The sequence below is a fragment of the Equus caballus genome, chromosome 20 (genome assembly GCF_041296265.1).
Source record: "Equus caballus isolate H_3958 breed thoroughbred chromosome 20, TB-T2T, whole genome shotgun sequence".
NCBI classification, from domain to species: domain Eukaryota; kingdom Metazoa; phylum Chordata; class Mammalia; order Perissodactyla; family Equidae; genus Equus; species Equus caballus.
Window position 1 is genome coordinate 25,615,739 of NC_091703.1, and position 130,225 is coordinate 25,745,963.

Consider the following 130,225-nt stretch of genomic DNA (forward strand, 5'->3'; position numbering starts at 1 on the left):
TTTGAACTTGGGTTTTTCACTTAACCATATATCCCTGAATTTATTCATTAGTTCACAGAGATCTTTCTTATTGGTTGTAGTATCTGCATATTACTCAACTGCGCAGATGCTCCCTAGTTTATTCAGTCACTCTCTTACATGTGGATATTAAAATTCTTTGCAATATTTTGCAGTTCCAAATAATGCTGCACTGAATAACATTGGGCATGCAACCCATGGTTTTCATTGTTGAATTAAACAAAAGAAATAAAAACTTCTAAGATAATATATAGCCCCTTTTAAGAAAAGTTTTCCAGAAACGCTCTACATCAAAAGTCAAGATAGAGTACCTATTAAAAGAGTCCACAAAAGGAAGTCTGTCTCAACAGATTGAGTTCTGCAGGTGGTCTTCAGAGTGTCGCTGTGTCTGTGCTTATACAGCACACCTCTTATGAGGAAACCTGGGAGGTGCTTATTGGTCTAGCAAAAAACAGCTCTTCCCCAAACTCTTGTCTTCAATACAACTATCACGGTAACATGTTAAAATAGCAAAGTCCAGAGTCAAGTGCTTGGAACCCAGAATTGTGGAGTAAAAGGAACCAAGTACAAGCTTCTCTTTTCTTTCAATTTTCCTACACATCACATTGTTCCTCTTAGCTCAGTTGCTATCAGGTCCAAAATGGAAATGTCTACAGCGTGCTCCTCACTTTCTATCCGTCAGAGTTCCTTAGAAGCTTAAAAAAAAGTCAATAATAGGAAGTTACATTTTTAGCTCTTAGAGATTAATAAACTTGAGAATATTTTATGACTACAAAACTTCAAGAAATTACATGAGGAAGACTTTTCCTCCCACTCTGGCCGCATGAGACTGCACAGAAAGAAATACGTTTTACATGGGGGCATGCAGCACACAGCCAAGGAGCTGTGTGGACAACTGCAACTACATGCATTGGGCTCTGGTATTTTGTACTCTATTCTAGTTGTTAAGAAAGAAACATTTTAACCTTGTGCTACTAAATTTATTTCACCACCTTTAATGGTTACTTAGACCTGCAGTCTGAAAACACTGTTTAGTGAGAGCACATGCTTTGAAGTCACACAGATGTGAGCTGGAATCCAGGATGTGCCTCTCACCAGCAGTCTGCTCAGGAGAATTTCTCAACCTGTGTAAGCCCATTCCTCCTGTGTAAAATGGAGTTGCTATCTATAGCACAGATGGTTGTAATGGCTAGTTAAGAATGCAGGTAGCACAAAGTATGGTAGCCAATAAATGGAAAGGTTACGTTTTTTTGTTTTTTTTTGTTTGTTTTATTTTGTGATCGACCCTGAGCTAACATCTATGCCAATCTTCCTCTATTTTGTATGTGGGTTGCTGCCACAGCATGGTTGACAAGTGGTGTGGGTCTATACCTGGGATCTGAACCTGGTAACCTGGGCCACCAAAGGGGAGTGTGCCGAACTTAACCACTAAGCCATGGGACCGGCCCCTGGAAAGGGTAATTTTACTTAAGAATGATAAAATGGTACAAGAAGTAGAGAAGTTGTACTAAGGAATTCTGGTAGTCCACAGGCAGCCAGTCCACTTCACCCTCTGTGGGATGGAAAATAATGAAGCAACCGATATTTTATCGTTACTCTCCTTTCTATTTCTTGAAGCCACTCTAGTGCCCAGTGAGGTGTGAATCCAAGGAGGCAGGATTGGATTGCTGCTTCCCCTGTCTTCCCAACTTCTGGTAGTATCCATCATGGACTTCTTCTCAAAAGTCTCACAGGCAAGTCCAGAAATCCACAGGAACACTCACATGGCAGGAAGCACTCTTGACCTGTTCATCACTTCCAGTGAGAGCGGCAGTGGTTCCCAGACTTGGGAGGGTATTAGGCAAACCTAAGGAAGTTGTGAAATATTCGGATTCTGAGACCCACTGAAGTCATTGGTTCAGAATCATCTGGAGTGAGACGTTGGAATCTATATTTAATACACATGAACCACACACACACACAGTTCTGGTACAGCTGACAGATCAATAGGAAAATGGAGCCTTTTGGTATTACTCTTATTCCAAGTAAATGTTGACTTAATAGTGGCAGATCCTCCATGTCTTCTTTAAGTTTTTCGAATAGTTTCATTTACAGGAGAACCCGCTGTACCATAGGAGGTGAGTGTAGGTGAGTTGAAAGATCACAGAATTTGGAGTGTTTAAGTCCCTCCAAGTTAGAAGTAGCAAGGAACACATAGAATAAAGTAAGGCATTTGAGAGAAAACTTCAATGTGCTATGCAAATTTCAGCTAGTTACGAGAGTGGTTTTGTTTGCTATTGAAAATGAGTATAACCCCACTGTTCTGGGATCAATTGCCCATGAATTCAGTTTCCCTAGTAACCATCAATTGGATGCTTTTGGAACCTTATCCTCTCCCTTTTTATTTTAGTATATACCAAAGGGCATATTTATTTTTCACTAGCATGCTTGAATTACATTGAAAATGTTTACGCATTAAGGCTTAAAATATATTGATAATTTGCATCACTTTTCTACTGGATTCAGCATTAATTTAAATAAGACTATTTTGAAACATTTCTACATGTTGTATCAAAGATTTGTATTCTCTTTTATTTCAGTGGTAGTAAGGTCTGTTGTGTGTGGAGAAGATTAGGGGCAATGGAACTAAAGATTAATGTGATGTCCAACGCTCTGTTACAACACCCACAGAATAGTATCATATCACCTTATAGCACTGGCCAAAATTTTATTTTGTCTCTCAAGTACATGGCTTGCAGTTTTTAAAGACAATTCCATCCAGACCATTTTCCAAGAATAATTCCTTTGGTTGGGTTTTCATTGCCAACAACTACTCTTTGTTGATTGGGCAACCACCTAAATAAACCCACTCATTCAGAGACTCTGCAACGGATGTCTTCAGAGGGCAATGACTTAACTTGGATAGTCCCTCAAAACTCTACTTCTGAGATGGAAAATTGAACTTGTCATTCAATCCTACGTGTAACTTTTCTTTCTTATGGAGCTCTAGGAAGCATAGGGCCATTATCTTTATGATTGAAGCCATATTTGGTGTTTGGACTAGTCATTCATCAGTTATTCAGTAATAACAGGGTCTGGGATTCTCTAGTAATGGGAATAGGTAGGTTATAATCTACACTCCTCATTTATTTCCCCTTATGATCAATGTTTGAATTTCAATTCTAACTAGTGTATTACACTTTGATCCTGAAGCACACGCCAAAGAATTCAGCAAGACTGCAGACAAATTCTTCAAAGTGCATCTCCACTTTCAGTGGATTTATGGACATCATCTGTGTGTTATGTGAAAATTAATCCTTGTCCATCTGTGTACCCTTAGTATGGTTTGGACTCCCCTTCCTTACCAAATATCCTGAATTCAAGTTATCTAAACTCATGGAGCAGTTGTCCAGAGGAAGAGCAGCAACAGCCCCGCCCCCAACCCTTGGGAGCAGAAAGGAAAAGAATTATCCCAAGGAATTGTTAAAAATCCCAGATGCAGCGGAAGAAATAAGCCATGGGTGCATAGAGTGATGTCTCAGGGGTCCAAAATTTAACCCAAAATGGGCAATAATTTGTTTTGCATTAAACTAAACCAGTTTGATGAACTCAAATGCCCTCGGCTCAATAGGCAGGACTCTCCGAGGAGCCTGTGTTACTTCCCTCACTTAAGCGCAGATTTGTAATAAAAATCTTAATGCTAGTAGCATGGTTTTTGGACACATAAGAAGCTAACCACTTGGAGAATCATATTTGAGAGGTCAGAAAACTCCACACTTAAAGATCGGTTTATAATTTACGAAGAAAATAGAAAGTTTTGTTTCTCTGAGTTGAAATTTGACGAGCACGGCGGGAAATATTGCTGGTTTTTGGCAGAAGGTTTTATGCTTTCTTCATAATTTGAGACCTGCGTGAAGGCTGAGGCTTCGGGGATCATCTTTTGAGAAAAATCAGGCAATTCGGTGTAGAGAATTTTGATATTTTTGGCATTTTTTGAGGTGTAACAAACACAACTCGGGATCCGAGAGGACACTCTGCGGCTGCCAGCAAGGCGGGCTGGACAGCGCACCAATCACGGCGCAGCTCCGCCCTATATAAACGGGCGGGCGCAGCGGCGCTGCCCGAGTCCCGGCCAGTGCCTCTGTTTCCGGCTCGAGTTGCTCTTCCCAAGCCCGCCTTCAATATGTCCGAGACTGCGCCCGCCGCGCCCGCCGCTCCGGCTCCTGCCGAGAAAACACCAGTGAAGAAGAAGGCCCGCAAGGCCGCGGGTGCCGCGAAGCGCAAGGCATCTGGGCCCCCGGTGTCCGAGCTCATTACCAAGGCTGTCGCCGCTTCCAAGGAGCGTAGCGGCGTGTCCTTGGCTGCGCTGAAGAAAGCTTTGGCGGCCGCTGGCTACGACGTGGAAAAGAACAACAGCCGCATCAAGTTGGGTCTCAAGAGCCTGGTGAGCAAGGGCACACTAGTGCAGACCAAGGGTACTGGTGCCTCAGGCTCTTTTAAGCTCAACAAGAAGGCTGCCTCTGGGGAAGCCAAACCCAAAACGAAGAAGGCGGGTGCGGCCAAACCCAAGAAGCCTGCGGGAGCGGCTAAGAAGCCCAAGAAAGCCACGGGGGCGGCCACCCCGAAGAAGAGCGCCAAGAAGACCCCAAAGAAAGCGAAGAAGCCTGCTGCGGCTGCGGGAGCCAAAAAGGCAAAGAGCCCGAAAAAAGCGAAAGCAGCCAAGCCCAAGAAGGCGCCCAAGAGCCCAGCGAAGGCCAAAGCGGTGAAACCCAAGGCGGCTAAACCAAAGACCGCCAAACCCAAGGCAGCCAAGCCAAAGAAGGCGGCAGCCAAGAAGAAATAAAGTCTTTTGGCCAACTACTTAGAAGCTCAACACAACCCAAAGGCTCTTTTCAGAGCCACCCATAGATCTCATCAAAAGAGCTGTTGCACATTCTAAGGGGGCGTGGCTGGGAGGCCGCAAGTGAGAGGCGGGCCTCCGGGGATGGGAGGTGGGTTGTCAGTAATGGCTCCAGCTGAAACGGGTCTGGGCTTTTGGGAACTGTTACCAGACAGGTTAGAAGAACCTGGAACGCGGCTTGCGCGTCGGCCTACTTGCCTATCCTGTTTTTAGAGTGTTGAGAGAATGTTGGGCAGTTAGTGTGCACTAGGTTGGGAAGTAAATTTGCCCACAGTAGGACGCGATGCAGGAGAGCACGAATTTGGGGGCAGAAGTGACTTAGAATGTTACGCGTATGTTCTGTAAGTGTATGGAGGTCGCTAACGTATTACCGAAATTGACGAGGTGTGTACTCAGTATTTATTTCCTCACTGCAGGAAAGATTTGCTATTTACTGGACCACTTGCATTCACAACAAACCGAAAGACAAAATTTGGCAGATTAGGGGAAACTGTTTCCAAGTATTTCAACGATAACGGTCTGGTGGCAAAAATTCCCAGAATTTTTGGTAGAGAAGAGAGATCGCAATGTGAATTAAAAAGGCTCACGCAGCTCAGCATACTGCTGAGCTTCCGGTGGTTGGGATTTGGTTAGCTGCGGTGGGGATAATACGCTACCACAACGCTGGGCCAACGCTAGTCATGTAGGACATCAGCATGGCCACTAGGTGTCCACTGCTGCGGGCCCAGGCCCCATGCATGAAGTTGTCCTAGCGAGCACGAAGTTGCCTTCACCCACAAAGCTAAAACCAACCTCTTCTCAATAAAACTTTCGTCTGTTCTCTGAAATACACAGAGCAGTTGCTTGAAGAGGCTGTTTATAGTAGCTTTGGGTAGCCTAGTCTAGGCCTTCCGATTGGGTCAAAGCAAAGTAAAGAAATAGCCAATGAAAAGGTAGATCTGCGACTATCATTTACATTCGCAATCGTGACGACACAGTAAAATTAATCCAATCATGAGCGAAATTTTACTAACTTCATTTGAATACCGCATCTATAAATAAATGTGGCCTCGCTGGGGGTGATTATTTTCCCAGGTGTTAGCGATAGTGTTGTAACTTTTAACGCTACAATGCCTGAACCTACTAAGTCGGCTCCAGCCCCGAAGAAGGGCTCCAAGAAAGCGGTGACCAAGGCGCAGAAGAAGGACGGCAAGAAGCGCAAGCGCAGCCGCAAGGAGAGCTACTCGGTCTACGTGTACAAGGTGCTGAAGCAGGTCCACCCCGACACCGGCATCTCGTCCAAGGCCATGGGCATCATGAACTCGTTCGTCAACGACATCTTCGAGCGCATCGCGGGCGAGGCGTCGCGCCTGGCGCATTACAACAAGCGCTCGACCATCACCTCCAGGGAGATCCAGACGGCCGTGCGCCTGCTGCTGCCCGGGGAGCTGGCCAAGCACGCTGTGTCGGAGGGCACCAAGGCCGTCACCAAGTACACCAGCTCCAAGTAAACTTGCCAAGTAAGCGTCTTTACACCTAACCCCAAAGGCTCTTTTAAGAGCCACGCATGCTTTCAACAAATGAGTTGTAATTCTTTTATTCTAAAGGCTATTCTGAGGTTTCTCATACCAAATTTAAAGGTATGCTATCATTCTTTAATACTCTGTTACACCTGTGTAGGAAATACTTCTGCGTAGACAACAACAAAATAAATTGCGCGCTCATTATGGGCAAGTACAGTTTCATAAAAGCGTTAATCATTTACTATCACGTAACTAGATAGGAAATTTGAACTGAAAATGCCATTTCAAGTGTACAGCTTTCGTTTCCGTGTTTAGGTCTCCAAGTTGATCCTGATGTTGCTCCGGGACTTGGCGATGACCGCTCACCCAGAGCACATAAGCGCATGCTCTGACAACTTTGTTCTGCTCAGTTTCTTTTCTTTTCATTTTTTGTTTTCTTTCTTACCGTATACATATGTATTACTGAAAAGAGGCTGAAGACAATGTGAGTTTTCACGGAAATATTACCGAGGTCTTTTGGTTTGCTTGCTTTGCAATTGGTCTAATTTTTGCTTAAGGCTTTGAACGGCGAGTGGGGGAGGTAGAGGAGCAGCCTATACTGTGCCCAGCAGGCACCGAGGGAGAGGAAAGGGAAGCAGCTTTTTGAGACACCTTCAAATTTTGTCAGTTACTACACCTTTTCCCCAGACAGTCCTATTTAATTTACAGTCTTTCTCCAGCGTTCAGCTGTAAAGGTCTCTGGGTCACAAGAGAGAAACCTAATACTCAGTCGGTTAAGGTGTCTGACTAGATAGACCAATAGTTATCTCGGCACTGAGGGCCCCTTTTCAGTACCCTATACCCTTTCCCAGATGCCCCCGAATGTCAAGGATGGAGAGGAGGTAGAAAGGGAAGGAAAGCCCCTTCGAGCAGGATGTGGCTTCTGCTGCACAAGGTAGGATGGCTTTAAGGGTTTTCGGGGTATGGATTATTGTGGGGAAAATAAATCTCGGGGAAAAAAAAGCTGGGAGCTGGGAAGGAGTTGGCCAGGAGGAAAGGAATCCACGGTTAAGAGTTCGCCAAGAAAATTGCAAGGTGGATGAGGCTGGGCTGGGAATGAAGTGCTGGCTTAGATGGAGAATTTAGGTGGAGGGTGTTGGGTGAGGGAGGAATGAATTTAGAAATTCTCACGTCCATGATTTCCCAAACAAACATGGATTCATAGATTATGGGGATAGATTTTCCATAATGTGGCAAGCTGACTACCTGGATGGACAATTAAGATCCAGAATAGTATTTTTTAAAGTTTTAAAAGCAAGGGAGCCATTAAGAAAGTAAGCAACTCTCAGGCCCAGGGCCTTGGCCCATGTGAAACCCCAGGAACCACAGCTGGCTCTCACTCAGACCTGAGCTTTGCATTTTAGGGTGTTTGATTTTTAGGGTATGTGAAGCCTGTCCATGGTAGGGAGCCTGAGAAGAAATTTTTCCTTGTGAAGCTGAGACACCAGGCAAAAAGCTCTATCTTCAGAGTAAAAGAATGAACTAGAAATAGACAGACATACACACACACGCTCATCACAGATGATTGCAAAGAGTCTGCCCTGAACTTCTGCTGAGCAGGGTAGATTCCGATACTGAGAATTTGTACCGCAGGCCAGCCTTCACACTTACTTGGGTCTGACATTAGTACCACAGAGATTCAAACACCCAGGCTGAGAATCTAATTTAGGGATATCCCAAGCTGATTTTGTGCCCCTGAGCACCTGGTGAAAGCAAATACAAATCCTGTCTGGAGGCATAAGCTTCATTTTAGGTCTCAAGAAATCCCCACTGATGAAATGTGAAAGAAAATTAATGAGCAATTCACAGCCAAACTTAACCAAACATACTGTGAAACAAGACGTTATGACCAAGAATAACAAAAGTAACAGAAAACAGAAACAAAAGGACTAAAAAGAGGCAATTAGCAGATACAGACTTCAAGTGGCTAACTTTTAATATCTTAAAAAATATATATATTTGAAATATCTTGTGGGGCTAAGAATCTAAAGAAGGACCACACAGACTTGATAAAAGAGCCAAATAGAAATTCTAGAAAAACATGTGTGTGTATATACAATTAATTATAACAATTAAATTTAAAAGCTTCCTGGATGGCTTTACTAGCCAATTGGGCCAAGCTGAACAATTTTAATGAATGACATGCCTAGATCTTAAGGAATTATCCAAAATGCAGATAGAAGATGTACAAGTGAGTTTAAGAGATCCAGAATTAGTAGTAAAATCGTCGATCTGACATACCTCTGATGGTAGGACCCAAAGGACAACCAGAGAGAATGATGCAGAATTGAGATTTAAAAGATCATGGCTGAGAACGTTTTAGAATTGATGGATTACTCAAGTAATTAAAAATAAATTCAATAGAATGAAAAATGATGCAACAAAAACGGGGGTTGCCGGGTGACACTGAACCAAGCCCTATAAAGTCTTAGAAAAATTAGATGCTGATTTTCATAAGGTCATGCCTTCTAATCTGTATTGACAGATGGCATCAGACTGAAGCACTGTTTGAAATTCTGTGGAGGAGGAGGCGAATTGAGTAACTCATTATTTACATGCATTTTGTATCTAGCTAACTGCCAGATTCTGTTAACTCTAATCAATATTTAATGGCTGTCTTGATTTTCATTGCATGTAATACTATAATTAGCAAATAAAAATGTTGGACATTCCTTCCAATAACTATTTCTTTTAATTGCTTTTATCATGTTACTGTGTTAAAATCACAAACTGCCATGTTAGACATGCTAGCAGGCATCACCATCTTTTTCCTCCTTTTCCTGGACATGGCTTTGTAGTTCGTGATTGATAAATAATACTTGCTTGTGTGTGTGCGTATGGGGATTAGTTTTTATTGTGTTGATATAGTTTCCTTCTAATTCTCTTTTAAGAGTTTTTATTAGGAATGATTTCTGAATTTGTGGCAGCTGATGAAATCATGTGCTTTTTCTCCTTTAACCTGTTCCGTGAAGCACAGGGAGATTTCCTAATGTTGCGCCATACTTGCATTCCTAGGCCAAATCTTATTTGATCAGGTTGTATTATTATTGTAAATAATGGATGGCTAAATTTAAACATTATACCTGGATTTTTTCCATCTCTATTCATACATAAAATAATTCCATGATTTTCCCCCTTTGGGTTTACCTTTATCAGATTTTGCCATTAAGATTGCAATAGCTTCAAAAACGTAATTGTGGGCCTCTCCTTTATTAATCATCTATTTCTGTATAACAAATTATCCCCAAACTAGGCAGCTTAAATCAGTGAACATTTATTATTTCATTTACTATCTGTGGGTGGAATTCACAAGTGACTTAGCTAGATAGTTATGGCTCAAGATCTCTCATAGGACTGAAGTCAAGATGTAAGCATAGGCTGTAGTCATTTGAAGGCTTGACTATAGCAGGAGGATTCTCTTCCAAGATGGCTCGCCTGCATGCCAGACAAGCTCCTGTTAGCTGTTGGCAGGAAGACCTCAGTTCATTGCCACATAGACCTCCCTGCAGGGCTAATTGACTGTCTTCAAAACATGGTAGCCGTTACTCTCTAGAAAGGGAAATTAGAGAAAGAGTGGGAGGAATAAGCCACAATGCCTTTCATGACCTAGTTTTGAACGTCACACACTGACACTTCTGCCACTTTCTATTCATTAGAAGCAAATCATTTAAATCTGGCATATTTCAGAAGGGAAATTAGGTTCCACCTTTTGAGGGAGAGAAAATAAAAGAATTGGTGGACATATTTTAAAGCCACCACATCATCTTTTTTATGCTTTAAACACTTGAATGTAAAAAGTATTTGTGTTTTACTGATTAGATAGCAATCAGCTACAAAATCACCTGAGCCTAGCACCTTTATAACTGGTTGATTTTTTAAGAATTCCAGTAACTTAGACTACAGTTGACCACTATCCACAGAGACAAAGGCCCATGAAACTCCCACGTGATGTGCTGATGGACTTTTCCCTGAGGTTGTAAAGGTCAAAATGGTGGCCTCTGCATTTAAATAAAATATTAGCTCAGCACACAGTAGGTACTTAAAAAAAAAGTATTGAATGAATTTAATTAACTTATCTAAGAAATCCTAAACTTCAATCAGTGAAGCAAATCTCTGGTGCAAGATCATTGTTGGAATGTTCAACAAACTAATACGGTTGGCCTTTTGGAAGAAGAAATCAAAGGGGGAAATAAATACAATAAAATTTAAAATATCAGAAAATACTGTGGCATATGAAAATATAAGAAAATAACAATATGGAAACAACCAAATTAATGAAATTTAAAATTGACAAGAAGTTAAAGCTAATTTAATAATTAAAATATAGACGTTAAGATTGATGATTGAGTAATACTAAAAAAAGGCAATGTTTAAAGTATAAGGTAGCAGATTAAGAGTTAGCAGAAGAAGGTAAAAGGAGAAGAAACTAAAGAGAAGAATTTAGTTAGGAAGGCTTATAAGGAGATTCTGGACGTGTGTCAAAATGCCCTAGTAAATTGTACCAAGGCTATAGTTCAGAGTATTTATTTATAAATCACTTCATTTAAGAGATGATCATTGAATGTCTCTGGGCTAGTCACTGTGATGACATTGGAGACGCAGAGAGAAATAAGATTGTGCTTTACCTCCTGGAGCCCTCAGTTTTGTAGACTAGAGGAAGCTTATAGCTAATTGCTTTCCTTTTCTTTTATCTTTCACTAAGGCCTAAAAAAGTGTTTATCACTCTTTGGAAATCTGCAAGCAGGTGAATAGATTTGGCTCATATGGGAACTACCATATTCATTAAATTAAGGCAAAAATATTCATCTCAATTTTTGAGTAATAAACAAAACACAGTAATATTAATAGTGTGACACAGTGTGGAACAGTCCACAGGACTCTCCTCACATCTGACAACCACAGAGTTCAGAGATCTCCAAAAGCACCCATAGATTTGATAATTAGCTAGAAGGGCTCACAGAACTCACTAAAAGCTACTATACACAAGGTTATTAGATGCTATGCTCAAGGGTTTATTACGGCAAAAGGATACAGATGAAAATCAGCCAAGGGAAGAGAAACATGGAGCAGACCCCAGGAGGGTTCCAAACTGGAGCTTCTAGTACTCCTTTCCCAGTGGAGTCATGGAGAGTGTTAGCACCTACTTGCAACAATGTGTCACAACACCGTACATACTGCCAATTAGAGAAATTCACACAAGCCATGGTGTCCAGACTTTTATTGAGGCTTTATCATATAGACATGATGGTCTTCTCGAGTGGTTGATCTTTAGTCTCCACACCCTCTGGATGTAGCACAGATACCGTGTGACCCGAAGCCCCCAACATAATTGATGGTATTAGTCTATCCAGTGTAGCCCAAGGCCCCCTGGTAAACAAAGATATTGTTATCATGCAGGATATTCCAAGAGCCTAGAGATCACCTCCTAGCAAAGGGCAAAGTCCACACCTCTCTTTGGATGGGGTTAATACTTTACTACACACATAGTTAGAAGAGAAACTATTATTTTTACAGTTTTGAATTAAATATCTATCCTTGACCATAAGTTGAGTTCCACAGCTATTTGCTTTTTATGATTGTTTGGTCAAGTGGTTTGGATATTTAGATTGACTACGGACCCAGAAATTATAAGGAGATTTCTTAATGAAGACTTTTTTCTACTTTATTCCGAAGAACAGTGTCAGCAGCCTTCTCCTGCACTTACAGCCTCAACTGCCCTGTAAATTGTGGCTGCAGGAAAAGAAGACAGGAGAGACAGAGATCAACTTTGGGGGAAGTTCGGAGTTCTTGAACTTCATTTTGGTAGCATGGGCATTCAGTCCTAAATAGAAAAAAAAAAAGCTTCCTTTTCTTTGTATGAACAGCAGCACTTGAGTGGCTTTTCCTTCCGTAAGCTATGACATTTGCTACTGTGGGCAGGGGCCAGGACTTGGAGAAATGTAAAGGAGTTATGCTTTAGAATTTTGTTTAAAAGTTTAACAGTGAATGTTAAGCTGTATTTCATAAATACAAAATGATATAAATATGACAGCCAAATTATGGCTATTTTTTTAGGGAAGAAGGAGGAGGAGCATGGGGAGAAGAAAAAAGGTGAGAGAAATTGAGCAGGACTCAGAAAAGGAACGGAAGAAGCAGATTGCTACTACAAAAGGGAGGGAAAGAGCCTAGAGACCAAAGAGAAGCCCACAGCCGACTGTGGTAGGAAAAAAGCAGAAAGAAAAAGAGGGGGGTGGATAGATAGACCGTGTCCTGTATTGAGCATTTGAGCTAGCTATAATACTTGTAAGATAACTGAAATATTCCCCACATTTCTTTGGTTTGGGGTCGAGTGGATTAATTAAAATGCCACCATATCTGAGAGACTTTCTCTGAGCAGCAGATGGCACCTTTCTGTTTCATTTTTAACTTGCTCTGTTCATTCTTCTTCATTATACTTAGCACTAACTGATATAAATTTGTTTATTGTTTGTTTCCTCTCTCCATCCTCAAGACTGTAAGCTCCACCTGGGTAGGGTTAATCTTTTTTGCTACTGACTCTCTAATGCCTAAGGCTGTTCCAGACACACAGCAGGCTCTCAATAAACATTTGCCGCATGACATAATTAAAGTGCACATATGTCTGTAACGACAGGAATAGAGGCCAGAGTTGTCAAAAAAATTCAATTAAATGAGTGACTCAGCCTTTCTGGGTCTCACTTTCTTCATCTATACAAGAAGAAGAATAATAGTACACTACTTAGAGTTATTTTAAGGATTACATGAGATAATTCATGTAAAGCTCTTAATACGGTTATGAACATTTAGTAAGTACTTAGCAATTGTGGGCAATTACTATATTTTCTTTAGTCACTGAATTAAAATGAAAATCAGAGTGGCTAATTCTCTCTGGTCAAAAACTAAAGGGAGAGAATATGAGCTTTTGAACTATTTGAATCTCATCTCAAGAAAGGTAGCTGGGGGGCCGGGCCGGTGGCCCAGTGGTTAAGTGCGCACGGTCCGCTTCAGCGGCCCGGGGTTCACTGGTTCGGCTCCGGGGTACAGATATGAAACCACTTGTCAAGCCATGCCGTGGTAGTCATCCCACATATAAAGTGGAGGAAGATGGGCACGGATGTTAGCTCAGGGCCAGTTTTCCTCAGCAAAAAGAGGAGGATTGGCAGCAATTGTTAGCTCTGGGCTGATCGTCCTCGAAAAATAAAAAAAAAGAAAGGTAGCTGGGGAATTTGGAACAAAGATCATATTATTCAGGAATATTTCTTGACTAAGCATGATTTGACTCATTAGCTATTAATTCTAATAATGACTAAAGTGTAAGTAATACTGGAACAGAGACTCCTCATTGCATGTTATACGAGCACATGTACACAGAACCCTCTTGGTATAGCAGATATTAATGCTGATGGCAAAATAGCACCTAACAAATAAACCCTTTTTATTTCTTCAATCAGGTGAGAGATATCAGTGCAGAGAAGAAATGAATGCAACAGTAACTGAAAATGTGAATGTGCCCATTGAAGTTTTGAAGTATGAAGTCTGATCTGCTGGAGAATGATTGATTAGTGTGTATATCCCACCCAAATCCAACCCATCTTGGTTTGCTGCACATTGATTCCGCAAAAGGAGATCATTACCTGAGTGGGAGAGCCTAAACAAGGTGTTTTAGCTTTTTCATTTTATTTTTTGTTTGAATTATAAAAATAGAATTTACTTCTGTTACAGGCCTAGTTACTGGGAATTCATTATTTACCACAGATTATATTTGCTGAGAGAAGTCAGAACGAGAGAATAGCAAAACATTTGTAAATGAAATGTTATGATTAATAAAATCTGTGAATAATTGGAATTCTGCACTGGTCATTGATTGAAATCCTTCTCCTAAGATCTCCCCTTTACAGACATACAATTTACTTATTTTTCACTTTATTTTCTGGCATCAAGGTCTGAGTGGGTAAGGCCTAAGCACCATTTTGGCTTTGGTAACGATCTTGAAGGTGAACAACTTAGTTTAGTTAAGCTGACATTTGAGAAGTCACTTTCAACATCCGATTTAAGGGAAACACAATACTTTGCAGCATTCTTAAACTTGTGTGCACCAAAACTACCCGAAGGTTTTTAAAATCGTAGATTGCTGGGCCCCTGTCACAGTTTCTGATTCACTGGATCTGGAGTAGGATTCAATAATTTGCATTTCTAAATTATCCAGGATGGTGCTGCTGCTGCTGGTGGGCATCGCACTCGGAGAACTGAGATTTAAAATAGGACATGAAAATTCCCTGAAATGCTACTAGTAAATAGCCACACAAACCCGAAAAATCACACTGAGGTTTATACCGGGGCCTGAAAATGGGCAGAGGCCATTCTCCTCCCGATGCAGCCGCTCCGGGGTGAAGAGGTTATCGGGAACCTCCGCGTCCCGCCTCCGCCGGCTCCCCCGTAGCCACGCCCCTCGCCGCCGGCTCTCTCATAGGACCGTCCCGCCACGCCCCTCCACGCCGGCTCCCTCATTGGGCCGTCTCGCCAGGCCTTAGGTCCCGCTGGTCCCCCAGCGGAGCCTCACGTTACGCATACGACACATGACGGTACTCCGGCCCCACCTTGGGGTGGCCGGTGCGCTGACATCGGCCAGTCGCCTGCGTCCGAGAGGTTTCCCGGTGGCTGCCCCCTGCTGGTGCGCAGACTCTGCCAACGCGACGTCTCTCTACAGGCTGCCGGTCTCTCACCCGAAGACTCCGAGCAATCCACTGGGTAATTCGCAGATAAAACAGAGAACCGAGCAGTTTGAAGACCGAGAAGCAGAGCAACAGCTCTATTGGTCTTTTTCCTTCTCTCCCGGCTGTTTTTCTGAGCTGACCCTTTCCCTCATCAGTGATTGAAGACACCCCTCATAGCTCACTCCCCAGGACGCCTTGCCTACACCACCCCCATTTATTGCCCTCACATTTATAGGACACTTTGTGTGAGGATTATGTGTGTGTATGTGTGTGTGGCTTGTAATTTTCTACCTGAATAGCTATGTTTTTTAATTTCATCTTCAGGTGCACGCAGGGCCGACACCTATTAGGCACAGGGCCTAGGGCCCACAAAAGATAATGTGGCTCATGAAAATGTTTTAATTTCTTCTAAAATCAGAAGAAAAAATGAACTTTTAGGTCGACGAAAACTTTTTATTATGGAATATTAATATATTAATCCTTATATAATTTTAATAAGATTGCTATTATTTTTGTTATTATTTTAATGGAGAGGGGGGGCCCAGGAAGGAAGCACTGCACAGGGCACACCAAAGACAATGCCGCCTTGGGTGCAGGTAGCTCACAACCTTTCCCAGTTACTTTTATTAAAATAAATTGTTTTCTTTTTTTGGGCAAACACCCAGACACATTTTCAAGTGCTTTCCAGGTGCTAACTCATTTAATCCTGGTAACATACCTGTGAACTACTGTTATCCCAGTTTTACCAGCCAATATATTAAGTCACACAAAGCTTCAATTAATTTGCCCTACATCATACAGTTCGTAAATTGCAGAGGGGATTCTGATCCAGGCAGTTTAGCTCCAGGGTCTCTGCTCTAAACTATTACACTAAAGACAATGTCTCTTGGTAACTCTAAGCAATTAATCTCAATAACAGCAGGTAAACTTTAGACCAAACTCTCTAGTGAAGCTCCTCTGAGCTCTCTTCTTGACTTGGCTTATAAAAACTTGAACAAACACTAACATAGTTTGTAACAGCTCAAGGCTGTATTCCTAGGATGACCCTAGCCCCTCTTAAAGTGCCTACCTTAAATCAGGACCCACCATTCCTTTTCTCTTTCTTTCTTTTTTCTTTGAATCATCTTGACTATTTTTCCTCATCAACATGAATTTTACAATGCTCTACTAAATATCCAGTGGGGTTTTGTAGCAAAACACTGAACTGTTAGGTTGTTTGGGAATTTATGAACACTTTAGCATGTTGAGTCATCAGAAAACAAACACACTACAGTGTGTATGTATCTCTTAATTTAAGTGGATCTTGTATGCTTCAGTGACATTTCATAGTTTCATTCATATATATCTGGAATATTTTTTCTTGGATGTAGAATCCTTAGAATGTGTTGTACTGTTGTGAATGATGTCTAGTTTTTCCATATCAATCCAAGATAGGTCATTACTATTGTCTAAAAAGGCCATGAATTTTTATATGGTGCTCATATAGCCATCATCTCCGTTGAGCTCTGTTAGATCTACTTGTTTGTTTATAGATTGGAATGGATTTTTCCAATGACGTATTATTTTCAAACAATAAAGACAACATCTTTTCTTATTGAATCCTTCTTCTTGTTACTTGTCCTTGTCTCACGGTATTGGCTGGGCCCTTGGTGCCCTGTGGAATAGGACTAACACCACAGAACTTTGTCTTTTGACTCTTTGGGAATCCTTCTAAAATTGCATCATTAAATCTTATGCTCACTGGAGGTACTCCTTATGAAGTAAGTAGCTACTCATTCTTATTCTAGTCTGCTGAAAATATTTATGATGGAGGAGTGTTACATTCTAGCAAATACTTTCCCAGTATCTATGGAGATAATAGCTTTTCTCTATTAATATCTTCCACTGGCAGATTTATGATGTTAAACTTTTCTTCCATTCTTGGACTAAATCCTACATGATGTATCATTATTTTAAAAATAATATGGTCTCTTGGTTTCCATTTGCTTGCATTTTAAACAGTTTTTTAATGAATATTCATAAGATGAGACCATAATTTTCTCTCGTCTCTTTGTTTCTATCTTTTTTTTGTATTGTTCCTGTCCAGTTTAAATAGGTTATACAATTTCAAAAGAAAAAAAGGAGGAAAGCCACTTTTTTATGGAAACAACTTTTGTAAAATAGGGGTTATCTATTCCTTACATTTCACTAAAACCTGTGAAACCCTACTGTGCCTGATATAGTTTGTGTTGAAAAGCAAGGGAGAGACTTTCTTTAAACCACCTGTCATATTTTCTTAATCATAGCTGGTTTATTCAGCTTTTTTATTAAATTCTTTCTTGAAAGTTATCCCTTTCTGTTAAGTTTATTTTTTTGTAAAAGTTATTCATAGTGTTCTCATGGTTCTTTATATCTCTGTTTTGGCAGCTACTTTTCCCTCTTTAGTCCTGTAACTTGTTCTCCCCTACACACGCAATTTTTTTTTTCTAATTAGTTTTGCTAGAGGTTTATCTGTTATCATGAGGCTTTTCAAAAAATGAGCTTTTGGTTTATGGATTATCTCCATTTTTTCTATTTAATTAATTTGTATTCTTTTTAAATTTCAAAATCAATATACTTAAAATATTATGTCAAGGTAAAAATTCAGGAGAATCTATAAACAAACAATTAAATCTAATGAGAACTCAACATAGTTGATGGATCTATGAGCATCACATAAAAATTCATGGCCTTTCTAGACATTAGTAATCACCTATCTGGGATTGAAATAGAAAAATCAGACATCATTCGCAACAGTACAACACACTCTAAGGATTCTAATTCTTTCTATTTTATTTCTGTTTACTTTCTTGTTCTTTTTCTGGATTTTTTTGTTCAATATCTAGTTTACATCTCTTCAGTGTTTCTAGTTCCTTAATATCTGCATTTAATATTAATATATGCAATTAAAATTATATATTTCCCTTTTAGTACCACTTCGGTTACATCCTACAATTTTCATATGTCTTATTCTCTTTCATACTTGCCTTAGAACAGTACATAGTTTCCCTTATGATATTAATTCTAATTCATGGTATTTAAAAGTGTGTGTTTAGTTTCCAAGCAAATGGGAAGATTGTTTTATTTTTACTATGTTAAAAAAAATCCTTTATATTGCTCTTTAATTAGATTATGATAAAAAAGTACAATGTAGATTATGATAAAATAGTGCAGTGTACTAATTCTTTAGTGTCTACTGTGACTTTTTCTGAAGCCAGGGTTGAATTTTTGAAATTATTAAACGCGTGCTTTGAAAAAGTCAGGTATTCTTTATGTGTTCAGTGCAGGAATCATACATAGACCATGTTTGTTCATTGTGTTGCTCAAATCTTCTATAACCATACTCATTTTTCTTTGCTTATTATATGAATTTTGAAGAGCACAATATTGAAAGCTTGCCTTACAATTGCAAACGAAGTTCTCCTTCTAATTCTGGTTACTGTTTTAGTGGTTGTGTGGTCAGGTGCATACAAGGTCCTGAGGGTTACATTTTATCAGTAGATTTTTATTTTATTATTTTGAAGTATAGCTCTTTTTCATTTCTAGAAGTTCTATTTTATTATTTTTTTAATCGGCCTGGATTTGCTTCTCCTTTGCTCCTTCACTATATTATTCCATTTTTATTTCTTTAAAGTTTCAGCAAACAATTATTTTGGATTCTCTATCTGATAATTTCAGTATTTGACATTCTTTGTCTAAGGGAGAGGGAAAGGATCTAAGGCTCTTGTTTAGAACCTTGATTCTCCGTGGTGTCTCTTTTCCTATTTGATTTGATCACATTTATTCTAAGCTTCTATTTGGACATCTCAAGTTCCTAGTACAGTGCCTGGCAGCTAATATGTGCTGGATCAATAAGCAAACAATCTGTTTCTATCTAGAGAGCTTGAGTTCAAGAGGCTCCCCTCCTGAAAGGGTCTATGTTTGCCTTAATAAGGCTCTAGGAGGCACTATGAACTTTCTTCACTTTAATTTCAGGAAGCTTTCATGGAAACTCCAGACTCTATGTAAGTCTATGGATAAATCTTGGTGGCAGATTTTCTCTACCATTCTCCACAGAGCCCTGCAGAGACCAACTGCAAGGTTTTCTTCTTGGGAATCTTTGCTAGATTTTTTTTCTCCAGCTTCCCTTTCTCAAAGGGCCCTGACTTTATGTTAGGTGTCTCCAGCTCCATTTAAGGGCCTAGAATCCTCTTCCCCAAGGGACAGATGTTATTTATCAGAAATATCTTGTTTTCTACATTGGAAATAAAAGTTCTTACAGTATCCCTCTTTATCCTTATTATCCCTCTATGTCTCTACTTATACTTTTGGCTTTAAAATTTATCTGATATTAACATTGCTACACTTGCTCTCTTGATAAACATTCTCCAGGAATATTATCCCTTTATCCTTATTTTTTATTTAGTATTGTTTTTAAATCCACGCGTGATTTATTTTCAGTCTCAAATAATCGGAGCACTTTACAATGCACATTTTATATTACACATAGTCTTTTGCTTTAGTAAAAAAAGATAAACATCATAAAAAGGTAAAATATTGTATGATTGCGGAACTCTAACATATGCTTTTCTGAGAAAGGCAAAAGAAAACTTATAAAATTTCCAGGTGACCACAATCATATAACAAAATAATTAAGAATATATTTAATTAAGTTAGTATCTACCATTATCTTGGAGTTATATTGTATGTAAACAAACAAACAAAAAACTCAGCAGCACTATTCTGGGGCCTGGAGAGAATTTATGTGGGGAAAATGTCCATCAGAGAAATCTGCTTATTTAAAAGCATCCTAGTCAATTTTGTTTTTAAATTAACAATCCTTTGGTCCAGATAACACCCATCAGCTCATCATCAAATGATCACTCCCTCTGAGGACTTTAGAACAACCGGGATTCAGGCATTCTATCTAGAGACAATTTTCATGGTATCCAATATATATTTATACAAATAATTATTATCTTTCATTAATTTCATTTCAATTTATGTTAAAGTATAGTCAAATGTGTTTAATATTTTGCATTTTAATTTTTTTTTAAGCATCAAACCCAGTAAGATTTAAATGAGATGTCTTTGATTCTAACTAACAATATTGACCTTTATCTGACCCTCGTGATCCTAGAAAATAGTACTGGTTAAAGAAATCTTCCACCACTTTGTTTTTCAAAAGTGACCTTGCAAGGAACAATCCTTTCCCTATATGACTTCAATAACGTCAAGGATGAACTCCTTGTTTACCTCTGACAACATGAGACACAGACCCTTCAAATTCCCATTCTTTGCCTCATAAATGATTAGCTGGACTGCTTGTCCCCACTGATCAATCAGAACAATATGCTTGTCAACCAAAATTTAGTTACATTTTCTCCATTCCCCGTGCCCCTGAACTTTGATCCACCCTCAGCCTGAGCCACTGTACAACCTTTCCTTGAGGGTCCCTCCTGACTGGCCTCAGGGTGAAGCATTCTCTGATCTGCTATCCAGTCAAGCCACTTCTTCACCCCACTTTCTTATGGTCAGGGTTTTCTAGTCTTCTTTACTCCTCCCTATAAAGAAAGTCCCTTTTGTCTAACCCTTGAGAAGCTTGCAGATCTTAGGCGATAATCACCCTCTCCCTTTTCCAATAGTCCCTTTCACCTCCTGTCAATAATCCTTTCAAAAAAAGGCTCTCATTACCAGTGTGGATCTGTTTTTTATTTAACACAACTCTTGAAATATTTTGTCTGCCCTGAATGCTGTATGTGTTTCGCTAAATTCATGTAGGTGTGATACAAAGCACTGGGCTTGCTCTGCTTGCTGCGATCTGAACCAATTAATCACAATGAGTTAGTGATCGAAAAAGGAAGTTTTAATTCAATTAGCCAGTAAAATCAGGAAGATGGCAGACTAATGTCTCAAAAAAGCCATCTTCAAGAATTACAGAATCTTGAGGTAGTTAAGGGCAGTAAGGAGGGTATTTAAAAGATTGGCCTTCAGGCATTATGGGCTCCACTATGTTTCATTGTTATTTTCTGCTGTCGGTGATGATGAACATCTTGTAGGTGTGTTTTCCACCTGTAATCAGCCTGTTACTGGAGAGAAACTCATAGAACAAAATTTTAATTTATCAAGCTATAGGGGAGTACATAAATAAGTGGAGACCATGAATCAGGAGAGAATGTGAATTTTTTAAGAGTACGTGCAGAGCAGCAAGTACTCACACAGAGGAGAAGCTGGGGCCATTTAGCATAACAAGATGGCCTCACTTATGTTCACTTATGGGTGTGTAATGAGCACTCCAATTTGGGTCAAGTCTCATCATTCTTTAATGTTACATAGAGGCCAGGTTCATCTGCTCATGATTCACACATTTAAATTAGTTACTTGGCCCCTTAGATCCATGATTTAAATATTATAATCCCAATAATTAGCTACAAATTTTTTTTTCACTTGGGGCAAATTGTCAAGTATTAGTGACCTGATGCTCTTATTTTATTATTCATATTTGTCTGAATCGGAAATAAATCAGACCACAAGGATCTTGTGTTTCCAGGCAATGTGCTTTATTCACAGAATGATCACATACGTTTGTACAAAGAGGTGCCCTTTTCAGGGTGAAATTTCATGAGGAGGCTGAAATTTGAGTAAAGTTAGAGAAATTGCCACACTTAAAATGATGGTATATTGATTTAACTCCATAGTTTTGGCTTTCAATTGTACCCATAATGAAAATATATCAAATTCTCAGCTAATAATTAAATAAAGAGGTGGTATTGGTTCAGCTAATATAAACTAACAAACAAAGCTAATGGCTATGCTAATATAAACTACCAAATAACAACAACTGATCCTAGACAAAGAATTGAACAAGGACAGCGTTTACAAAACATGAGAAAGAAGAGAGATTCAAAGGAAATATGCCCCTTTATGACCATTGTTTCATCCTGCCATTCACTCTTCCCCTGCTTGTGGAGATCAGAGCAAACATATGGACAGCTCCCCAGCACAGTGCTTCTCAAACTGTAGAGTGCGCCCAGATCACCTGGGGATCTTGTTAAGATGCAGAGTCTGATCTGTAGGTCTGGGGTAGAGCTTAAGACTCTGCATTTCTAACCAGCTCCTGAGTAGCTTGCTGCTGCTGGTCCAGGGACCACAGTCTGAGCAGCCAGACCCTAGTAGAAAGGCAGCTGATTAAATTAATTGGGAAGCAAGGGTCAATGGGAAATGAGACCATTCCTCCAGGATGCAGGCAAGCAGAGGAAAGTGCAGCGGTGTAAGGCTACAATTAAGAAAATCAGGGGATCTCTCAGATGAAGTGTTGTGTTAGAAAAATAGCATTGGAGCCAGCCGGGCAATGTCAGGGAGAGCAACAAAAGCATGTTTAAAAATTTGTGGCTCTGAAGAGAGTCAAGTGCTTATGAACTAACTTTAGGGGCTGAATAAGAAAGAGCAATAGATATCTTATCAATTAGAAAGATGAGGTGAACTGTTTTTTAATTACACAAAAATCCAATCTTTTCTACTTCAGGTATATAGCTTAAAAGGCTCAAAGTATTCATAGTTTTTAAAAATAAATATTTATTGAGTTCTTCCTATTTGTCAGGCACTATACTAAGTGCTGGAGATACATCGGTGAATAAAACAAGCAAAATCCTTGCCCTCATGGAGCTTGCCTTTCTGTAAGGGTTGCCATTCATTTTGCCTCATTGCTTTAACACAGAGGACTGAATCCTACCTGAAAGAACACTATCAGAAATTCATTCACAGAAGCATCATCTTATCTGTACCTCAATTGAGTTATTAAAAAGAAATACATACAATTTATCCTACCAATGAAAATAACTAAACTAATTTAATAGGGTTTTTAGAATTCACTATCCCATGTCTAAATAATTTCAATGAGTAAGTAGATTGACTTAATTCATATAAGGATTTTCCCCTGATGATCATATCAATAGCAATTAAAATCATTTTAGGGGCTGGCTCCATGGCCGAGTGGTTAAGTTTGCATGCTCCACTGCGGCAGCCCAGGGTTCAGATCCTGGGCATGGACATGGCACTGCTCATCAGGCCATGTTGAGGCAGCGTCCCACATCCCACAACCAGAAGGACCTGCAACTAAGATATACAACTATGTATGGGGGGTTTGGGAAGATAAAGCAGAAAAAAAAAATCATTTTAAAAGATTAATGATTGTGATGAGTAAAGAGACCAAGTTAATTCACTTTTTTAAAGAAAACTTCTCTGACACACCTATAGAAGTGGTAGGAAAAGCCCATTTTAAAATGTATATCAAGACAGAGCAGGGAAGGCTGGCCCAGTGGTGTAGTGGTTAAGTTCACAGGCTCTGCTTCCGTGACCCGGGGTTCACAGGTTCAGATTCCAGGCATGGACCTACACATTGCTCATTAAGCCGTGCTGTGGTGGTGCCCCGTGTACAAAACAGAGGAAAATTGGCAACAGTTGTTAGCTCATGGCCAATCTTTCTCACCAAAAAACAAAAAACAAAAAAGAGCAGGTGGTAGATATCTTATATACATTACATTTTATATTTACCAACATATTTCTCTAATTTCTTGCTATTCTTTCTTCTTGCCTTTAATACTGTTCTTTGGGTTCAGTTTCTGTCTTTAATTCCTTTGTTTCTTTGTGTGAGGATATGTGAGATGCAAAATCTCTGACAAATTATGTATCTAAAAATGTCTTTATCTCTTCCTTGCTTTTGAATGCTGATTTTGCTGGTCCTAAAACTCAGGGTGGAAAGTATTTTCTCTCAGCACTCTAAAGATATTATTCATTATTTTCTAGAATATATCGTTACTGCTGCCATTCTAACTGACTTTCCGTGGTATATTAAAGATTTTATGTTTTTCCTTTTTCTCCCCAAAGCCCCCCAGTACATAGTTGTATATTCTTCGTTGTGGGTCCTTCTAGTTGTGGCATGTGGGACGCTGCCTCAGCGTGGTTTGATGAGTGGTGCTATGTCTGCACCCAGGATTCGAACCAGCGAAACACCAGGCCACATGCAGCGGAGCACGTGAACTTAACCACTCGACCACGGGGCCAGCCCTCCATGGTATTTTATCCTATTTTTCTCTCTGTTAGATTTTCTTTTACTTTTTTTTTAAATTTAAGATTTTCTTTTACTTTTAAAAATATGTATTATGCAGCTCCATTGCAATGTCTAGGTCTGAAATTGTTTTCTTTATTCATTAGGTCTAACAATTTCAATTCTAGAAAAAGTATAAACATTAAAAAATAAACAGCAGACCAAACTCTGATCAGATCAAATTTTTCAGATTAGTTGAGAGCAGGTGCTTAAAACTAATTCACCATCTCTGAGATACCTTCCCCATCTCACCCTCACTGCCACTACCTTACCTCCTCTGCTCATGCATCTTTATTGGCTCCTTTAGATTCATCCTCTGCCTTCTACACCTACTCTGTGTCCTAGAAGGCTGATCTCTGCACTACATCAGACAACTGTCTTTACCCTTTGGATTCTTGTTGGTTAATGGGAGGCACCAGTAGGAGATCCGAGATTGGAGGAAAAAGGAGAGCAAAGTATTTATTGTGCTTGGTTCCCCTCCCTACAAAAAAGTAGGTAGCAACTAGATTTCTCTAGCAAAAGCCACAGCTCCTGTTGGGCAGCCTCTCCTATGGTTACTGCTCTCTTCAGAGTCTGCACTTCTCTTGCCTCTTCTAAACTAGAGGGAGTAAAGGCCCAAGGTCCTTCTCCATTCTTTGTTGGTATCCCTTAACCCTGTCACAACTTTGTAAATAGTCCCTTTATTAAACTCTCTTAAATCATGCTATGGTGGACACAGAGATGAGATCATTCTTCAAGAAAAGACTCGCTGCTCAACTATGAGGAGTGTGGTTATCCAACAGCCTCTAGTGGTAAGCTTCATCAGGGTCCACCTCAGCTTCCAAGCTAAGGTCACCCTTTTCTTAGGGCAGCTCCTGGTCAGTGACTGAGCAAGGCATTGGTCAAGGGCCTGGTCATTTCCCCCCAGTTCAGAACTCGCTTGATGGGCAGTTTGTCACAAAGCTCTTATTGGGCTGCTGGAGGCTTCATCAGATCTGCCTTGCCCAACCTTGAGTTCTTTTATAAGTGCCAATTCCCAGTGGCTCCAGTGTACTCCTAACTGTCTCAGTGTCTGCCTCCTGAAGAACCCCAACTGTGACACACCCCTTTTGAGTGAACCATGTTTTTCCTGCTGGAACCCTAATACTCAGTTATGTTAGATATATAATGTATTATATATCTGTTTATAAATATTGCATATTTATGTACATTATCTGTTTTTATATTATTATGTTATGTTATTGCTCTTTTCATTTAAAAAGCCCTTTGATTTCCTTTGTAGATGGGAATCAGATGTTTGCTGTGAAAGGTGAATCACTTTTCTTGAGTTTCCATTAACACTTGTTTAAAAACTCACAAAGTTCCCTTTTATGGTGACCTCTTCTCTCTAAACATTGCTGGATTCATGAATGAGTTTCTGTGCCTCTAGAGACAGGCTGAGGCGAAAAATAAAAGAGAGATGGTGAGTCTTTGAGATGAGATGTTGTCATTGAACATGGAACTGTCAACATCAGCTGTGGCTGAAATCAGAGACTGAAGGGGATGTTGCACAGGGCATGTAAGCCAGAAAGTAACCAGCTAATGGAGGATCTCAGGAAGGTAACTAGTAATACCATGAGAAAGCCATTTCTGACAAGATGACAAGCAGATAATCTAGTTCATAAGTGTGTGACTTGAGCAGCACCCTAGAGGACGGGGTGAAAGAAAATCTGTGGAGTAATCACCTCACAACAACCACACTAGACGACATGAGGTGACTTAAAGTTCACCCTGCTGGGTAAAAACTGATCAGAAGACTTCATACTATAGCTGACGATTACCGTGAGAATTTTCTCTACGGTTGTTCAAATGATGCAGATGTTAAATTTTTTTTAGGGGTTTCAGAATTCCCCAATAAACACAAGAAGGAGCCTATGGTTCACCAAAAGATAAGACCATATTTATAAAATTCTCTAAAGAACACAAATATATCAAAATTTGAAAAATTATGTTCCCCTAAACCCAATTCTTATATCTTTATTGGCCCAAGAATCTAGAGACAAGTTCTAAATCCTGTAAGTAACATTTAATTCCTAACTGCTCTCTGAAATTACAGTCTTTCTCCTTTGTACTTCCAACATCTGGAATCTGTTTGCTCCAATACTAGGGTTTGATAAAATATGTGCACTGACTGTGTGCTGTCTCCTGCTTAGCTGTCTTCAGAATCCATCCTTGAAAAAACCTGACTACTCAGAGTTGTTGTGTACTCTTCCTGCTTTGCTCACATCATCCTTTCATCGTGGCTGCCTCAGTGTGGGGAGTGAGGCTGGAAGGTGGAAAACTTTTAGGGATAAAGGCAAATTAATGAATGGGTTTAAGTAAGTCACACGATCAAGAAAGATCATTTTGACTTTAGAATAGAGGATGGATTCTGGTGGAGTCTGATGGCAGGGAGGAGACTGTCTGGGAATCTACTGCGTTCGTCCTGACTTGAGACAATTAGGATAGGAGGTAAGAAAGTGGTGGGGACTGATAGGAAGGAGGGATATTAAAGGGAAAATTAACAAGTTTTGAGTGTTTGCTGTGTGCCTGCTACTAAGGCAAGTGATTTTACATATACTCTCTCACATACTCCTCCCAGCAACACATTTTACTGAGGATTAAATTGAGATTGAATCATGAATTATCAGGTAATTAACAACCTTAGTAATGACAGGTTCAGTTGAATAATGGGGACAGAAATAGTCACCTGAAGAGAATAGATGAGGGAATGCTGAGGCAGAGAATATAGACTTCTACCAGAATGAGGCTTGGCTGCATGATATGGAAGGAGGGAAATAAAGAGAGGGTGCACATTTGAGGGGAAACATTTTTTTAATAGCTTTTTCTTTTTCTTTTCTTCTTTATCTCCCCAAATCCCCCCATACGTATTTGTATATCTTAGTTGCAGGTGGTTCTGGTTGTGGCATGTGGGATGCCGCCTCAACGTGGCCTGACGAGCGGTGCCATGTCTGCGCCCAGGATCTGAATCGGCAAAATCCTGGGCCACCACAGTGGAGCATGCTAACTTAATCACTCGGCCACGGGGCCGGCCCCAGAGGGGAAATATTTTAATAATATATCAGGGACTAGGACATGTTTATAGTCTGAAACAGGGGAGTCAATGAAGAAGGAAAAAAGGAAATTCTAGAGAAAGGGAGAGATAAAAGGTAGGACCAGCTTTTGGAAGTGATAAGAGGAAGTGAGGCTCAGAAAGTAGCTTTGATCAAGAGAAGCAAAACTTTCCTATTCCTTCATTCTCTAACAAAAAGTCATTTAGAGTCTACACTATTCTAGTTATGGGTAGAAAGCAATGTACAAAACCAGACGAAGTCCCTGTCCACAAGGAACGTTCTAGTAAGGACAGGAAAAAAACTACAGAAATAAACTATGTAGTATGCCAAGATTTGATTCATAATATGGTGAACAAGAAGAGGAAGAAAAAGGCTATTGTATGTGTGTGAGGATGGAGGCGGAGATGGGAGGGGAGTGTGTACTATTTTCCATAAGGTGACCAAGAAAGGCTATGTACGTGGTGACTCTGTTAAGATGAATCCTTATCAGCCCTCTGAAGAAAATGAGGGTGAATGCCTATGTGCGATATGTTAGGGAAGAATATTCCAGGCACAGAAAACAAGTGCAAAAGCTCTCAAGTAGAAAGTGCATGGCATTTGAGGAGCAGCAAGGTCAGTGATCAGAGAGGTAAAGGGAATCCAGATCCTACGGGGCTTTGTGGGCCACTGCAAGTACCTTGGCTTTTGTTTTAAAGAAGATAAGAAGCTATTGCAGAGTTTTGAGCATAGCGGTGACATACATGGCTTGAGTTTATAAAAGATCACTGAGTTGTACCACATATATGTAATATTTTTCCAATAATTACATGTCAATTTTTAAAGTTAATTTTGAATTCTTTAGAGTTAAGTAGAATTAAAAAATTTAGTTTTGTACCAGCACCGGTCACACTTTGAGTGCTCAATAGCCACACGTGGCTAGTGGGAACTATATTGGATGGCACAGCTCTAGCCTATGAACTTGAATTCACAAACCAATCCTACTCCAGCACCTCAGAGATTAAAATAAATTTGTTAAATGGACAAAAAAATAGTTATTTTCAAATAATTACTAGGAAATCTTTAATTATCTACTCACAAATAGTTTACTCACATAAATGAAAGAGACAACACTTAGAATGTCAGTTATAAAAAGGTCAAAATAGATTTTAATAGAGCAATGGAGATAAAAACAGAGAGAGTGGGAAGAGTATATCCTGTTGTTTTTCATTTTGGGTGGACTAATTAGCCTGTTGATAGCAAAAAGGTCAGTCTGGGCAATATGCCTATCAAGCAAGCTGTCTGGGGGTATCACAGAAAATATAGTTGTTATAGGCTCCCCAAGAGGCTCTGCAAGCTTATGGTGCAATTGTAGGATGGGTTCTCGCTGTAATATGTGCCTGTATCCTTCCATTAGCACCTCCAGCTCAGTTAGGCCAGGTGTGCAGCAATTCCCTCAATGGAGTTTCTCATTCTCACTGATTATATGCCTTAGGTTCATTCAATGAATCATTCATATGCTAAGTGGCTACTAAATGCCAGGCAGTCTTCCAGGCTCCTCTTTGGAGACAAAGATAAGGGTGCTCTGTCCCTGATCTGAAAAAGGATCAAATAATTAGGCAGTAACACCAGGAAAACCATCTTGTCATAAGAGGGCTATCGATCAACTGTTATGGAAGATAAATATTTCAGAAAGTTCCTTTTACATATATCTGAGAGAAATGTATGCCCATCTACACCAGAAAACACGCGCAAGAAAGTTCACAGCAATATTGATCTCAATAACCCCAAAGAGACACAATACAAATGTCTATAGAAATAAATTAGGTAAACCAATGTCATTATTTAGCAGTAAAAATGATCGTATTGTAGTAACATCTATCAATATGAATAAATCTCAAAAACATAAGCTTGAATGAAAAAAATCATAAAATAATATACAGAGTAAGATTTCATGTATGGGAAGATAAAAATAGGTAAAATTAAACAATGTTCAATTTACAGATCCATACTTAAATATTGAAACTATAAAGAAAAGTGAACGATTAACACAAATGTAAGATCGTGGTTTAGCTGAGAGTGTGTGGGTGGGTGGAGAGATTGAACTGGGGAGAGTTATACCGGGACTACTAAATTACTAATGATATACTAGTTCTTAAACTGAGTTTTGAGTACTAGGTATTTGTTTTACTATTCTTGTTTATGTTGTGTAAACCCTTTTGTATGGATGATGTATTTTACCTTAAAAATTTTAAACATCTCTTTAATCAAAAATAAGCAATCTCAGGTCCACTGGGTAGTTTTGCCGTTTTTAAAATTTCCTTTATCTTTTTCTTGTTTACCTGCCATCCCACCATTTTTGTTCAAATAGATGTAAAAGTTCAGACGTTTTAAAGTCTTTATCAGGAATTTTAAAATTATGAATAGCAATGCTAATTCATTAAAATCAGTTATGGGTCTCAATACTCCTATTTTACCAGTTGAACATATGATACGACTAGTTCTCATTAACCTGGCTTCTTCTTCCCGTGTCTTGTAGTTGAAGGTTGCATCACTGGATCCCTCTTTGTGGTTTCCTTTCTGTATGTATAGTTTGAGTATCTCCAAGATACTAGCTCATCCTCTTCAGGTAAATTTCTTTCTCTTTTTGCCCCACTCTTCCCCTCCACCTCTCCTTCTATTGTGTCTATTTTTTTTCCTTTCCTTCTGCCACTTTTTCCTTAATCCAGTTTGAATTTGCTTTCTCATTTTTCTCTCTCCATGGACTAGGTATATTCTAGAACCAAAGCTTTTTCATTTTCAACAATCTCTTTTAGTCACTAAAGAAAAGCTCTGTTTCCCACGTTTTTAAAATTAGAAGAAACAACAAACTTTTCTCCTTTTTTCTACAACAGCAGTCCACCAGGGCAGTCTTCTGATGAAGGGTCCATACTCAAGCCACACTCTACCTAAATCATCATCCCATCTCCACACTTTACATGTCATGGGATTGGGGGAAAGACCGCTTGCCTCTGGTCCTCTCGTTTCCTTTTCTGTAAAATGGAAAAAAAAAAAAAAAGGTAATACTCAGATAGGGTTTTTATGATTAAATAAATGAATACATATATAGCAAGTTAGCTGTTATTCTGTGCATGGCTACATTGGCTAAATTGGGAATAAGGAAGAAATAAAGAAGTCAAAGTCAAAAAATTCTTCAGATTTCCTTTTCAATACCGAAGAGAGAAAGACAAATTAACTATTTCGTGTAACAAAGATAGGACATCATAAACTCTGGAGTGCGCTCTTGTTTGCGAGTCTTCCTGCAGTAGTTGCCCGGGATTTACTGTGCGCATGCGCGGGAGAATGGGGACGGGGGGACAGAAGGGTGGGAGTGGGGGATGGGAAAGAGGCGGGGAAGAGTTAGGAAAAAAAGGCAAATTCAGGGAGGATACTTCTGTCTTTAGAAAGGAAAAATGAGAATGGAAGAACTAGCTAAGAAGCTGGTTTCAGCCAAAGATGGTGATAATAACAATAATAAATTAAAAATAAAGCTGTTGAACACATGGTTCTTCGATTTTATTATTATTATTTTTTAATCTTTTCACTAGTTAGACTGAAGAACTATTTCTGATCCTCCTCTGTGGCTAAACTGGGTATGATTCGATCCTTTCCAGTGCAAAGGATTGTAGCTATATCGTCTAAGAAATTCTTTCCTTTCTTATCTCCCTTCAAGACATCTTATTTTGCTTTCTGAGGTTTTATTCCTTGCCCTTAATTTTCAGGCTGCATTTCTGCATTCTGTTTACAGTGGGAAATACTGTTCTCGAAATTGTCTGGATAACCGCAGATCGCCTATTTCTTCTCTGTTCTTCGTTTCCCTCTCATTGGTTTAGAATTCAGGTTCAAATGGAAAGGGGCAGCTTTTCCAGGACTGGTAAACGGGCCAACCAAAGCGGAGACGTAACAGTGCCACGAGTTTTGCCTCATGGCATTTCAAAATACAGAAGACAACAACTTGTAGTTTTTTAAATTAATCAACAAACTAACCTGAATTGTTACACATTAGTCCTAATTTACTATAAAATAGGTTACTAGATTAAAATAGCTGGTCTCCTGGAAAACTGCTCTCAGGATATGACCAATGGGAGAGCAGGTCATGGCCTCATGAAAAATGAGCAAATCAGCGGTTGCAAAACCAAGTCCTCATTTGCATAAGCTTGTCTACAAATAGGCCCGATTCAGCGACACCGACTCCATTTTCTTTTTTTTCGGAGAAAACGAAACTTAGTATGCCTGAGCCAGCGAAGTCCGCTCCGGCCCCGAAAAAGGGCTCCAAGAAGGCGGTGACCAAGGCGCAGAAGAAGGACGGCAAGAAGCGCAAGCGCAGCCGCAAGGAGAGCTACTCGGTCTACGTGTACAAGGTGCTGAAGCAGGTCCACCCCGACACCGGCATCTCGTCCAAGGCCATGGGCATCATGAACTCGTTCGTCAACGACATCTTCGAGCGCATCGCGGGCGAGGCGTCGCGCCTGGCGCATTACAACAAGCGCTCGACCATCACCTCTAGGGAGATCCAGACGGCCGTGCGCCTGCTGCTGCCCGGGGAGCTGGCCAAGCACGCCGTGTCGGAGGGCACCAAGGCCGTCACCAAGTACACCAGCTCCAAGTAAACTTGCCAAGTAGGCGTCTTTGCATCTAACCCCAAAGGCTCTTTTAAGAGCCACTCAAGTTTTCACAATGAGAGCTGCACACTAGCTTATACTGTCTTCTATTAGCGTTACTAGTAACGCTTGAGAAAGCCACTGCACATGCTTGTTAAAGTCGTTATGTCCAAGGGTTCCCAGCAGCATATGCTAACGTGGACTGAAAACAGCTAGTGCTGACCTCCCAAGCCCGTGGAGCTCCTGGTCACCTTTTTAAAATTTGCTCAGCTCAAGTACTGGGTTGGCTGGTGGCGGCGCTTCATGAAGCCTCCAAAACGGCTGTGAAATCTGTGGTGTCCGTTTTATATAAAGCGTCACTCTCTAGCGTCTGAGTGGCTACGGTAACATTTGAAAATTCCACTCTCTTAAAGTGGAACTTCATCTTTGTGTGACGCCCCCGGTTCTTTTGTTAGTGTCTAATTCTCTCCTATCAACTCTCCCTTTTTCCAGCCCTTTGCCTAGGGCCTTTAGAGACCTGGTTAAGCATTTTATGTGAGGCTTTGTTTTGTTTTACAAATGTATTATGTTGGGTGGCTGAGGATCTCCAGAAAGGGAACAGTAATTACCAATTTTTAATTTTGCTTTATCTCTTTATTTCCTAGACTTTAAAAAAGCGCTCATCATTACTTTTTTTTTTTTCCCATGGAGAATACAGTCCTCTCCCTGCTCTCCTCCTGACTGGGTTTCACAAACAAGACCTGCAAAAACAATTCTGAATACTCACCAGCCTCAGTCTCACTAGTGTGGCCACGTAATATAAAAATTGGCTCGGCAACCTCCAAACCGTCCTTTTCTGTCGCTTGCGAGTTCCCTTTGCAGTCCATGTTCCTATCCTGTCTCCAGCTCTCCTCACCCTGCTCAGTTCAGTAACTGAGGATCCATCCTAGTGAAGAAGAGAGGTGCCCAGGGCAGATCAGAACTTAGAGACGAAGAAGAAATGTGGAAGTAGGAGATGCTTTTTAAAGTTCGGATGCCGGACACTGAGGTCTGGAGGTTTACGGTGTGTAACCACATCATGCCAAAGAGACTAAACCCTCAAACATAAACAGCAAAACTTCTCTTCTTCCCTCATTTCCCTGGAAACTATAAGGTAGAGAATCCTTCCGAAAGTTAGATGAGAAAGGTTTGGGTTGGTGGCTCCTCACCCATAAAGGGAACTACCAGATCCACCCACGAATTGCTGTCATTGTCCTTGAGAAATACTCCTAGCTGGCCTTCCGGGCCAGTCTATCTGGTCTCCCCTCTATTTGCTCAAAAAGGTAAAATAAGTACAGGGATACAAAAATGATTTGTTTTCAGGTTACCAAATTATAATTGCACTTCCACTTTTTCTGGTCACCTTGATTTTAGTTTGAGATAATACTGAAACTCCTCCATCCATAAGGACTCTAGTTTCCATTCCAGCGTCACCGTGGTTTTTAAAAAAGCACACCTGATTATGTGTTGTCCGTGCTCAGAGCCTTTCAGTGATCCTTCACTGCTCAAAATAAAAAATCTGTGCTATGGCCTCAAGCCCTAACTCTCGAACCCAACCTCAGAGGATTCTTTGTCTCTTTTTTGTTTTCTCTTTCTCCATTTTTTGGTTTAGGGTGTGTATGTTTGTGTTTTCACAGTTTGGGGACAAACTGTGAACCACTTCAGCTAACATGCCTTTATATTTTTTCCCTGCCTGAAATGCCCCTGATTCCACATCCATCTCCAACACACACACAGAGTTTATTAATCAACAACTCACATTGCAGCTTAATCACCACGTTATTGGGGAAGCTGGTCTCCACTATGAAAGGCTCTCACAGTCCCAGAGAACTGGAACACTGGCTGTATATCCAGCCCCAAACTAATCATTAGTAAGGGACATGAGACCCTTAGGACTGGTGTGGTTGAATCAGGACCCGATCCCTGAGACCAGAGAGGAACTCTGCCTTCCCTGGAGCACAAGGAAGGAGGGAAGATGAAACCTGAACAAAACTGAAGCTGTATTAGAAAGGAATGAGCATAAATGGCCTTTGGTAAGGCACCTGTACTTCCTGATACAAGGGCCTTCTAGGCAGACAGAAGGAGCATCCACTAGGTTCATTCATATTCAAGTGCCAAGCACCAACTTATATATTGAAGAAATAGAGTTCTCAAACTTGAGTGTGCATCAGAATCACCTGGAGGGCTTGTTAGAGGACAAATTGCTGGTCCCACTCCCAGGGTTTCTGTTTCATTAGTTCTGGGGGCATCTGAGAACTTGGCTTTCCAAAACGTTCCCAGCAGATACAGATGCTGCTTATCTGGTACTATGCTGATAGATGGTGAAGAACAAACTAACCAAAGCCCCTGCCCACGTGGAACTTTCTTTGTGGTAATGATGAGTTGATGGTATAAGATGGTAAAGGGTCTGGATGTCAAACAATGAAGGTTAGATTTTGTAGACAACAAAAAGTTGTAGAGGCCTTTTGAGCAGGGCCTGACACAACTGGCTCTAGTGTTAAGGCGTCTCTGGTGGCAGGAGACTAGATGAATTGGAGGGAAATGTAGTGATGGATGCGAACAAAGGCCCCAGTCAAAGAAATGGCAGCAAGAATGAAGCAGCGGATACGAGAGATCAGAGAGCAGTTGAAGCGGTTCCATTCAGTATTTTGTCAAATATTGATTGGATTTCCTCTGTGCAAGGTGTTAAGATATAGCAGTGAGCCAGACAGACAAGAGGCTGCTCTTCTGGAGCTGATATTCTGGTGGGAGGAAAGAGAAAGTATACACGATAACTCAGCGAGATAACTTCGAATAGAGAGGAGTTCTGAGTGCTATGAAATTGTTTGAAATAAAACCCCGTGCCATGATAGCGACTAAGTTACACTTTAGATAAGAGAACCAACAACCTAGGGAATAAAAGTTCCAGGCCTGGGGAACTGTTGGTAGAAAAAACACTGGGGCAGGGAGGAGTTTGTGCTAAGAAATAGAAGACCTGTGTGCTAGGAGATTAGCAAGCAAAGGTAAAGTACTATGAGGATGAAGCTGGGGATTAAAGAGGTCACTGAATATGTTGAGCCCTATAGGCCAAAAGAAGGAACCCAGATTCTTATCGAGTTATGGGAAACTATCAGAATTTTTAAGCATTTCGGTTGCTATATGAGGAAGGGATTTTATTGAATTAAAAGAGGAAAGAACTGAAAGGTGATTGCAATAATGCTAGTGAAATTATTAGATTTAGAAGAAAGTCCAAAGAATTTATTGATGAATTGGATTTTGGGGGTGAAGAAACAAGTAGCTAACATTTCTTGAGCCCTTTATATGTTTAGGAAACTGTGCCAAGCTCTCTAACCTTTGCAAAGGTTAACTCCCTTCATCCTGTCAACATCTACATTGTCTAGATACAAGTATCCTCTCCTTTTAACTGACTGGGAAGTCAGCAGTATGAGGCTGGGGTGAGACCCAGGCATTGTGACTCCAGAGGTTATATGCTTATCCACTACCCCACAGTTCTGCTAAAGTTCTTGGGTGTATGATCAAGAATTCTAGGAGAGGGGAATGGCCCCGTGGCCAAGCGGTTTAGTTCACGTGCTCCTCTTCGGAGGCCCAAAGTTTCGCCAGTTCGGATCCCGGCCATAGACATGGCACTGCTCGTCAAGCCATACTAAGGCAGTGTCCCACACAGCACAACCAGAGGGACGTACAACTAGAATATAGAAATATGTACTGGGGGACTTTGGGGAGAAGAAGAAGAAGAAAAAAGATTGGCAATAGATGTTAGCTTAAGTGTCAATCTTTAAAAAAAAAAAAAAAGAATTCTAGGAGAGGATGAGGTTTCTGAGACTGGGACATGACAGTTTGTAAATTGTCTTGAGCATTCCATTGAAGATGTCAAGTGCATAGTTCCATATGTGAATATGGAATTTAGAGGCAACATGGGGGCGGGACATATAAGTTTTGAAAATTTTGGAAATAGATATTTTAATATTTTCAGCATGGCATGAAATTGGAGATTAGCCATGGAGAAAAGGTAAAGTGAGTTTATCATAGAAGCACTCCAAACTTTAGAAAGGAGACAGCAAAAGAGTCTAAATAGTGACAAGTGATCTTGGGAAAATAACAGGAGAGTGAAGTCACAGAAATCAAGAAAATAAAATGTTTCAAGGAGGAAGATTTGACCAAGCCGGTGTGACGTCTAGTAGGATGAGAGTAGACGTGAGCTTTGGATATAGTAAACGGAACTCACTGGGAATTTGGGCTACAGGTACTCATGGGCAAACTGGACATCATCTAGGACACCTTCAGGACTCACGATTATTTCCTCTTCCCTGGTAAAAACTTCACTTAGGGCTGTACCCCATGTCCCCATTATGTTGTTACCCTCTCTCTGGCGCCATCATATCTGTTTGATGCAGGCACCTGCCCAGCTGGATCAATCAGATTCACTTTCCTAGAAACTCGGAAAAGGGACTGAAGAGAAAGACAGGCCTGAGCGGTCAGCAATTCCTTAAGTGTTGTCAGTAAACTTGTCTTTCAAGAGAGTATTTTATTTGGCTTAAATTCTGTGGAATTGGTGTTTTATGTTTGCATCCCAAAGAACTTTCATTAACACACTTGCAACTTCTTAAGAATATATGTAAACTTGTATGTGTTGAACGCTTGCTAGGGTCATATTATTTATCCTATATTGTCTCACTCAGTCCTCACAAAATATGAAGTTTCTTCTACATTGCAGATAATGGAACAGTGGTTAGTAATTTGCCACCGACTACAAAGATAGAAAATGGCAGTTCGGAACTTCAAGCGTTATGTCTTCATGGTTCAAATGCCACATTCTTTTCCTCTGAGCCTCTCTAATATCATGAGAAATAATAATCGCAATAACAGTAACAACAATAGCCAAAACATAGAGCATTTACCATGTGCCATGCACTTGTCAAAATGCTTAACACATATTTAATTTTATTCACCCCCAAATCTGTAAGATAGGTACTACAGTTATCTTCATTTTACACACGAGGAAACGGAGGCACAGAGATAAGTGATTTAACCAAAGACACAAAGACAAAGAGTAAACATCCCTCTGTACAAGGTTTCTGTTTCCTTTTTATCTCGAAGAGGGGGATTGGAAAAGTTTCTTACAAACTTAATATACGATTTGCTCAACGATGTAGACAATTAAATATTTAGGCCTTGCTACATATTTACTATCAATGGAAGGCAAGTTCAAAGTGAGATTCAGTAAATTTGAGCCTTTGAGAATCAAAATTTTTTCAGAATGAGCTATCTATCTTGCATTCTGAGTTATAAAATAAATGTTAGAACTTGATCTAATTTCTCAAGAAGATACAGGTCCACTGCACACAGGGAATAAATGGCAACAAATTTACTCTTGTTCAATGTTTTCTTTATGCATTATGTCTGCTCTTTTCTCTCTGTCCTTAAATTTTGCACCTCTACACCTCAGACTCTGAAATCCTAGACTCCAGGTTGGTGACAGGCATCCATGGAGCCCTGGGAATTCCCTGAATGAGCCTCAGAGGGTAAATGAGCCACAGGAAATGTCTATGTCCATATGTGTATTTTTAAACAGATTCTCAAAGGAGTTTTTGATCCACATATTGTTAAGAACTACTCTCCTAAGGGGAGAGAATACTTTGAAATGTCCAGATTACAACTGCCTAAGACACATGGACAGTCCACCCATTCGTCTCTAACCTGTAAAGAGCTCCTCCGTTGTGTTCTGCCCATCATGGAACATGGTGAAAGAGATGCCAAGGAAAGAGGCTCATTTGGCATTAGTTTCCTTAAAATAGCTTTCAAGCCAATAGAAGAATAGTCCACACTGCTAAATAAGTTGAGAAAACAAAACTGTACTTGGTCTGTTAAAGTCAAGTCGCTATAACAAAGAGACTCAACAGTAGATTAGATTAAAGATAGTTATTCTCACATGGAACAGACCCATTGTGATTAGTCCAGCTCTGTGGGGCAGCCCTGCTCCTCCTGACTAGTCAGGGACTCTTGTTCCTTACAAATCATTGTTCTGCCATCCCTAGGGCAGGATGTTCTCTGCTTGGTCAGACAAGACCAATACCATCATAACTGGTGGCAAGAGGAAAGAAGGTTTTAAAGCCCAGAGGAGGGAGTCGACTCCTATTCATGCTTGTTGGAGAGCACATACTCACCTTCGCTACTAGAAAAGTCAAGAAATGTTGCCTCCGGCCAGGGAGCCACCTGTCCAGCTACGCTTTTATTATGATAAAGCGGACAAATTTCATTGGAAAAATGCCAGTCTACATCACAATAATCCCCCAAGTCTTCACAAAATAAAACCCATTGTGAGGACACCAAAGACAACAGTGGCATGCTGATAGTCCCCGTGAGACACTAAAGTTTAAAGGAAGTAAAAACAAGAAATGGGTAACCCCTCTGAGAACTTGCTTATTTTCACTTCCTTGATATGTAAAGAGAAAGAGGGCAGAATTTGAATCATGAGGTTTGAAAAGCCCAGTGGAGCACTTTTTGTCAGCACCTGTGGCTCGCAACCAGCAGTACCTTTATCTTAACTAGAGGTGAATCGGAGTGTAATCAACTCGAAGATTATTTATAATAAAGGGTTAACATAACTTGGTAGGTAAACATGAATCTGTATATTTTTATCCGCCACAGGTATGTTAATAAAGGCTGTTTTTTGGATCCAGTAAGAAATCAGTAACTCTGGATAGGAGGGCAAATCAGGGAAGCAAAGCACCAAACAAGGTGCCCTCTCTCCACTGTGCTTTCAAAGCCCAGGAGAGAACCCTACCTAGTTAGTCTTAACGTGTTTCTGTTGTTTCTCAAGTAGGACTTACTGCCTCCAACATACTTTCAAGTTCGTCAGCCATCCCTTCCCTCACCCACTAACGTAATGTGTAAGGCATGTGGTTTTGTCTTCAGCTCAGTGTCTAGATATGGACCGGGCAGGTCTTTTTTCCCTTTTAGCAGCAGCCCCAGACCTTCCCTCTTGCTTTCTTTGATGCTTTCCAGACCTGTCACAAGCTTGCCTCATACTATTGTGTAGAACTAAACACGCTGTTAATCACTCTAAAAGTTAGCCTCCTAGCTATAATGCGCCAAATGCATAGCAAATACACACTAACTTGCTACTATGGATTAAAACTAGACGCTGTTAATAACTGGAAATGTACAAAAGAACATTAAAACGGCGTAACTTACACATCCTAAAGGACACTGGCTGTAACGTCTTACGATGTTAGGATGAAGAGCGCTGTTGGTAAAGTGACAAACTCTTTTGGAGTGAACGGATGGGTGGCCCTGAAAAGGGCCTTTGGGTTTCCTGCAGACGATTGCGATGAAAAAATTAACCGCCGAAGCCGTAAAGAGTGCGCCCCTGGCGTTTGAGCGCGTAGACCACGTCCATCGCGGTGACCGTCTTGCGCTTGGCGTGCTCGGTGTAGGTGACCGCGTCCCGGATCACGTTCTCCAGGAAGACCTTGAGCACCCCGCGGGTCTCCTCGTAGATGAGGCCGGAGATGCGCTTGACACCCCCACGCCGGGCCAGACGCCGGATGGCGGGCTTGGTGATGCCCTGGATGTTGTCGCGCAGCACCTTGCGATGGCGCTTGGCGCCTCCTTTTCCCAGCCCCTTTCCGCCTTTACCGCGCCCAGACATTGCGATAAGACAGCTGCTAAGCCTGTAACAGAATACTCTCGATAGAGTCACTTAGTCCTTTTATTGTCACAAGACGGACCTGTTTGAAAACCTCAAGAGCAGGGGCGGTAACCACTCAGTTCCCGCCCTTCGGCTTATTTGTCCCTTGCTAACAGCTATGGAGACCAGGCGGCGCGCCTGAAGCGACAATGGATCCTGGAGGTGAGATTTACTAAATGCTCCTATATATGGATACGTGCGTCTGTGTCTGCACACAATCCTTTCAGCCATTAAGTGGCGCAACAATTCATACACTTTCCACAAAGAAGCCTGACACTGTCCTTCAGGTTTCCCAGAATATGGAATAGTTAATACATGCTGTCTTCCCTTATAAGACACTGTAAATGCAATTTTAAGCAACTTATATATTTATTGCTTAAGTTTATATTTATAGGTGTCTAGTTGACTAACAGGGCTCGTTGGTATGCATGTTGGATAACCCTACTGCGGGAACTGAAAGTATAAGAAGGTTACACGTTTAGAGATCAAATCAGCGTAGAAATCACTGAGTGGCCCTTAAGCTTTATTAGGTATACAAGGAAGTTCATGACACAAAAATGATTAAGAATCCCTCATCTATGGGATCCTGAAAGCCTTGAAAGACTCTTGGGTTTCAAAAATGTGCAGAGAGGAGCATTCCAAAATTTCATGAATGTTGGAATGAAAATCATATATGGGTAAGAATAATTTGATGGAGGTGAGTAAGGGTAAATGGCAATGGTTTTCTCCACGTATAAACAGGAAAGAGGTCATGTCCTCTCCTTTTCTTAGAGAGTTTTCTTGGAGAATTGGTGAGTTTGTGTTTTCACTTTTCCATTAGGAAGAAAGACATTTTTCTAGGGATTCAAGCCCAGTCTCCAGTTTTTTACAATGTAGATATCTCCCAGACTGGGGGCCACATAATCTCTAGATAAGTAAAAATGTACTTCTGGAATAGGTTAGTAGTCTCTCACAAGATATACAGGAGATTGTGCCAAGGAATAGCCCCTGTCTCTCGAGGGGATAAAGAGAAGTTGTTTTTTCCTCTGCTGTATAAGACGTGTGAGATTTTTCCTAACGGTAGTCATTTTTGTACTAACGTACATCCTGTAAATGTGTTAATGCTTAGTCAGTAATAAATTATGTCCTTCCTTCTGCATTGAGACAGAAAGGTCATTTTGTTGACAAAACTGTTCTACTTCAACCTGTGAAGGGGGCAGAAAGCCCCATAGATTTCACGTTCCTTTATCCTATCTAATGGGAATATGGTTGCTGAAATGTTTATTCTCTGCTTATATTGATGTGAAGATTAAAACTCTCTAAGGAGAGGCATGATTGGGCCATTCAGAGCTCAATGGTCAAATTGAAACAGGCTACTGATTTCATAATTACTGTACACCTTCAGTGGAGTATAAGGCCCCAACTGGTCAGGCATGGCTTTCATTCCATTTAAAATGAGTAACAAGAGTCAAGTATGTCAGCAGTACTGTGCAGAGCATGGTGGCACAGAAAACAAGCATTTGGGCAGTAGTCGTGATGGCAGAATAAAGCAATGGAATGGGATTCAGAACACTCTTGAGGTCTGGTCCCATATGGACTCCCTATAGGTATTTGTGCAAGTTCTTTTATATATGTATAAATATAGATATTTATGTATACATGTAATATATTTACATATTTACATAAATGACTGTATGCCATATCTATAAGACCAACCATACTCTGGGTTGTTTACAGGCTACTAGGAAGATTTAAAAGTGGACAAGTATGCAGATAATATGAAGCAGATTATAATGGCCAGTAATGTATCAGTTCAAAAGAGGGAGAGATCTCATCCAGTTTAAGAGATTGGGAAGGGCATATATAAGCATTTCAAAGTATGTCATTGGATTAGTTTGATGTATGTCCTGACTTTAAAATAGGGTGAGGAGAGGGTAAAGGGAAGAAAACAACAGAAAGAAAAAGAAAGATACTATGAAAGCTTAGATGATTTGACCAAGATCATATAGCTTGTAAGCTGCAAAAACAGACTCAAATACAAGTCAGTGTGTTTGCAAATTCTATGCTTGTTCAGCTAAGCCACACTACCAGAATGGTCATTTAACACCATATAAAACATTTTGAATGCCATGAGAAAGTGCTTATATTTAAATTAGAAAGCTACAGGAAGATAGGCCATATAAATTTGAAGCTCACTTGAAGAATATTTCATTGAGAGCAATGAAGAGGATGGATTATAGAAAGTGAGAACAAGGAGAGGCCCATAAGAAAAGTGTGAGAATAACCAGTCCAGACAAGAAAGAGAGGAGCCAGAATTACAACCATTATGGGGGAAATAACAAAAAAGGTGAATTTAGAAAAAACTCACCAAACTTGGTGACAGACTGGATTTGTTGACAAAAGAAATGGAAGAATTGAAACTTTTGTACCCGTTAATAAAAGAATGGTGGTGGTGTTAGTAGAATTTATAAGAATGTCAACTGGAAGATTGTCTTTTGATTGGAAACTACATACTTAGATAAGGTTGGTCCTGTTGAGAGTCTTGTTTAGGTAGATAAGGAAGCAGATACTCAGCAAGCACCCAGAAATACAAGTTTGGCATTTAGATAAAAGGACAGACCCGAAGGGAGAGACTTCAGAATTATTTACATAAAGGTAACTCAAGAACCCATGAAGATGAATGGGGCAGTACCTTGAAGATTTCCCACATTCAGGTGGCTAAGGGACAGCTCTTCCTTTGTTGGTGCTGCAGAAAACCAACTATGATGAGTCAAAGTCATCTTAAGAAGGTTAGGAATACACGAGCTCCATAACAAGTGAATACTGGAATACTTTGAATTGTAATTTTAATTTTTATTAACATTTATTATTTTTTTCTGTTTAAGTTGGATGTGCTCCATGAAGTAATCAGTCATTCCTTGATTTTGATGGGCTCAAGGAGGAGTATGAAACCTTCAGCCTCTTGGGTTTTTCCTCTGTCTGTTCCCAGCATTTCTTTCTTTCATAGTCCTAGTGAAACACAGACTAGTACATGCTTCAAAATAAACATAATATGTTAAAGATAAACATATAGTTTGAAGAGTGAAGAAGAAAATCAAATCAATTTCTGCCATCAATTTCCTACTGAACATTAGGCATAAGCTATAATGTGTTTCCCATAAACCTATGTCTTTGCTTAAATAAGAAATGTACCAGGGAATACAAATCATGCTTGCATTTAAATTTCTGTTTCTTAAGTGAATTCTATATGCGTATGTGTGTTGTGCTTGTATATTCCTTAATTTTGTTAGTTGAATACTTTGCCAAAGTTTGCTCTCTCCAAGTGTAACAATGTACCCAAAAGCTTGTGCACATTCTAATAACTAATCCTCTCTAATTAAATCAAGGTAAATAAGAGATTTTTTAAAAACTCATAAGGGGGTCCAACTCTCTTTTGTGCTTTTCTCTGGATCTCCTCTGCCATCAGCTATTGCAACACAGGCCCAACTACCATGTCAAGAGGATCATTGATTATTGCACTTCCCATTTTCCTAGACAAATGTTGAATGCTGAAGCCCCTAAATTACCCTCCAAATAGTCACAAGAAGCTATAATAAAGCTTTTTCAAACAAAATAGTGACTTTTCTTATCAGAAATTGCTGCTATGCCAAGCATCATTTACTATCTTTCTTGCAGAGAAATCCAGAAAGAGCTTGTGTTATTTTTCCTCGTATGAAACAGATTTTCTGAGAAAATCTCAAGGGGAATGAAGCAGTTTTTGAACATATGAGAAGCCAAGAATGTAGAGAATATTATTAGAGAGTAAGATATTGAAGACACGAAGAGAAGAATTTATATTTTAAACAAAAATTAAGAAGTTGTCCTTCTGACCTGTGAATCTGTCAGAGTGTCAGGGGCTTTTGAAAAAGGCTGAGACAGATGTGATAAAAACTGGAGTAACAAATTATAAAGATCTCAAAGCTTGAGCTGTCCTGGTTCATTGTAGAATATAACTGGTGTTATTTCTCTACAGGAAATTTTAATTTTTTTGCTCTCCTGAATCGTAACAAACACAATTCCAGGACAGAGCTGAGACTAGGTCGCTGTCAAGCTGGAAGACTGAGCTGGGAACCAATCAGTGCTCAGCGTCGCTGTGTGTCTATATATACACACACACACAGTCCTAGACCTGGCATCTCAACTCGGAGACTTTATTATATTTTTACTGTCAGGTATCCAGATCTCAACCATGTCGGAAACCGCACCCGCCGCGCTTCCTGCTCCTGCTCCCGCGGAAAAGACGCCTGTGAAGAAGGCCCGCAAGTCCGCAAGTGCCACCAAGCGCAAGGCTTCCGGGCCCCCTGTGTCCGAGCTTATCATCAAGGCTGTCGCCGCCTCCAAGGAGCGCAATGGCTTGTCTCTGGCCGCCCTCAAGAAGGCGCTGGCGGCTGCTGGCTACGACGTGGAGAAGAACAACAGCCGCATCAAGCTGGGTCTTAAGAGCCTGGTGAGCAAGGGCACCCTGGTGCAGACCAAGGGCACCGGCGCCTCAGGCTCTTTCAAGCTCAACAAGAAGGCGGCGACCGGGGAAGCCAAACCGAAAGCTAAGAAGGCGGGTGCGGCCAAGCCCAAGAAGGCTTCTGGGGTGGCCAAAAGGCCCAAAAAGACGCCGGGTACGATCACTCCGAAAAAAAGCGCCAGGAAGACCCCGAGGAAGGTGAAGAAACCAGCGGCGTCTAAGAAAGTGATCAAGAGCGCGAAAAAGGTGAACACAGCTAAGCCGAAGAAGGCAGCTAAGAGTCCAGCCAAGGCCAAAGCCCCTAAGCCCAAGGCAGCCAAGCCTAAAGGAGGCAAGCCCAAGAAGGCGGCCCCCAAAAAGAAGTGAGTTCAAGACTAGTTCCCCCTACCTTAAAGGCTCTTTTCAGAGCCACTCAACTACTCATTAAAGAGCTGGTTATACCGCTTTGGATGGTCGGGGTAAATGAGGGGGAGGGGGAGGGGAGGGGAGGGGGAGGGGGGGAAAGTTTCCACCATAAGTACACAGCAATCTTTCATAGAAAATGTAGTGGCTCTGAAAAGAGCCTTTGGGTTTAAGGTTTAAATAAAAGTTTACGCCCTCTCCCCGCGGATGCGGCGCGCGAGCTGGATGTCCTTGGGCATGATGGTGACGCGCTTGGCGTGGATGGCGCAGAGATTGGTGTCCTCAAAGAGCCCCACCAGGTAGGCCTCGCACGCCTCCTGCAGCGCCATCACGGCCGAGCTCTGGAAGCGCAGGTCGGTCTTGAAGTCCTGCGCGATCTCGCGCACCAGGCGCTGGAAGGGCAGCTTGCGGATCAGCAGCTCGGTGGACTTCTGGTAGCGGCGGATCTCGCGCAGGGCCACCGTGCCGGGCCGGTAGCGGTGGGGCTTCTTCACGCCGCCCGTGGCCGGCGCGCTCTTGCGAGCCGCCTTGGTGGCCAGCTGCTTGCGGGGCGCCTTGCCGCCGGTGGACTTACGAGCTGTCTGCTTGGTACGAGCCATGACAAATTTACCCAAACCAGTTATCTGACAGAAAAATGAAAGCATGCCACCCTCTACCAGTATATATAAAGAGAGTCCCGTTCTGATTGGACAATGTGCTTTTACCCTCTGGCTCTCAGTGAAAGTATTGGTAGAGACGTTCACTCCCAGATCACATGAGCCTCCGGTGCCTTTTGAGCAAAAATTAACATCTTCCTCCAACCCCTCCTTTTAACTGCTGATGTTTTCAGCCCTTTCTCGCCTGTACTGTCTTTATTTTTTGTTTACAGTCATCTTTGGCTTTTTCGGCAGAATTTAATACAAATTATTACACTGATGTATCTTATTTGCTCGATAAAAATGGAAAATTTTGGCACTTGAAACTGGCTTGCTTTTGATCAGCTTTTTGAAAACGCGCGCGCTAGATGTGATTGGCCAAGGGATTTTTTTTAGCCTCAAGTTTAGGAAGGCCAATTTCCTGTCAAATTCTTAACTGCTTAAACTCGGAGATCTACTTAAATTTACAGATTTTTTAAATAGATTTTTTTTCTAAATGCACGAAGATCATTAACTCTGAAGTAATTTCACACTCGATATTATAACTGCATGAACACACTAATTTCTCACTATATCATCCTCATATAATAGCACTCCACTACATTTTACACTGAGATTTATGTAAAATGGTGTTAAGAGAACATACTCAAAGTTGTAAATGGTACCAAAAGATTACCATATGCCCTTTTAGTCATGATGAACCAGGTGTTAAGTTGTACCTAAAGGACATCTGGCTCGTGCATATATAGTAGTGTATTCTTTTCACGATTGATTAGGGCCCCAGCTCTGAACAATAGGAGATTAGCAAAAAAGGCGAGGGGGGGGGGTCGGGGGGGGGGAATTGCAGATGAGTTTGTCCTATTAAGATGCAAAACAATTCCTTTCAACATGATAGCACAAAAGGTGCGATTTTATTGTTCTATAGGTTACCAAGCAGATTTGCATCTAAATTTGACATTGACGAGCATTATTTTTTCTATGATCTTTTCCTCAGGGTTGGTCCTGAAAGTCCGCTACCTTGATTGAATTGAACTACCTCTGACACAAAGTCTCTATCCTTTTTACTTTCATGAAAACTTTTTAGGACAACTTTAAAATTTGACGGATAGTTTCGCCTTTCTGAACAGTTTTCAAGTACTGATATTTACTTTTTAGGTTGACAAATGACACTAAAGATCATTTTCAACCAGCTCCTTAAATAAGGAAGTGTAAGCCCTTTTACTGAAGATGTGGGTGGCTCTAAAAAGAGCCTTTAGTTAAAATTGACTCCTGAGAGATCTAGCCGTTTAACACTCCGTTTTACTTGCCCTTGGCCTTGTGGTGACTTTCGGTCTTTTTGGGCAACAGTACAGCCTGGATGTTGGGGAGAACGCCACCCTGCGCGATGGTCACTTTCCCCAGCAGTTTGTTCAGCTCCTCATCGTTGCGAATAGCCAGCTGGAGGTGGCGCGGAATGATGCGCGTCTTCTTGTTGTCACGGGCCGCGTTGCCCGCTAACTCCAAGATTTCGGCGGTCAAATACTCCAGCACCGCGGCTAAGTACACCGGCGCACCGGCCCCCACTCGCTCAGAGTAGTTGCCCTTGCGGAGCAGGCGGTGCACACGGCCCACAGGAAACTGAAGACCAGCCCTCGAGGAACGGGTCTTAGCCTTGGCACGAGCCTTGCCACCTTGTTTTCCGCGACCCGACATCTTAACGCAGTCTAACCAAAACCCTTGGCAAAAAAATAAACAAAAACGGATAAATTGTATTTGCAGTCGAGAAGCAATTATACTTGCAAGCGGAATTGTAAATTCCGTTATTTGATTGGCTAAGAGAATCTTTAAGATGGTAGCCAATTACAAACGAGAATTAGAGTCACAATTTGCATACCGCCTGTCTGCCTGGAATGACTTAGCCAATCAAAGTGTAAGATTTTTAATACCATATTTGCATAGGAACCCTACAAATATTATGAGCGTGTTAACTAGACTACCTAGTTTTCTCTTAATTGAAAACGGTTTGTGCTTTGGTAGTATGCCTGAACCAGCCAAATCCGCTCCGGCCCCCAAAAAGGGCTCTAAGAAGGCGGTGATTAAGGCCCAGAAGAAGGACGGCAAGAAGCGCAAGCGCAGCCGCAAGGAGAGTTACTCCGTCTACGTGTACAAGGTGCTGAAGCAGGTCCACCCCGACACCGGCATCTCGTCCAAGGCCATGGGCATCATGAACTCGTTCGTCAACGACATTTTCGAGCGCATCGCGGGCGAGGCGTCGCGCCTGGCGCATTACAACAAGCGCTCGACCATCACCTCCAGGGAGATCCAGACGGCCGTGCGCCTGCTGCTGCCCGGGGAGCTGGCCAAGCACGCTGTCTCGGAGGGCACCAAGGCCGTCACCAAGTACACCAGCTCCAAGTAATCCTGACAAGTAGAATGTTTTCATAGTTAACCCCAAGGGCTCTTTTAAGAGCCACCTATCTTTTCAGCATAAGGGTTGTAATGGCTTTAATAGTTGATGTACCTGCCGAACAGATTTTGTCTTTATCTCTTTGTTGAAAATATTAGGCTTGCTGTGGAGCTAGCACCTTGAAGTACATAGGCCTTTTGAGTAGTTGCAACGAAATGATGTACTTAGTTCTAGATCAGTGGTCGAGTGTCTCTTGTACTGCTCACTTTGGCTGCAAGACTGGCCTAATGTTAACATGCAAGTTTCACTTACACTGCTATAATCTAGTGTGCCTTACACATTGGTTTCTTAAAAAGTGAAAAGGACTTAAGAAATCCAGTAAGACCCGTTTTGGTAATGCTATGTTGTAGTAAAAAAAATAATTTCTTGATTCCAGTTTAATCAATATCACTTAATACATATCTAGTGGATTTATATGCTTAAAGCAATGTAACTCAGATTCTAGCTACTAATGGAAGCAGGACAGTTAATGTGCGTGAAAGTTGAAAAACGAACATTGCTGGATGCAGGATAGGGTGATTTAATTATAATCAGAATTTTCCCAAGACTTGTCTAATGATAGGTTAGACCATAGTGGCAGTTTAGGAAAGAAGCACCCTTGAGATATTTTGGTGCCTCTACCTTAAATTATTTTCTTCCAGGGTGGATTTTATATCAGTTTATTTTTATCCCGGTATGCTAAAATTCTTCTTTTTAAGTGAAAAAACAATTCATTCGTCATTCTAGTTATGATACCACAAGTGTCCCGTTCTATGTAAACATATATAATGACGATGAAAATTTACACTTTTCCCTTGGTGATTATGAACCTACTTAAGGTTGTAAACTGCTACGAATGGCATCCCATGTAGAATAAATGCCAAGAATGTACATACAAACTATTTTTAGGATTTCAACCCAGGCAGGGAAAAAAGTTATAGTACTGTGTCTGCTTGTATAATTTCTTTCTCACTCACTACACAAGACGTAAGTGGACACACACACACAACACAACATGTACAAAGAATATTTAAACATTCAAAGCAACAAAACATAAAAAACAAAATCAAGAAGAAGAAAAATGTAAAAGAATGAAAACTATAAACAACAGATAAGTTATGTGAGAGTTTATATTGTTACAAACAGTTAATTTTTGCTTTCTGTAGTCTCAGAAGTACATGTCCAAGGAAAGTCTATATGAGCTTCCGGGGAGTACATGAACTTCTTGAAATTATGCACAATATTGTGTCCATATGTTCTTCCTCCTCCCAGAGGAGAAAATGTATAGTTTTTCATCAAATTTTAAAAATACTGTCACTTATTGTGTTAGGCAGAATAATGTCACCCCAATTATGTCTACCTCCTAATTTCTGGAGTCTGTGAATATGTTTGGTTACATGACAAAGGGCAATCAAGGTTGCAGGTGGAATTAATGTTGCTAATCACCTGACTTTTAAAAAGGGAGATTATCCTGGATTATCCAAACATACCCAATACAATCACAAGGGTCCTTAACAAGGAAAGAGGATGTCAGAGTACAGGACCAGAGAGACGGCAGCATGAGAAGAATTTGGCCAGAGATTTCTGGCTTTGAAAACCTAGGAAAGGGGCCATGAGCCAAGGAAGGAGGATGGCTCTAGGAACTGGGAAAGACTGGGAAAGATTCATTTTTAGAGGGTCAGGAAGAGAATGCAGCCTTCTGACACCTTGATTGTAGCTCAGTGCGATTTGTGTCTGAACACTGATCTGCATAACTATAACATTATAAATGTGTATTGTTTTAAGCCACTAAATTTATGATAATTTGTCAGACCCCAATAGGAAATTAAAGTACCCACACAAGTTTAAGAATCACTGGGGCCGGCCTGGTGGTGCAGTGGTTAAGTGTGCACGTTCCGCTTTGGCAACCTGAGGTTTGCTGGTTCGGATCCTGGGTGCGGACATGGCACTGCTTGGCATGCCATGCTGTGGCAGGTGTCCCACATGTGGCAGGTGTCCCACATATAAAGTAGAAGATAGGCACGGATGTTAGCTCAGGGCCAGCCTTCCTCAGAAAAAAGAGGACAATTGGCAACAGTTAGCTCAGGGCTAATCTTCCTCAAAAATAAAGAGAGAATTACTGATTAAAGTATCTAATGGATGCTCTTTAAGATAATATGATTATATATTTAAATGTGTAAGTATTATCCAAATTATTGGAAATGCATGCAAATTCTTCCTAAATATGATAGGCTCACGTAATTTTTTTTGTCTGCTTTATCTTCCCCAAATCCCCCCTGGTACATAGTTGTATATGTTAGTTGCAGGTCCTTCTAGTTGTAGCAAGGCTCACATAATTTTGAAATTGCTCTAATTGTAACAGCAATTTACATTTTCTTTTTTGCTAGTGTCTAGGGTGTCTGATTTCAACAACAGAAAGTCTCATTTCATTGAGCAGCACTTCCTCCACTCATTGTAATATCATTACTTATGGTTATAATACTACTTCAAAAAGCTTGCCTTCATTATATGTAAAGTACAAGATTAATGGATATTTTACCTCATAACTTCCATAAATAATATCATAATTGTGAATCCCATTAAAATGTTTATTTTTGTTATCATTGCATCTGTTTTCACAAAAGTGTCAATGAAATTGATTTTAGTAGTATTCTCATTTTATAAGTAAGAAACAAAGGGTCTGAGAACCAAAGTTCATTTACCTGGCAGAACTGAAATTCCAACCAATGTTTTCTGATTCTATGCACTTTCAAAAATGTTCAGATAGAATTCAAATCACATCAACAGATTTCTGAGTACTTTAGAAAGTACTTTTACATAGATTATCTCCTCTCCCCAGCACTAGGCTACATCTCTTTTCTTGGTGCATTCCTTGTTCATCTTTTATGAAACATCCTGAGCCAGCAAAAAACGAAGTCTTGGTTAGGTGAAAAGATGAAGCTCAGTATCTCAGAGGCCTGTAAGGCTGCACTTATATTCAACTCACTTTTGTCTCCTGGAATAAAGTTTACCTACCTGAGAGAACTGATGATGATAAACCCTCTGAGACTATGAGTTCCCTAAAAGCAAAGAAAATGTTTTATATGATTATCAGAGCCCGATGCTTAGAGGAATTGCAGTGTGCAAACACTTGAAAATGTGAAGTGGAAACGGCCCTTTCAATCAAGAGAGGCTTTGCTCCATGCATCAATGTCCAGTCAGGAGAACAGAAAAATATTGGTTGTTTTTACAAAGCTAATTTAACAAAAGTTACACATTTGGGAATACTGAAAAGCAAAAGCAGAAGTGAGATGTTCCAGGAACAACTGAACAAAACAGCAACCACGTGTAGAACTCTGGACAAAAAGAAAAGAGGTCGAGTTAAATATAACGCAGAAATCGGAAGGAAAAGCTGGTGGAGGTAAGGATTGGAATTCCAGGGTGGAGGTGATGATTCTGGAAGTGTGAAAGCAAGACTAAGAAAAGGAAAGGAAAACAACAAAAAAGCAGTAAACTAATCAATTGCTGCCGCGAGAAGGGAATACCATTGCTAGGGTGATACTGACAGAAACAAGAGTTCCCTCTGTTAATTCCTCTCTGGCTTTCCTTAGACATGGGGGAGTTAAGTGTGGTGTACTAAACTCCAGCCCCATCACCACGTAAGACAAAGATCAGGGAAAAGCTTGACTATTGAGCACACGGGGCGGTTTGTATTTTCATATATATACACACACACACACACGTGTACTTTTTTTTAATCAACAACGTAGCAAAACTTGAGGTGTCAAACTGTGCTTAGGGAAAATTTCCAGCAAAGCAAGTCTGGAACTAGAACGTGTTCAAACTCTTTAAATGACAATTTAAGTGGCTCTGAAAAGAGCCTTTGGGTTTAACGGTGGCTACAACCACATTTACTTGGAGCTGGTGTACTTGGTGACAGCCTTGGTGCCCTCCGACACGGCGTGCTTGGCCAGCTCCCCGGGCAGCAGCAGGCGCACGGCCGTCTGGATCTCCCTGGAGGTGATGGTCGAGCGCTTGTTGTAATGCGCCAGGCGCGACGCCTCGCCCGCGATGCGCTCAAAAATGTCGTTGACGAACGAGTTCATGATGCCCATGGCCTTGGACGAGATGCCGGTGTCGGGGTGGACCTGCTTCAGCACCTTGTACACGTAGACAGAGTAGCTCTCCTTGCGGCTGCGCTTGCGCTTCTTACCATCCTTCTTCTGGGCCTTGGTCACGGCTTTCTTAGAGCCCTTCTTCGGAGCAGGAGCGGACTTAGCCGGTTCAGGCATATCAACAAAGAAGAAGTTCTGCACTACGAGAACAAAAGTCTTAAAATGTCTGCTTACATGTAGTCTCGTCTTTTATAGGCGACCTATGCAAATAAGGAATTCAACACTATCTAGATCTGATTTGATCATATTTTAGTGACGGAGAATATGTAAATTTACCTGCGTCACAGCTCCTTTCTTATTGGTTGACCAGTCAAAGGATAATTTTAGCCAATCCCATCTCGCATTTTACAATTCCATCCGCCACTATAACTGGCATCCTAGTGCTCATTTTTGAACACTTCTGTTTTGCTTTTTCTGTGGTTCTTACACTGTTTTCATTCAACATGTCTGGACGTGGAAAACAAGGAGGCAAAGCCCGCGCTAAGGCTAAGACGCGGTCCTCGAGAGCTGGACTCCAGTTTCCAGTGGGTAGAGTTCATCGTCTACTCCGTAAGGGGAACTATTCTGAGCGGGTCGGGGCCGGCGCGCCGGTGTACCTGGCGGCGGTGCTGGAGTACCTGACGGCGGAGATCCTGGAGCTGGCGGGCAACGCGGCCCGCGACAACAAGAAGACGCGCATCATCCCGCGCCACCTACAGCTGGCCATCCGCAACGACGAAGAGCTCAACAAGCTGCTGGGGCGCGTGACCATCGCGCAGGGTGGTGTGCTGCCCAACATCCAGGCCGTGCTGCTGCCCAAGAAGACCGAGAGCCACCACAAGGCTAAGGGCAAGTGAAGCTCTTAAGCAGCCCTCCAGTTCACGAAATCAAAGGCTCTTTTCAGAGCCACCCACTTATTATGGAAAGCGCTGCAATACTTATGTCAGGGATACATTTTTAGATTTCAAGAAGTTTCATTTGCCTGTTAGTCATACTATCCTGTCCATAAGATTTTTTTTGTTTAATAATGGACACTTGGTGCTCCCATCCTTGCCGCAAAGAAGTCGCTTCACTTTCTAAGCTGTTGTTCACATACGCACCGTAAAATGTTTGAAAACCTTCTGAAACGATTTCGGGCGTCCTCAAGAAAACAATACATTTATAGACCCACAAAAAATCTGTTGGAGTTGCAATTCTGTGTCAGGTCATAACTTAAGGCTGTAGGCTATGTAAATGACAGAATGGTAGGAATCGAGACCATAATGTCAATTTGGTGACAGGTTGTCTTGTGTATATGTCCACTGTGTATATACATATATATATAGTTATATATGCACTATATTGAAACAAATTTACTGTAAGTCTAAAATAGGAATGAAAGAACAGAAGAGGGAGAGATGACCAATGACATGGGAGGGCGGGCTTTTTAAATTTCACGGACGATGGCGTTCTTAGAATTTTTTAGCCCGTTGGTTATTTCTCTTTTCAGAAAAAAACAGTGAAGTGCACTAAAATCGACACTATACGCTTTGAAAGCAGCCTGAGAACCAATTAGATCACAGCGTGGAATCTACCAACCAGACTGATCTGCTCCTATGAATAAGGTCAGAACCAGGTCGGTACTATTCCCCAGCCAGTTTCTTTTTCTGTGTTGTCGTTGTGGCTCGCTCTAAACAAGCTGCACGCAAATCCACCAGTGGCAAGGCCCCGCGCAAGCAGCTGGCCACCAAGGCGGCTCGCAAGAGCGCGCCGGCCACGGGCGGCGTGAAGAAGCCCCACCGCTACCGGCCCGGCACGGTGGCCCTGCGCGAGATCCGCCGCTACCAGAAGTCCACCGAGCTGCTGATCCGCAAGCTGCCCTTCCAGCGCCTGGTGCGCGAGATCGCGCAGGACTTCAAGACCGACCTGCGCTTCCAGAGCTCGGCCGTGATGGCGCTGCAGGAGGCGTGCGAGGCCTACCTGGTGGGGCTGTTTGAGGACACCAACCTGTGCGCCATCCACGCCAAGCGCGTCACCATCATGCCCAAGGACGTCCAGCTCGCGTGCCGCATCCGTGCGGAAAGAGCATAACCCAAGGCGTTTGTTTTCTCTGTACTGAAAAAGGCTTTTTTCAGAGCCCCCTACTTTATCCGTAAGACCTGTTGTAATGCTTTCCCGTGTTTTACCTCCCTTGGCAAAAGTAGTTTCTCTTTTTTCAGAAATACTTAAAAACCTGAAGTAGTGGTACACACTAGATTTTCTAACACCGGGTCCTATTTGGATTTATAATAATTTGTGGTGTGTAATGGTGTATAATCCATTACTTAATTTTAGAAAATCGCTTCACTTTTCACCCCTCAGGCTATCTTTCAAACCATAGTTGTATTTGATGAGAAGGAGGTAGGCATGGAATGGCTTCTAGGTATTAAAGATCAAAAAGGACATCTTCCTAATAAAGTGACTTGCCTCTTAACATGCAGGCTTATTTCCGTATGGATTCTGAAAGGAAATTGTAATCAGTGGGGTCAAAATCTAGGAAAATCAAACGAAATTAGTACCTTAATGGGCCTCCAACCCACTGGTAGGCTTCAGTAGCCTAAAAAGCAAATACAGACCTGATTTTTCACATGGAGAAATTGGTCTTTGTGTCTTTACCTTATGACAGTTATCAAAGTGTAAAATTCAAAATAAACCAAGTCTCATAAATACGTAAAGAATGTTTCTAATAACTCACTTTTTTTTAAAGATTGGCACCTGAGCTAACATCTGTTGCCAGTCTTCTTTTTTTTCTTCTTCTTCTTCTCCCCAAAGCCAGCCAAGTACATAGTTTCACATTCTAGATGTAGGTCCTTCTGGTTGTGCTATATGGGACATCGCCTCAGCATGGCCTGATGAATGGTGCCATGTCCACGCCTAGGATCCAAAGTGGCGAAACCCTGGGCTGCCAAAGCTGAGCACACAAACTTAACCACTTGGCCACAGGGCCAACCTGCTAATAACTCATCATTAAGGGAACCATCAGGAAGATAAACCTAGTTCAAAGAAGTATAGGAGATTATCAAGACTATATATAGCTCATTAAGATGAAAGAAACCAGAATAGTCACCCCAAAATATGCCTCTTTACATCAACATTATTTTGGCTTGAAGGCACTTAAGCAGCAATGGCAGGAAAAGCTCTCTCTAACCTCCTCCTTTTCTGCCTTAATGCAGGATGTAAATTCTGTACTGGAGACCACTCTAGAATCTCAGCCCAGAGAGGCACCAGAGGAATCTGCAAACAAGCCATACTCTGTTAGTTTCCTCTCATATGTCTACCTTCCCAGTTTGCCACCCTTAGAAGCCTAAAACTGCTTTCCTTTGTCCTGTCATTTCTCTCCTAATCTATTGTTCTTCGTTGAAGATGCTATAAAAGTCACAGTTCTAAGCCTCTTTGAATTACTCTTTCCTGAGTGTCTCCCATGGATATATGCAATATACATGTTAATAAACTCGTTTGTTTTCTTTTGCTAATCTGTGTTTTGTTACAGGGGCCCCAGCCAGGAACGAAGATGGATAGAGGAAAGAATTGCCTCTCCTACAATAGAAAGAAGATTGAAATAAAATCAAAAGAGCAAATTTAGATCAAAAAAGTTATTGTCCTATAACACATTTATACTTTTAGGTTGTCTTTTCTACTAGAGACAGATCATTTTCATCTCTATTGGACAAAAATCATTGAAATTATCAATATTCTACAAGTTAACGACTAAATTCACAGATATTTCACAGATACTGGACCCTAATAAGTAGTCAAACATAAGCACATTCACCTACAATAATTAAAAAATACTTACGTAGGCTTTTAGACTATGCTGTCATATGACAACAAAAGGAAGTGCAGTCCATCCCTTTGCCTTAATTCAATATTTGAATATTTCTTAACAGTTTACAGAGCTGTCCTGCAATGACCAGAGTCCTTCTCTTGTCCTCAGTGAGCCTATGCCTGATGAAGACTCTGCTTTCCTGTCTGAACTTTCCTCCTTCCTGTATTGTGCTTACCAGTGATGACTTGCCATGACTTTGAAGGACAAGTGTTCAACTTCCCAATCCTAAAGAAGAGGAGGAAAGGACCGCCACCCTCTCCTAGACACTCTTAACTTCCAACGAAGTCAAAGTCACATGACATCTCATTTATCTTCGTTGTTCAAAAAGATAAAATCATGATTCAGCAATTATAAAATGAGCATGTTCCAAAGAGTTTATAGAATTCATCAATGAATGAAGCAACAGGTAATGTACTATGAGAGGTTCAAAGATTTCAGAACTTAGGGTATTTATAGAAAATTTAACAAAGAAACATTAGGATAGGATTGTTGAATTAGCTTAAAACAACATTAATTAATGTCCAAAAGGCCATAAATCTTTGGCGCTATATTTGTTCCACTGGACAGAAATTATTTGCATCTTTGCCAAATAAAGCCCTGCAAGTTAATGAGTAACCTTTAATCAACAGTAAACAGTCACATGATTAGAGTACGTTTTCATAGATTGCTTCTCTGGCCTTTTAACCTTTTATGATATTAGACATCACGGCCATCCATTTTTGCTTACTTCCAAGTCTCAGATAGTTGTTCTCAATTGTGAATCCTTAGTAGAAAAAATAAATATATAGAACATGCAAGATAAATTTCTGTGAAACTTCACAGTGTAACTCCTTGACCTTCTTACTTTACTCATTTATCAAATAATAGACACTTAAACTTTTTATTCTTTCTAGATTCCAAAGTAATTGATTTGATTTTTTTTATCTCTGTCTTTGTCTTTATCTAAATGCTTTTGTACTTCCACTAAATGATTTCTTTTCTTCTTTTTTTTTTTTAATTTTTATTTTTAAACCACCAGAAAGGACATTCTATTGCACAGAAGCTTAAGCTCTTTTGGACACTAACCGCTTTGGCAATCCATTTTGGATGTTCTCTCAAAAAAAAGACACTTTTGAGAAAAATATTAGCATAGATTTTCAGGTAATCTCCATCTCCTGACATCCTACCCTTGAAGAATTTTTTTTTTTTAGGAAGGTTAGCCCTGAGCTAACATCTTCTAACATTTCTCTTTTTGCTGAGGAACACTGGCCCTGAGCTAACATCGGTGCCCATCTTCCTCTACTTTATAGTAGGATGCCTACCACAGCATGGTTTGACAAGCGGGACCATGTTCACACCCGGGATCCAAACCGGCAAACACTGGGTTGCCGAATAGGAACGTGGGAACGTAACTGCTGTGCCACCAGGCAGGCCCCTGAAGAATTTTAAGAGCAATAATTTTTCTAGTATCCATCTTTTCTTGCCCTGATGAGTAATGGTTTATTTGACAAGCCTTCCTTAGTTCCCTAAAGTGATTTCATTTTATTTTTATGTTTTTTTGCTGCCTTTAGGAAATAATGCAAGCCACACAGATAATTGAAAATCTTCCAGGAACCACATTTTAAAAAGTGAAGAGATGCAATTACTTTAATAATGTATTTAACACAAAATATTTTCATTTCAACTCGTAATCAATATAAAGGCATTATTAATGTAATATTTTACATTCCTTTTTATAGGCTAAATCTTCCAAATTGGGTGTATATTTTATTCAATCTGATACTAAATTTTTATTGGAAATAACTTGATTTGTACTAAAATTCCAGAAACTTTACTGTTGAAAAATTAACTTCACACACCTAAGTTGTTCAAATATACCTCAAAATTTCCAGTAACAGAAGAATGTATCAGCGTTCAATAGGGATAATAGGCCACATCTGTACCGTGACAGTGACAGATGGTAATTAGTCTTTGGGTGGTGAACACGATGAAGTCTACACCAAAAATAAAATAAATAAAATAAAATAAAATAAAATAAACTTCAGTTAGTTGGCAGCATCTGTCACATTCCAAATGCTCAAAGATGGATACTGACTACTTTATCAGACCATGCAATCCTAGAGGGAATTGTATTCGGGGTGTAGAGGTGGTGATGGAGACTGCTGGCTAAATTGAGAGAATATAGAAATTTAAATATAGTCATGTAAATTTAGCGCTGACTTCTAAAATCAATATTTGCCCGTATAGAGACACGGAGATTACGAAAGCAACTGAATATAGGTTCAGATTGCAAAATACCAGATTGAGAGATTTCAGACTACTGGGGAGTAAGTCAATCTGTGAGGCATGAAGATGGAACCTTTCTCAGGTAATTACGATAGTCCTCTCTGACTATGTGGAGCATTTGACCAAAAATTTTTCTTCTGATTTTCAAAACAACACCCCTGTGATATCGGGATTAACATTTCCGTTCTACAGATGAAGAAACTCAAGTGAAAACGAGGGAACACAGGTCACAAAACAGATCCTGGAGTTGAGAAGCGTAGGTAGCGTTGAGGGCCCAAGCAAGGGGGTATGTCTCCCAATAACAAACATCCAAGCTGGAAAGACTCGTTGCCCAATGGATTTCAGCTCTTTCCTCGCTTCCTAAGATCATTTAACCATCATCGCTAAATATTTTACCTTCATTTAAAATCTACAAAAATGTTTCTCAGGGAAGAAAGAAACCATGGATTCATTTACATCTCAGATATGCCTTTAAAATGCGAGGAAATGTATAATCTTAGTCGATGATGTGCCCATGGTGTAAGGATCTTAATAATTCACACTTGAAAAGCAGATAAACATATAGTAGCTTGATAGGTACAATTATTTCAGTCACTTAATAAACCAGATAATTCTTTAAATGCCCTTAAACAGGGCATGTTGAAGTGAGTTCAGGGAACTAGGAGGGACTCACAGAGCTGTCATCTCCTCCAGGCTCCGCCCCACAGAATCACAGGAGCTTGTGGGCGGGGATAAATTCAGTTCCGCACTAGCCCCTCCCGCCTACCCAACCCAGCCTCATGTCTAGTTTTCAAACAGGTCCGCTATTGCGTTATAAATAAAAAAAAATTCGGCTTGTTTTGATGTAGTGTTGGTAATTTGCCGTGCTTAGTGGTAACAATGTCCGGACGTGGTAAAGGCGGGAAGGGTCTTGGTAAAGGTGGCGCTAAGCGCCACCGCAAGGTCTTGCGCGACAACATCCAGGGCATCACCAAGCCCGCCATCCGGCGTCTGGCCCGGCGTGGCGGCGTCAAGCGCATCTCCGGCCTCATCTACGAGGAGACCCGCGGGGTGCTCAAGGTCTTCCTGGAAAACGTGATCCGGGACGCGGTCACCTACACCGAGCACGCCAAGCGCAAGACAGTCACCGCCATGGATGTTGTTTACGCGCTCAAGCGCCAGGGGCGCACTCTGTACGGCTTCGGAGGCTAAGTCTGAGTTCATAAACTCAGTTTTTGCGGTAGTGCTTAAGGCCCTTTTCAGGGCCACCTATTTACTCACTTAAAAGAGCCTGTGTCTCACGTTTTACGTTTTTCAGCAGAAACTGGCACTAAGCGAGTTTTTGTGGTCTAGATTCGATTGTTTTAAGGTAGTTTAAGATAAGTTGGATTTGAATGTTAACTGTTTAGAGCTCTGCTTCTTGATGGCTTTTCCAGTATAGATTGTGATGACCAGGTGACTCACTTATAATTGCATTTAGTTAGAGTTTCTTTATTTCACATGATTACACAATCCAATTAACTTTGTTATAATCAATTTGTTACACAGATTTTTTAACATCTAGAGTTATCAGTTATCTGCAAATTTAAATGGTTAAAGAAAAACATGCAGGTAAGGCCTTATTAGCCTACTCAGTTTTTTAGAGAAATTGCTAAGTATTAAACGCTCAGCCACTAGTTGGCAATTCAAGGGAAAAGGTACCATGAAAGAAGCCTGGGTTGAACTGTAGAAAGTGAAGCACTAGCCTAGGGCTACATGGGGGCTTCTCTCAAGCATTGATATGTCAGTTATCTAAATTTATTACCAGCAAGATATTTTTTAATCCACAAAGAATTTGGGATTTGTCTCACATCACATCTATTCCTTCATATTCTAGAACAGGAACAACTTTAATTAATCTCATAAACCCTCTGGTTTCTATTCTCAGCTATAACTGCTAGAATTTAGCCCTGTGCTGGGACTCAGCCACACCCCATGTTTTCTCATGTGTCAGTACTTGCAAAGGAAAAGGAAGAAAGTCAGTCCCCAAACTAATAACCAGGTAACTCTTCTGTGTCTGGCCTTCAGAAGACATTCCCTGGTAGTGGCCTATTTAAATACGCTTCAAGGTATTTGATGCCCTTCTAACCTCTTATCACAGATTGCTGCCTGCAGGCTAAATGAACCAATCAGAGTATTGTGGGGTCAATGGGAAGGAGGGGAACAGTTAAATTCACTTTCTTTTGGTTTTTAGATTTCCTTTTTCCTGCTGGGTTCTGTGATGCCTTATAAGGGGGCCCCCAGGATTCCCCCTCTTGGGGTTCACTCTTGAGTGTGGATGTGACCTGTGACTTTCTTCTAACCCATTGTTAGTGCCATCAGTGGATTCTGACTCCTAGAGATCCAGTGTACAGCAGACCAAAATGCTGCCTGGTCGTTTTGTGCCATCCTTGCACCTTCCAGCACTTTGGCCAGTGCTCTGCTGTTATTCATAGGATTTTCATGGCCGATTTTTTTCAGAAGTGGATGGCCAGGTTCTTTTTCCTAGTCTTAGTCTGGAAGCTCCACTGAAACCTGTCCACCATGGATGACCCTGCTGATATTTGAAATATTGTTGGCATAGCCCTCATAGCAACACACAACCACCACAATATGACAACCGACAGAGGAATGGTGTGGTTCCCTGGCTGGGAAACAAACTTGGGCTTCATGGTGAGAGTGCCAAATCTTAACCACAAGACCACCAGGTCTGGCTTTCAAACCAACAGACTACTGCAAAGGTGACAGAATGTAAATAACTTTGTATATGTAATTATGTTACCTAAGATTCTAATATCTATCCTCCACCAATATGCATGGTTGCTTTGATGGACCAAGTACCCATGTTGGTAGGATTAAATGACAAGAAACTCAGAGGGCTCTTTATGAACTGAGAGAGGCCTCCAACTCACAGACAAAAAGGGCTTTAAGCCAACAGCCAGCAAGAAAATGAGACCCTCAATCCTACAACAACGAAACAAATTCAGCCAACCACTAAGTGAGTTTGCAAGTTGATTTCTCCCGTCAAGCATCCAAGAGACCCTTAATCCTAGCTAACATCTAGATAGCATTCTTACAAAGGATTCAGCTAAACCATGCCCAGACTCACAAAACTGCCAGGTAATACACGTGTGTTGTTTGAAGCTATGTAAATTTGAGGTAATCTGTTACATAGCAATAGATAACTAACACAGCTAACACAGTTGTCATTTTCAACAATCCATGTTTCATCTAAAATAACACATATGATGAACTGAAAACCCAATCTTTAATAGATTTACATTAAAAAACCAACCATATAGTGTGAACATTCTGTTTCACAACTATGTAAGCTTCCACACATATATCAGTTCTCAACTGGTACATGCATTGATCATGCCTTGCTGGCTTCGCTAATACAAGTCAATAAGCCATGACAGGTCCTCAAAAACAATTCATCCATGTGATTTTGCTTTCAGCAGTACAAAACCTTAACACACGAGACCTCAGATATCCATCCATATCCTCTGTGCTCTCTGCACTTCTGGATCGACTCTTATTCCTGTTTTGTTCTGTTCATTCTTTTCTATCTACATAAATGTGTATAGAACCAAACACTGACTGAAGACAACGAAAACAAAAGTGAAATATAAAAGAAAAATTAAGACTTAAGAATGTGCTTCAGCACCATGTGTGGTTGATTATATCAATAACAGCCTCAAGGCAAAATAAAGTGGATAAAGTTTTTAACGTATACTTGAAGAATTACCTTTGAAACAGTCTACAGTAGTAAAGATTAAACTGCGGGTTCCAATGACTTTCCCAGACCTAGTCAGGTATCTGTTGTGTAACTGACATTCTGAGCCTTGTTGTTGTCGGTAAACTACAGATAATATCTCATTGTATGAGTTAACATTTGTGAAGCACATATAACTATATTCATATAATGCGAACATTACGTTTAAAACAAACAACCCGAGGTACTTAGACGTTGAGCTCCCCAAATGACCACTATAAAATTACCTTAAACGCTAAACAATGGGCAATTATAAAAATTCAAAGAATTTAAGAAATAAAAACACAGAAACCAGAATACCAGAAATTCTGGGAGCTTTAGCACAACGCACACTAATAATTATATTCTGTACGCAATTATTTCCCAAACTCATTGCTGCCCTAAAGATTAATATAAGTTCAAATAAACATTTCACACTACATTTTCTTAAGTTTTTAAGTAGGTTGTCTGTTAAAAGACAAAACATGCTTTTAAAAACCTGCTGACGAATCTTCATATTACAACTCTTAACGTGGAAAAGTGAGTGGCTCTGAAAAGAGCCTTTGAAGAGAGCAAGATGTAGAAAAACTTTTATTTGGAGCTGGTGTACTTGGTGACGGCCTTGGTGCCCTCGGACACCGCGTGCTTGGCCAGCTCCCCGGGCAGTAGCAGGCGCACGGCCGTCTGGATCTCTCTGGAGGTGATGGTCGAGCGCTTGTTGTAATGCGCCAGGCGCGACGCCTCGCCCGCGATGCGTTCGAAGATGTCATTGACGAACGAGTTCATGATGCCCATGGCCTTGGACGAGATGCCGGTGTCGGGGTGGACCTGCTTCAACACCTTATAAACATAGATAGAATAGCTTTCCTTACGGCCTCGTTTGCGTTTCTTGCCATCTTTCTTCTGCACCTTAGTCACGGCCTTCTTGGAACCCTTTTTAGGGGCTGGGGCGGACTTAGCAGGCTCTGGCATGGTAAACACCTAGAGGACGAGGAAAATGAGGAAAATAACAAGAAAAACAGCAAACCCAAATCCCGGTATTTATAGCACGTATATACAAACTAAGACTAATAAGTCTGAACTTTGATTGGACTAAAGCCGACCAATAGAATAATAGTATGTAAATTAGGTATTCCAAAACTGCTTTTTTTATTGGATGAGAAAAAGAAAGCTTTCTGGGAATCCAATAGGTTGACGTACAATACTGTTACATTACTAGAAATTCACTAAAAAAACCCCACATTTTTCTTAAATTTTGAAAATAAGTAAAAACTTGCCCACGTGAATGCGAAAACCAAGGAAGAAAATCTTGTTGTTTAACCAGATCCAGTCTTGACCGCAGCTCCGCTGGCTTTGTCTTAAATTGTACCCAACACTTCGGGTCTCTCCGCAGAGAATCCAGAGATGCTAGGCCGTTGTAGTACTGTAAAGAAATATTCTCATAAGACTCTCGATCGCCACATCTTTTTCCAGGTTCCGCATGGCAAGTTTTTTTTCTGGGTTCTTGCCATTAGACCGACCCGGGCTGACATTTTAAATGCATCAACACCAAACAGTAGAGTCAAATTACCAGTTGGAGACAAACCTGATATTAAAGACCCAGGAATCCCAGGATACTGGAATTGTGCTGCGCATACCCTGAATGAAATACAAAACTCTTTACGTCTAAACAGTATATCCTAGAACACCATGCTAGATAGTTCCCATGGATACAATAAAATAGGACTCGAAATTCGTAGACAACGGATTTTTAAACAGGGAACAAGGACGGGGAATTTGATTCGGATGAAAATGGGTTAAAGGCAGAAAATGGCGGGTGTTTTTTTAAAAGAGAAATCCTAAAGTGCTTTCTACTTTAAACAGATTCTATTTTGTATATTCGAACAGACGAAAAGATAAAGAATATTAAATGACTACTGTAAAGTGCTTCTGGGTCCTACTTGTGTGTGTGTGAAGCATTATCAGCGAAACAACCTTAAAAAATGACTTTTCAAAACAGGATGGGAAGAATTCTGACAATTGAAATTAACCAATCAGAAACTTGTACCGAGCAGTTCAACCAATCCTAAATCGCTCGGAGCACTTCCGGAATTTAGCGACCATGACTAAGAGGAATTACCCACAATCCAATCAGATTGATTCTGTTCCTGTATAAATACAGAGGTAAGTCACTTTCCTCTAATCCTAGTGCTTTTCAGACAAGCCATGGCGCGTACTAAGCAAACGGCTCGTAAGTCCACCGGCGGTAAGGCCCCGCGCAAGCAGCTGGCCACCAAGGCGGCTCGCAAGAGCGCGCCGGCCACGGGGGGCGTGAAGAAGCCCCACCGCTACCGGCCCGGCACGGTGGCCCTGCGCGAGATCCGCCGCTACCAGAAGTCCACCGAGCTGCTGATCCGCAAGCTGCCCTTCCAGCGCCTGGTGCGCGAGATCGCGCAGGACTTCAAGACCGACCTGCGCTTCCAGAGCTCGGCCGTGATGGCGCTGCAGGAGGCGTGCGAGGCCTACCTGGTGGGGCTCTTTGAGGACACCAACCTGTGCGCCATCCACGCCAAGCGCGTCACTATCATGCCCAAGGACATTCAGCTCGCTCGCCGCATCCGCGGGGAGAGGGCGTAAATTTCCCGATTGAGTTCTTGCCCTTAACCCCAAAGGCTCTTTTCAGAGCCAACCACTTTCTCTATGAAAGATGCTGTAATTATAAATAAGAGTCGCCGATAAAGGACGAGCTCTTAGTGGGTACAAGCGTGGACAGCTTTTGGGGTAGACTTGGAATTAAGCTCTCCAAAACAGTTTTCCAAGTAGGAACTGCCTCTACTGTTTCAGACAAGGCTTATGCCCTATAGTATGTAGCTCTAGTGGCTTTAGGCTTGGCCGGCGGGTTTATGGGCTTTATCCTTAACTGTGCTTTGGCTGGTTTTTTTGACCCCTGCATCCGCCACAGTGGCTAATTATGCCATTTCTTAGCGCTGTTCCAAGGGGTGGCAGTTCTCGCTTTTGGGGGCTTAACTGAGACTTCAAGCGCTTGCTTGTCTTTCCCAGAGGCCACCTTGAACCGATCCCGAGGGTCCAGGACCCTGCACAAGGGTGCCCTGGCTCACCAGAATTTTGAGGCCTAACTCGTTAGCATCCGCTGGAACCTTGTTGACCGTGTTCGGGAATAAACCCCTCTGCCCCTTGGGAGCCAGGGATTAGGTTTCTAGCTGAGGCACCGGAAGGAAAGACTTGGCCTTGATAGCCCCCGCGGACTTCTTGGGGGTGGTCTCTACCTGAGTCTTCTCTACAAGGGCCTAAAGCAACCAACAGGAACGTTTTTAGCTGGCACCCTTAAAGCTATCTCTTGTGGTTTTCCTAAATTACCTTAATCTCTAAATCCAATCCCATGAAAGTACCTCCTATTTGTTAGTAAAATACGAAAATCCTTTGGAAGTTGGAGTGTTCTCTCGCAGAAATTCTGCCCTTGCTTTCCATTCATACAAAAAAGTTTCACGCTATTTGTATTCAATAGATAATTCCTTTCTTCTGGAAGTAACAGATTCCTCACTTTTTAAACTGGTAGCTGAAGGGAGGGGAAATAAAAAATTCTATTCTGAAACCATACAGGCTGTTATTTAGAAATGTAGAAGCCTGTTAACTAATTGGGGTACTGTATGATGTTTGAAAGAATTTTATGTCTCTTTAAATGCTTCAGCGATTTCCAGTTTCCAGATGGGTAAGATATCCTTAACTACGGAATTAAGAAGCTTCTATTATTATTATTTTTATTGTTAATAGACTGTTTCTTCTCAGTGATCACTAAGGAGAGAGGTTAGTCAGGTGGTAAATTTAACAGGGACAAAGCTGTAAATAAATATGCAGGCCAAGTTAGCCATAGTAAGAGTCCTGGAGGTTTTTAGAAAACATCTTTATTTTTGGAAGTCTGTCACACATTGAGACTTGGGTGCCGAGAACTGGGGAGTCTGGGTCCAAATGGAAAAAAGTTTACCTATCCATAATTAAAATAACTGGAGTGATAGATATTTGTAATGTTGGATAAAAGCATTCCATATCAGAATGTGATTTCCCATACCCTGTATTTTCGCTGAGATTCTAGTAGTTTTTAATGTGTTTTTCTGTCTCACCAGATGTTGGACATCAAGACATGAGGACCTAGTTGGCACAGAAAACATCTTCTTGTATCATTAAGTCCACCAGAACGTCTAGAATGGTCCTTTGCCTAAAACAAACCCTCAGGAAAGTATTTACTCAAATTGGAATGTAAAATAAAAAATTATTGAACAAACAGAAATGACCATTTAGTGTGTTGTTGGTTGCAGACATAAGAGATTGGTAGAGTTCATGTAATTTTAATATACAGTTTTCCTAAGTAGAAATAATCAACATTTATTGAATGGTTGCAAGGGACCAGAAATTATGTATTATTCTATGAAGGCTCCAAAATATAAGGTAAGTTCAATAGTTATCTACTAGAATTACCTATTACACATACTTATTATTCTACTAGTACTTTACAGATAAGGAATCTAAAACTAAGAAAGTTTCAGATAATAAGGGTTAGAGCCAAAACGTTTCCCATTAGGTATTACTGTATTAAACTTCAGCCCCAATATAATGCTCCTTGTTCACCCCTGAGGGCTTTATTCCTTGGAAAAGTTGTCATAGGGAAACTGACATGTTTATCTTAATTCTTTATGTTAAGGAAAATGATGGGTTTTGAAAATTTACAGGATTCTATATGATTGTGAAGTTCTATTGCATGATAATTATTACACCCAATTGTACAGAAATATAAGTGGCTATCAGTAAAAGTATAACATTAATATGGTCAATTTTTAGCCTTTCTGCCCACCATTCAAACAGTAATCTTATGGTTAAGTCACACAGACACAAAGTAATTTTTTTTTTAATTTTAAAAGGCATACATTGAAATGTAGTGCTTAATGTCAGATGTTTTTTAAATCTTGATTTTATTTATTATATTTTTTTATTATATGATTTACTATATGTATTTAAAGTTTGATTTTATTGGGGAAGGATCACAAATCTGACTCATGCCGCATTTTATATGTACGTTTTGGTGCATTAAGTTGTATATCCATTTCAGGCTCACATGGTTGCTTATAAGTAGATATAATTAAAAACAACAACAAAAAAGTATATAATCTCTGAATGACCAGTAGCTTTATCTTATGAAAAGGAAAAAAAAATCCAAGATAATTAAGAAATTCCATTTCATCCTTTCTCCACACCTACCCTAACCCATCACAGGTAAATGTTGATATTTTACATCTGGAAATTTTTACTGCAATAGTGTTATAAATATTTTTGGTTTTGTTTTTGGAGTAGCCCCAACACCTTGCATGACATACTTCAGAAAGTAAGGGAGACAGTACCTAAGTCAAACTGTGGGAGCAGGGTCATAAAAGGGGCAGAGAGATTTATTACCTTTGGCTTCCTACACAGAAAAACAGAAAATGAAATCCCTGAATCTGATTAATATCTAGGGATAATCTCACCCATTTGACAGGGTCATAAAACACAGTCAATTAAAAACACACCTAGAGTAGTAGGAAAACAAGACAAATAAGATTAATGCCCTAAGATTTACTTTAACGAGAGAAAAAAATAGATGTATTACAAATTTTCCATTGATAATAATGGCACCCACCCAATTATTAAATGTCATCAAAGCACATTACTAGAGAAACTAGATTTTTTGATTAGGGGAATTTATTCATGGAGATGAACTTGAGATGGAACTGGAAAGATTCTTGCAGGTAGAGAGGAGAGAAGTAGGAGCTGTAGGTGAATAAAATTGTCAAAAAATAAAAATAAAAAAAGAAGGAATAGAAAGGTAATCTGAGTTGTTATTAGTGCTAGTTAGTGTGAGCAGAAAGCGTTATCATGAAAAAAGGCCACAGGGTCCTCACTTGAACCTAAGGTAATGGGGAGCTAGTGACCCTTTTCATAAGTAGAATGACCAGAATTTAGGAATTAGAGGCTGGAGAGACTAGAATTAGCATACTGGTTAGAAAACAATGGAATCATCCCAGGAATGAGAGGATAAGGAGAAAATGTGAGAAGGGAGAAAATGTCAGTTATTGAGACTACTTTAAACATCAACCTGATTTAGTGACTGAGTGACAAGACTAACCAAGGCCTGCAGACAGTGACATGAACTCAATCTGCGTCCCTTAGTTAAAACGAGCCAGGCAATTACTAAGTAGAAGGGAGAAAGTAACGACTTCAGACTGGTCCTAAAATTACGTTTGACTCACACCTATGCCGAGGGCAGAAGTACCCTCCTGCAGGTAAGAAAATATGAACATGCCCTTCAGAACTTCCATGCTAACACATCTTTTTTAATTCTTACTTTTTTGGCTGTGTATTTAGGTGAGAACTACTCACACAGGCTCCTGTCTATCTGATATTTGCAATCTTTAAATGTCAATCTATTGAGTATTTCTAAATCTGTTTTTTTTTTTTTAAGGATTGGCACCTGAGCTAAAATCTACTGCCAATCTTTTTTTTTCTTCCTTCTTCTCCCCAAAATCCCTCAGTATATAATTGTATATTCTAGTTGTAGGTCCTTCTGGCTCTGCTGTGTGGGATGCCACCTCAGCATGGTTGGGTGAGAGGTACTAGGTCTACAACCAGGATCCAAACCGACAAAACCCCTGGGTGCCGGCCCCTCAACCTGGGGTTTTCCGCTATAACTGACAGAGCATCTTTGCTCAGCAAAAGAACATCAGAAACCCACGCATGAGCATTTCAGGAGGCCCTCCTGGGGATGTGGGTTAGGGCTGAAATACAGGGACTGGGAATGCACTTCCTTCTCCATCTTCTTCCTGACACAGGGCACTAACATGTCTTTAGCCTTCTTCTTCCATCCCAAGATGTTCATTTTAATCTGATTTAACTGCAGAAAAATTTGGGGAGATGGATGAAGATTTAAACAAATTCTGATTCTCTTGAAAATTAGGGCTTGCCCAAGGTAAAAGAATATAAATACTAATTTACATTAACTAGAGTCAAACTCTAGGTCACTGATTCAATCATGTTTAATTGATTCTGATGCATTCCAAAGGGCTTGAGAATTGGATAGCTCACCAAGAGGCTAAAATAGAAATACCTGAACTCCACTCCTTTTCTAGTTGATATTATTGATGGGGAGCAGCGTAAAGAAAATGACGCTAGGAATAAAGAAACTTGTGTTTGGGACCCAGGTCTACCATTTGTTGATAAAGTGATTCTGGCCATTTCATCTTTCTTTTTTTCCCCCTCTTCTCCCCAAGTTTCCCCACTACATAACTGTATGCTCTAGTTGTGAGTGCCTCTGCTTGTGCTATGTGCGACGCCGCCTTGCATGGCCTAGAGAGCAGTAGTTTCGTGTCCACGCCCAGGATTTGAACTGGTGAAACCCTGGGCCGCCTAAGCAGAGCATTCAAACTTGACCACTCAGCCACAGGGGGGCCCCTTCATCTTTCTAAGCCACGATTTTTTTTAACTGTAAAACAAGCATTTTTACTAGACCTAATGCAAATGCTTTATAGTAAGGTGATCGTAGAAGGGCTGTGTAAACTGTAAGGAGCCACAGAGATATTATATAGGCATTTTGGCCACTCTTATTGAATGTCACGTTCCTGCATAGTTCTCTTGTTCCTCATCACGCTTCATCAAAAGACTAACTCTCTCATTTGGGGGATTAAAGACCTCACAGATCTTTCCCCCCTTATCTTTCCCACTCTATGCAATATCTTATTTTCAAAATGCTTCTTTTGAGTAACTATTTCACATTCTCCCATTTATCCAGATCTCCTTCTCTACCAAACCACTCTCATAAAAGGAGGTTTTCAAGCTCTTGCTAGAAAGAAGAAATTATGGGATGCAGCTGCGATTGGGAAAAATTGAACTCTGCTTAGAAGAACTAGAGAGGTACTCACAGGCTACGTACTTTTTTTTTTTTTCTAGAAAGTATAAATAGTAAACTTTAATAAACTATTAACCAATAAGGGTTGGGGTGCTGTAAACACAGAAGATGAAGAGGCATTTCAGCCAGGAGGTATTTGTGCACACTGGAGATCTGCTCAGGGCTTCATGACTTGTTTGGTACTATGGACCCTGTGGATAGTCTGGGGCAACCTATGGACACCTTCTCAAAATGATGTTTGGGTTTTTTTAAAGATTTTTTTCCTTTTTCTCCCCAAAGCCCCCGCCCCTTCCGTACATAGTTGTATATTCTTCGTTGTGGGTCCTTCCCGTTGTGGCATGTGGGACGCCGCCTCAGCGTGGCATGTGGGACGCCGCCTCAGCGTGGCTTGATGAGCAGTACCATGTCCGCACCCAGGATTCGAACCGACCAAACACTGGGCTGCCTGCAGCGGAGCACACCAACTTAACCACTTGGCCCCAGGGCCGGGCCCTCGAAATGATGTTTTTAAGTACACAAAGCATGCAGGATAAGAAAGCCGCATTACAACACAGTTACCAAAATGTATTTCTTTTAAGTATGTATTATATGTCTTTCATTAGTAACACAAGTAATGGAACACAATGTTTCATTAGTAACATCAACAAAGAGCAGCAAGTGGAATAACATGTCAGTTTCAACGATTCAGAACCAGTGTAAACTATTTCAAGATCTCTGCAAGAACTGCAACGTGGTAGGGAAACATTTGTGGTTGCCATTGTTGAAAAACGTCAACGGTACTGCACAGTCCCTCGTGATTAGTTGTCTACACGCATAATTGAAGGAAATACTAAACTGCATTTAGAGTTTGTGAAAATAAATCATTTTTCCCCATCTAGGTTTATAGCCCCACAAAGGTGTGAAGAACTCAGATTTTTCTCAAATTTGCCCCTAAAATTAAGTGGGTTTCCCTGAAATTTAAAACAAACAAAAAAAACAAAACCTCAGTCCCGGGGATGAAGTGGAAATGGTAGAACAGGTCAACCCATCTTTCCAGAGCCCATTTATTTCACCTTGGTTACCCCATCTTCAGGAGCTCGCTAACCAACCACGCTGCCTTTCCAAAGGTTCCTTTTCCCCTCCTCACTCCCTATTTCTTGCCTATTCGCCGAAGAGCTATTATACAGTCAATCATGGCTCCCTGTGTCCTCTCAACAACTTGTGGGCAAGGAATTTGTCAAATACAGTAACTCATCAACCGCCAGAGATGACTTTTACACTTTTTACTATCGCTTAACATCGAGGGAGTAGCCATAATTATACAGATTTAGGTGGAATAAGCACAGAGTGAATAGCCCCCCAAAGAGGACTCCATTGATCTCAAGGAAAAAAATCCAAGCTTGTCAACTGTTTCACTATATGTACAATTTTTAATATCTCAATCTCTGATTGGTGCGGTACATATTCTCTCTCTATAGCCCGTGCCAATAGGTCCAGGGGTACATTCTGATTGGCTAACACTCAATAGCCTCTGAAAACCAATGGAAAAGGAAATTTTACGAAACATCCAGACTATAATAACCCCTTTCGCAGACTAGATTGTGAGAATTACAGCCTGTCTTCTAATATGTCTGGGCGCGGGAAACAGGGTGGTAAAGCTCGTGCTAAGGCCAAGACCCGCTCTTCTCGAGCTGGTCTGCAGTTCCCTGTGGGCCGAGTGCACCGCCTGCTCCGCAAGGGCAACTACGCCGAGCGGGTCGGGGCCGGCGCGCCGGTGTACCTGGCGGCGGTGCTGGAGTACCTGACGGCCGAGATCCTGGAGCTGGCGGGCAACGCGGCCCGCGACAACAAGAAGACGCGCATCATCCCGCGCCACCTGCAGCTGGCCATCCGCAACAACGAGGAGCTCAACAAGCTCTTGGGGCGCGTGGCCATCGCGCAGGGCGGAGTCTTGCCCAATATCCAGGCCGTGCTGCTGCCCAAGAAGGCCGAGAGTCACCACAAGGCTAAGAGCAAGTGAAGTTTACACTTCTATCAGAAGCCAAAGTATTTTCTCAGAGCCACCAAAAATTATCCTCAGAGGACTGTAACTATGGAGTTATTCATAGAATTCTGAAAGCCCAGCAGTGCGCGCGCATGTTTGTGCGCGCTCTTCTTTCCACCCTGCCGCAGTAAGCGATCAGCTGGCCAATCACATGACGGCGGTAATTTTTTAAAAAAACGGTAAGAAAAATCGTAAGCGATCCTTTAGCTACCTGTTGCTTACTATGGTGGTTACCAAAAACATTCAGTTAAGCTCTTTTACCTGAAATTAGTGGGTGGCTCTGAAAAGAGCCTTTGAGATTTTCAGAAAGGGACTTCCCGCTGCAAGTTTATTTTTTCTTTGGCGCCGCCTTCTTCGCCTTCGTAACCTTCGGCTTGCCAGATTTCGGCTTGGCTGCCTTGGGCTTAGGAGCTTTGGCCTTTGCTGGACTCTTAGCCGCCTTCTTGGGCTTGGCTGCCTTCACCTTTTTCGGGCTTTTGCCCACTTTTTTGGCCCCAGCGGCCGCTGCCGGCTTCTTCGCTTTCTTAGGGGTCTTCTTGACGCTCTTCTTCGGGGTGGCCGCGCCTGTGGCCTTCTTGGACTTCTTGGGCGCCCCAGCAGCCTTCTTGGGCTTGGCCGCGCCCACCTTCTTGGCCTTGGGCTTAGCTTCCCCGGCGGCAGCCTTTTTGTTGAGTTTAAAGGAACCCGAAGCGCCGGTGCCCTTGGTCTGCACCAGGGTGCCCTTGCTCACCAAGCTCTTGAGACCCAACTTGATACGGCTGTTGTTTTTCTCTACATCGTAGCCAACTGCCGCCAGCGCCTTCTTGAGTGCGGCCAGGGACACACCGCTGCGTTCCTTAGAAGCGGCCACAGCCTTGGTGATGAGCTCGGACACCGGGGGCCCGGACGCTTTGCGTTTTCCAGCAGCTGCGCCCGTTTTCTTCGCCTTCTTCTTAACAGGTGTTTTCTCTGCAGGTGCGGGAGCAGTGGGAGCCACTGGAGCAGTCTCCGACATTTTCCTGTTTTGCCAAGGAGACAAAAAGTAAGCGTAAACTGTCAGAACGGCGTGTCCCGGGCGCTGGTGGCTGGGGGTTTATATAGAGAGTCGCTGAGTGATGATTGGTTCCTGCTCCGTGCGCCGCGCAGCAGAGAAGGGCTCCTCGGCTCTGCCATGTGGCTGTGTTTCTTGCCCCTTAAAAAAGAAGAAAAATATAAGAAATCTGGGCATGAAATAATTAGGGATTTGGGGGAAACGGATCCGAGAGTCTCCAGGCTTCATTCCTGCCTCATTTGTTATAGCTAGTTTCAAAACGGGCACCCTGAAACTTTCCTGATTCCCCCAACTCTCTTGAAAACTTCGGTCAAATTGAGACAACTTTCAGATTTTCTTTAAAAATACTATTTCTCTCTGTTCCCTTTGCAAATCTTTCTTCCAGGGAAATGTTCTGCACATTCTTTTCTTTGCGACTTTATATAAATAAACTCATTTTTACTCAAATAAAGAAGGAAAATCGGATTTTTCACGGGAGCAATAGCACAGCTCTCCCGCAAGTTCTTTGCACTAAGCACTGGGAATTGGCACTGGGGTAGAAAATTCTACGCACAAGACGGATAACTATTTTATAAAAGATAGATTTTATTTTTAAGTATTTGAGTGAACAGTGTGTAAACTGGCTTTGATCTCCTAGTTTTGGTGATTTAAACATTTTAGGAAGGGAGGGGGGTGAGGTTGCGCCATTCGTTTTCTACATAAATTGTTTTAAATAGAGTCACCAATCCTCTTAAAAAATTGTTAAACTAGATTTTTCAGACCTAGAATGGGCTTTAGAGATCACCCACCCCATCAACAAAGAAGAGAAGTGAATCATGAAGCAACAGAATGAGAGTTGTGCATCATTTTACCAGCTGGGAGCTGAAGAACACTGTGAGATCATGTGTTTCTATTCTATCTCCTTAAAATTGTGCTTGACAGACACCGTGTCCCTAAGATTTTTTTCCTGCAATATTTAGCGTATAATCTTGTGCATATTTCCTATATTTCAAGATAATATTTAAAATACAAATTTGATTTGACTGTTTTTCAACATTCCAAGTAGGGACACAGAGGATTAGAAAGAAAAAAGTTCTCTTTTAAACCAGTTTCTGAATGTTCATAATTCTCCCTGGGCTTTTTACTAACAAAATATGAACTAGGCTGTCACAGCCTAAATTAATTAGCTGAATATGTCCTCCTAAGGAGTTGAGCAAACATTTCATAGCAAACATGACCGATTTTAAGACTCCATCTTTCTTGGTTTGCCACACAACAGAGCTAATGGAATTAGGTAAATATTGGATGATTAAGCACAAAATTAATATCCACCAAATAATCAGATACTGAAATTCAACCCCATGTTTATTAAAATAAAGACGAAAAGTATTCTGGTATTATGTTTCTTCTAATTAATACTCCCATTTCCAAAAACCTAGTTATTCTGGTCTGCATTCAATGGTTACGCAAATTTTCTCGTATAAATCCAAGATACAATAATCAACGGTAAAAATGTCATCTCTCTACACTTAACTAATTCCATAAGAAGCAACTGGCTTGTTTTTAAATAGACTTTTATTGGCTGGCGGTGACTGAAATCAAGTCTCTGGAACTTAAGACCATGTTATATATCAAATACAAACACTGTGTATGAAGAGGTAAGCTTATAGGATTGTACCTGCAGCATCTAATTCTCCCTAGGCAGACATTTTCTGGGTTTCTAGAGGAAGGGGCTTTTTGTCATCCACAATAGCATTGTTGTCAATAGCAGTGGTTACAAACATTATATAGGCCCTTTTTCTTTTCAGTCCAGAGACTATTATTACCTAGACTTAAAGTACAATTAAAATTCAGATTTTTAAGAGTTTACTATTTTGGTCATCATTGTAGTCGTAACATCAGTTGTTGAATAATTGCTGGAATTGCTTCCTGAGTTACATATACTCAATTTAAGATAAGCGAAAAGTTCTTTCTACAGCAGATGTCACCATTTCATTCTTGTGCAACTCTTACTGGTTCCCATGGCTAGTTAGGTTCCAAATAAGTAGGAAGAGACTGGGGCTAAGGGCGATTTCCTTCATTGTTTGTAGGTAATCTCTGCCCTTCCTGGAGGGCAAAAGTTGAGACTTGATTTCATAGGAAAAATTCTTCCCCAGATGTTTATAGAAGGATGGGGCTGTGCTGCACATAGCTACTCTTACTGCTTGAGACCCAGGTACTTATCCTCTCTGTAACTGTGGTGTGGACAAGGTTCTTGAAAGCTGGATCACCCCATGGGACAATAAACTGGAAAAGTTTCACCTATTACTTTGGTAGCCCACAAAAAGGTTGTGTTTATTACTTTTGAATTCTAAGTCTGTATATATCTGAGAACAGTGGATTTTCCACTAGACTAAGACTGGAACCCTTTATTTTATAGATGTAAAAAATAACTGAGGAAAACTAGAGGCCAGCCCAGTGGTGTAGTGATCAAGCTCATGCACTCTGCTTCATCTGCCTGGGGTTCATAGGTTCAGGTCCCAGGTGCGGACCTAACACCCCTCGTCAAGTCATCCCACATAAAAAAGTAGAGGAAGATAGGCAACATATGTTAGCTCAGGGCCCATCTTCCTCACCAAAAAAAAAAAAAAAAAAAAGACTGAGAAAAACTATGGTTAGATAAGTGATGGATATCTCACTTATGACTTCATATTCTCTCAAATTCGGTGTGACCCCTCCCCCGCTTACCATAGTAAATGACTATGAGAGACATAGGTAGCACTCACCAGGTCAATCCACAAGGGCTGTGCTTAATTATTCCAAAATTCAGTGAATTTCAAAGGTTTAAGGAGAAGAGTGACTGCGTTGAATAAATACTAAAAAGGGTAAAGAAAAAATAAGGGCTATATAGCAGATCGAGCATTGTGTTAGGATCAAATGTTTTCACAAGGGCCGTGAGAAATCACCTCTGTTTTAATTTCTTATGAGAAGGTCTCACCTGAGGTTACTTCCACTTGAAACTCTGCTCCAAGCACAGTTATATCTTACTGATTTTCTTTCCTAAAAGTGGCATTACTACTGACCAGCTTCCAATTTTCTTTCTGTATGTCCCTCTCTCTATCTGTAATATCAGGTACACCCAGAAGTTGGCTCATTTCTATTATACTTCAAAAATACTCCAATCCTCACTTCCTACAGTAAGCCTCATACTCAAATATCTACCACATTGCTTTTCCCAGGGTGGACTAGATGTTCTTCAGAAGGAATTTTCTATCACAGCACAGCCCAATAGAACTTATTGCAATGCTGGAAACGGTCTGTCTCTACACTGTCGAATGGATAGACCCTACCTCCATGTCGTTATTGAGCACTTAAATGTGGCTAAAGTGACTGAAGAAATTAATTTGTAATTTTTTTATTTTAATTAAATTAAAATGAGAACATGTGGCTAGTGGGTAACGTAGGACAACACAACTTTAAAACAACTCTTCTCAGACTTCATTGAGCATACCAACCACTTGGACATTTTTTAAAAATGCAACATCAATTCAGTGAACTTAGAGCTGCACCTGAAATTCTGTAAGTCCAACGAGCTCCCAGGTGATGCTAATGTTGCAGGATGTGGCTGCTCCACACATCACTACTAGGTTGAAACTAGGAGTAAGCCGGACTGGTGTCTGACCCGGAACCCTGAGTGTATTTTTTCTCTTCCCTCAACTAGACTTTGAGTTCTTTAAAAGAACATGTGTGATTGTCTTTGTGAAGCTGGAATTTGTACACCATTCTTGGCATACAGTAGACCCTAAATTGTTGAGTGAATGAATCAGTGGTTCTTGTTTGGTGCCTTTCTCAAAAAAGAGAGCATGTGAGATCACTGTCTGAGTCTGCAGGTAACTGTACCTGAGCTAAATCTCAAATTGTCTCTCACTCAAGGAAATGAATAATCTTCTGACTACCTATATGCTAAGCACCAGCACAGAGGGAATTTTTAAAAACAACACCTGTAGTACGTAAAAGCTACTCAATGTGAATGTGTGCAACATGAGCAAATATTGGCATTTGTCTATTAAACCTATCAACCGATCATCTGTCTGTGCAACATGACTTCAGTTACTCTTTTTACTTGGACAGTATTTCAGTTTATTAGTGTTATTTTGTTAATTCTGTTAATTTGCAAACTTTTATTCACCGTTATGTACCTTCAGTTCTCTCCTGGCATAGATCAATGGTAGATGGCAATGTCCTAAGACTCCAGAAACGAGCCTCAGTTATACCTCCAACAATAGCCCTTATTAACACAGGATTAGCTCTCCAAATGTGGGATTCTTCATCTTTACGGTGCAAATAGTGCTTTATAAATTAGGGAGCAAAGAGCAGAATTTCAGTTAACGTTGGTTCCCTTTCCTAGAGCTCCCTCGTTATTAGGAATGCTGAAAATGATGTATATGTATATGCTCTGCCAAAATGGAACGTTCCACGATAGGCTAAATTTAATAATGTAAATATTGCTGGGAATGTAAGAATTAGTGCTTTTATATTTAAAAGAACACTCACAAAGAACTTCTACAAGTAATTTTATTATGGCATCTCTCCGTTTGGTAGACAAGTGTAGTGCTGCTGCCTCCTTTTTATAAACCATAAAAGTGGTTAGGAGACTTGTACAATATCTGTTGTTTGAGAAAACCCACAGGCACAAGACTAGAGGCCACAGAAACCAGACTCCGGACCGCTACCAGGAAACAGGAAAGAGTCAGCTACTGAATCGCGTTTCCCCGCCCCCTTCCCTTGTTAGGCAGTAATAGACGCCCAGTAGAGTAGGGAAGGGGCGGGAGTAGAGGTCTCGTTCCCGCCCCCGCCGTTTCAGTTTCCTAAAAGGTCCGCAGAGTTGATATATAAATGGTTGCAGCAAAGTGTTAGGTACTGTAGTGTGATACTCAGTTTTCATCATGTCTGGCCGTGGCAAAGGAGGAAAGGGTCTGGGAAAGGGCGGTGCTAAGCGCCATCGCAAGGTGTTGCGCGACAACATCCAGGGCATCACCAAGCCCGCCATCCGGCGTCTGGCCCGGCGTGGGGGTGTCAAGCGCATCTCCGGTCTCATCTACGAGGAGACCCGCGGGGTGCTCAAGGTCTTTCTGGAGAACGTCATCCGGGACGCGGTCACCTACACCGAGCACGCCAAGCGCAAGACGGTCACCGCCATGGACGTGGTCTACGCGCTCAAGCGCCAGGGGCGCACCCTCTACGGCTTCGGCGGCTAAGCCTCACCGCAGTCCCCAGGTCTGTAGCCCATGCTCGCTCACAAAAGGCCCTTCTCAGGGCCACCCACTTGGTCACACGAAGGGCTGTTAACTGAAATTTGAAGGTAACGTTGAGTGCTTTGTGTCATTTTTTTGTTGTAATTCTAACTTTGCTAATTTTGTCACTTTTCGGCAGTCTGGTAGCCTTTGTTTTAGTTTTTCTGTAGTTAATAGTAACTTCCCAAAGATGGCGGCTCTTCAATGCCCACAGAATAAGGAAAATATGCGGTTGGAAGCTGCTGGGTTTACCAGCCAACTGGAGCACATTGCATTTAGTAATGGTAGCGACTTCCTAGTTTAAGTGTTAGCAACTGACTTCATTCTACTCCAGGACCGTTTAAAACTCACTCCTGGAATGTCTCACTAACCCAGCTGCTAGTGTCCTCTACATGTCATCTGGGGCTTGTAACTCTAGGGTCCTTCCTACAGGAACTATGGATAGCTATGCATAGATGGATCCATGGCTAGTAAACTGAAAAGTCAGCTACTGAGGACTTGGGACTTTAGGGGGACAAAAGCTCCTGGATCATCTTACTGCTTTATTTCTAAATTTATTGCCAAAGCTTTGAGAATTTAACTTGAATGTTTCTAAATGCATTCTCTCAACCTGTGGCTTTCCCTCTATGACTGACTGCATCCTTAATCTCTCCATTTTCCCAGCAGGCAGAAGACATAGCCCTCAGGCCATCCTATGTTCACCCTGCCTCCTGTGTTCTAAATCCTCTCTCCTTGGATTTATCCTAAATCTAGATTGAAAACACACCCTAGTTTGCCTGGATTGTTTCAGTCTGTACCTGTTTTAGGATAGTTATTAATGGAGCCACCTTCCACTATCAGTAACTTATTTGACTGGACAATAGATTAGTTGGTCATCCTAATCTAATGATAGTGATAGACCAGTTTAAAGTCTTAATATTCTCTCTACTGGCTCCTTCCCATCCACATATAGTTTTAGTGTCTCTCAATCCATGCCCTGTCCATTACTACATCCATCCCGTTTTATCAAATCTTCAAGACCTGAGTAATCTGGAGTCACTATCTCCAAGTCTCAGTCATTCTTCATAATTAGGACTTCTGCACTAATCACTCACTAAAAATACCCTTGCTATGGTTACCAGTGACCTCCTAAGTATCAAATCCAAAATTACACCTTAATTTAATTTATGCTACATCTGACTGTATTACTCCGGGCTTCAAAATCTCACCAGTTTTCTGGTACTTTTCTTCCTGACCCAGATGCTATGTTCATGATTCTTCTCAGTTTGGTTTTATGGGTCCCATTCCTCTGTCTCTGATTCTTCCTGATGAATCTCTTACACTTTCTTCTCATCGCTTCTTAGAGCATCTTAGATCTTCCCTGAGCCAGCTCTTGCAGAGTGTGCCGTAAATGGTGAGACATCATCCAGGCACCCAGAAAAAAACTGAGTATCAGCTGAAAGATAGCAGAATATGCCACCCCAAAATATTCCACTTTGGCATAAGGATTATTTTGAGCTAAAGGCACTTGAAAAACAGCAGATGCAAGAATGGGGCTCTGTCCTCTCCTTTTCTTCCTGAAAATAGATAATTACTCAACGTAAAAGGGATTTAAATCCCTTCCTTATACTAGCAATAAAAGAACATTCTTATCAGCAGAGATGAGGAGTCAAGGCTGAGAGAAATCTCTACAAACATACCTTGTTAAAATGACTCTTAGCAGGCGCCGGCCCAGTGGCCGAGTTGTTAAGGTCTGGTACTCCACTCCGGTGGGCCAGGGTTTTGCTGGTTTGGATCCTGGGCACAGATGTACCGCCGCTCATCAGGTCGTGTTAAGGTGGCGTCCCATATAGCACAACTAGAAGGATCTACACCTAGAATATACAGCTATGTACTGGGGCGTTCTGGGAAGAAGAAGAAGAAAAAAATCAAGAAGATTGGCAACAGATGTTAGTTCAGGTGCCAATCTTTAAAAATTGCTTTTAAAAAAAGAAAACTCTTACCTTCCTTTAGTCTCTCCATATATTTGAGTTGCTATTTCACAATTACTATTCTGTTCAACCTAGTATATAAGCACTTAGGCCTAACCACTTTTTTGGTCTTAATTTTGCTATGAAGACTCCTATGTATGTATAAAAATATTAAATAAAATTTGTATGTTTTTCTCCTATTAATCTGTTTTATGTCAGCTTAATTCTTAGGCCCAGCTGGAGACCCTAAAAGGGTAGAGGAAAGTTTTGCCTCTTATCAGTGCCCTATAGTGACCATAGATTCCGGATAAGTCTCTACCTCCATTCTTCCCAGCCTACAATCACTCCATCCCACTGCAATCAGAGATCATCCCATCCAGGCAAAAATAAACAAAATAAAAAACCTTCACTGGTTCTCCTAACATCTGGAGAATAAAACTCCATTTCCTGTGCTTTATCTGACTTCTGCTCACCTGGACATCTTCGTCTCAAAGCCCCTCTCCCCAGTCACCACCAATTTCTACAGCTGAACGTACTGAACAGCTTGTCATACTTGGAACTTTCTTCTTGTGAACAATATCTTTTACATACACTCTTTCTTAGTCCACAAATAACCTTCAATTCTTTTGGAGATTTTCTCCAGTAAGGGAGGAAAGAAAAAATGGGTTTCCTCTACTCATCTTAGGTTCTCTGGCTGGTCCCTGTAAATTAGATTAACAGAAGACAAGAGTAAACCAAACAGTAGTTTAGCATGTGCATCAGACGTACACATGGGAACACTCAGGGATGAGTAAAGGAGTGGTTAGAATTGGGGGTCTATATACCTAACTTAGTAGGGGAAACTGAAGGAAAAGCCAGTAATTTTTTGGAAAGACAAATGGGCCTTTAAGAGAATAGATGGGAAAGATGATAGTTTGTGACAATGTGTGGGTGTGGTGCCAACTTCTCATTTCCAAAAAGAGACGAGGGTTGCTCCTGAGGAGGGGATTTATGACAATTGAGCTCTTTTGAGAGGCTCTAACTTTAGGCAAATAAGACTTCAGGAACTGAGATGTCTTCAGCACGAAAGAATTCTCATGCTTTATATAAGTGCTTATATAAAGCGGCATATTTTGAGGTGGGATTTCCTGATCCCCTCCACTCCTTTAAGAGTCTCCATCAGGAGAACTTTACCTGATTTTGCCTCGGAAATCAGCAAAATTTTTCCCAGGCAAAAATCAGCACCTAGGATTTCCTGACATTTCACAAAGAGTTGCTGGTGATGATGATGATTAATACTTGCTTTCCTCTCTGAATGCCTCGAAGGTTTGGACCATGTTTTCATTTTGGTATCCTTAGGACCTAGAAGAATTACATGGTATGTATTATTCACTTAGTCAATATTTGTTCAATAACTAAATGAATAATCTATCAGGGCCACTACTAAACTTTTATACAAATTGTTCCCTTTTAACAGTAATGAGCTTTCTTCTCTTACCATTCCTTTGCACAAATATCAGACTTGTGGCTGCCAATCACTATTGCAGACTTTTTAAAATGCAGATTGCAAATCATAAATTGGTAATGAAAACAATTTGATGGGTCCCAAACAGCATGTAAAAAAATAAATATGTCTCATGTTTCTTGTTCTTACAGGCAGGTCTAAAATGGCCTCTTCAAAAGAAGATATTTTACTCAAAATTTTCTCACAAAAATAACACGTTCATAAGCTGATAAGTAATCAAAGTGAGCCATATTTCAATCACTATTTAATGGAAAGCCATGGTTGCTATTGAATTCCTAAACTTCATTTTGCTGGCATGAATTATAAGAAAATAAAAGAAGAATTAGTAGTGTTTTTTCTTCTGTATTTGTTTTCTTAAATGTGATGCCAAAAAGATTGTTTCTTTAGTTCTGTAACTAGGATTGGCCTCTTCTACAATGTAAAATTTCCTAAAAATGTATGGTATTATCTTTTTGGCATATTCATTTGTACAGTATGAAAAAGTTACCACAACAGATCTTTTATGAAAAGATTTAATTATCCAAATTAATTTACTTTGAGTGAAAATGATATGTTTAATAAAGTGTTATTGGTGATGCTTCAGAATCCAAGATTAAAATTTGGATTTATCTATATTCATTGATATGGACAAAAAAAAGGGAATGGAATATATATATAGAAAATATCAATGTACCATCTCATGTAATAGGTGAAAATATTGTGTTATAAAATTTTAGTTTCAAGTATATGTGTTTTTGTTTTGTTCTGTTTTATACCTAGAATGTGAAAATTGGAGGACAAAAAGTTTGAAAAATACTGGCCTGTCTATCTCCTTTATAAATTTGTGCAATTCTCAACTTAGAACTTGGCCTCCCTTACCCAGGCTTTGAAACAATTCTCAGCCTCTGTCACAGCTAGATTGCAGATATGTGGCCTATAAGGCTTCACCAATCAGTCAGACCTTTAAAAGACTCCAATTGATAGCAGCCCTGATATCGGTTTCCCTACATTATACCTAGCATATGTCAGGTAAAAACCAAAGCACTCATTCCCTGCTTACTCCGGCTTCCTGGCTCCAGAATCCACTATCCTCCATGGAGACAGACACAGCCAAGGACAAGCACCTGGATTTGTTATCTCCTCCCCACAAGGAGGTACAGGCTGGTGGGAGAGCTGCTGACCAGCAAGGTCGCAGGCTTCCTCCTTTCTGCAGGTAGTCTCAAGGCCAAAGACAGGCTGGTGGGAAAACTCGCACCAGCAAGGCTATATGCTCCCCTCCCCTACCTAAAACCCCAAATAAAAACCTTTCCTTTTAGCTTTCTGGGGAGTTTTGGATTTCAGCGTTAGCTGTCCTCTCTCCTCGCTCAGTGACGTGCAACAATAAAATTCCTACTTTTTCCACTACGCCCGGTGTCAGAGATTGGGTTGCTGCGCAACAGGTGAGCGAACTGACTTCAGGTTCTATATCACTCTCCAAAAGGAGATGACAGGACAGCAGAGATCTGTTTGGAGCTTCCACGTCTGCTGGGAGAGGAGATACCAAAAGCACCCAGCTTTGAAAGTAGAGGCAGCAGTCAGGGCTTCCAGGTGGGTCACATCCTGGCTCAGTAGTGACAGTTGTGACAAAGCAGTACCAGGCCAATTCTGCAGCATGGTTTTGGGGTTTGTCCCTAGACATGTTTTCAGCCATAGTCATCAGGCCTCCCAAGAATGCTGTTACCTATCCCTTTAAACACCACATTTAATGTGTGACCAATCAGAGTCAGACTTTCTTGTTTGCAGCTAAGAACTGTGAATACAAAAAAAAAAGGTTTTAAATTATTTTAACTACTTTCTGGTAGGCTTTTGTGTATTTTAGGTATTTGAAGTTGTTTCACAATGATATGTAGGAGAGGTAAAAGTAACAGGAGAAAAGCATACAAATTTTATTTTACGCGTACAAGGGAGTCTCCACAAGAAAAGGAAGATCCAACACGTAGCTAGGCCTGAGCACTGACATGCTAGGTTGAACCAAGAGTGGCAATTGTGGAAAAGTAGCTAAAATATATGGAGAGACTACAAGAAGATAAGGGTTATTTTAACAAGGTCTATTTGTACAGATTTCTCTCAGTCTAAACTCCCATCTCTGGTAATAAGAATGCTTCTTCCTCCTGGTACAGAGACAACATGAGAATTTCACATGAGAATTTTCTCTCCTGCTTTCAGGAAGAAAAAGAAAGTTCAGAGTGCCCTTCTTGCATTTGCTGTTTTTCACATCCCTTTAGCTCAAAATAATCAATATGCCAAAGTGGCATGTTTAGGGGTGGCATGCCTTGGTATAGCCATGGTAGACAGAATAGTACATCCCCCCCCAAAAGATGTCCATGTCCTAATTCCCAGAACCTGTGGGACTTTGCAGATGGGCTGAAATTCAGGATTTGGAGATTAGGAGATGATTCTGGATTATCCACGTGGGCCCAATGTAATCACAAGGGTCCTTATAAAAGGGAGGCATGAGATGCAGACTCAGAGAAGAGATGTGATGATGGAAGCAGAGATTGGAGTGATGCACTTTGAAGATGGGGGAAGGGGCTACAAGCCAAAGAATGCGGGCGGCATCTAGTAACTGAATAAAGCAAGCAAGCAAATTCCCCCCTAGAATCTTCAGAAAGGAACACAACTTGACCAACACGTTGACTTAGGATCATTAGACCCATTTTGGAATTCTCACCTCCAGAAGTGTAATATAATTTCTGGGTTTTTTTTTTTTTTGAGCAACCAAGTTTGTGTTAATTTGTTAGAGCAGCCGTAGAAAACTAATATGACATTAATATGCCCTAACTGGAGTAGCCTTAATCTTCCTTTGTCTTATTGTGAAAATTGGCTAGGATTTTACCTGGGAACTTAACCTAAGTTTGCTATGGTAAAACCTAGTTCCCAGAGTAAAAAACATAATTATTTTACCTCTGAGATGCCCAAGTTGGATTCTTAATCAAATCAATACTTCATCTCCTTCTAGGTGCCAAGCAGTAAGACAGACCCTGCTGCCAGATACTGAAGATCATTGAACTACAGACTGCCCCCAACTTACCATAGTTCTACTTACGATTTTTCAACTTTACGATGGTGTGAAAGCAACACATATTCAGTGGAAACCATGCTTCAAATTTTGATCTTTTCCGCAGTTAGCAATATGCCATATGATACTCTCTTGTGATTCTGGGCAGTGGCATTGGAGCCGCAGCTCCCAATCAGCCACATGATCATGAGAGTAAACAGCCAATACACTTACAGTCATTCTGTACCTACACAGCCATTCTGTTCTTGACTGTCAGTACACTATTCAGTAAATGAGATATTCAACATTTTATTATCAAATAGTCTTTATGTTAGATGACTTTGCCCAACCGTAGACTAATGTAAGTGTTCTGAGCACATTTAAGGCAGGCTAGGCTAAGCTATGATGTTCGGTAGGTTAGGTGTACTAGATGCATTTTCAAATCAAGATATTTTCAATTTATGATAGGTTTATCTGGATGTAACCCCATCACAAGCACAGGAAGATCGGTATAATGGATAAAATAGTATGTTGGTAAAGGTCCAGACAATGAAGTAGAGTATAGTAGAGAACCCAGAAACCAGCCCGCACACATGGAAACACTTAGTGTAAGATAAAGATGGCGTAATAGACCTGCAAGAGGAACATGATGTCTTCCATAAATGATGCGCGGATAGTTGGACATCCACATGAAAAAACAAGTGAAATTAAAACCTACACCAAGAATATTAAAGACTGAAATGTGAAAGGTCAAAAGAAGCTTTTAGAAAATAATATAAATAAATATATCATCATGACCTTGGATTAGAGAAGAATTTTTTTAAAACAAGACATTAAAAAGAAAAGAAAAAACATGAAGTACGAGATGGGTAATTGTGACTATATTAAAATCAAGGAGTTCAGTATACATAAGCCACTATATGAAGAGCAAAAATATAAACCACAAAACTGAAAAAGATACAAATATAAAACTGGTAAAGTGCTAGTATCCAGAACATATAAATCAATATTGATTGAAATCAATAACAAAAATGGAAAAGAGATTTAGAAATTGGACAAAAGACTTGGCCAGGAACTTCATAAATGAGAAAAATCAAATGATTAATAAATATGTTAAAACATACTCAACATCCTTAGTAATCGAGTAAATGCAAATTTAAAAGCTGATGGGATAATTCTATACACCTAGCAGAGTGGCAAAAGTTAAGAACTCTGAAAATAATAAGTATTGTTGAAGGTGCAGAATAACAGGCTGTCCCAGGCACGCCTGCCTGGTGAAAGCATCAATTGATACCATTATTTCAGAAGACAGTTTTGGTGTTACCTAAGACGATCGTTGATACACCATAACCCCGGATCCACAGTTGAGTGTCAGGAGACATGTCAGACAATGTTTGGAGCAAGATTGTTTGAAATGGCCAAAAGCTGAAAAAGAATGCCTATCTACCACCAGTAGGTTGGATAAATTGTGGTGTATTCGTTATGCAGAACACTATGCAGCAATGCATATGTAAAGCAGAAGAGAAAGTCACAAAAGAATATGCAGTGTGCCTCAATTTATATGAAGTTTAATTACAAGAAATATTAAACTATATCACTGAGGAATACATACATAGAATGTAAGTTTATAAAGAAAGGCAAGAGAATCCTTGTCACAAAAATCAAGAAAATACTTGTGTCTATGAAGAGAAAGGGAATGGAAAACCAGAAGACATACAGGAAACTTTTAAGATACTGAGGAAGTGGCAACATCTATTTCCTAACCAGAAAGGTGGCTGACGGGTAGTCACACTATCAGCATTATTAATATATATTGTGTGCCTGTTTTATGCACATTCTTACTGTGTATTTCACAGTAGGAAAACATAATCATGGAAAAAGATTTAAGAATATTTCCAAAATCATGTTATAAAATGTGAGATAATTTAGCAGTATAACTTGAACGCTGTCCAAAAGTGCTAACATAATGCTGAGATAAAGAATGTACGTAGCTACAAACCCAATTTGGATCTCTGAACTTTAGAGGGTATGAAGAGTGAAGTATGGCATAACATGCCACCCTAAAATACAACTGTAGGAGTTCAGGACATGCCAGCCCAAAATATGCTGCTTTGGTATATGGATTATTTTGAGCTCTAAGCACTTGGAAAACAGCAAATGCAAGGAGAGGCTTTCTCTGATATCTGCTTATCTGCCTGAAGACAGATGTTCCAAAAGGATCTCACTTATCATAAACCCTTTCCCTGGGAGTTTCATCAACCAGAGAGGATTGACTCTTATTGCCGGAGAGGAGACTAGTGGCCGACACCACATCCAGACATACCTTGTCACAAACTGTCCTATCTCCTATCTATTCTAAGGGTCCAGACCTCTTTTCTAAAAATCACCTCTCTCCTCTAAGAGGCCTACACCTCCCCTCTCCTTTCCCTATTAAGAGGGTAGTTAAGTCTCAATTCTAAGGCACCTCTTTGAGTTACTTATTTTCCCCTGGGTATTGCCCATGTGTACATGAGGCATACATGTTAATAAATTTTCTGTTTGTTTTTCTTTCGTTAATCTGTCATTTATTATAAGGGTCTCAGCTAAGAACTCAGAAGGGTAGAGGGAAAATCATTTTTCTTCCCTACAAGAGACTCTCGGTAAACATGTATAGCTACTAGTCTTAATAACTGGTCTTAATAACAGAAGGTGTGTGCCTACAAGGACACCAACTAGTATGTGTTAGAAAGAAAGGGGCACACCTGGCTCTTCTCTCCTGGTGAAGCAGCGCCGTGCTCTGTCGCCCACTTCCTTCTTTACCCTGTGACATATGGCAGCTGCTGTGGGGCTTGCGCCTGTCATGTTTGTCTTTATACTCAGTGCCTAGCTCACAGCAGGTGCTCGAGAAATATTTGTCCAATAAATGAAAAAATAAATAAACATTTACCCTTAAACTGTGTATCAGTCAGCATGAAGACAGGTTACTGGAAGACTCGTGTGGCTTATTTCAAAAGAAAGTGAAGGGGCTGGTGCTGTGGCTGAGTGGTTAAGCTCGTGTGCTCCATTGGGGCAGCCCATAATTTCACTGGTTCGGATCCTGGGTGTGGATATGGCACTGCTCATCAGGCCATGTTGAGGCAGCATCCCATATGGCACAACCAGGGAGACCTACAGCTAGAATATGCAAGTATGTACTGGGGGGCTTTGGGGAGAAGAAGGAAAAAAGAAAAAAAAAGAAGACTGGCAATAGATGTTAGCTCAGGTGCCAATCTTTAAAAAAAATAAATAAAAACAAAAGGAGATGAAAAGAACTTTTCAGTGGGGATCCAGCATGTTGAAAAGAAAAGAATGTGATGAGTCTAAAGATTAGTTGGCCCTCCAAGTAAAATAATCCTACAGTGAAACTCAGTTTTTCTTTCCACCTTCCCATGCTCCAAACCCACCCCCTGCACCACCTTAAGGTAAGGCAGATTCCTCTCTTGCCTGCCCTTCTAATACCCTCCACACTGCTCTGCACTTGCATCCACTCCAACCTCCACTAAAGTACTGAGGTCCCGTCTCCAGAGTGAATCTTTTGACACATGAAACCTAAATTAGATCATGTTCCTCCTCTGAGTGAATCAAATCCAAAATCCTGATCCACAGCTGCAGGATCCTATAAGCAGGGGTCCCTGGCTACTTTTCTTACTTAGTTCCTGGTAGGCTTTCAGTTTGCGCAGCATCGGCTGCTCCGCTCCCTTTTCTCCAGTCACACGGGCTGCCCCTTTGTTCCTGGAACGCACAAAGCTTTTCTCACCTTGAGCTGTTCTCTTGCAGTTCCTCCGGCCTGGAGCATCCTTGGCCTGGCTCCCTCTCAAACTTCAGATACTAAGTACAATGCCAGCTCCTCCAAGAGGCCTTTCCTGGCTTTGCTATCTAAAATCGTCCACTCCCCAGGTGCCAGCTATGACATCACCCAGTTTTTATTTCGTTCACAGCCCTGTTCACCATCTAAAATTACAATCTCTATGCATCTGCATGTTTTCTGTCTCCTGTCATGAGAACATAAGTTCCCTTTGAGTAGGCCCCATTCTAGTTTGTCACTGTTAACACCAGTGCCTAGCACAGTACCTGACACACAGTGCATGCTCAGGACATCTGAGTGTGCTGAGTAAAGGTAGAGGAAATATCCTGAGAGGAGACCCAACTCTTTTTCCTCTTCCCTACATGGTTGTGATGAGATTGTGACCGAGTATCTGACCAAGAATATCAGTGTAGCATACATAGCAGTTAAGAACAAAACCCTTAGCTTTGGAGAAATGTAAGTTTTAAATCCTTAATATTAGTCTGAGTAAACCACAATCTGTAAACAAATGGATGATTACCAGCTAAGCAGATGTTTAGTAAAAAGAGCACAGCCTTCTGTCAGAAACTGTGGCTTTCAGTCCTAAGCAGCTAGGTGACCTTAGACAAGTCATTTAATCTCTCTCTACAGCTCTTGTACAGGTTCTGAAGTCCTCAGCTCTTTGAGTCTACAATTTCAGACAGAACATTCATTTTAGTTTTTTGTTTTTGTTTTTGTGAGGAAGGTTAGCGCTGAGCTAACATCTGCTGCCAATCCTCCTCTTTTTGCTGAGGAAGACTGGCCCTGAGCTAGCATCTGTGCCCATCTTCCTCTACTTTATATGTGGGACTCCTACCACAGCATGGTGTGCCAAGAGGCACCTTCTCCTCACCCGGGATCCGAACCGGTGAACCCCCTGCGGCCAAAGCAGGATGTGCGAACTTAACCGCTGCACCACCGGGCGGGCCGTCATTTTAGTTTTAATACGTTAGCATTCTTATTTATAAATTATCTGGAAAGCGAGCTAAATTGAGCCCCTTCCCTCAAGAGCCTGCTTGTACAGGAAGTAAAACAAGAGAGATTCTGAAGCTGAAAAGCCTGGCATTCATTCTGGGCCTTATAGGGCCGTCACGAGGGACAGTCAGCTCGTGAGGCTCTTCCTGGAATAAAATGCTGGTGTCTCTCTCCTAGCCATCGGCCATCATCTCTGTGTATCAGAAGATAACCTGTAACTCTTTCATGGAGCTGAGGGTCCTGCTGCTTCCATCTGCTCTCTGCAGGCAACAGCTCTTTACACGCACCTGCTCAGACGATCTCTCATAATGACACAGATCAATTTTCAAAACATTTTGTCACCTGTTTAATTTTCCCCAAATTATTATCATAAAAAATATTCAAACAAATTAAAAAGATAAAACATATGTTGGTCAATCATCCTTATAACTGCCACCATATTCAATAACTGAGCGTAATGTACCTTTATTGTGTATATGTCTCCATGTATATACATTCTTTTGAAATGACCCCTTGAAAGTAAATTTTTTGATTCAGTTTTTTGAACCATTTGAAAGTAAACTGCAGATATCATGAGATTTACCCCTAAATGTTTCAGTATCTAACTCATAAGAATAAGGGAATTCTCCACATTATCTCAACATTATCAAACCTAAAAAAGAAAATTCATAAAATGATCTACTGTCCAGTCCACATTCAAGTTTCTTCACTTGTCTCCAAAATGCCTTTTATAACTTTATTTTTAGAGCCAAGACTCAATTAATACATTGTGTTTAGTTGTTACATTGCTTTAGTCTCTTAATGTTGAACAGTCTCCCAACTTTTCTTTTATGACGAGTTTTTAAAGAAACCGAACAAACTCATCCCACATTCTGAATTCTGATTTCTTTTTCTCCTTCTGATGGTGTTTAGCTCGTTTGTCTCCTGTACTCTGTTACACCTTTGTCAAAGGTGACGATCTATACAGTCCACAAGGGGAGGCACATAATTCGGGATTGGTTACTTCTAATGTTGCTGACTTCACTCACTTGGTTAACGTGAGGGGCCATCGCTCTACCGTGGATCCGTCTTTCCCTTTGCAAATAGCAATGCGTGGGGATACTTGGCACCATGTGAATATACTGTTCCCCAACTTTTTTCCTAAAGATTTTGGCATTAGTGGATAACCCTTGCTTGAATCAATTATTTCATTGGTTTGCAGAATGATTTTCTAATGTTTTGATTGTCTCATCAAAAGTAGGTTTTAACACAGAATGAAATCTGTGTGCAACAAATGCATTCAGAATGGCATACACTAAGGTTTATGCTAATTAGTGTTTATTCTAGTTATCCAATAGGTTTGATTAGGCAGTATATAATATGCAGGGGGTGCCCACCCTAACACCATCCCCAAAACAAACTAGAAAATATTCATCCTATATAATCTCACTCTTAGTAAAAAAATTTAGTACACCACCTTGAAAAGGGCAATCTGTGACGCTGAGGCAGCCCGCAAAATTCCAGACCCCAAACTCTTGATTCTTTACTTACCAGCTGCGTGGCAATGCTTAACCAGTATGCTTCTGTTCGTCTTGAAAGTGTTAGATGCTACATTGGTAAACAGCTTAAACAAACACCTGTAGGACTGTAACGTTTTAGTGACTTGACCCAACTACATATGAGCAATTATTTTGTGCCACCAAGCCACCCGCCGAGCAGCACCCAAGAGCAAGTGTCAGCTCTTCCGTAGAAAATGTAGGTGGCCCTGAAAAGGGCCTTTAGCGTTGCTGTTGGAAACAGCTTGCCAACTTAAGCTTAGCCTCCGAAGCCATAGAGAGTGCGCCCCTGGCGCTTGAGCGCGTAGACCACGTCCATGGCGGTGACCGTCTTGCGCTTGGCGTGCTCGGTGTAGGTGACCGCGTCTCGAATCACGTTCTCCAGGAAAACCTTGAGCACCCCGCGGGTCTCCTCGTAGATGAGACCAGAAATTCGCTTAACGCCGCCGCGGCGGGCCAGACGCCGGATGGCGGGCTTGGTGATGCCCTGGATGTTGTCGCGGAGGACTTTGCGGTGGCGCTTGGCGCCCCCTTTTCCGAGGCCCTTTCCGCCTTTACCACGACCTGACATGGTCAGAACAAGTGACTGCTACAACTAGACGACTTAAGCGCCAGCTCCCTGCAGCCTCTTATGTAACAATTGTGCGGACCTTTTTGAAAACTGAAAGACCAGAAAAGGCGGCAAACTTCCCTGAGTCCCCGCCCCTTGCTTCTAAGGCCTAAAGTAAACACTCAGCAGGGAGATATACTGCTATTTAGAAAGTAAGAAACTCTAAACGGAAGTGTCGAACATGCACACAAAAGGAATTACCTCATTTATGTATGTGTATGTGAGTTTAAAGATGTATCCATTCCACATATATTCTTGGATCACTTGCCACACTGGCATTGAAACAAAGGAATTTGTAAATATTGCCAAGCAACCTGATATAAATGACAAGCCATAGGATATATTGGAGTATATGAGGAAGCCATTTGGTTTAAAACTAATTTGGCCTAATCTTGTTTTTCCAAAAGGGGCTGACGTGGCCTGTTGAACATGCACTGTATGTCTGCCTTAAATATTTACAATGTCCCAAAGACAAGAATGTGCCCCTAAAGATTGGGATATAACTCCCCCCCCCCCCATATTGTCATTTCTTTAATAATAAGCACCTCTTCCTGGGAACTAAGGATTAATTACTGACCTGCTGTGCTCACCTTGTGACCACTGACCTGCTGACCTCCGATCTGTTTCCCATGACTATTGTAAAAGAGACATTCCTGTCATATGTGATGTATGCTCTTTATTCTAAGATGGTATATAACCACTCTGTACACCCCATTTCTTTGGTGCCCTTCCATAGAAATGGGGCTAATCCACAGATCTGGCTCATAATAAACTCACCCCAGTTTTGATTTATAGATTGATTATAGATTATTCGTATCGACAAACCCAACAAACAGTAACCTTGTAAATTGAGATTACAAATTTTGAAACTCAATTTACTTTTGAAGTACTTTTGAGGTAGGGGCAGCAATATCTACAAAATCATGTACCAGCATAAATGAACCAAACCTCAGACCAACGGATGTGTCACCACTACAACAGCCAGAAGAAAGTGAAAAACTGCTGTTTATATGAAAAAAGTCACCTTCATTTGTTAAGCAAGCCTTGGAATCCCAAGCATACAAAGTAGCAACTGTTGTAGAATTGTCAACAGCTTTTTGTTACCTTGTTATTTTGAAATAGAATTCCCTTGAACTCAGTTTCCCCTAATGGTGACATCCTATATAACTGTATTATAATATCAAAACCAGGCAATTGACATTGGCAAATTACTGTTAACTTGACTACAGGCCTTATCCAGGTCTCACCAGTTTTTACATGCACTCAATTGCATGTCTGTGTGTATGTGTGTGAGGATACTCTTATGCAATTTTGTCCCATTATAAATTTATGTAACCACATATGCCAACACAAAACTGTTCCATCATCACCGAGGAACTCCTTCTGTCACCCCTTTATAGTGTTGGGGCTCACAGCAAGCCGCCCCAAAATATCCCACAATGCCATATTGATTATTTTAAATTAAAATTACTTGAGAAGCAGCTGATGCAAAAAGAGCACTTTGAACCTCTCTGCTCCCCTGAAAGCAGGAAATAAATCTGCTGTGTGAAAGATTCCCTCCCTGCAGCTGGAGGTGGAGGCATCCTTATGGCCAGTGATGGGGAATTCAGGCCCAGAAGCCTATATAAACAATCCTTGTTACTTTACAAATTAAGCACTAATGAGTGAAGTGCTTAATTAGTGAACAAACCTTGTTACTTCTTTACTAATTAAGCCTAAATTTCTCTGTCTTGTCAATTCCTCACAAATTTGTTTCTTTGTCTAAAATGTATAAAAGCTGCTTGCTTTGGTCATTTTTTCAGGTCCCCTTTCTATAAGACCTCCATGCGCATGAATTAGACTTATTTCCCCTGTTAATCTGTTTTGGGTCAATTTAATTATTAGATCAGCCAGAAGAACCTAGACGGGTGGGGGGAAATTTCCCCTGGCCCAACAATAGTCACATCCACTTCTGTCCTGCGGCAATCACTAATCTATTCTCCATCTCTAGTTTTCTCACTTTGAGAATGTTATATAAATAGAATAATACAATATGGAACCATTTGAGACTGGCTTTTTTTCACTAAGCATTATGCCTTTGAGATCCATCCAGGTTGTTGCATGTATCAATAGCCCGCCCTTTTATTGCTGAGTAAGATTCAATTGTATGGATATATGAGAATTCATTCAGCTATTCCTCAGGTGAAAGACATTAAGTTGTTTTCACTTTAGGCCTGTTACTAATAAAGCTGCTACAAACTTTCATGTACAGGGTTTTTGTTTTGTTTCTCCTCCACCCAACCCTCCAGATTCTGAGTATTTTGTTTTGTATTTACTGCATTCCACCTTAAAATTACATTGCTTTTAAGATGCAGAAGTGCTGCTATGATGACTAGGAACCTAACAAGCTTTTCAAGGTCACATAGAAATCACATTGTCTTGCTAGAGTCATTTGCAACTTTGCTTCAAGGTTCAAAAACATTGCACTGAGCTGTTTCAGTTGTTTCCGCAATCTGACTTCTGGGTTCTATAGTTAAGTATTTACTCCAGAGTCTGCAATGTTTGTTGAAAAAACTGCTAGTATCCAGGTTCTGTGGTTCCTGCCAAGGGACTTGTGTTTTCACTCTGTGCAGTTAATCACTTAGTTCCTGAAGGTTCTCCAGGGTTTACGGGTCCCCCCAGGCTAGGACTAAACCCTAGGATAAGGCCAGGGCTCCCATTGCTAATGTCTGTAAAACCTGACTGAATCCACAAAGTCCTTCATTGCTCTAGGGTTTGTCATAGGATTCTATGTTTGTTGGAGGAAAGTTGAGAGCTGTTGTGTCAATAGCTCTTGGGGATTTCCAGCAAAGGGGATTATTCAGCATCAAATCTGTGCAAGGTCCGAATTCTGCCTCTGTGACTACATCATATTTCTCGTGCAAGATGCAGACACATTCTGCACAATCTGTTTTCAGTTACTTGCTGCAACAAGCTCCGAATTCTTCATGTGCTGCATTTACTTAGCTACTACCGCAGGCCCTATGTTCGGTGCAGTAGTGCCCTGCCCAGCTGTATCACTGACAGCACTGCCACCCACTCTGCTGGAAGAAGTTGAACTCCAGCATGTTTTGGGTAACCTTGGAACCCATGTTTTGGGTAACCATTTCTATTCTGTGTACAGAAAGGTTGACTACCTACACTTAAGGGTGTGTTATTGCTCAGTAAAGAAGCAAATGGATTACCACTCTGATGCAGCACTCAGCACGGGGTCTGGAACATCAATAAAGCATTGTATTCCCCTAGGATGCTTCCCAGGCTGCTCAAGGTTCCATCTTTTTCACTTCCCACACAATTGCTGGATTCCAGGTAAATTCCAGTGTTTGCCAACTATATTTGGATTAACATAATTTCTGATTAGCTATTGTATTTGCGAATAGATCCCAGTTTCAGCTAAGCTTCTCACAGCATGCTGTGTATGATTTTCCCTTATCGAGGGCCATCATTTCAGGATTGGACATATAAATTGCCTTATGATTTTGAGTTGAATGTATTCAAAACCAAGCTATTCAAAACAAGGAAGCCCTCTGCAAGAACACCTAAACCTTCACCTAGAACTTGAAGGTGTCTAGGAAGGAAGCTTGTCGCAAGCTAACTAAGGCAGTTGTCTGGGAACCGATCGACATTAGCCCATAGCTAAAGATGAAAGCACGGAAAGCCAAGCGATACCATAAATGGCTTTGCCACTGAACCCAGGGGACGATGTTAATGAGAGGGACACGCCCAGCAGGTAGAAAAAAAAAAAAAAAGCTAAGCTTGGTGTGTAGTTGGGTAGAGAGGAGAGCAGCGCTCAGCAGTCGGCTAGCGCCACTAAGCAGCCGAAGCAAGGGCTGCTGCCCTTCTACCTGTCCTATGCTTTGTTTCGGAGGCAGATTTCGCTCCTTGTATACAGCATCTCAAATTGAAATTGTAGGTGGCTCTGAAAAGAGCCTTTGGGTTTGAAGTTAGGGCTCACTCATAAAGACACTTATGCCCTCTCCCCACGAATACGGCGCGCGAGCTGGATGTCCTTGGGCATGATGGTGACGCGCTTGGCGTGGATGGCGCACAGGTTGGTGTCCTCAAACAGCCCCACCAGGTAGGCCTCGCACGCCTCCTGCAGCGCCATCACGGCCGAGCTCTGGAAGCGCAGGTCGGTCTTGAAGTCCTGCGCGATCTCGCGCACCAGGCGCTGGAAGGGCAGCTTGCGGATCAGCAGCTCGGTGGACTTCTGGTAGCGGCGGATCTCGCGCAGGGCCACCGTGCCGGGCCGGTAGCGGTGGGGCTTCTTCACGCCGCCCGTGGCCGGCGCGCTCTTGCGAGCAGCTTTGGTGGCCAGCTGTTTACGCGGCGCCTTGCCGCCGGTGGATTTGCGAGCTGTCTGCTTGGTACGAGCCATGGTAAGGAACTGCAAACACAGTTTACAACTGGAAGCGCCGCCGTTCTTGCTCTTATTTATAAAGGCAAAATCCTCCTGATTGGTCCGAATCTTCAAATTCCGCGCCGTGAATTAAGTAACCTGATAGGCCTTGTGATTGGCTACCAGGTCTCACTGTAGAAAATCCTGACCTATTGGAACGTATTCTATTATCTCTCTCATTTATGATTTTCAGTCCTTTATTAAGGCTCTTTTATCTTTTACATGTTCCTTAGTTGGTTTTGTTTTAATTCCCTTATTTGGGATTAAGTTTGGGAAAAGGCAGAAATGAACGTCCCACAGTTCCTGAGCCGTATCAAAAACTGCAAGTTTCAACGTGACAGATCCAGTCCAGTTCGTCCTTTTATCAAAGCTTCTGACTTTGAAGAAATGCTTATTTTAGCAACGCAAGCACGCTATTCCATAATTAGGAACCCTCCAACAAACAGTGGCATCACTTCGAGACATTCTGTTCCCAGTGAACACAAAAATTGCAACGCTGTTGAAATGTGACGATTCTTTGATCTTGAAAACGAATGTTGACAACTTTGATCACACCAAACTGGGAATGTCAATGTCGTAATTTTGAGAACATTTCAGTATTTAGCTAATTTCTACGTTCTCTTTCCTAGAGTTAACCTGGCAACAGCAATTTTGCAGGAAACTAGCTATACATTTACATCAAGCTTTTGCCTCCTTAGGTCCGGTTCTAGGGAGACACAAGGCTCATAAATAGATACCTTTGTTAAAGCTTAATCTTTTTTGCACTGTTTTGAAAACGAAAGCTATTTTTTTTCTTAGGAAAGAAAACAACATAGGTTGTTTCCACATAAACAGCCAATCAAAACGTAGATTTGAATTCACCTTATTTGCATAAAAAGTTTCCACTGGCTGATTTGATCCAATCAGGAACTGAGATAGATTAAGTGTCTATTTGCATAGAAGACCTACAAAAATAGGCGAGCCGGGTAGTAGATGCTTTTCCCTCTGAGTTTCAGATCGAGGCTTTCTCATCATGCCTGAGCTAGCTAAGTCAGCGCCTGCCCCGAAGAAGGGTTCAAAAAAAGCAGTCACCAAGGCACAAAAGAAGGATGGTAAGAAGCGCAAGCGTAGCCGCAAAGAGAGTTACTCCGTGTACGTGTACAAGGTGCTGAAGCAGGTCCACCCCGACACCGGCATCTCGTCCAAGGCCATGGGCATCATGAACTCGTTCGTCAACGACATCTTCGAGCGCATCGCGGGCGAGGCGTCGCGCCTGGCGCATTACAACAAGCGCTCGACCATCACCTCCAGGGAGATCCAGACGGCCGTGCGCCTGCTGCTGCCTGGGGAGCTGGCCAAGCACGCCGTGTCGGAGGGCACCAAGGCCGTCACCAAGTATACCAGCTCCAAGTAAACCTAGTTACAACCACCGTGAAACCCAAAGGCTCTTTTCAGAGCCACTTACTCTCTCATATAAAGAGCTTTAATACTGAATCTTATTGGCAGTCTGCAGGAAAGCTTTTTTATAGTTAGAAACGGTCTTTACTCAGGTTATTTCTATTTTTGCCTTTCAAGTCTCTCTCCTATCTGGCAGAGGTTACTTAAGCAGAGCATACACAGCCTTGCTTGAAAAGAAAATTCTGGTTGCTTAAGAATTTTAGAAGACAGAATTAGCTTGCCAGCGCTTTCACCAGTCTAGACCAGAGCTTAGAGCTGATAGATTTCAGTCGCTGGGACAAATTGAGTATACACTAGGCATCTTTTTGAGTCTTCATGTGAGTCATTGTTGAGTGGAAGACAATAGTATACCCGATAGCATGAAAAACCAGTTTTCTACTACATGGAAAAGATTGGGAAGGAGAGTATGAAACAAAAGGATGCCTATGGAAGAATAACTGAAACTTAGTTGTTTTGCAAGTAACTGAGGCGTTTTAGACTTTGAGAAAAAGATTGAATAGGATTTACAAAAGAAAAGGGAGAGAAGAAGCCTCGAAGAGCCTGGGAGTAAGGCCTCTTTATTTTGAGATGATGTTTTTCGCTGGCAGCCAGCAAGGAAGCCAGGCTTGGACAGTCTTCAGTTGAAAAGACTGATAAGAATCATCTACAGAATACAATTAAAACTATAGATTTTCAAGATACCTTGAGATTAATGAGCATATTTAACAGGTTACCTGTAATGTTGGACTCTAATCCTCCCCAACACGCATTTTTCTGTTGGATCAGGGAGTTGGGGCAGGGTTGTGCAGAGTAGTCTAAGATCATCAATCTTAGTGTGCCTAAAATTCCTCCCTAAGTGAAGTGTTGAAAGACTAGGACTCTGAATTTCCTCATTCATTTATTGAGAGTCTATCAAGTTTCAGAAAGTGACAAGTACTAGGGAAAGAACAGCGAGCCAGACGGAAACAATCCCTGTCCCCTCAGGGCTCCTGATCTAAAATGGATAAATGGTTATGGAACTAACAGAAGTGGGAAGCATCAGCCTAAAGGTCATTTTAGCATTGCCAAAAGCTGAATTGACTTAACGATTTCACTAAACCAAGTTTAATTAATTGTAAGCTTGAATTTACAAGTTCCCTTGAGGCAATTCTGAAAGGAAAGTTGAGTAAGAGAGATGGCAAGAGAGGAGGAGATAGCACAGAGAGGAATCACAAAGACGTGCAGAGTTCCAGTTTGTATTCATGGACTATAGTTAACAACAGGGGCTCTACGGCATATTTATACTTTCATCTGATCATGTTTCATCGTTGGTTCCCAAGGATTTTGTAGATGTCCTAGTGCTGTGCCTTACAAAAATGTAGGATCTCACGGAAATGTAGCAAGGAATACTATACAGTCAGGCATCACTTAAAGATGGGAATACCTTCTGAGAAATGTGTCATTAGGTGATTTTGTCTTTGTGCAAACATCATAGAGTGTACTTACACAAATCCAGATGATATAACCTACCACACACCTAGGCTATATGGTAGAGCCTATTGCTTCTAGGCTACAAGCCTTTACAGAATGTTACTGTACTGAATACTGTAGGCAATTGTAACACAGCGGTAGGTATTTGTGTATCTAAACATATCAAAGCATAGAGAAGATACTGTAAAAATATGGTATAAAAAATAAAAAATGGTGCACTTGTATAGAGCACTTACCATAAATGGAGCTTGCAGCACTGGAGGTCGCTCTGGGTGAGTCAGTGAGTGAGTGGTGAGTGGATGTGAAGGCCTAGGACATTACTGTGTGCTACTCTAGACCTTATAAACACTGTACACTTAGGCTGCACTAAATTTATAAAAAAATATTTTTCTTTCTTCAATAATAAATAAACTTTAGCTTACCGTAACTTTTTTACTTTATAAGCTTTTTTTTTTAACTTTTTGACTCTTTTGTAATAACACAGCTTAAAACACAAGCATATTGTATAGCTGTACAAAAATATTTTCTTTATATCCTTGTTCTATAAGCGTTTTACTATTCTTAATTTTTTTGACTTTTTAAACTTTTTTGTTAAAATCAAGGACACAAATAAACACATAAACCCAGGCCTACACAGAAACAGGATCATCAGTATCACTGTCTTCCACCTCCACATCTTGTCCCAACAGGTCTTTAGGGGCAGTAACACGCATGGAGTTGTCATTTGCTATGATAACGATGCCTTCTGGACTATCTCCTGAAGGACTTTCTTGAGACTGTTATTGAGGAGGTTCACTCCTTTCAGAAATATGTCCATGGTGGTTTGCTTGGTTTGTTTCTTTGTTTCATCATAGATTCGCTTATAAGCAGATAATGCACCATGAACATTCCTCTCTATTAATGAAAACCTTTCGGTGTTAGGGTCCATGCTTGCAAAATTTTTAAGAAGCTTGTTAAGGTCTGCAAAAGCTTCTGCTAAATCCTTCACTGTGAATTTTCTTGGAGATTCTTCTGCCCAGTTTCTTACTCTCTTGACTCCTCTTCAGTTATGAATTTCTGTTCCAGTCCCTACAACTTATTAGTCACTTGCTCAGGAACCACCTCTAGGAGCTCCTCAATGTCATCCTCATCCACACTCAGGTTAATGTTGGTTGTCATCTCAACCACAGCCTTGTTGATTTTTGCAACCTCCTCATCCTTGGCAAATCCTTTAAAGTCATGGATGAAACTCTCGAGAGTCTTCTTCCAGATGCCATTCATACACTCCTTGGTGACATCATCTCAAACCCAAGCAAGGCTCTTGATGCAGTCATCGATGTTGTAATTATTCCAGAATTGCATCAGTGTCTTCTCAGGGTCTTCCTCAGGTGCACCAATAGCCTGGGCAGAGGTCTTCCTCACGTAGTAGGCCTTAAAAACTGCTGTAACTTCTTGATTCATTGGTTGGATCAAAGAGGTGTTGTTTGGAGGGAGAAACACCGCTTTGATATTGGAATGAAGATCACCAATGAAAGGAGGATGTCCAGGTGCATTATGAATAATAAGCAAAATCTTGAAAGTTATGTTATTTTCCAAACAGGACTTCTCCATTTTGCTGGCATAGCAATTCAGGAGGGCATCTTGGGAGAGAACTGGGTCATCCATGACTTCTTATTGCTCCTGTGGTATACTGGTACTGTATGCTTATTGATTTGCTTGAAGGCCCTGGGGTTTTCACTGTGCCAGATCACAAAAGGTTTCAATCCGTAGTCTGCAACATTGCCCCCAAGCAAGACTGTTATCCTGCCCTTAAAATCTTTGAAAGCTGGCATTGATTTGGCCTCCTTATAAATGAAAGTCCTTTCAGGCATCCGTTTCCAAAACAGGGAGGTTTCACCCATGTTGAATATTTGCTCTGGCAAGTAATCTGCCTCCACAATCAGCTTAGTTAGAGTTTCCAAAATTCTTCAAATGCCTTCACATCAGCACTCACAGACTCACTACTCACTTTCACATTATTATTATTTTTTTTTTTGGAGGAAGATTAGCCCTGAGCTAACTACTGCCAGTCCTCCTCTTTTTGCTGAGGAAGCCTGGCTCTGAGCTAACATCCGTGCCCATCTTCCTCTAGTTTATAGACCTGGCTCTGAGCTAACATCCGTGCCCATCTTCCTCTAGTTTATACGTGGGACGCCTACCACAGCATGGCTGCCAAGCAGTGCGATGTCCGCACCCGGGATCCGAACCATCGAACCCCGGGCCTCCGAGAAGCGGAACGTGCGAACTTAACCGCTGCGCCACCGAGCCGGCCCCTCACTTTCACATTATGTAATAAATAACAATTCTTGAATCGTTTAAACTACCCAGAGCTAGCAGTAAATTCAACATCGTAGTTGGGTCCGGCCTTTTCTTCCAACAGAGGAAACTTTTCACTTTGACTGTGATCACTATGGTGCTGAAAGGGATATGCTTCATGTCTTCAATCCAGATCTTTAGAAGTTTCTCCATGTCTGATATAGACCCTACTCAAATTTTTGTTAGTCCCGTTGCCTTCAATGAAGCCAATTCTTTAACAGCTTCCTTCGCTTTGTTCTTGTTCTTCAAGACCATAGCTATGGTAGAATGGGACATGCCTGACTGGCAAGCAATAACCGCCACTGATTTTCCACCTTCGTAGTCCTTAATCACTTTCAGTTTTGTTTCCAGATAAATCACTTGACATGGACTCTTACTGGCAACATTAGCAATGGATTTTTTACACTTAGGGGCCATGAAGAGCAAAACAACACAAGATTAAACACAAGAGAAAATGATTCAATCAAAAGATGTGGTAAACACGAGCTGTATGAGGCTGCTACTGGTGTAACATGGCATATTGTTTTACAGTAAACTTTTTTTATAAGTACAAAGAGTACGCTCTAACGATAAAAAAATTATAGTATAGTAAATATAGAAACCAGTAATGTGGTCATTTATTATCATTATCAAGTAATATGTACTGTACCTAATTGTATGTGCTATACTTTTATACAACTAGCAGTGCAGTAGGTTTGTTTACACCAGCATCACCATAAACAAGTGAGTAATGTGTTGCACTACTATGTTATGCCAGCTATGATGTCACTAGGTAATAGGAACTTTTCAGCTCCATTATAATCTTTTGGGACCACCATAAAATACTCAGAGCGTCTTTGACGGAAGCATCGTTATGCAGCACATGACTGTGATAGCAAATCTTATCCATTATTACTCTTAAGAAAATTTTTAATAAGGTTTTTTTTTTAATTGCACCTGTATTAGTATTTTTTTAATTGCACCTGGAAGTGACAGACAACCTGAAACAGTCACTGGTTAAATGAAATAAAAGTCTATTTCTCTCTCGTGTAAAGTTATGTAGCTCAGACCTGGAATGGGAGCTCCACTCTCCTTAAGGGCCTCATCTCCTTCAATGTGTAATGTGTGTTTGCTCTATTATTCAAAAATATTCTACTATTGATTTCTACTATGGAGGACCAACCCCAAAACAACAAATTGGAAGGATGAAACTCATAAGAAGTAAGTAAATAATTCATAAGTAAGAAACTTATAGGAAGTATTAGGTAGGTAAGCAAGGAGTTTATGAGATGTAGACAAATTCAAAAACTGTATTTACTGTGAATCATAAGTTAGTAGCTCATGAGACATGTTAGACATAGAGAAAATAAGTACAGCTTGTTTGTGCTACCTGCAGATAGGAACAAATGAAAGAACCAAGAAGAACTAAATATTTGTGAGACACCAAATATGAACGGGGTACTCAGTATTTATGAGGTCTTAAATTGACCATCCATTAGTGACTCCCATTTTGGCCCCATTTGCCCTCTACAGACAGCATGCACATAAAAGACACAGCTACTCACGATGTCACTGGCTATCTATATGAGAGGCTCTTGGCCCTGCATCTTTCCAATAGAGAAAGCATGAGTTCGCTCCAAATAACTTCCGTCTGCTGGGCCTCTTTGCTATCGTCAACTCTGGTTCTCACAACCACCCTCCCAAGGAGAGAAGAAATTCTCAGGGAGACAGGGAGAAAAGGCAGAGAAGGGAGGAGGGAGAAGGGAGAGGGAAAAGGGAAGGATAGAGAGAGGAGACAGGGAGGGGAGAGTGAAAAGGAAAGGAGAGAGGAAGGTAGGAAGGAGGAAGAGGAAGAAGAGAGGGAAAGGAAGGAGGAAGGAAGAAAGACATGAAATGGGAAGCCAAGGATTCAAGTAGTGTGACTGACCCTTTTGCAACCTATCTGAAATGTAGCTTGCCCAATCTCTTTCCCTTTGCTTCTTGCTATATGTTTAAAATTGATTCAATAAAATTAAATAAATCAGGGAACGAACATAGGTCTGTGAGTCTTTCTGTTCCATGTCTTTGGAAATGGCCTGCCTGATAGTATATTTGAAGGCTGCCATTGCATTAAAATAACTTCCCACATGCCATTCTAGTTGTCATTCTTAATATGTCCCTTCCACCTCATAGTCCAAGATTTCTGCTCCAGCTCCAGCTATCTTGTTCACATTGCACCCTGAAGGAAGGAGAAAAGGGCGAGGAAACACCCCCATCATTTATTGAAACCCTGAGGATGGTAAAATTCCACCTTTGTTAATATACCATTGACCAAAAATAGTCAATGGCCATACCCAGATGCAAAGGAAGCTTGCGAAGTTTAATTACGAAATAAGAAAGGAAAATCAATTTCAGGAGACAACTGTGTGGCAGTCTCTGCCACAGCGCATGACTGAAGACAGTATAAATAAGACAAGAGGGAAATTGGCGAGTTTTTGTGTCTTCAAGAGGACACTGGGGCTTTCTAATACAACACAAATGAATTGTAAATATTGGAAAGAATTGCTTCAGTTAGGAAGAAAGTAAGACAATACAACTTTAGTTAGAATCAAATTTTCATTTTCGGGTGAACAGTGCTTGACACCATTGGGAGTCCAAATGTGGCTGTGTATCATCAGCACAGGGTTTGGGAAATCCGGAAAACATCTTAAAAAATGGAGTGAGACCTACCTGATCATACTCGCTATCTTCTACAAATGAGGTCAGGCTGACTTGGGAGTCCAATGACACCCTCCTGGTTTCAATATACCTTCCAAGTCGACAACCGGGTATACAAGCTCCAATCCCAACTGCCTCAGTCTTGTCTGTTATCTTGGTGGATTTTCTCAACTCACGCAGAAGACATACCTATTAGTGTCAATATTCTTTATGCACTGACCCCCTCCACACACATAAGATTCAGCCTTGTGTTTTGCTCTAAAAAGTTCATCTCTCTCACTTCAAGATACCCTGCCGTGTTCCTCAAAGCCTTCCACGTCTGTAACACCCACCTCATTCATCTGTGCCTATCAGTCAATCAAACCACAAAGGTGAACCAGACATGGATCCTGTTGTCTGAGACATGGAACATTGTCCCATAGAACAAATAATAATGTACATAAATATAGAACAGAATTGAAATATGCTTAAAATTGAAGGGTTTTGAGGTCTACTACCTGGGTTGAATTTTTTCATCATTTCCTAGCTGGGTGACTTTCGGCATTATGCAGAATCATTCAGCCTGTTTCCTCATCCACCAAGATAATACAGTAACTCTCATAGTGATGAGGTGACTTGCTCAAGCTTATTTAGAGTTAGGCCTAACCTAGAACTCTGATTTTTATTTCACTGCTCTTTCTACCACTATCAGGAAAGAACAGAGAACTTCTGCATAGTGATTTTAGAAAATAGGTTTTCTGGAAAGGGAATTCGAGCCAGGGAGGATAGCTGAGATGACAGATATATGATGCTAACTTTGGGGCCCTAGTTCCACACAGATAAACTCTATAAATTAATGCTGGCTGTTAATTTAACCGCTTTATTCCTCCTGGGCCCACACTGAGACCTCATTTCCCAGCTTCCCTTGTTGTTAGGTGTGGCCTTCTAGTTGAGTTCCTACCAATGGAACATAAATAAAAGTAAAGTTTGACATTTCCAGGCCTGGGGCATAAAACCTCCCACTAAAGACTTTCCGTGCTCTTTCTCCTCCCAGGGCAAATACGTGTTAAAAACAAGACAGGCCTAAAATAGAGTCGATAAAGCTAAGCCCCACATCACCAAACTGAGACTTAACTCAGTTACAGTTTCTGCTCTCCCAGAAATGGAATCTTAAACCAGTCAATCAGGCATCAGCCTGATCAGCAGTAATTAGGTAATCTGCCTGACAGACCCCTGCCATCCCCTAAAGGAAAGTCACCTTGCAATAACCTATTCATTTCTTTGTCTAGTTTAACTTCCTTGTTCCTGCTCCCTTCTGCCGTTAAAGTTTTTCGTTTTGTACAGCTCCTTGGAGCTTCTTTCTAACTGCTAAATTGGATGCTGCCCAATTCATGAATTGTTGAATAAAGCCAATAAAATCTTTAAAATTTACTCAGTTCGAATTTTATTTTTCAACACGTGGAAGCCGTGTGTTTTGTATGGCTGAGACACAAAGATAAAGGGGCACCTGGACCCCAGAACCACCGTTTGGAAGAAAGAGCTGCCTGCTGATCTAGAGCACCCATTTGGAACCTCATACAAGCAGAGAATAAAACTGTGTTATGCCACTAAGATTTGGGGGTTTATCTTAACTCGTATACCCTCCACCAAGGCAGGATCTAGATTTCCATTTTCTAAAGGGAAATTTAGTCCCTTGATGCTGGATTAATCTTCAAGTCTAGACACTCCATCTGTAGAAGAAAGATAAGAACTCACGTATCATAGAGAAACAAAATAAAAGGTGGTTGAGTTTCTCTTTGAGAAGTAACCAGAGGAGAGGAAGCTATATGTGCCTCTGTCAGCAATAGAACCTCTATCCTCAGCCCAGTGATCATTCAAAGCTGAATGCAATGATAAGGACAAGACAGTTGGGGTCAATATATTGCCTCTTGGCCCTCAATTAGAAAAGCTCAAGGAGAAATAAAGACACGTGAGAATTCATGTTGCTCCCCAAAAGTGTCAGCATTATCTGGGCAAATCCTGAAGGTCTCCTATTCTTTCCTTGAACATCACTTACAAAAAAAGTGAAAGTAATTGATAGTCTACACACCATAATGAAAATCCCTGCGTTTGGACTAGTTTCACATAACATGAAGCGTTCAGAAGAGATGTGATCTCTCAATTCTATGCCAAGATCCAGCTGTGGCTCAAGATCAGCACTTGGGAACACATATCACCTTCATCACAAATAAATAATTTTTTATTGTAATTTAATTTTGTTTTATTTTGACAATTATGGGTTTGGCCATCAAATCATGAGCATTATGGAGGTTTTAATATAGAGTTCTGCTGGCAAGAGGATGAGCAGTTTTATTTGTACTTGAGAACTCATCCATAATTATCCAAAGAAAAGTCAGAAAATGTACTTCTAAAATATATAAGGCCTTTTTAGAAATAGTATGTTTGGATTCTCCTTCTTCTGAAAAGTAAAGTGATGATGGCGATTATTTGGAACCTCAAATCTCTTACTTTTTATTTTAAATAAATTATCACATAATTAAAACTCTTTCTTTAACTCTTGATGTCCTTGAATCAGGCTGGCACTCCTCCATGCTGACAAATAAAACTGGCAAGTAATAGGATATATTGGGGTATATGAGGAAGCCATTTTGTGTAAACCTAATTCGGCCTGACCTTGTCTTTCCCAAAGGGCCTGACTGTGGCCATTGAGCATGCATTGTATATCTGCTTTAGATATTCCCTATGGCAAGAACAAAGGCCCTTGAGATAAAGGTGCAACTTCCCTCCCCTTCCCAACGTTGGCATTTCTTTAAGGATTAAGCATCTTTCCTTAGGCTAGAAACTGATTGCTGTGCTCACCTGTGACCACCCAGCTCAAGACGATAGACTTGCCTCCTGCTACGCCCTCCGAGAGAGCAGACCCACTACCTGCTGTGTCCATCAAGCGCTGTGCCAACAGGGCAATCTTGTCACTGTTGTGGGAGGGACATTTCAATCATATGTGAAACGTCCTGTATGGGGGTATATAACTACTCTGTACACCTCACTTCTTTGGTGCCCTTTCTTCCTTCAGGAAGAAAGGCCCTGGGCCATGGTCCTCAGATTTCAGCTCAGAATAAACTCACCCAAATTTTCATTTATAGATTGGTTATGGATTATTTTCGTCGACAATGCAGTTAGCACTTATCTATTCCTGCTCTGCCTCTTGGTTCACCATCTGAACAGCTGTGCTCAGGAACCTGGAGCAATACTTTTGAAAAATATTAAAAATGTATAAGTCAATGCTGAGTTACCTAAAAACTCCAGCTTGAGAAAACAGGCGAGGAATCTGGTTTTATCTAGTTGATTATCAGACCTGTGGCCATCATCCCATGTATGCTCCCAACATAGGATCTGTGCAATCACTGTTTCTTCTCTCTGGAATGATCTTCTTACAGACGTATGAAGACCTCTCTCCCTTCCAGGCTTCATGCCTGACAACATAAAATAATCAATAAGCTTTCGATAGATAAGAGAAATAAGGTGAGTTTTACCTGAGCCAGGGTGATAATTATAATCCGGAAGGGCTTCCAGAGAAAGCATTCCAGAGAAGCATGGTTTTCAGTACAGTCTTAAATTTTTTTAGAGCAAAGAACATACATTAAACACACCCAGGATGCATTTTCATCAAAGTTTCAAAGAGGTATTCAGTTGCAAATTAACAGGTCAACATGACCCTGATGTCCGGAAAGGGACTAATCCAGGTGTGTGCAATAGGGTGTTACCAATAGGGCATAGGAGGGGAAGTATGCATCCTTATTTTAAGATAGTGCATTCTTCTTCTTCTTCTTCTTTTGGTGAGGAAGATTGGCCCTGAGCTAACATCTGTGCCAATCTTCCTCTATTTTGTACGTGCGACGCCACCACAGCATAGCTTTGATGAGTGGTTTATAAGTCTACACCCAAGATTGGAAACCACGAACCCCAGGCCACTGAAGTGGAGCATGTGAGCTTAACCACTACACTACCAGGCCTGCCCCAAGAGTGAATTCTTTACTTTAATCATTAAAGCAGATGTGCAATGTATGTTTAACAGGCCGTAAATCAGGCTTTTTAGTTCAAGCCGAATCAGTTTTGAACCCTAATAGTTACTCCATGTACCTCAATATGTGAAAATCTCTTGCCATGCCTCCTGCTCAATCTCATCTCAGTTGTGAAGTCTTCCCCACTCACCCCATTTAAAATTACAACTATCCACCACCTGGCAGTTCTAAATCCCTTTGGTCTGTTTTCTTAAGCTTCTTTACCTACCAAAATATTAGACTTATTTTCTGTCTCCCACAACCAGAATGTCAGTGAGCTCCACACAGAGAGAGAGGACTTTGCCCATGATATTCACTGCTCCATTTCCAGCACCGAGAACATTTTTGGGCACATAGTAATCACTCAAAAGGCTTTTGACGAATGTGATGCAGGCTCAGTGAGCCGAGGAGTCAAAAGAAAGATTTCTTGGACTCTTAAGGTCTGGCAGTAGTCCTCTTTTATTCAGAGAACAGCATGGAGTAGCATGGGGACAAGACCCATGGGCAGTGAAGAGCTGCAGGCATGGGGACAGGACCCATGGGCAGTAAGAGCTGCAGTGGGTTGAGGACAGAGCTAAATTTATAAGGCATAGGTATGTGAGTTATTTCTTTACAAGACAAAGGAAGGATACTGAAAAAAAATCGTTAAAATGGTAGCAGTGTAGGTGGGGTCTGGTTATTGGGTGGTCCTATAACTTTAGATAAGAAATCAGATCAGATTAAGTCAGGATGTGCTACGCTTCCCAGAGGGTGATATAGATCAGTATGCAGGGCAGGGCAACTTGGACTTATCTCCCTGGGGCAGCCTTGATCTTCACCAAATGGATGGATGGATGAATGAAGTAAAATAAAAATATGTATGTAACACACAGTGTCCATCCATTCTCTAGCCCCAGAGATAAGGTCCATGACTGAATTATGCAAATGAGCCCCTGCACGAGGCAGTTCGCTTTACTATGCTTCAGTTTCCTTATCATTGTATTTGGGCTGATAATGGCCTGCAACTCACAGAGTTGCAGTGCGGATTAAATAAAATAATCTATTTAGGCACCAAATTACAGATTTTTGAACTAATGAAATTATGAATCTTTTACCACCTGGACTGTTCCCAAGGCAGGTGTAGTTCACGTCTGTATTTGGCAAATGATATAACAATGACAGAGTGCAACATGGAGCTGGCATCTGACAGTCAGAGGGCATGGATTCAGCCAGAAGAGCTGCTACTGACTGAGTGACGCAGTGAAATAAAGCTGGGTGGCTCACTGTCCCTGATACGAGGACCTCTTTCCCGGTCCCTGAAGACATTCCAATTTGCAATCCAAATAAATCTAGTTTGTTACCTGAGGATAAACATTTTGTTACCTGAGGGTAAACATTCTGCCTGTGGCCATCAAACTAGTAAATTGAAGTACCACAATACGGGATCAAGTTTAACCCCAAACTGACTTTTGTAGATTTTCTTTTTTGTCCCTAACTATAAAATGCTCCAATCAGCTTCTATTTTCAAGATCTGAAAAAACAAAACAGAAAGAAAACTGAGTCCTAATTTCTGTACTGGAGTACAATTGAGACTACCTAAAAATAAAGTGGAAATGGCTTAAATGAGAGACACACACAAAAACTCCTATGTTCCACTCCTCTCAAGGCCTTGCATCTCATTCAGAGCAAAAGCCAAATTTCTTATGGTGGCCTACAAGCCCCTACTTGATCTGGCCTCCATTTATTTCTCTGCCTTCGTCTTCTCCTCTTGTGCCCTGCTCATTCCACACAGCCACTCTGGCACCTCAGCACTCTCCCTTCTCTTTCCACAGCTTGCATCCTCTCCTTTCAAGTCTTTGCTAAAACATTATCTTCTTAGTTCCAGCTTCATTGGTCACCCTATCGAAATTTCAACTCCCCATAACACTCCTTATTCTTGCTTTTATTTTTCTCCTCACATCTAACATATTATATATGGTATTTACTTACCTAATGTATTGTCTGTCTATCCCAGACTCAAATATAAATTCCAGGAGAGCTTTTTGTCTGTTTCATTCTCTGAGTACATTCCCAATGCACAGAACAACATTTGTCACGTTGTAAACTCTCAACAAATATATGTGAGTAAATAAATCTTAAAATTCATCAGTGTTAAGAAATGTTTGTTGGGGAAGTAATCCTGGCAGCATAATTAGGTTTTAAAATAGCAGATGTATTAAAATATTGAGAGAAGAAATTATATGATTTCCTTTACAACAATCAAGGCAGTGAGGTGAAATATGTAGAGATAAAACAGATTTGGCCAGTAGTGACGATGTTGAGGCCGGGTGAGGGGTACATAAGGTTGATAAAACTATTATCCCTACTTCCATATATTCTGAAATGTCACTTAATAAAAGTTTTAAAAAACAATATTTGAAAAAAGATAAGTTGTTAAATAAATAAAAGCCATGGAGAAAGACCAGCTGAATACCCACATAAGACCTCGTGCTGTTCTGTACAGGAAAGGCCCAATGTGATGGCACAGAAGTATCCACGGGTTGTCTGCCAAGAGGTCCAGGATGGTCCTCTTTGTAGCATCCCTGACAAGCCGGTATTGTTAACCAGTGAAAGCAGCTCCACTTCTCAGCATAGACTCACAGCAGCTCTCTCCTCAGAAATTGCTACAGAAGCCAGGGGCTATTTGATTCATTGCAGTGAGATAAACAGTCAAGCAAGCCAGAAAGTCCTCTTTCAGGGACCAGTATATTCTCTCTGAAGGGAAACTACAAGGAAAGCCTGATTCCATTAGGTAATCCCTTGCTAAGCCTGGGGTCAAAAAAGAGCTAATGATAAGTTTAGAACTCACGTAGCATCTGGTCTTGGCCCGAGCTACCTGTTAAAAGCACCCAAGTTTTAATAATTACTATTGCCTATGCCCACTGCTACAGACTACAATTAAGTTGATACTGATTGGACCCCAAACAACAATATTTCTATGAAACCTCCAATTGACTGCAACGTGCAGTCAACAGTTGAGAACACTGATTTACAATGAAAGCAAACTGTCTCAGGTGCACCTTGCTACGTGCAACTGCTTTAGAAAATATTTAATTCTATTACATAAACAAATACTCAGTTTGCAAATGCTTACTCTTGGTGAGAGTTCAGACGGGCTGTTCTTGACGAAACCAAAGAACACCATTTTTTAAAATATGATTCTTAACTAGTGTTCTTGAGTCACCTGACTCAGCAGGCCCGGGTGGAGCCTGAAAATCTATTATAGCAAGTCCACAAGTGGTACTCAGGCTGCTAGTGGTAGACCACAGCGTGAATCCCAAGACTGTAGAAGCCATCATCAGGGCTCTGCCACCAATAAACTCTACAAATCCTGCTCCAGTAGTCTAGTATGTTATGTGAGAAATCAACTATCAGCAAAACAATGCTCTTACTGGTCACTGTGTAAACGCCTTAACATCACACAAGAAAGCCAAAACTGCTACACTCTTAACTTCTGTATTTACATCCCATTGCCAGAGCCAAAGTTCCTATCTTCAGACAACTTCTGCCCATGATCCACTCACTTACGGTGTACAAAGGTGGCAAGGCAGTAGAGCAGGCAAACATTAGGGAAGAACTAGACTTCGCAACTCCATGACACTCCTAGTAAACAAACCCAGCATGTTTACTCAGTAACTTGAGAGCAAACCTCCCCCTAAACTTCCTAAGTAACACTACTTCGAACAAGATCTCAAGAAACGTTTGAAACACAACCTGAAAAACGCCATACAGTAAGCCAATCACAGCTATTTTTGAGAAAAAATGGGTGGCTCTTAAAAGAGCCTTTTAGTTGGATTAGTCAGTGCTAGAAGAGCATTATGCTCTCTCCCCACGGATGCGTCTCGCGAGCTGGATGTCCTTGGGCATGATGGTGACGCGCTTGGCGTGGATGGCGCACAGGTTGGTGTCCTCAAACAGCCCCACCAGGTAGGCCTCGCACGCCTCCTGCAGCGCCATCACGGCCGAGCTCTGGAAGCGCAGGTCGGTCTTGAAGTCCTGCGCGATCTCGCGCACCAGGCGCTGGAAGGGCAGCTTGCGGATCAGCAGCTCGGTGGACTTCTGGTAGCGGCGGATCTCGCGCAGGGCCACCGTGCCGGGCCGATAGCGGTGGGGCTTCTTCACGCCGCCCGTGGCCGGCGCGCTCTTGCGAGCCGCCTTGGTGGCCAGCTGCTTGCGGGGCGCCTTGCCACCGGTGGACTTACGAGCTGTCTGTTTAGTCCGAGCCATTTCAGATAAACGTGAAGGAACACACGTAAACCTTAAGGGGGAAGACCTTATCTTTATATAGCCTCAGAAACATTCTGATTGGCCTTAGCGCGTTTTCAAAAGTCCCGCGCAGTAAAACTATTGGCTGAACAGCCGACGAGGTGATTGGTTAATTACTACAGACTCTGATTGGGTGAACTACTCTACATTCCAATCCCCTCTCTTTTAAGGTCTGCAATTCAAAGGAGGTAATTTTCTAATGTTGTAGTCAGGGCATTACAAGTGTAGATAGGGAACCATCTGGGGGTCGTGCAAGATGCCACTTCTGATGCAGTAGATCTATGTAATGGGGCCTAAAATTTTGAGGACCACACTTCGAGGACACCTTTACTTGTATTTTGTTTTTTTCTCAGGCGGTTACTTTTTCTGAACTGAACCTCCAGTAGCCTGGACTGCCAATTCCTATCTCCACTTTGTGAAGTCTTTGACCTATACGGCAGGGTTCCTGGCTGGAGTGCCTGGGAAATCACAGGTAAAGCGCCCCGCCCGGAGATGACGGGCAAAGAACTCTGCGCAACAAATGTTGGTTGACTTCCTTATGGTATCCCAGATGGGGTTTTGCTTCAGTTCAGAAGTTGAAAAGCCCGCGTTGGTTTATCGATTTGTTACCAGTTCTATCGTTTTGCTGTTCAGTGAGTCTTAAGTGACTTTCCATGCTACCACCCCGACCCGCCTCTTGGCCGCAGAGTAAAATACTAGTTTCACTTGAAAGTTGAATAGTTCCTTATGTTTGGTTTTCCCCTTTTCTCTGAAGAAATACTTTACTTACTGAACACTGACGGACTTAGTCTATCTAAAGATTTTATGAACGTTCTTCTAACTTTCTTCCTTCCAACTATAATAAAACCTTTATTTATAATATTAAGCATTTTCTCGTAAAACTTCCGTTTCCCTAAACCACACTGAAGCACCATAGAGCCACAAATGACCACGATACCTATTAACTTGCCGTGAATGAGGTGTCATGGCTATGGACAGATAGTAACCACAACAAAACATAAGAGCATCGCTCAAAACCACGCAGTTACAAGCCTTTATATGAAAACATGGATGGCTCTGAAAAGAGCCTTTGGATGAAATAAGTGGTGGTAACTGCACAAATTGGTATTATCAGTTGATTCACTTCCCCTTGGCCTTATGGTGACTCTCGGTCTTCTTGGGCAGAAGCACGGCCTGGATGTTGGGCAGCACACCACCCTGCGCGATAGTCACTTTGCCCAGCAGCTTGTTGAGCTCCTCGTCGTTGCGGATGGCCAGCTGCAGGTGGCGCGGGATGATGCGCGTCTTCTTGTTGTCGCGGGCCGCGTTGCCCGCCAGCTCCAGGATCTCGGCCGTCAGGTACTCCAGCACCGCCGCCAGGTAAACGGGAGCACCGGCCCCCACCCGTTCGGAGTAGTTGCCCTTGCGGAGCAGGCGGTGCACTCGGCCCACGGGGAACTGCAGCCCGGCCCGAGAAGAGCGGGTCTTGGCCTTGGCACGAGCCTTACCTCCCTGCTTTCCGCGTCCAGACATACTGAAACACACAGAACAGAAAAAGAACCGCAAAAATTGTAGCTCACAAAGCGCAACAAGCTACACTATTATACGCTGCGCCGGTTTGGTAAAACAGCCTATGCGAGTGACCGAACACACATTCCAGCCAATCAAAAGGAAGGTCTAAAACAACGCCCCTTCTAATTTACATAGAGCGCGCAGAGTTGAAGGGTCAAATTAGCTAAGCTGGAGCTACCGGAAGAGCCAATGAGAGTTGGCGTAAAAAGAGCCTATCAGAAGTGAAGATAGTAAAATAACCAATCAGAAATCCTCACTTTTCGATCCCTAATTTGCATACACATCAAACAAATACTAGGGGTTTTGGCTAGCTAGGTATTTTGCTCGTATTAGTTTAGAAGTATTGGTTAGGTTTCTGTCATGCCTGAACCAGCGAAGTCCGCTCCGGTCCCGAAGAAGGGTTCTAAGAAAGCAGTGACCAAGGCGCAGAAAAAAGATGGCAAGAAGCGCAAGCGCAGCCGCAAGGAGAGCTACTCTGTCTACGTGTACAAGGTGCTGAAGCAGGTCCACCCCGACACCGGCATCTCGTCCAAGGCCATGGGCATCATGAACTCGTTCGTCAACGACATCTTCGAGCGCATCGCGGGCGAGGCGTCGCGCCTGGCGCATTACAACAAGCGCTCGACCATCACCTCCAGGGAGATCCAGACGGCCGTGCGCCTGCTGCTGCCCGGGGAGCTGGCAAAGCACGCCGTGTCCGAGGGCACCAAGGCTGTCACCAAGTACACCAGCTCCAAGTAAAGGTATCTGTAACAGCGCCAAGGATTCAAAAGGCTCTTTTAAGAGCCACCCACATTCTCTCAAAGATCTGTAACTCTCCAAACAGGTTGAAAATGGCTATAGCACTCAATGTAGTAGAAATTTATTAAAATTTTGGGACACGTTATTTTCTGTTACAATTTGTAAGGAACGCCTAGTAGTAAATCTGTATTCAGTTAACTACAGTGTGTTCAATTTGGCTCCTACGCTTAATTACTAAAGGAAGACGCATCCTAGGGTTCTGTTTTGATCTCTTTGATCTAGAGCTGTTTCCACCACGAGCGTGTTTTTTCCAGTTTTGGTTTCATTTTGTCATCCTGATTTCCCTTGATCGGAAGTAACCAGGGGAAAACACTGAGTCTTAAACAATTTTGAGTGCCCCTAAGTCTAAACAAAAGTGAGAAGATAAGAGCATTCTTGAAAAAATAAAACATTTTGGAGCTTGCTATGTTAGCTTGCAAATGGCTAGAGATGCCACTGAGAGAAACCACCTGTGCAGCCTGTGTTTCTAATCCACAGCACATCTCTGCCAGTCTGTCATACGCGCGTCCTTCCAAGTCCACTAATTTCACAGGAAACATCGTTCATGGATTATTTCACGTAGCTCATTATTACCTCTTGGCAAGGTCAGGAACTCTGTTTTATCATCCACTAGAATTTTCTACCCAGCTTAATATACAAGGGTGTAAGAGACACTACAAGCAACAAGATAACATGAGGGAGGAGGAAGCAAGTGAAAGTCTCCAGTGTTACTTCAACCACCTGTGATTCCTGCTGGGTAAAGATAGGAATCTGCCTCAATCTGTCAGCCTTTTCACTTTTCAGCCCTGAGAATTCCCAGCTCTTCCTAAACTTTCTCCTTTGTGTCCTAGAATGACGTTGTCCACAGCTGCTTCTTTATTTCCTAGGATTTTAAGAGAGAAGGGTTACAAGAAATCAACATTTGGGTGCCCCTCCTTAGCAACTTGCTGGTTTTATCCTGCAATCGCCTGTGAAATGGAATCTCCCATTTTACAGCTGAATGACCTGAGGAATTAAGGTTAAGTAACTAGCCTCTAACACACATAGATAAATAAAACTGGGATCTGAATCCCTGTCTGTCTAATTCAAAGGACTCTTTCCACACTATTTGTTAGATTTTTGCAAGCGAGAGGCTAGCTGCAATCACAGGAATGGGGAAATAGGGTGAAAGGAAAAATAGAGCATTGGAATCAAAGTAAAACTGGTCAGAAGATACACCTGTTCTTCAGGGCACAACAAAGTCCTTCCATCAGCCAGTTTCCTTTAAAATATATATATATAGTGAGACTTGGAACCTAAGGAACACTTGGCAGCAAGTTTACCTTTTCTGGGCACTGTGGTGTGTGGGGGAAACCATGGGTGTTGGCAGTGTAAACCTGAGTTCAAAAACTTCATTTTCTACTTATTAGCTACGTCTTTAATCTACAAATGCCTACATAGGAGATTGCTGTAAACATGAAATAAGTGACTCAATTTTGTAATGGGGCTTGTGAAGAAAATTCCTTAAACCCCATGTATAATTAAGACATTCATTTCTTGCTCTCCAAAGCTAATTTTATATAAATTTTAAGACAATGTTTTCATGAAAGAAAGAAACAAGCACGGTTTAAGGGGGAATCCCCCAGGACTTGACACAGTCCTGACTGCCTGTTTGAATGCTAAGTTTGGGCAAATTACTTAAACCCTCTGTGAGGATGTCCTTACCTCTAAAATGGGAATAGTAATTAGTTACTACCACATAGCATTGCTGGGGTGATCAATAAAAGAAGACAAGTAAAGCACTCAAGATGGTGCCTGCACAGAGAACATTCTCTAAAATTTAGCTGTGGCTACAGCCTCTGGTTGAAGTGACATAAGGAAAGTGTCCTGGGTGCCCACATTGGAATCTCAGAGTCCTGAGGCCTTGAACAAGGCAGTGGGCCAAAAAGCCTACTAGCATTTGACACCAGTTAGGGTTCCTTGTCTGGCAAATCCCTTTTAACAGTCTACACCCCTCTTTAGAACCATCTCTTTCCCCTGAACTGTTTTGAGGACAACCTAGTGCCTGTCAGACTTCCCTGCCTTTGCTTGCCAATTCAAGTAATATGTGGCGTATTTTCCAGGGACCTTCTGGTGCCTCCCTAGAACTGAGTACCTCATTTAATAGTCAGATGTGTTGGTTATAAGGAAGGAACCCTGGGAACTCACATAAGAGCTGATTATTAACTTTTTTTTCCCTTTTTTCTCCCCATGCCCCTTGCTCCCTTTGCCCAACCTCCCTATAGTATCTGGCCAGAATGAAGAGCCATCTTCAAAAAAGTAGCTACACTTTTAAAACTCAAAGAGAATCAAGAAATCGTTGTCTACAATCATTCCCAGACTAGGAAAAGCTAGGGCCACCCCCAAAGACTGACGTAGCATTGCCAACAATTTAGAAGACTATTATCAGTCTTATTTCATGAAAGAATTATCCTCTTATCACCTCGACGGTATTAAGGGTGGTAACTTTAAAATAAGAAATCTTTATGCTAAATAAATTTGGCCCTTTATACCAAAGAAATTGAATTAATTTTTAATATTAAGGAAAATTTACTACACTAAAATTTAATATTAAGGAAATGTTCTCATTTTGACACAGAATGGAGAAAACTTTGACACATACTAACACTATCCATAGATGAGCATTTGGGAACCACTGATTTGTTCAAATCCCTGCATTTCAAAATTGGAAAAAGTGTTTCTGAATCAGCTCAGCTAATCAGAGGAGGGTAGGAGTAAAGCAGATTTCTTGCCTATTTCCCCTATCCTATCTTAGGATAATATTTATTCTGCTTGTTCTGAGAATCACAGGAGGGAGGGAGAATTACAGAAGAAGGCACTTGTAAAATTCTAAGTTATGAATTCACATGTCATGAATATAGAGCAAACACTCATTTTTCTGACTTAGGGCTCAGTCCTTGAACTGCTTCTCTTCATCATCAACCCTCTTTCCTAAGAGATGTCATCCGATCTTGTGGCTTTTTTCGTCTCATGGTAGTTATACCATGACAACTCCCAATCAGATTTCCAGCCCAGACTTCTTCCCTAAACTGCAGACTCATATACCCAACGGCCTATTTCATATATTCCTCTTAGGTATATAACAAGCATCTCAAACGACGCACAGCCAATCCTAAACCTCTGATTCTCCCAAAACATCTTCCTCTCATAGTTTTCCCAGTTTTAGCAATTGGCATCTCTATCCCAGTTGTTGGGGCTAAAATCACTGAGATCATCCAAGAATTTTCTTTCTCTCATACTCTACATTCACTAGCTCAGGAAAAAACTGGAAACCCTAACTTCAAAATATATACAGAATCAAGGCACTTTTTACAGCTTCCTACACTAACACACTGGGCCAAGCCACTGTTATCACTCAGCTGCGTTCCCACTCCTGCCCTGGCCCCATCACAGTCTATTCTCCACCAGCACATCTGATCATTTTAAAATATAAATCAGATCATGTCTAGCCTCTGCCGAAAACCCTGCAAAGGCTCCTACCTCAGGCAGAGTAAAGTCAAAGTATTACACTGGCTTACAAGTCCACACAGGAAGTGCTCACTTCCGTTTGCCTCTCAGGCCTTATCTCCTTTTCCTCCACACAACCTCACCCCTCCTCTGCCACCATAACTCTTTGTTGCCTCCAGGCTTTCCTTCTTGGTCTTCCTTCTATTTGGAACTTCCCTTTCTCAATCGTTTTTCCCCAACCATCACTTTATCATAAGCCTTTCCTGACCATAACATTTCAAACATCACCTCCTTCCTCCACACTTGATGTCTTTCCCTACTTCAGTGATCCGCAGGGCACTTAGCACCGTGACACACTATCTGTTTTACCTAGTTTGTTTATCCCCACTCCAATAAAATATAAGCTCCACAAATACAGAAATGTTTTGTTCACTGTTATTCAATGCTCTAATTCTCAGAGCATAGAACAGTGCTGTTTGTTTGGTAAATTATCCTCATATAACTTTATCTCCTCAAACTGGTGCTTTAGCTCCGATAACATCTGGTTCTTTTCTTATTTAAGCACTAGAGTCCCTATCTTTTAGACGAGATTCAAAATGGCTCCCTTGATTTTCCCGAAGTCAAAGTATCACCGTACAGATTACCTGCTGACCATAGGGAGGGAAAACCTGATTTTACAATGGAATTAATCTCCCTAAACCAGTGATCAATCCATCATCTCGAATTTGGATAAGCCTGACCTCATGTGCCCCTGATGTGCAAATAGCCTATACATAGCATCTATAATCTGTTCCTTGACAACAAAATTAACATGATTTCAATCACGTCTATGGAAATAACTTCTACCTTGTAGGACATACAGGGTATAGAAGTCAAGTAAAATGACCCCATTTAGGAAACAAGCCAAACCAGAAGGACATTCTAAAGGTTAGGTCTCCAGCAAATCAATGTCCAAAACAAGAAGTGGGGCTGAGGAAAGAGGAGAAAACTGTTGTACCTAAAGAGACCTCAGGCAACCAAAGGCGTGCTGGCATCTTCCTCTGAGCAAATCTGAACTCTTAAGATATTTGGGGCATAAAATAGGGATTTTTTTAAATGTGAACTAACTGATAGATATGAGGGAATTTTGTTTTCGTTGTCTGATTATGTAACTTTTTTTATAGTGCATACCTAATAATTTGGGGTGAAATATCCTGATGCCTCTATGTATACTTTAAAAAAAAAAACGCTATCACGTCCACTTGACAAATTTAGGTGACATTTATATATCATTGATCATTAAGTAACATCCTAAGTTTCCATAATAGGATGTCAGAAATATATTAGCCTCTATGCTGAACACTTGCCAGCTCTCCCCAAGTGTGTATTTTAATTTTTCCCCAAATGTGTTTTCCTCTACAACAAAGGCTGATTCGCCAAGGAAACACAGCAGCGCGCGGCCACCCGGGTCCAGGAGCTCGCGCTCCTGCCTAGGGCAACGCGCCCTTCCGCCCACAGAGTCGCTTTGTTCCGGGGCGCCCCTTACCGCCGCCGGCGCGCGGGCTTTCTTTGTTCTTCGCCCTCTCCGCCATTTTGCGCAGGGGAACACAGGCAGGGGAGGGCAGGATCGCCCCGCTACCTCCGGGCAGTTAAATGCGACTTCTCCGTAGAACTCAAAAACCACGCACACACGACTTAAGTACTGGAGCACTAAGCAAGCAGCTTCTTGGAGAAGTGAACAATGCTACGCGACATTCACCGGCAAAAGAAACAGTAATCCAAAAATCTTTACACTTGAACACTAAGTAAGGCAACAACGTACGTAAGCTTAATGCCATAAAATACCCCATTTTCAAATAGGTGGTCTTAAAGCTACAGCTGTCTTAGAACGGGACGAGTTTTAAACGCAACCAAGCTACGCACTTAGTAGCTAGAAACATCAAAACATTCCAATAAAAATGCTAGGCTCTTTTATGGAAATACGTGGGCGGCCCTGAAAAGGGCCTTTGATTAGATGTAGTAACTAGTTGAAGACAGACAACTTAACCACCGAAGCCGTAAAGAGTGCGACCCTGGCGTTTGAGCGCGTAAACCACGTCCATGGCAGTAACGGTCTTGCGCTTGGCGTGCTCGGTGTAGGTGACCGCGTCTCGGATCACGTTTTCCAGGAACACTTTGAGCACCCCGCGGGTCTCCTCGTAGATAAGGCCAGAAATGCGCTTAACGCCGCCACGGCGGGCCAGACGCCTGATGGCCGGCTTGGTGATGCCCTGGATGTTATCCCGCAAGACCTTCCGGTGGCGCTTAGCACCCCCTTTTCCCAGTCCTTTTCCGCCTTTGCCGCGACCAGACATGATAACGCCGCTCAGAGCAACTCCAAAACAGCGACAGAAAAACCTAGGCAATTTCCTTATATGTGCGGATTGCGGACCTAATTGAAGACTGAAGGCGCGCAGGCGGGAAGGTCCGCTCAGCCTGCCGGCCCCGCCCCTCGCAGCCCACTTTGGAATGACGTCACTGCTTACTCGGTTACCCGGCCGCCGAGGGGGCCTTCTGCGGAAGCGTCTCCGGCACGGTCTGCGTCCCCAATTGGGAATTTTCGGATCTTTTTTTACAACTGCGTCAGACTAAAGAAATTCACATTTTTGACTGGTTATCTTTTGCTGCTTGGGATGCGTTCGGACGATTGCACAAGAGCCTTGTCCCACATGCCCAGAACTGCAGCAATCTTCGTTGGAATGCAGAGTGCTGCTTTGCTGCCCCCTTTAGTGTTTCTGGCATTTCTGTTCCCTGCGGCAAAGCCCCTCCGAAGCGAAAGCCACCTGCGGAGGAGTTTAAAAATTGCGAGACATCACCGTCTCTATCTCCAACCGAAAGAAATCTGACTAAAAGAGTTTTCTTCCCGAAGGCGAATACGTGGTTCGTGATTCCGTGGCACAATTCTCGCCTGCCGCGCGGAAGCCCGGGTTCCTTTCCTGGTTTGTTTTCTTTCCCTGTTTATTAAAACCTGTGATTCTCGTTTGACTGTCTAGCCACCCCCCCACCTCTGCGCCCAGTAACAATGTGTTAATGTTTGCTTCTCTACTCCCAGTTTTGTTTTCTCCTTGTTTCTGGTAGCGACATTATCCTAAAGAGAACTGGCAACTTTTGGTAGCCAAGATATTGAAATAAATAGGCGACCTTCCGCAGACTTCCTAAAAGCTAGTGAGTAAATCGCCTCTGAGTACAGTTAACAATGTTGTTATAAGAATGCTTCAGCGAGAAGCAGAGTGGCGCAGCGGAAGCGTGCTGGGCCCATAACCCAGAGGTCGATGGATCGAAACCATCCTCTGCTATGGTGTCTTCTTTTCCTCTTCAGTTAAAATTCTGTAGCTTAGTGTCACAATAAGGAAACAAAATGAAATGGAGCCCTTCTTTAAGAAAAAATTCTGAAATTAAAATTATTTCCTGAAAATAAACGTGAAATTACGTCCTCTACAGGTAAGAATGTCGTTCATGGATACTCAGTTGTCACTAACTAATATGTCCTCTCATAGTAAACCAGGTTTCTTCTAGTTGCCAAAGTGACCGATCTATTGTTGCCACCAGTTATCATGACAGTTCTTATTGCGCCATGAAGCCGGGAAAAAGCTGAAATACGCTGAGTGCAGGGGTGAGGGTAGGGGTGGAAGCTGAGGTATGGAGTTTTATTTCCTTCTCTACATAATTCAGAAAGCACTACTTGTTAGGTCGTTGTGGCCATGTGATAAGGCGATCGACTAGATATCCTCTTGGCCATCCTGGTACAGATTCTTTCAACTACCAGAGTCTTAATCTTTGGAGTAAATAAGTAACAGTTTAAGGCAGAGTGCAGTTTTGGTGGCCACGATTGAACTCTGACCTGAGAAAACCGCTTCTGCAGTCGCTACTGGTAAATGTGTCTCTATCCTCTACCTTCCTTTACAGTCTGTAACAGAACTATTCTCTGTGCTTATTTTTTAAAGTATATGTGTGGACTGTTTTATATTTCTTTCCTTCAGAATGGATTCCTATTAAGGGATTTATGTCAGATCCTGTGCTGGGTGCTAAGAAAAGGCGTTAAGTAGCCTACAGTCTAGACATGCTTTTAAACAAGAATACATGTAAGTACGCATAGCACAATTAAGATATTTCTTTAAAAAAGATTATACACTAAATGCAGTGGGAGCAAGTAGAAATGATGGTTGTTTCTGGTGGCCCCATGGCCACCCACTAGTTGGGTGATTCACTGAAAGAACTCACCTGATTCAACATATTCTCAAGGTTAAGATTTATCACAGCAAAGGAAAAAGTGCAGACACAGCAGGAAAAAGATATACAAAAGGAAAGACTAGAGAGGGCTTTCTTGTCCTCCAAAGTCCATTTGAGAAATGGAGCCCAAAGTTTGTAAAGGGAGCTGGTTACATACCTACCATGTGACCAGCCATGGAGTGGACTCTAAATCAGACACCAGGTACTTAACATGAATCTTCATGTTTACTTTAAATATGTGATCACCTGCTTCATAATGACCCTCTACTTCAGGTAGAGAACATCATCATTACCCAGCAACTACGTGAACATTCTAGTATTTTAATTCTCAGAGTATGACGAAGGGTCATCACCATGGCTAGAGAGATACGTGAAAACTGAGGGAAATCGATTTCCTCCGTTAACTTTTTGCCCTGGCAGTGGCCTGATTCAGAAAAGGTGGTAGATTTTGAGTCAAACTTGAATGAGTAAGAGTTTGCCAGGAAGTCCAAAAGAAGAGGATTCTAGGCAGAAGAAACACAAGGAGGCATAATCATTAAGGATTTCTTGAGAACTACAGAAAATTCAATGTGATAGAATATGGAGGTGACGGAGATGGTAGAAGGGGGATTTGGAGAGGAAAAAAAGGGGCTGTGTCCTGATCACCTCCTATTCACCCTGTTGGCGAAGAAGGGATCCTCTGCCTGAATAATATGAGATGGCCGAACACATGACACTCAACACTGGACAAATGAGGTTGGTAGCAGGTTACTAGTCACATATACCCGCTACCTGGAAGAGGAGGACACTGCATGCCATGTGGAGCCACACAGGGGTTAGATTCCCAAGCAGAGTGAACCAGCAGGGACAGTGGGAGGTAAGCTTTGTAGTAACCAGAGGGTGGGGTGACCCCTGGTTCCCTTCAGAAAATGTGATTGTCTTATTTTAATAGTTTCAGGGGCTAACAGTGAGGTGAAACCCATTAGGTTGAGGAGCCAGCGGGAGGCACCTGGTCTGGCTGATAGAGGAGCTGGCCTGGTGGAAGGAGTATCTGCTGAGAGCAGGTGAACTCACAGTTAGGCCTTTTGGGGGCCTTGTGAGGCTCAAAGATGTCCAGGGAGCACTTAAAATTTTAGGTCTTACAATACAGGCTGGAGTTGTGGCAGAAGAGATAGGGAAAGGGCCGGTCATAAGGAAGGGAGTATTTGATACAAACAAGTTTAGATTTTGTTTTTCTATGGGCAGTAGGAAACCATGACCAATTTTGATCAAAGGAGTAATATGATCAAATTCTCTCATTAGAAAAAAGTCTCTGGAGTTTTCAAGTTTGTAGTCTGGTCCTTGATTCTTTTTTAGTTTTTGTTTGTTTTCACGGTAAACCATGCAACAAATGTCTTTTATAATGTATTTTTTAAAAACATTATTTCTTCAATCTCTCCATATACAGGCAAAAATAAGTGTACTACTTGACATATTGAAACTTGCCCACTTGATCATTGCCTAGAAAAGAGAAAATTATCCCTAAAGCTTGCTAAACCAGGAGGCCAATTCATCTGCCCGCCTCCAAGAACATGGAGATGAATGTGACAGATTGTCTCCCATCTGAACCCTCATTCACTGCTCTTCATAACCCTTCCTCAGGCCCAGATCAGCAGCACATTTCTTGTCAACAATCATTAAATGTCCACGGCTTTCCTCATCATCTGCTACGGATATCTGGGATACACGTTTACTTGCGTATCACCAGAAAATATGTTGGTATTTGAGGGGAAATGTCATGGAAATGAGACATCAGTCATCCTCAAAAATGATTTTGGCTGGATTTCCTTGCCAATGATCTTCTCAAAGATGGTGGTTTCTCCGCCAAATCAGATGCTTCAGTCTTGGCTATCTCCTCTGCCATCTCCTCCTTCCACTTCCCTCCTGTGCTTCCTGAGAAGGAGGGAGGAACCAAATGAGTGGACAGAGCTTGATTGGTTTATTTTTCAGCAAGTCATTTCTCTTCTAAGATGGGAGAGAGGAGATGGGGGGTTTAGAATATACTTTTTTTCACCTCAATATATATATTCACTATATATATATATTCATCATGTATATATAAATATATATATCACCTTAATTTGACCACTCCATATTGGTCAGCTCCACTCCATGTTTAATGCACAACTTAAACTTAACATGTCCAAACAGCACTTCTGATCCTAACTCACACTCACACTGCACCCCAAAATGCTGCTCCTATGGTGGTCCCCATCTCGGTAAATGGAAACTTTGTTGTTGTAGCAAAAAATCTTGGAGATATACATGACTTGTCTGTTTCTCTCACATCCTCACTTCAATCAGCAAATCTTTCAGAACGTATCCAGAATTTAACCACTTCCACCGACACTACCCATGATGCTTTAGCCACCGTCTTCCTGCTTCCCGGAAGAGAGAAAGAGAGAGAAGAAAAAGTCCACATTCAGATTTTTGCAGGATAGAAGAATCTTTTTGCTAATAATCTCCACATTAAAGATGATTGCAAAATTCAAAAAAAAATGTATTTGAGAAATTCAGCCCATTTTTATTAAACTGCTACTATTTGCCAGATGTTATTCTGTGACCAGGGAAAGAAAGACTATGTAAAAGGCCTCATTCTGTGCTCCAGAAGCTGCTAATTTACTAGTCAAGAAAAGCCAAGACCTTTCATAAGTGAGCCAGGAGGGCCAACGCGCCCAGTGAGTGTAGGATTTAAGAAAATCAAGGAAACGCCTCATGTGTGGACTGCTGACATTATCTTCAAACAAGGTGCCTGAGGTCACACAGATTCACTGACAAGCCTGAAAGAAGCAATCCAAAATATAACTTTAGATCTGTATCACGTTATTAGGCCAAGCACTTTACAGAACATTATAAATTCTATAAACACCTCGTCCATAGAATGATTTTAATGCAACATGTTTTGTGTTGACTCATCTGTTAAATTTAAAAATTGTGAACAGTCACTATTTTTGTAGTCCTACTGTAGTGTTTGTTTCTTAAGATGTGGAAGCCTCAAATAATAGTAATGGCCCTGGAGCTCTCTAAACCCCTGAGAAACACCGAGAAAAGCATTCCTTTCTTCGTTAGAGACATACTGTCAAAAGTGCTCAAACGTCATATTATAACCATCAGAGAAAGTACTAGAAGAGCTTGGGAAGGGGGAAATTGTTATGCCTGGGGGCCTGCAGATATCCACGCAGGATGGAGAGAAAGATATTCGTAGAGACGCTGACTTTAGGAAGACTGCCTTCCTGGGTGCGGTTTCCGTGACGACAGTCCGGGCCGACATCCCAAGTACCTCGGGTCTGAAGATGGTGAATGTGGTGAGTATTAATAGGGAAGAAACTCTGAGTTAGCCTATTAAAAAATATCCGTCCGTGCAGACAATATGCAATATTTTGCCATATTTTAGGTGCCATAAACTCCAGGTTTTCTGCTCGGGAGTCGTAGAGTGAACGACTTTTCTCTCCATGGAGTCCCTATATACTCCAGGACCGAAATCATTGTCAGTCCCTACCCTTCCTAAGGGCCGACTCCGTGGCCCCAAATAACCCGCGTAATCTCGAGGTTCCATTTTCCAATGACGAAAAGCGCAGGTGGCGCGGGCGCCGCGGCCTTTTTGTCATTACATGACTCGTAGGACTCAGGACGGGGCAGAAAGGTCATTGTACTTTTTAAGTGTTACAGCAAGGTCGGCATCCCGTGGACCACGTGGCCTAACGGATAAGGCGTCTGACTTCGGATCAGAAGATTGAGGGTTCGAATCCCTTCGTGGTTAACTTTTCATGCTCTCTTGTGAAAACTTCTTACCATTTCTCCTGGGGGAAGGGGAATCACCTGTTACTTATGTCTTCAGAACCCTTTTCTTTCTTCGCTCTCTACTCTAAAGAGGTCATTCTCAAAAGCCTTGGGAGAACCAAGGTCAGGGGTGAAGAGGGGCTGAAAGTCAAAACCTGAAAGGTTTTCCAATAATTTGGAGGCTCTCAAGTTCTCCCCAAATTTGGATTTTGAGCGCCCCATTTTCATTTTTACAGGCTCGGCTTGTCCCGAGCTTCTTGAAAAAGGGAATTCGGGTCTGTAAACCGAGCTCTCTGGAACTGCTGAATCTCAGACGAACGCCAGGCCCCAGTGACTAGCACAGTGGGGAACCTGTTGCTCCCCCTTCCCACTGGCTTCGCCCTGGGCTACAGTCCCTTCACATTTCTCTTCTAGTCTGAGTCTGTGTCCTTCGAAGTTCTAGCTGCTGCGGGAGTCTATGTTACTGAATGTGTATTCTCCTCCCCTCACTATCCATCTTAACTTCCTCTTTCCTTTGGTTTTGTTGCTGTCAAAAGGATGAAAACAGCTCATATTCAAACCTAAATTACAGAACACAAATATTAAGCTCATTAAAGAGCCCAACTGTTCACAGAGTGTGTATGCAAACAGGAAGACAGAGGAGATAGCTGTGCAAAATATATAAAAACACATTTTCATGCATGCCTAAATAAACTGAATTTAATAATAATTTAAGATGAAGAAACAGTAATTTCCAATTGTTAACTTCATGGTGAAATATATGGTGTTTGATTCCAGGTCTGAATATTGGTTCAAATCACATGGGGTGCATGACTGCTTTTGTTAGGTCAGAACAATGAATATTAAGGTAGTAATTGCCTCTTCCTTTCCCCAGGCTCTTTCTTAGTCGCCCATGTGACTCTGGTTCCCTCTAGTCATCTGTAGAATCCAAATTGTACACAAAAGTTGAGGCTTGAAGGTTGATTCCCAGACGTTGAGATTTCTCAAACCAAAAAAGTTTCAAAATCTTAATTTGTATAAAACCACTCCCTGCTTTCTTCCTTGTAAAACATACCATTTACGCTAAATATCCTTTTATGAACCAGAGAAAGGATATAAGCTCAAAAGAAGAGCAATCTTTTAAAGCGAACAAAGATACAATTAAGAAATACTTATGTTGCTAGCATTTTTCTGGTTTCCCAAGAATGTGCGAGATCTTCCTCCTCTCTCCCTGGCGAGCATTTAATCCTCTGGACCAGAGGATGACCCAGACTTTCTTTGGAGGCGCACACCCTCCCCAGGCATTTAATGGAAGTGTAAATTGTGATCCAAGAAGATAAAAATCTTCCTGACACAAATTCTTTCCCTCTGTCTTCTTTTTCCTTCTCCTTTTTCCTGCATTAACAGCAAGGGGATACCAAAAGGCAAAGACAGCCTTTCCAGACTGGAAAGTGCCAAAGAGAAGAAAATTGGAAAAGGGCCATCTGCACACATCCTGAACCTTAAATAGTCATTGAAGCCTAGGGGCCTGTCCCAAAATCCAGAGAATAAAAACATATGCACCCTCCTGTAGAAGTGTAAGCCTTTCTGCTTTGAGAAGGGGATTCAAAAAAAGATAACCAAACACTCTTTAGAGATGGATGAAAAGAGTGACTACAAGAACAGAAATAAAGAAGAAAGATTCCTGGGTGTGGATTACAAACACTGGGAGTTGGGCCCTGCTGGACAGCAAAAGAGCAGATTCATACATTTAAATGTTTATGGAGCACCTACCAGGTTCCGATCTCCGTCCCCGGCCACTAGTCTAAGCTCTAGGATTCTAGGATGTAAGATCTAAGATTCTAGGATCACAGTGAACAAAGTACACAAAAATCGGTGTCCTTAAGAGATTTGGGGGGTAGGAGGAGGGGAAGGGAGCAACACAGAGAACAGAAGAAAAACGAGTAGATTTTATAATATGTAAGTAAATTATATATTAGAGGAGAGAGGTTCAAAAATGTAAGGACTTTTATTATGACCTGGAAGGAGAAAAAACTATGTGTTTCATTCACCTATTGCTCCATAACAAAAAACCCCACAGATACTTAAAAGCATATAACAACAAGCATTTATTACTCAGGCATCGGAAGGTGATTGATCTGAGCTAAGCTTAGCTAAGGCTGTACTTTGAGCTGTGGGGACAGCTCCGCTTGGCTCCTCAGCTCCTCGCTGCAGGAGCTCTGCTAGTTTGAAGTATGTTCATCCTGGGACTATGAGTGAAAGGACACCAGCTACCCAGAGGAAAATTCCTCCCGTGAAGATGGCAAGGATGCATGAGGGCCGGCCCAACCATGAGGGTATATTTAAAAGCCCTGCTTGACTCATGTCTGCTAATGTCACAGTGGCCAAAATCTTTCTCATGTTCCAACCCAATGACAAGCGGCCTGGAAGGAGAGTCCGTCTCTTAAAGAGGAACTGAGAAGTTATTAGGCATAGGGTTTGGTACAGGAAGGAATGAAGAATTGAGGCCAATAATTTAATCATAAGAAGAGTCAATGCAGTTTTATGAATTTTAGAAATCATTAATCCTTTCCTATTAATATTAAACCTTATTGTATTTCATATTAAAAATAAGCTATCAAATGTATAAATTACATGCATTTTGAAGAGGAAAGCAGCCCCTGACAGCCAGGAACTGGTCTGACATTAACAGCTAGGCCTCGGTGTTGCTAGAAGCCGGCCTGGCACTCACAACTAAGGCCTAGTCATGTCCTGTTGAACATAAATAATTTCAAAGAATGCCGACAGACAAGGCCACTTTGTCAGCATTATGAAGCAAAATAAAAACAAAAATAGTCCATAATCATGTCTGAGCACTGATAAAAAAGAAGAAGAACATTGTCCAAAGAACAAAAATAATCAAACATCCCCTCTTTCCTCGGTAATATGAGTGACTGCTGCTTTTTTCTTTCTTTCTTTCTTTTTTTTTTTTACCAATTATAGCTATAGTTCTGCTTTGATCCTCTCACCTTCTAGATAAAGGTCATTAAGATACCTAATCATTGAATTGCTGAGTCACTTAATAATTTACCATGGTGTTTTATCTCCCTCATTGCAACAAGACAGCAAATCTAACTTTCTGCAACTACAGTGTGTCCCTCCTGGTTTTTGGTAGGAGATCCCCACCATTCTTGAATTTTGAAGCACTAAACATCATAAAGACAGAGGAGGTTAACATTTACATGACATCTCCCCTTTGTCCATCACTCAGCCAGGTTAAGGGGAGATGGGTTAAAAAGTTGAAGACAATCTTTGCATATCATACAGATAACAAATTTTTCCAGTTTGCTGTATTTTAACATGCTATATTTTTGTTTAGATATGGGATGCTTTTGGCCAAGTGATAGTTTTTAATGTTTATTTAGCAACTTTATCAATCTTTTCCATTGTGATGTGCTTATATAATATAATTTTAATGGTCTGTAGTCTTCTATTATTTAGAAGTAATATACTATGTGTGACCAATCCCTTACTGATTATACACTTCTGCTGTTACTGCTACTCATTCTTATAAAGAGCTCTGTGTGTATATTCCTATAGCAGGTAAATATCTGCATATGTCCTATTTTCTTGGGATAAAATCAGAGCAGTGGAATTTCTGAGTTAAAGAATATATATGTCTTTAAAGCTTTTGATATGAATTGCCAATGATCTTCCAACAAGGATTTCTGATTTACAATGCCTCTAGGAGTGTGGTCTACTACTTATTAGCAGACAAATGTCAAAGTAATTATACTAATTTCCGTTATTAGAAATGGCTTACAACTAGAAGAACCCACAAGTAAAATATACAACTATGTACTGGGGGGATTTGGGGAGAAAAAGCAGAAAAAAAAAGAAAATTGGCAACAGTTGCCAGCTCAGGTGCCAATCTTTAAAAAAAATGGCTTATTTGCATATTATCTATTAATAATATAGACACTAATAATATAATTGATATGTTTCTCTTTTGTTTCAATGGTGTATCTTAAGCACCTGAAAAATGCCTGGTACATAGTAGGTGTTCAATAAAAAGTTGATTAAAAAAAAGGTAGTGGGTGCTGTGGAAAAAGTCAAGCAAGGGAAGGGGATAGGGAGCAGTGGTCAAGGAAGTACCAGTAGAAGTGATATTTGATCAAAGGAAGTAAGGATGTGAACCAAGTAAATATCTAAGAAGAGTTCCAGGAAGAGGGAAGAATAAGTGTGAAGGCCTAGAGGTAGGACTGTGCTTGCAGTGTGCAAAAACATCAGGGAAGCCAGGGTGGGGCCAGCCCCGATGGCCTAGTGGTTAAAGTTTGGCATTCTCTGCTTTGGCAGCCCAGGTTTGCTTCCTGGGCACAGAACCACACCACTCATCGGTCAGTGGCCACGCTGTCGTGGCGGCTAACATTAAAAAGAAAAAAAAAGAGGAAGATTGGCAACAAATGTTAGCTCAGAGTGAATCTTTCTCAGCAAAAAAAAAAAAAAAAAAAAAAAGCCAGGGTAGC

The 130,225-nt window shown here is 41.4% G+C and overlaps 24 protein-coding genes, 1 long non-coding RNA gene, 2 other non-coding genes and 1 pseudogene across 36 annotated transcripts; 15 read left to right on the top strand and 13 right to left on the bottom strand.

Annotated features, from left to right (window-relative positions):
* The first annotated feature begins 4,180 nt into the window (after positions 1 to 4,180).
* On the top strand, positions 4,181 to 14,281 carry H1-4 (H1.4 linker histone, cluster member). Of its 3 annotated transcripts, XM_070244168.1 has the most exons (3): positions 4,181 to 6,396; positions 6,715 to 6,883; positions 13,887 to 14,281. In XM_070244168.1, the coding sequence occupies exon 1, from the start codon at positions 4,181 to 4,183 to the stop codon at positions 4,838 to 4,840; it is 660 nt and encodes a 219-aa protein (XP_070100269.1). In that variant the 3' UTR covers positions 4,841 to 6,396; positions 6,715 to 6,883; positions 13,887 to 14,281. The 3 variants fall into 3 exon arrangements, with proteins under 3 accessions (XP_070100269.1, XP_070100267.1, XP_070100268.1); XM_070244166.1 differs by lacking the exon at positions 6,715 to 6,883; XM_070244167.1 differs by lacking the exon at positions 13,887 to 14,281 and having other exon boundaries at positions 6,715 to 8,324.
* On the top strand, positions 6,007 to 14,281 carry H2BC5 (H2B clustered histone 5). Of its 5 annotated transcripts, XR_011429572.1 has the most exons (4): positions 6,007 to 6,396; positions 6,715 to 6,883; positions 7,251 to 7,333; positions 13,887 to 14,281. XR_011429572.1 is itself a non-coding variant. In XM_003363767.5 (2 exons), exon 1 carries the CDS (start codon positions 6,007 to 6,009, stop codon positions 6,385 to 6,387), a length of 381 nt encoding a protein of 126 aa, XP_003363815.1. In that variant the 3' UTR covers positions 6,388 to 6,396; positions 13,887 to 14,281. The 5 variants fall into 5 exon arrangements, 2 of the variants coding, with proteins under 2 accessions (XP_003363815.1, XP_014589728.1); XR_001379173.3 differs by having other exon boundaries at positions 6,715 to 7,333; XR_289091.4 differs by lacking the exon at positions 7,251 to 7,333.
* Positions 14,282 to 28,441: 14,160 nt separating this feature from the next.
* On the bottom strand, positions 28,442 to 38,201 carry LOC138919409 (uncharacterized). Its single transcript, XR_011429573.1, has 3 exons — positions 38,122 to 38,201; positions 32,706 to 32,864; positions 28,442 to 30,331 (listed from the first exon to the last, which is right to left on the bottom strand). It is a non-coding gene; the product is annotated as an uncharacterized lncRNA (long non-coding RNA).
* Positions 30,086 to 32,764, top strand: H2BC6 (H2B clustered histone 6). Its single transcript, XM_070244169.1, has 2 exons — positions 30,086 to 31,957; positions 32,584 to 32,764. Exon 1 carries the CDS (start codon positions 31,568 to 31,570, stop codon positions 31,946 to 31,948), a length of 381 nt encoding a protein of 126 aa, XP_070100270.1. The 5' UTR covers positions 30,086 to 31,567; the 3' UTR covers positions 31,949 to 31,957; positions 32,584 to 32,764.
* Positions 38,202 to 39,241: 1,040 nt separating the features above from the next.
* On the bottom strand, positions 39,242 to 39,805 carry H4C4 (H4 clustered histone 4). The gene has a single exon (XM_023624555.2). The coding sequence runs from the start codon at positions 39,606 to 39,608 to the stop codon at positions 39,297 to 39,299; it is 312 nt and encodes a 103-aa protein (XP_023480323.1). The 5' UTR covers positions 39,609 to 39,805; the 3' UTR covers positions 39,242 to 39,296.
* A 2,689-nt stretch (positions 39,806 to 42,494) lies between these two features.
* Positions 42,495 to 47,374, top strand: H1-12 (H1.12 linker histone, cluster member). The gene has a single exon (XM_070244170.1). It carries the CDS (start codon positions 43,855 to 43,857, stop codon positions 44,488 to 44,490), a length of 636 nt encoding a protein of 211 aa, XP_070100271.1. The 5' UTR covers positions 42,495 to 43,854; the 3' UTR covers positions 44,491 to 47,374.
* On the bottom strand, positions 44,669 to 45,170 carry H3C4 (H3 clustered histone 4). The gene has a single exon (XM_023624549.2). It carries the CDS (start codon positions 45,168 to 45,170, stop codon positions 44,715 to 44,717), a length of 456 nt encoding a protein of 151 aa, XP_023480317.1. The 3' UTR covers positions 44,669 to 44,714.
* On the bottom strand, positions 46,392 to 46,894 carry H2AC7 (H2A clustered histone 7). Its single transcript, XM_014734241.3, has one exon. It carries the CDS (start codon positions 46,851 to 46,853, stop codon positions 46,461 to 46,463), a length of 393 nt encoding a protein of 130 aa, XP_014589727.1. The 5' UTR covers positions 46,854 to 46,894; the 3' UTR covers positions 46,392 to 46,460.
* Positions 46,990 to 47,617, top strand: H2BC7 (H2B clustered histone 7). The gene has a single exon (XM_001916068.6). It carries the CDS (start codon positions 46,990 to 46,992, stop codon positions 47,557 to 47,559), a length of 570 nt encoding a protein of 189 aa, XP_001916103.2. The 3' UTR covers positions 47,560 to 47,617.
* Positions 47,618 to 51,424: 3,807 nt separating this feature from the next.
* Positions 51,425 to 51,911, bottom strand: H2BC8 (H2B clustered histone 8). The gene has a single exon (XM_005603626.4). It carries the CDS (start codon positions 51,855 to 51,857, stop codon positions 51,477 to 51,479), a length of 381 nt encoding a protein of 126 aa, XP_005603683.1. The 5' UTR covers positions 51,858 to 51,911; the 3' UTR covers positions 51,425 to 51,476.
* Positions 51,912 to 52,127: 216 nt separating this feature from the next.
* On the top strand, positions 52,128 to 54,412 carry H2AC8 (H2A clustered histone 8). The gene has a single exon (XM_014734240.3). It carries the CDS (start codon positions 52,184 to 52,186, stop codon positions 52,574 to 52,576), a length of 393 nt encoding a protein of 130 aa, XP_014589726.1. The 5' UTR covers positions 52,128 to 52,183; the 3' UTR covers positions 52,577 to 54,412.
* On the top strand, positions 53,319 to 54,412 carry H3C5 (H3 clustered histone 5; the record flags this gene model as incomplete). Its single annotated transcript, XM_023624517.2, has 1 exon — positions 53,319 to 54,412. A coding segment is annotated over one exon (471 nt), but the record flags the coding sequence as incomplete, so codon positions are not given.
* A 4,232-nt stretch (positions 54,413 to 58,644) lies between these two features.
* On the top strand, positions 58,645 to 59,050 carry H4C19 (H4 clustered histone 19). The gene has a single exon (NM_001374567.1). It carries the CDS (start codon positions 58,708 to 58,710, stop codon positions 59,017 to 59,019), a length of 312 nt encoding a protein of 103 aa, NP_001361496.1. The 5' UTR covers positions 58,645 to 58,707; the 3' UTR covers positions 59,020 to 59,050.
* Positions 59,051 to 61,074: 2,024 nt separating this feature from the next.
* H2BC25 (H2B clustered histone 25) lies at positions 61,075 to 62,649 on the bottom strand. The gene has a single exon (XM_014734245.3). It carries the CDS (start codon positions 62,549 to 62,551, stop codon positions 62,171 to 62,173), a length of 381 nt encoding a protein of 126 aa, XP_014589731.1. The 5' UTR covers positions 62,552 to 62,649; the 3' UTR covers positions 61,075 to 62,170.
* A 1,127-nt stretch (positions 62,650 to 63,776) lies between these two features.
* LOC115945191 (histone 3.1) lies at positions 63,777 to 64,200 on the top strand. The gene is given in 1 exon segment (NM_001374569.1): positions 63,777 to 64,200. A coding segment is annotated over 1 exon segment (411 nt). The 5' UTR covers positions 63,777 to 63,784; the 3' UTR covers positions 64,196 to 64,200.
* A 5,871-nt stretch (positions 64,201 to 70,071) lies between these two features.
* On the bottom strand, positions 70,072 to 72,523 carry H1-3 (H1.3 linker histone, cluster member). Its single transcript, XM_023624547.2, has one exon. It carries the CDS (start codon positions 72,521 to 72,523, stop codon positions 71,858 to 71,860), a length of 666 nt encoding a protein of 221 aa, XP_023480315.2. The 3' UTR covers positions 70,072 to 71,857.
* Positions 71,113 to 73,931, top strand: H2AC9 (H2A clustered histone 9). Its single transcript, XM_070244171.1, has one exon. It carries the CDS (start codon positions 71,113 to 71,115, stop codon positions 71,503 to 71,505), a length of 393 nt encoding a protein of 130 aa, XP_070100272.1. The 3' UTR covers positions 71,506 to 73,931.
* A 3,380-nt stretch (positions 73,932 to 77,311) lies between these two features.
* Positions 77,312 to 85,082, top strand: H4C6 (H4 clustered histone 6). 4 transcript variants are annotated; one of them, XR_011429365.1, is made up of 3 exons: positions 77,332 to 77,794; positions 81,066 to 81,117; positions 84,242 to 85,082. XR_011429365.1 is itself a non-coding variant. In XM_070243996.1 (2 exons), exon 1 carries the CDS (start codon positions 77,464 to 77,466, stop codon positions 77,773 to 77,775), a length of 312 nt encoding a protein of 103 aa, XP_070100097.1. In that variant the 5' UTR covers positions 77,312 to 77,463; the 3' UTR covers positions 77,776 to 77,794; positions 84,242 to 85,082. The 4 variants fall into 4 exon arrangements, 2 of the variants coding, with proteins under 2 accessions (XP_070100097.1, NP_001361499.1); XR_011429364.1 differs by lacking the exon at positions 84,242 to 85,082 and adding an exon at positions 81,396 to 81,991 and having other exon boundaries at positions 77,333 to 77,794; XM_070243996.1 differs by lacking the exon at positions 81,066 to 81,117 and having other exon boundaries at positions 77,312 to 77,794.
* Positions 85,083 to 90,831: 5,749 nt separating this feature from the next.
* Positions 90,832 to 91,221, bottom strand: H4C7 (H4 clustered histone 7). Its single transcript, XM_014734558.3, has one exon. The coding sequence runs from the start codon at positions 91,200 to 91,202 to the stop codon at positions 90,891 to 90,893; it is 312 nt and encodes a 103-aa protein (XP_014590044.1). The 5' UTR covers positions 91,203 to 91,221; the 3' UTR covers positions 90,832 to 90,890.
* A 3,954-nt stretch (positions 91,222 to 95,175) lies between these two features.
* Positions 95,176 to 95,676, bottom strand: H3C7 (H3 clustered histone 7). Its single transcript, NM_001374565.1, is given in 1 exon segment — positions 95,176 to 95,676. A coding segment is annotated over 1 exon segment (411 nt). The 5' UTR covers positions 95,638 to 95,676; the 3' UTR covers positions 95,176 to 95,226.
* A 947-nt stretch (positions 95,677 to 96,623) lies between these two features.
* H2BC9 (H2B clustered histone 9) lies at positions 96,624 to 97,101 on the top strand. Its single transcript, XM_001498258.6, has one exon. The coding sequence runs from the start codon at positions 96,671 to 96,673 to the stop codon at positions 97,049 to 97,051; it is 381 nt and encodes a 126-aa protein (XP_001498308.2). The 5' UTR covers positions 96,624 to 96,670; the 3' UTR covers positions 97,052 to 97,101.
* A 14,300-nt stretch (positions 97,102 to 111,401) lies between these two features.
* Positions 111,402 to 111,864, bottom strand: H3C8 (H3 clustered histone 8). Its single transcript, NM_001374566.1, is given in 1 exon segment — positions 111,402 to 111,864. A coding segment is annotated over 1 exon segment (411 nt). The 5' UTR covers positions 111,840 to 111,864; the 3' UTR covers positions 111,402 to 111,428.
* A 1,061-nt stretch (positions 111,865 to 112,925) lies between these two features.
* H2AC10 (H2A clustered histone 10) lies at positions 112,926 to 113,390 on the bottom strand. The gene has a single exon (XM_005603622.4). The coding sequence runs from the start codon at positions 113,388 to 113,390 to the stop codon at positions 112,998 to 113,000; it is 393 nt and encodes a 130-aa protein (XP_005603679.1). The 3' UTR covers positions 112,926 to 112,997.
* A 399-nt stretch (positions 113,391 to 113,789) lies between these two features.
* Positions 113,790 to 114,368, top strand: H2BC10 (H2B clustered histone 10). Its single transcript, XM_001498344.5, has one exon. It carries the CDS (start codon positions 113,790 to 113,792, stop codon positions 114,168 to 114,170), a length of 381 nt encoding a protein of 126 aa, XP_001498394.1. The 3' UTR covers positions 114,171 to 114,368.
* Positions 114,369 to 119,658: 5,290 nt separating this feature from the next.
* On the bottom strand, positions 119,659 to 120,168 carry H4C8 (H4 clustered histone 8). Its single transcript, XM_023624554.2, has one exon. It carries the CDS (start codon positions 120,026 to 120,028, stop codon positions 119,717 to 119,719), a length of 312 nt encoding a protein of 103 aa, XP_023480322.1. The 5' UTR covers positions 120,029 to 120,168; the 3' UTR covers positions 119,659 to 119,716.
* A 769-nt stretch (positions 120,169 to 120,937) lies between these two features.
* On the top strand, positions 120,938 to 121,009 carry TRNAM-CAU (transfer RNA methionine (anticodon CAU)). The gene has a single exon. It is a non-coding gene; the product is annotated as a tRNA-Met (tRNA).
* Positions 121,010 to 123,415: 2,406 nt separating this feature from the next.
* Positions 123,416 to 123,825, bottom strand: LOC138919690 (adenosine 5'-monophosphoramidase HINT1 pseudogene; annotated as a pseudogene).
* Positions 123,826 to 125,648: 1,823 nt separating this feature from the next.
* TRNAR-UCG (transfer RNA arginine (anticodon UCG)) lies at positions 125,649 to 125,721 on the top strand. The gene has a single exon. It is a non-coding gene; the product is annotated as a tRNA-Arg (tRNA).
* The last annotated feature ends 4,504 nt before the right edge of the window (positions 125,722 to 130,225 follow it).

What these genes read in the sequence shown, in the direction of transcription:
- H1-4 (XM_070244168.1), top strand. Translation starts at nt 4,181, where the DNA reads ATGTCCGAGACTGCGCCCGCCGCGCCCGCCGCTCCGGCTCCTGCCGAG.
- H2BC5 (XM_003363767.5), top strand. Translation starts at nt 6,007, where the DNA reads ATGCCTGAACCTACTAAGTCGGCTCCAGCCCCGAAGAAGGGCTCCAAG.
- H2BC6 (XM_070244169.1), top strand. Translation starts at nt 31,568, where the DNA reads ATGCCTGAGCCAGCGAAGTCCGCTCCGGCCCCGAAAAAGGGCTCCAAG.
- H4C4 (XM_023624555.2), bottom strand. Translation starts at nt 39,608, where the DNA reads ATGTCTGGGCGCGGTAAAGGCGGAAAGGGGCTGGGAAAAGGAGGCGCC.
- H1-12 (XM_070244170.1), top strand. Translation starts at nt 43,855, where the DNA reads ATGTCGGAAACCGCACCCGCCGCGCTTCCTGCTCCTGCTCCCGCGGAA.
- H3C4 (XM_023624549.2), bottom strand. Translation starts at nt 45,170, where the DNA reads ATGCTTTCATTTTTCTGTCAGATAACTGGTTTGGGTAAATTTGTCATG.
- H2AC7 (XM_014734241.3), bottom strand. Translation starts at nt 46,853, where the DNA reads ATGTCGGGTCGCGGAAAACAAGGTGGCAAGGCTCGTGCCAAGGCTAAG.
- H2BC7 (XM_001916068.6), top strand. Translation starts at nt 46,990, where the DNA reads ATGGTAGCCAATTACAAACGAGAATTAGAGTCACAATTTGCATACCGC.
- H2BC8 (XM_005603626.4), bottom strand. Translation starts at nt 51,857, where the DNA reads ATGCCTGAACCGGCTAAGTCCGCTCCTGCTCCGAAGAAGGGCTCTAAG.
- H2AC8 (XM_014734240.3), top strand. Translation starts at nt 52,184, where the DNA reads ATGTCTGGACGTGGAAAACAAGGAGGCAAAGCCCGCGCTAAGGCTAAG.
- H4C19 (NM_001374567.1), top strand. Translation starts at nt 58,708, where the DNA reads ATGTCCGGACGTGGTAAAGGCGGGAAGGGTCTTGGTAAAGGTGGCGCT.
- H2BC25 (XM_014734245.3), bottom strand. Translation starts at nt 62,551, where the DNA reads ATGCCAGAGCCTGCTAAGTCCGCCCCAGCCCCTAAAAAGGGTTCCAAG.
- H2AC9 (XM_070244171.1), top strand. Translation starts at nt 71,113, where the DNA reads ATGTCTGGGCGCGGGAAACAGGGTGGTAAAGCTCGTGCTAAGGCCAAG.
- H1-3 (XM_023624547.2), bottom strand. Translation starts at nt 72,523, where the DNA reads ATGTCGGAGACTGCTCCAGTGGCTCCCACTGCTCCCGCACCTGCAGAG.
- H4C6 (XM_070243996.1), top strand. Translation starts at nt 77,464, where the DNA reads ATGTCTGGCCGTGGCAAAGGAGGAAAGGGTCTGGGAAAGGGCGGTGCT.
- H4C7 (XM_014734558.3), bottom strand. Translation starts at nt 91,202, where the DNA reads ATGTCAGGTCGTGGTAAAGGCGGAAAGGGCCTCGGAAAAGGGGGCGCC.
- H2BC9 (XM_001498258.6), top strand. Translation starts at nt 96,671, where the DNA reads ATGCCTGAGCTAGCTAAGTCAGCGCCTGCCCCGAAGAAGGGTTCAAAA.
- H2AC10 (XM_005603622.4), bottom strand. Translation starts at nt 113,390, where the DNA reads ATGTCTGGACGCGGAAAGCAGGGAGGTAAGGCTCGTGCCAAGGCCAAG.
- H2BC10 (XM_001498344.5), top strand. Translation starts at nt 113,790, where the DNA reads ATGCCTGAACCAGCGAAGTCCGCTCCGGTCCCGAAGAAGGGTTCTAAG.
- H4C8 (XM_023624554.2), bottom strand. Translation starts at nt 120,028, where the DNA reads ATGTCTGGTCGCGGCAAAGGCGGAAAAGGACTGGGAAAAGGGGGTGCT.